The sequence below is a fragment of the Struthio camelus genome, chromosome 2, assembly GCF_040807025.1.
Source record: "Struthio camelus isolate bStrCam1 chromosome 2, bStrCam1.hap1, whole genome shotgun sequence".
In the NCBI taxonomy this organism is placed as follows: Eukaryota; Metazoa; Chordata; class Aves; order Struthioniformes; family Struthionidae; genus Struthio; species Struthio camelus.
Window position 1 is genome coordinate 122,682,235 of NC_090943.1, and position 144,179 is coordinate 122,826,413.

The window sequence follows — 144,179 nt, forward strand, 5'->3', positions numbered from 1 at the left end:
GTCTGGTCCAGATTTGGCTGCAGGGCTATGTTCTCCTGACATTTAGAGCAAGAATTCCCTGGGAAATCAGTCAAGAGATTTGACATTGCTGCTGGCCAAGCTCCAGAGGGTTTAGCTTTACTCTCCTTCTGTATTTATTGTGGAATCTGTCTATCCACAAGCTGCACATTGAGTCCCGTGCTAGAGGAGCAAAACTAAAAGGGACAAAATGGCCATTCATTTGAGGGGTTCATTCAGGCTTTTCATAAAGGTCTTACAAGAAGCTGTGCAGTTGGATGACTGCTGAGCTTCCTTAGTCCTGCTCAATTACTTTTCTCACGAGACAATCTGGACTGACTGCCTTTTCTTTACTCTGTCCCCCCACCTCAGCAAGCAGCAATAACATTTAGAAAAGCAAAATTAAGAGCTAGATAGGATAGGAACCACCTGGGGGCTTTTAATCTTAGAAATGTTTTCATTTGAAGGACTTTGAAACATGGCACGGCTAGATCCTTTGCTGGTAATACAGGAAAAAGCCCTTTCTCTCTTCTCCTGCCCCAAACTTCTGCCACTCCTGTTGCAAAAAGCTAAATCCATGGCAGATGCATAGACAGGATTTGATGAACGGGAGGGGAGGAGCAGGAAAGCAGTCTTGGACACTTGTTCAGGTTATGGGAGAGTACAGAACAGACTCCCGGGGTCAATTGCAAATGCGGGAGAGAAATAGTATGGATCCCCTGTGGAAGGAGGGAATGACATGCAGAGATGCAGGGAAGGGTGCAGGTGAGAGTCTGAGTATTTGCTGCAGTACTTTAACCAGGAGGCTGGGGCTACTCTCGCTTTTCCTTCTGCCCCTCTTTGGGAGGCATTTTGAGGCCATCCTCAAAGTGCCATCCTGAGGTGGCCGCTTGACCCAGCATGCTAGCTGCTTGCAGGCTGAGGCGGTGTGGTCTCAGCTAGCAGAGCTGAAGAGATATATCTCACTTTGCTAGGGACACATTGAAATTTGCTTATGCAATCTAATTTTATCAGCTGCATAAAATGTTGTATTCCACTTCGTATATACCACCTGCGTACAGTCTTTAGCATTCAGCCAGGCTTTCCAGACTGATCTAAGCTGCTCTGCTCTACAGTCCTGCTGCTGTTTCTAAGCTCCTCAGCTCCTGCTGCTCTGACTTCCCATTCAGCACCACTCCAGGCTTTCAGTTTCCTTCAGAAATAAGGCTTAGATTAAGCATCTGCCTCTCCTTCTCTGTGTCTCTTCTCTCTTCAGTAAGTTTTGAAATTGCAGTCTGTGTTAACTCATGACGGTAGTGATTGAGCTTGCACGTTCTACTTTTTTACCTAGTTTTAAGAATGAAGAGCACTACCTCAAAAAGAGTTACAGCTAACGGAGACCTCTAAGTTCCCGGCCTTTTATGACAACCAGTCCCAGTGTGGGTGCAGCAGCAAGCACATACAACCATGAACTCCGTTTCCCAGAGAGAAGTTTGCTTGCAAATAGCAGATGGTAGCTTATTTGAAGATGCATTTTGTCTTGGTTCTCATATTAGTTCCACATTTACCAAATGTCACCATGACTGAAAGACTGTGATCACACAACGGTCAAAGAATAGATGGCAACTTTACATTTTCTAGTTATATATCATATACCATTACATTTCACCTCATGACACCTTTCATGAGTTCATAACTTACATTGGGTTAAATACACTTTCCAAAAAGCATCCTTGCTTGATTTGAAAACTCATAGGACAGAAAATCCACCTTTTCCCTTGGTAGCTCATTCCCAAGACTAATCGCTTTTGTCACCAAAAATGGTCTCTCTTTCTAAAATGATTTTGCGTTAATTTATCTGCCTAATAGTCGTTCTTATTATGCTGTTCTCTCCCAGATTAAAAAGCCTTTTGTAGTTCTATTTTCTCCCCATGAGTATACTTATATAATGTGAGCAAGTCTCTCCATCATCCTTTCAATAAGCTAAGCAGATTGAACTCTCTAAGTTTCTCACTGTAAAGAAATTTCTCCACACAGTTTTTTTCAACTCTTGTTTGAGCCTTCACCACTTTTCAATACGCTTTTTAAAATGCTTTTTCAACATTGGACTCCCAAACAGGCATATTCAGAAGTAAAAGCACGTGTTGTAGCACACGTCATTAGCCCTTCTTACTGCAGCAGCACATTGAGAGTGTGCTCTTGCTTGTTTCCCTGTGATAATCCCTAAGTCCTTCTCAGGATATATCCTTTCAGTAGATCAGGCTTGTTTCACTCCAAGACATCCAACTTTGCATTTTCTGATATTTAAAGGCCTTTTTTCTGATGGGGATCAAACTAGAGAACGATCTGGATGGCTCTGCTGGGCCATCCTTTTCTCAACCTGCTAATTTTAGTCATGTTCGAACTATATTGGCAATGATTCTGATTTACCTCCAGATCACTGAGGAAAGCCCTGAAGTGCATCAGGTCTCCCAGCGATTCCCTCAGATCCCTGCCAGCTGCTACCATTACTAGTCCATTAAGTACTTTCAGAGATCTGTCAGCCCAGTCTGTATCCATTTAATGCTCTATGGCATTAGGACATCTACCTTAGTACAGTGGTAGTGCTTTAAACAAATGTCACTCAGTTTTGTGGTAAAGCCTCTAGAAACACCAAAAAGGTATCACTTTGTGCAGCTACTTCTGTCAACCAATGTGTAATTTTAAAAATGAAATCTTACTTTTATTTTTTTTGAGAAGATTGAGACTCCGTGGCATAGTATACTTGACATTCACCCCAATGCTCAGAATTTGTCCTCTGCCGAAGCCTTCTGCTGTATGTAATATAATGATAATATTTATAATACATATATAGCTTCATACTAACAAGATTTGTACACCTACTAGAAATGTATGACACGAACGAGTTATGCAGCTTGTTCAGAGAATGACAATTTTGCTTCAGATCTTTCAGGCTGTCTTAGTAGGTTACAATAGTAACTATCTTCCTAATGCTGTGTATTTTTATAGTTTTTTTTCCTTCTTTCTCAACATTAATACCTTCCAAAAGCTACACCCCAGGCCTTAGAAGTGAAGATGCTGATTTTTTTTTTATGCAAAGGTTCATCTTTCAGTGAACTAACTGAAAAGCACGGGCTGACTATGAATACTTACAAGTTCTTTTGTCCACAAGCTTCTAAAGAAAATCTGACAGTGTGCTTTTCCTGAAATCCTTTGTAGAACATCAGTTTCATTTCTGACAGGTTTTCATGTTTACAGCTTGAAAAAAATTATGTGAAGTCTAATAACTTGAGCTACAGATACCACCATTTTACTGGACTAGTAGAAAGATTTTAAACTCACAAATAGCAATTCAGGCTATTTCGTCTCTGTTACGATTTAAGCCATGTTACTCAGAGACTCCTGTGTCTGACCCAATTATCTACACAGATAATGGAGCTAAATCTCAACAAAATGTAGAGAAACAAACACCTTTTGCTGCCATCTTCACCTTTACTGGTACCAACCTCTAGCCACTGCGTGGATGGGCAGATGATTGGTTGCGCAACATATTAAAACTGATCATTTAGTGATATTTTGTCTTCAACCACTGAACGTGCTCTGGGAGCATGCGCAGCCCGAGGAAAATGTCTTTTGAGGCTCATTGCTCTCATCTGGTATCTGCACATTTCTCTTGTCCACACACTAGCGGACACAGAGTGGCAGAGGGAGTCTGCAAAAACTGGAGGAAATCAAACATAGAGCCTGAGCACTCTCAGCTTTATGCTTTTTTTTTTAGTTTGTGTTCCTTTCTTACGGAATATTTTCTAATATCACCTTCACTATTACTTTCTGCAGGCACCTATAGAATGGCAAGCTGCTCTTTTGCAAAGCCTGCTGAAGAGGAAAAGCTGCAAGCTGTGTGAATAATTAAAAACAATACCAAAAGACTTCGGGAATAATAAATATTTTGTTGGCTTGTTTCCAAACTTATCACGGCAGAGCAAGCAGGCTGAGACCACTTTCCATGGTTTATCACTTTTGACTTCTCTCTTTTTTTTGATCTTCTCTCTTTCTGCAGCTACACTTCGGATAGGTTGTAGATAACCCTGCTATAAATTGCTGTTCACAGTGAATTTTGCTGAATTTCTCGGAGACGATTGTTTTTGTGAAGACAGGTATTGTATTAAACTAGTGGTAAGAAAAGAGGGAAATATGGCTAATCCTACCTCTTACTTGGGGGTTACGTGCCAAAAAAAAGTTCCATCCCCAGTAAAAATAGATTTACCTCTACGAGAACGAATTTAGAGTAAGGGAAATTTCTGCGGGAGTTGTGGTCTTGCATTTCCCTTTTTATATAAGCTAAACATCTACAATACCCATCTGATTTTCGGTTTCGGTATGCCTGCTTGACTGACATGAACTCATTTTTCTTCCACCAGCCCTGCAGAACCAACACAGTGGTGACAGAGATTCTTTTCAGCTACACGCCTCATCGGCACCGTTAGCGGCGCGGCTGCAGCTACGGCGCGTTTATTCCTGGTGCTGCAAGAGGGGGCACAAACTGTTTTTCAAATTTGCAGGATGGAGCTTGCAGAACGGCCTCTTAGAAAATGATTTTTTGATATGTAAACTGAGCATATTTGATATGACGGGCACATTGTACGCAGCCTTGCAATGCAATTTTTGCTGCCCTATTCTGTAATTCTTTCTTTAAAAGTTTTACTGATACTGATCCCAACTGCATTGCCTCAAAAAGCTGATGAGGTATCTCAGAAATTATAGATGACTCTCTCAGCATGCAAGACAATGAAGAGGAAAAAATGCATATGAAGTCTTAGCAGGCTGTAGCCAAGCAATCCCTTTTATTTATTACTCAAGAGAAGATGTTGGAATGGAACAAAGATGGAGCCTTGGGGGTAGGGCAGGAATAATCATTTGACTTACAAGCAAGTGTAGTTTGTTGCAAAAATGAAGAACTTAAGCCCCATAAAATAATCCAAGTAAATATAAAGCCATAGGGATCATAGTATTGCCCAAATATCGGGCAACTAGAAAATGTGTCACAGACTTTTTAAGTGATCCAGACCACAGCATCTTGTAGGCAGGAGATTGTTCTGACTGAATAATAACTAACTAAAATACAGATATTTTCCCACTGTTTCTTTGTGTGTTGGTCATACTGAAAGTCCTAGACTATTTCAGAAGTTTGGGAACACCATTGATTTGCTTGGGTTTTGTGATGAGGCCAAAAAGGAAAAGAAATAAGCCTGGGAAACCCTATAATTGTCCAGTCTCAGTGGTTTTGTTACTACGCCAAAATAAGGGGTCAGGGCATAATAGCACTAGAAAAGCTCGGTTACTGTGGATTTTACATAACGAGTTCCCAGCTTCTCTCATTCAGCTTGTGCCCAGTCCTGCAACCAAGGCAGCACAGAGAGCAGATTTCAGCTATAACAATGTCAGTGGGAGAGCTTGTTTTCCTTTGGTAAATTGCAATAAATTGAAGCAATGCCTCAGTGCTCACAGGAGACAAAAAAAAAAAAAAAAAGAAAATGCTAAAAAGAGTCTCTCAAAATTCAAAAGACTCCTCCTTTCTAAGGCCTGTTCAGAAAGGTATGGCTTTTTCAAAGTAGCCTCTGTCACTTTTACTTAACATTTGTTTAGAGTTATCTTTTATACCAAGTATTACTACTCTTCCCCAGCTGTCAGACAGAGTTACCTAAGAACTGGGCTCTTCAGCCCCAATTAGGAGTCTCCATCAAGGCTCTTTGCTTTTTACAGGTGGCCCTTATAGCTCCCATTAATCTCTCTGACAGCAGCGGTTGCTCAGAGCACCTGAAAAGATCCTCCTGCTTCCTTAAACTGCCAAGTTATGGATTGAGCAGTCTAACGTATATTGGCTTAAGCTGGAAATTTCAATCTTAGTGGCAGTTTTAAGTAAGGCAGGACAGAAAACAAATTGTGAGTCAGATTCTGCCTGATAACAGCACCTCTGTGAAGAGAGTTTCTATGTGTGAGCAGAAGACATCATCGGTCCTGACCCCACTAGAGCCAGTAGTCCGAAGTCAGTTGAAAAGATCCAAGGAGAAACGGGAGAAGAGGATTTGTTGGCGATTTGAGCGAGACATCGACCAATTTTGTCTAACTTCGGTTCTCTCTTTGTGTTTTCCATGCTATTGAAAAGGACCTTCCGGGGCCAACATGATTTCTAGCAACACTGTCCTCTTCAAAGCTCAGCTTTTGCTGTGCTGCAGTCTTTAGGACGCTTTCATCAAAGACACAAAAACGAGGCAGCAATTTCTTATTGTGCACTCTCACCTCCAGCCACAATTAACATTTCGCCTTCTCATTAGAGGTTTTCCCTCTCTCCCTTATCTATTTTTTGTTTTGTTTTGTTTCTTCAAGAAAAGAGCAGAAGTCACAGAAAAGGTGACAGCTGCTGTCCGTTGCTGGTAATGCATTATAGGTGGTAACACCGTAACTTCCCTAAAAGCAGAGAGATGCTGCAAACGCTTGCTCTGGCCAACAGTGGTAGCATTACCCCTGACTGCAACCAGTTGCAGCTGCACAAACCGCAGCCCCCTTAGGACTGGCAGTACCATGGCTAGGCCAGTTCGAGGAGCAAAAAGAAAATTCAGGCAAGAGGGAAACTTGCAATCCTTGTGAAGAGCTCAGATTCACTTGGAATAGCCTGGTGGCTCTGCAACAAGCTAGTAAAACATTTACATGACTATAACATATGACACCTTGCACATATGGTGCATTCTCTGCTACAGTCAGAGATGAAAACAGAGTTAACCTAAGTTCTGTCAGTACCTCTAAAGCCAAGAGATTGAGTGCATCTTAATACAAATTTAAGATCTTTAGAGTTAGGTGCAAGACAGCTACATAGCTCCCCGCTACCAGTGGTGAGAAAAACATTTGACTAAATGACTTTTAAATATTTGCAATGAGTGTGTGTGTGCGCACACACATGCATTTATAAAACATGTGCATGTATAGTTGACCACTATTCTGTATAGTTGACCACTCAGCTCTCTGAACACAGACTAGTCCCAAATGAATTATAGTTCATAATCATCCCCTAACACTTAAAATCTTTCAATGTGTACATCTGCTTTTATCAAGAAAGAGATTATTTAATAGGCAGCTGCTGGTCTGCCTACATCCAGTTTTTGCATTCAACTAACTAGCTTGAGAAAATTAAACCTATAGCATTTAACATCCTACTGACATGTATTTATAATCCACTGAGTGCTGATTTACATATCTATGTGCTTAAAAACCCGGGTAAACCTGCTCTGTCTCCACCCAGTATGTCTCAGAATGCTATTTCTTGAATGCAAACTACATTTGCAGATCTTAGGAAATGAGCAGTATTGAGCGATTCAGTGGAAACTGCATTTTCGGGAAGAATTTGAGAAAAATCTGACATGGGAGGAATTCCTAAATGAAAAAGATAGGACAGATATGTGCGCACAGATGGTGACTGACAGTACCATACTCCCAGGATGGCTTATTAGTGCAGCCTCAGTGCCACGATAACATAGCTGTTCTGGACTGGAGCTGGCTTATGCTCGACAGCTGAGAGCAAACTGGCAATTGGTTGCACCCATTTGTGCTGACATGCTGAAAGAAGGTGGGAAATTGTATTCGAGAAGACAGAGAAAAGGAAGCAACAATTATATATATCAAAAAAAAGTTACGGCAGTGGACTCAAGATTTTCTTTTTCCTTCTGTAAGGCTGCTTACATGGCTGAGTCGCTCACTGCACTCAAACCTTTTTTCTGCTCCTGCAGGTCCTTCCAGTTGAGCGCCACTGTATTTAGGGCTAATGAACCAAAATACAGTCGCTTCTCTTAATTTGGGGACAGAGTAAAATGAGAAAGTGAGATTCCCACCCTGTCTGCTGTACTCCTGATAAAAGGAACCAGAGGGGCACTTGCTCTGGTTAGACAGCCTGGCACAGGGTTTGTGTTGGGGCAGGCTTGACAGATGCACAGTGTTTGGGAACAGAGCTTGCTTTCTTGAGGTTGCCAACTGCACGAACTGGAACTCAATGATGCACTTCACAGCTGCAATAAAACTGGGAAGTCCCCAGCTTCCTCCAAGCCTTTGGAAAGAAAACACAAAGATGGGGCATCGTAGTGCTATGAGTTAAATTCCATACTAATATTTAATTTCTGAACAAGACTATTTATCCACACAGTTCAATGTCCTTTTTCAAAGGCATTTGGTATAGCTACCTTCCCTTTACAGGATTGCTTAACTCATGGAGACAGTGAGGCATAGAGCTGCTGAAGTTTGCCCAACTAAGTTACAGAACCTGGAGGAGAATCCAGGTCTCTGAAGTCAACATCTGACACTCCAGCCACAAGCAGAGTTTCTGCTAACATACATACAATAAATCTATTGGATTTGCTGCAATTAGTTTCAGAGCCAAGAGCTCATCAATTTTCCCCCAAATGAATATTTTTATGAATATCTAATTTAAAGACATTCTCATTGAACTAAATAACACGACAACTCTCCCCCTCACCCCCCCCCCCAAAAAAAAAAAAAAGACACACACAGACTCACAGAATCACAGAATCGTTTAGGTTGGATGGGACCTCTGGAGATCATCTAGTCCAACCTCCCTGCTCAAGCAGGGTCACCTAGAGCATATTGCCCAGGATCACATCCAGGCGGGTTTTGAATATCTCCAGCGAAGGAGACTCCACCACCTCTCTGGGCAACCTGTTCCAACGCTCTGTCACCCTCACAGTGAAGAAGTTTTTTCTCAGGTTCAGATGGAACTTCCTGTGGTTCAGTTTCTGCTCATTGCCTCTTGTCCTGTTGCTGGGCACCACGGAGAAGAGGCTGGCTTCATCCTCTTGACACTCCCCCTTCAGATACTTGTACACGTTGATGAGATCCCCTCTCAATCCTTTCTTCTCCAGGCTCAACAGGCCCAGCTCTTGCAGTCTTTCTTCATAGGAGAGATGCTCCAGCCCTCTACCAATACCAAGATGATTATCTTGGTAGCCCTCCGCTGGACTCTCTCCAGGAGCGCCATGTCTCTCTTGTACTGGGGAGCCCAGAACTGGACACAGGACTCCAGGTGAGGCCTCCCCAGGGCTGAGGAGAGGGGCAGGATCACCTCCCTCCACCTGCTGGCAACACTCTGCCTAATGCACCCCAGGAGACCATTGGCCTTCTTGGCCACAAGGGCACACTGCTGGCTCATGCTTAACTTGTTGTCCACCAGCACTCCCAGGTCCTTCTCTGCAGAGCTACTTTCCAACAGGTCAACCCCCAGCCTGTACTGGTGCAGGGGATTATTCCTGCCTAGGTGCAGGACCTTGCACTTGCCTTTGTTGAACTTCAGGAGGTTCCTCTCCGCCCACCTCTCCAGCCTGTCCAGGTCCCTCTGAAGGGCAGCACAGTCTTCTGGTGTGTCAGCCTCTCCTCCCAGTTTAGTATCATCAGCAAACTTGCTGAGGGTGCACTCTGTCCCTTCCTCCAGGTCATTGATGAATATATTGAACAAGACTGGGCCCAGGACTGACCCCTGGGGGACACCACAAGCCACAGGCCTCCAACTTGACTCTGCGCCATTCACCACAACCCTCTGAGCTCAGCCATCCAGCCAGTTCTCAAGCCACCTCACTGTCCACTCATCTAGCCCACACTTCCTGAGCTTACCTAGGAGGATGTGATGGGAGACAGTATCAAAAGCCTTGCTGAAGTCCAGGTAGACAACATCCACTGCTCTCCCCTCATCTACCCAGCCAGTCATTCCGTCATAGAAGGCTATCAGATTGGTCAAGCATGATTTCCCTTTTGAGAACACAATGCAATCTGAAATATCTGAGGTTAAGACGACATTTCCTTGGCTGAGTCGTTTATATTCCCTAGTCCTCCATGTTCTTACTTTGCCCTCTGAAGTGCAAATGAATTGCTTGAGACAGGACAAGCACATCTGTATTTTTCATAAAGTACAACAATTTATGGTCTGATTTTGGCCATTATATTCTGAGATCAGATTCATTTAGTTTTGAAAACATCACAACAGGTTACCCAGTTAATAAATTGATATTAACATTGCAGTTAAAAATACTTATTCGATACATTGTTAGCTTGAAGACACATAAAACAAAGACTTTTACCTATAACCAATGTATACAATCTGGAGCTCAGTTAAAACATTTTCCTCTCAGACTTCTGAATAGTGTCATACTATAATTTTCATTTAAATTCAAACTACATTTAAAATTAAAGTGGTGCTCTCCAATGACCCATCTCCATGATACAATAGCCTGGGGCAGGAATAGCTCCAATAAATTTAGCCTTTTGGGGGAGTTACAGCAGAGGACATTTCAAGAGAGCGTACGATATGTGATTGCACTGTGGCTGCACACCTCTGACTTCAAGCCAGCAACAGCTTACCCCCAGTTTTAGAGGAGGTGGGCCTAACAGTCGTGTCTTAGGTCTGCAAGCCAAATCCAGTGTGGAGAGAGGAAGCTACACTATGTGGGCAAAAATACCAGAATTTGAAAATGCATATCTGTGCAGTTTCATTCATTTGCAGATTTATACTGATTCTTTTAAGAGGAAAGGCAAATATGGAACACTGTTAATTTCCAAAAAATCAAGGTTTTGCTTCAGGAGGGAAGCACAACTGTCCGGTGTTTTCAAGAGACAAACTTGCAAAGAGAGAGCTCTCCTTCCGCTCCAGCCCTTCCACAGGCTCGCTGTAATGCCTTCACAGGCCTTTTGACTTCACCTGACAACAGACCTGCATCAAAGAAATGCTTTGAGATCTTGAAATGAAGAAATATTCGTAACTAAAAAGCAGTTGCCTTAATGACACCCCTGAAAAGAGGCTCTGCATGCTGCAGCTGATCTTTAGTATAAGTGTAATTGCATTACTGAATGTTGTGGAGCGTGTTTTCATTCCTCTTCTGCATACGTTCAGTATGATTTTCTGAGTGAAATAAAAATCTATGCATAGTTGTGGAGTTGAGATTTCACGTAAGTTGTAGTGGACGACCTTCAGTTTTTGGTTTTGCCTGACAACCTTAAAAAATATAAGGTAAGTTACACCTTGACCTCACACTTTGACCTTTTAAAATTTACTTTTAAAATAGAGGTTATGTTTTATGCTGCAAATTATGCCTTTATCTCTTATAATCCCACAAGTCAGATATCATAGTCCCACTTCAATTATGCTAAACTCTTATGTTAATTTTAAATCATGTAACTTAATTCCTGGCAAAGCAGGCTGGTGATTTTCAAAATGTGGTTAATGAGGCAAAGTACAATCTAGATTCTGCTACGGAGATCATTTGAATCCCTTAGGTCACTGAAGATGGCTATGGAGAGGCTCTTCTTTACGAAAGTCTGGGTTAGATTTTCAAAAAATGAATTTTTAAGTGCAGTTAGGGGCTATGAAACTTGAAGTTGAGCATACAAAGAAGTTAAATTACTTTCACTAGAGCCATAGAACAACAGTGCAGCTAAAACAATTATGCTTCTGGGCACATACACACTTTAAAGACCTTAAGTAGTGTCCTCCCCTTTTAAATCACAAATGCAAACCATACCAGATTTTCAGATGACAATCCAGGGACCTGACGCCTATGTCCACAGATGCATGCAAATCAATGTCATTTTCCTTTTCATTTGCAGAAGCCAAACATTTGCTAATAACTGCTTCCCTTCCCCCCTCCCCCACTCAAACAAAGGCTTTACCTAAGACCAGTTAGTAGATGAAATCTTATGAGCTTGTGTAGCTTTTTCAATACAGATATACTGCCACCCCCAAATCTTTCATTCCCTGATCAGATAAGCTGAAAGTTTGCCACTTGCTCAAGCTTAAGGTTAAACTCAAGTTCTTCAGAGACTTTGTAATTCACTACTACTTATTTCCCTCAAATAATTAATTCATACAAAACTCATATATAAATTGTTCTGCATTCTTTATTAGCATGTTAAACTTCTTTTTTCTCAAATATTTTTGGACTATATTAGTACATAAGACAGTTTCTTGTCTGTAAATTAACAACGAACTAATACACATTCACAACAGACAAAACAGAGAAAATAGGCAGACATCGAAAGGTCAGTGCACGTTCATTTTTTATGCGATGTCTTTAACTACCTGAAAGAACTGCCTACAAAGACAGAGAAATTCATTCAGAATTGGAGGTGGGTATCAACACTTAAAAGATCAGAGAATCTAGAGATTTCTGCTGCATCAGTGGAAAAGATGCCTATACAGCACGGTAAAAACCTGAGTGAAAACTAAGGATTTTCTTTGTTTTCACATAACTTAGGAATGGATCACACAAAACTGAAACTCTGACAGGACGTGCTCTTTAAGGTCATAATGCAGATTCCCACTCAAGAACAACAGTCATCAAAGTGCAAGGCCAAATACAGGAAAAGGTTGTGCTCAGTAAAGGCACAGGGAACTTCATCCTACCCGTTAAAAAAAGTGACAGGCATGCAGGAGGTGCTGCAAGAATGGCTGGGAGCAACTACAAGGAAACCTCTCTCCAGCGCCTTTCCCAAAGGGCCGTCATCAGCTGTAGGGCAGCTGCCTTCTCCCCACAGAAACCGTGTTCCCAGCTCCGGGAATGGCACTATAGACAAACCGGGAGGGATTTGTACTGGGGAAGAAGGTGGAAGTCAGTCACAATCTTAAGGATAAAGGGAAGATTTAGGGATACACTATTAAGCTGAGTAAATGTTTAGCTATCCCATCCCTTTCCCCAAATGCTTCTCGTGTGACCATCCGTGGGTCCAGCTAGACAGGGGAACGGCTCACGTGAGTAAACTTGGGCACGTCCACGTGCCCGAGGTGCTCTGCTACGCCCTCTTCAGTGCTGAGGGCTGGCTCCTGTCCTCGCCATCTGGGGAGGATGGCTTGTGGGACTTTTCTCTTTCCTCCAAGGTCCCCAGGGAATGGGCTGCTACAGGTGCGGCCAGCTAGTAGCCAAACGCAGCACTACCTTTGCCTCTCACTGCCCAGTGTACTCTTTACCTTTCCCTTTCAGAGGGGCTCAGCCTGCCTTGGGAGAAACGTGTGGAGCCCGCTAGGCTACGCAGTGGTACTCTGGAGGCTGGAAGGGGCTTTTTTTGTCTGCTAAAGAGGAAGCAGAGAGAAACAAGCAGCAAGGGTACAGTAGGAAATGGTCTCTCCCTTCAGCAAAGGCCCATGATGAGTCCTGTGGAAATACTAAAGCCATGCAACTGCATGAAAGGACGGGGAAGGACAGTAATAGTTTTAATAGTGAACACTTGTTAAAAACAGGGGACAAATAATATTTTCCTTGCATCAGTTTCCTGTCAGACTATTGCATTAGTCTATTAATTGTTATGCGAAGATGCCAGAGCCAAACGCCACAGATCATATGGTATCCAAACAAGAGGTGTCACCTTTATTTCAGAAGGACAGGCATAGGAATTTCTCCCTATCCATTTTGCAGAGATTTTTCTGCTTCCTAGAACACTATTCTGGTCACCCATTCTACACCACCATGTGCCACTACGGATCACAGGAATAACTGCATGCATACCGATTAGACAGCACTTGAGGGAGAGGAGGGGAGAGTCAGGGGGATAGCACCTTTTCCTTTTACAACCATGACTGTGGGACTCCAGACACAAACTGCCTCTAGGACTCATCAGCAATACCCATCTTGCTGTTTAACACCGGGGCATCCACTCCCAACCCTGGGCTTTGCTGGATGCTAACAAGGCAGAAAGGACAGTAAAATGCAGGAGATAGCATTTTCCCTCGAAGCCCTGGGAGAAAAAAAGTAGTCCATGGATTTCGGAGGCGATGGGCATACATGATCCAACATTGGCAGACACAGAGCAGTCACAGCAACTGCACTGAAGGTGCTTCTCAGCAGAAGGTCCCATTGCCAACACCTAAGACTTTGCCCTACCACTTAAGATGAAGATTTCCTTGAATACTGGAAGCACACTGTGCATCATGTATTTGACTGTACTGTAAGTTAAAACATTAATTTTAATAGTATGTGTCAATTCCCTGAGAGGGAGGTCTTTTTTGTGTCATCTGTAGTGCATCAGCTAAAATGGGGTTGTGGTCCATGACTTGGGATTGCAGGCTTACCAAAACCTCTTCTGCACAACAGCTGGCTGCTGCATTATTTGTAGTTTTCCTGCATTTGTATTCAAAAGCATCCTTCAATAAAATATAGCCAGCTCTGAAAATAGCTACAGTCTAATGGTAATCAAACAACCAAGCCTCAAAACTGAGAACACTGCAAACATTTTAGAAAATTAGCCAATGCCTTTTTTTATTGATAAGCTACAGAAAGTAAAAAATACATTCAAAAATAGCTTCAAAAACAATTTCTAAAACAGCAAGAATCATGTTATTCTGAATGCTTTCTTCTTAAACCATTAAAAGAACATTAGGTAAACTAATGCAACAGCTGCCTGTGCTACTGCTTCCACAACATAATCTATAACGGTAAAAGCAGCTTTTTTCAGGCATTTTAGTGCAATCTAGGCTGTTTACAGGTCTTTTTTTGTGCGTTTGCTTATAATTTTATGTCAATTGATGTCACTCCAGCTTATACCTAGAGTCAAGACAACTCCACTTAGCAGTTACTTTGTTTCCTTTCAGGGCTAACATCAAAGTAGTTGTTTCGAATCCTGAAATGATAAATAACTAATAGAAGCCTGAAGCGATTCTGGTGCTATACAACTGGTGATGTATAATTGAACATTAAGTAATCCAGGTAGTAGAAGTCGTAGGTCAGCTGTCTCTCTTGCTTAGACAATTCCTTTAAGTATTGCCTCACTACTTCTGCATTTGTTCTTTCATCAGAGGAATGTCGGTCTTTGAAATTAGGAAACTTCAGCTCAGCTGGAGCACCTACCAGCTGCAAAAAGTAATTAGCATCTTCTTCCAGGGTTTCAAACTTTCCTATAAAATCATAGTTGATGAGGCAGGGATAGCAGAGCTTACTGACTTGCTCCCAGTGTATGTCCATTCCTACCGGCCGATGGGAGTCTAACAAATACTGGATAAACTCTTTGAACTTAACTCCCGATCCTGTTTTCAATGCTTCTTCATTTGCATTTTGTCTGTATTTCTTAATTATTGCCTTCCCAAATACTGGATGGTAATAGCTGTTTGGATGTTCAAACTTATCCCTGAACGCAGATACCAGTCTTTCCATTGGGTCACGTACAAATATAGTTTTAGTGTAAGAGTTCAAACGTGCGTATATCCCTTTCAGGTCATAACTGTCTAGTTTCTTTAGATGCTTACCGTAGTGTACATCATCATGGGAAATGTTGTGAGCTGAAGCAGCAAGTCCACTGAGCACCATGAGAACCCTTTTCCAGTTGGAGCAGCCTGCTTTAGGCACTTCGCAGTACAGGATCTTGTATCTATCCTCCACATAAATCCTTGACACCACATGCACAAGGTGGGTTCGCAGCTTCTTTCCGCTGTTGTATTTTTTACAGAAGCCATAAAGGAAGGATCTGCGTTTTTCCTGGGCACCATCAACATCCTTCCACTTGTCTCCCTTGATTAAACTCTTGTTTAAAGGGCGCATTGCAGGGGGTAAATACAGCTCTCTGAATTGGCTGAGAAACGACTTGGTCATTTTCTGCTGGTCTGACAGTCGGCTCGCCAAGGAGACAGCTACCACACCAAAAGGGTCAGCCTTCCCCTGTGAAGGCTTGCCCCCTGAGGCCACCGTCTCTTGCTTCCTGAGGCCAGTAGCAGTGCTCCTGTTCTTGGCTGCTCTCCTTGGCTCCCCAGGAGGTGGTAACTTGAAATCCTGCAAACATTGAGAGAATGAGACCTTAAAATGCAGCCACAGCACAGCTGAGCTCATCCACATTGTAACAGTGATGAGCATGGTGGTGCTCGTTCACATGCATGCATGGTGGCAAGGCATGTTTAGTACTACAAAACCTGTTTGAACTGCTTGATTGATACACCTAATTTAGCAACAAGCTGGGCTAATTATTGAAATACATGCTTCTGATGCTTACCTGTTAGCAAACAGTAGGTCTTCCTACAAAAATAAATAGCTTAAGCCAAACTTTTTAAGAAATCAGAAGAGGTTCACGCAGGGAGGCTGACAGTACTGGTAGGGATGACCAGGTGCTTTTCTATAGCTAATAGATTTCTTCCCCCATGACAGCACTGGTTGACTTGCACTGGTGTTAATAGCTTTCCACACTGTGCTGGCACAGTCAAGCTAGCAGCTGCTGCATCTACTTTTACCAGCAGGGCTTGGAGCAGGCCTTGTTACTCCGTGGTTGCAAGGCCAGTGCCTGTGGTAGGGGGGCCACGCTACGGTTCCTAAATAACTAACATCAGGGGGTTGGAGCAGGATACAATGACAATGGAAATCCCCCTCCATAAAGGGTCACCTCCTGCCCCCCTACAGATAGATCATGGAAGTGGGATGCACCTGCTTACATGCAGGTACCTGCAATACCAATGTCTGCATCTGATCTAGCTGCCTTCACAGATGATGGGGCAAAACAGTGGCTTTTAGAGCTTATTTCATCTGATCTACTTAAACATCAACATTCATGATATCCAGCTACCTAAGCATCAACCAGCAAACCTGCCAAGACTGTGAAAAGATGGGACTTTCCTCCCAAACATCTCTTCTAATGTTACCAGCTTTTGTGCAGCAGAAATGGCAAAGCTTGGATCTGTGTTTTGTGGTTTCCAGGGTCTAGTAACGTACAAGTTGACCAAAGATTTTCTTGCAGTTTGAGTATTGCTGTTCTCTCATTTCCAAGTGAGTTCTCTTGTGTCTATTAAGGCTTGTATAGTCTTTCTCCCTACAGCAAGCAAGTCTGCAGCATTAGGCGGTCCATCCAACCGCCTATTTTCATTATGCTTCCTGAGAAGGCAGAAGCTGGTCAACACATTTTTAAACTTCTCGGGGCAAATAAAAGATAGCCAGACAAAGAGAGAAGTTAGGCATATGCAGATTGCCTGATTTCATAAGTCTATTTTTTTTTTTTTGAAATGGGTGTAAGAAAACCCTTTTCCCATAAACTGATTAAATATTTACTGGCAAGTTGATTTTCAGACTGGCAAACCATAAGTGTGGATTTGCGGGGCAGCAAGTTCATAGCTGATTCAAAAAAAGCTGTTAACATTCAGAGGAATAATCTAAGAAAGAGGAATGCATGGAACACAGATCTGAATGCCAGTTTGAAATAAAGCCCATAGAAAAACAAGCAGTTCCAAGGAAAGTTAGCCTATCTGGCAGTATAATAATTTCCAGTGACAAGAAGAACACAGGGGAATCAGGCCATTCTGTACTGCCACAAACTTCTAAATACCAGGTCTTTGTTTTCACTGAACCTTAGTTCAGTAAAACGATTTTTATATTGATGAAAGCAAATAGAGCACAGAGCCATTCAGAACTTATTCATCTGAGACACAGTGCATGTTGGTGTTTATAGAGCTGCAAAAGGCTACTTTAATTGTTTCAGTTTGGCCTGGTCTGCTTCTCAGATATTGTCTCATTTTTAATTCTACTGTCTAATATTTCATTCTTTAAAAAACTAAAATGCACGTGCCTAGAGATTTATCCCTCCTGCTCTAGGATGGAAAGAATTCAGGAGCATGGTTAGTGTATAATAACAGAAGGTGGTACGAGCAGTAAAACAGGAAAGCTCTGCGAGCCTAATGGGAATTTCAGCATCACAGTGAATGACACCTTATAAATGCTACCACGGAATCACAGACTTGCAAATAAAGGGAAATTAAACGTTTTGACCTTAAAAGGAAAACCTGGAATTTAAAAAGATGAAAATGTGTACGGGCTACACAAAAACCAACCGTACAGTACAAGGCTCAACAAAGGTAGGAATGAAGTTATACTATGATGATAAAGTAACTGAAGATCATAGATTTATCAGCTCACCTTTAGCAGAAATTTTATAATTCAGAAGAGTCTCTCCAATGATATCTGATTCGACTGAGGTTCCCCAAAACAGGGAAAATTCAAGAGAGGGCAATAGTACCTCATCTCTTCCTATGCTATATAATCTGAATGTAGCAGTCTACTTTAGGAGACACATAACACATAAACCAGCTCAGTATCAAAGTAAATCCACTACAATGAGTCATACACTTCAGAGGAAAGTTCAGGCTTCTGAATTCAGTCTACCATTTTGACTAGTGGAAAGTTGCCTTGGTTCCATCAGGCCACGTGAAAAAAAGGAAGACTGAAATATGTGTGGTTTTGATTTGTTTCATTTCAAATAGTCAGCCTTGGATCCAGGACCAACCTCACATGATAACCTAAGGAGATAGCAGAAGAAGATGGCATTTCAGTTTCAGTAACTGAATACAGCTGTAGGAACTACTGCTGAAGGATTTTTCATGGGATCAAAAACTTCAGAAAAGGATGGGCAGAACCATTCAGTGAAATCGCAGGTAACACCCTAAAGGAACAATATATGCACAGTGGGAATCACTTGAAAGGGGTTTCCTCTAAGCAAGATGAGCTAAAAGAAGAAAAAAACTATCAGGAAGAAAAAGCCCCAAACAGAGGGGGGAAAAAAGACCTAGGGGAAAAACAACGACACAGGAAGTTCTGAGGACAAAAAAAAAAAAATCTACATATGTAAAATATTATTAGCTGCTTCCCCTTCTCCTTGACGTACATATCCCATAGTGAATACAACAATGCCTAATAAATGTTATCATAAGCTCCACAAGGAAATCTGCGCATGCAGCAAATGCTGGCTGTAACATGCTATATCTAAGAATGGGAAAGGATTATGATAATTTTTAAAGGCATATTGCCAGCTGCTATGGAAGTTCTCCAACTCAAATAGGAGATTAAACTTACCTATATACCTGCCTTAGTTAACTGGATTAGTAACTAGTGACACTGAGATGAATCAAGGAATGAATAGAGCTTTGAGTTTGATGAGAGATATTTCACTGAAAAGGTTTCTTAGGAAATTAACAGGAACTTGAATAGGTAGTGCCATATTTCTTAAATAAAACTACCTAAAAATCTGGTTTATTCAGCCGAAAGCAATATGCTTTGAAAGGATTTTAATATTTTACAATATTAGGCTTACAAAAAGTGATCCATTTTCTTCGGCTTCCTCTTGGTGCTAGCGATTTTTTAGTGCCTCTGTTATGATGCCTTAAAGAGCTGAACTTCTCCATTTTACACTGACTTGTTTTCAAAGTGGAAAGGGGAAAACAAGAAACCCCCGACAAAAAGCAAATACTTTTTTTTTTTTTTTAAAAAGGGGGGGGGGGGTCATTATACCTATGTTCCTAACAGTCGACTCCACCAGCTGCTGAGCACCATTATTTTTGAAAATACCTAAACGCATACCAACAACAGGCACCAAATAGATAAACCCTTAATGGTCACTAACTGGATTCTGATCATCCTGTGCAAAAGCTTCTGCAGTACTCTGAGACAAGTGTCCAAGTACAGAGACAGCCATTCAAAGTTTCCTAAAAAGCATGTATGTGTGGGAAGTAGTTGACTGGCAAAGGAAACTAAGCTCTGTGATCACCTCGGACAGAGGCAAAGCTGTCCTTGAGACATGCTGACAACCTATGCAGCAGGTTGGATACCTTTCATTGGAGAATTAAAATTCAATGAAGTGTTGTACCCTTGCCAGTAATTATGCAGAGTGCCATGTTCTCTGCTTGCACTGATATATATGAAAGGAAGTTATGAAATGGCCATGAGTCTAATTTAGAAAAGTATGCGTATAACCTCTGTCTCACTTTGGCTAAGCAGGAACTGAAGAAAGACGTAAAAATTCATTTAAATACAAAGAAAAAAAAAGGAATTTAATAGAGTCTCAGTGTGGTATTTGGCTACTGGAAGGCAGCTCAGTGAAGCTGCTGAAACAAAAGGCATTTCTGAGGTCATTAATGGGTTCACGGATTTTTTCTACATTTTTATTGCTGGAGATTCCCTGCTCCTCCCTCATTCACAGAAGGATTTCTCCTCACTGTAGAAATAAGTAGCCAATACTTTCTCTTATGCACATCGAAGCTATCCTTTCCCCTAGTACCTTCACAAGCCACTGAGGTGGAAGAGATTGACTACTGCCAAGAACGGTTAAGACTCATCCAATTGCGCTTTGTGGTACTTTTACAATGCACTGGTGGGATCTCATCTAGACAGTTTGCAATTAGAGCATCCTGCCATGCAAAAAGATAATGATGTATTGGGAAAAACGGTATTTCAGAGCTGATTTACAAAGATTTAATGGCTTGCAGTGAAGACAGTGCTGTATTTCCTACAGTTTTAGTGTTGGTTATTCATTTTTACTAACCAGAATAATAAAATGAAATGAGTCCAAAAGAAAACGTGGGGTAGAGGAAGAAAGAAAGATTCTGTTATACTGTGCTCTTCTGTGCTACTGAATAACTACGTTTCGGGTATCAGTAACGCTGGTTTGTTTCTCAACAGCTAAAATATCTTCTGTCCTGTAACACAGGCTGCCTCAAATAGTCTTTATGATGCTTCTTAGGAGCAGGCATGTTCACATGCCTGCATGAGTATACTGGGAATATACTGTACTCTGCTTTTCACTGGGGTTTCACTTTCACCGTCACTTTCACTAGTCAAGTGACCGTGGCAGGTTTGAGCGCCTTAAGGACTCTCTCAGCGCTATTATATTAAATACCTAATGTGGGTGCTCTACCAACATGAGTATTCAAGGGTGATAAAAACTTCAGTTCATTCCTTAAGACAAGAGCAGGTTGGAAATATTTTTTCCAAATGAAACTTACGAAAAACAAATATTCATAAGGAAGGAACTTTTTTTTTTCTGGACAAAGATCAACCCTAGCCAGGGGTTCTGCAGTACACACTTGCAGAAGCTTACATATGACAGAGGACACAGCCCTCCCACTCATGAAGTGACAGGAATTAGAAATACAGTATATGCTTGGAGCACACGGCATCTGATCTTAAATTCTAGTCCTTTGGTACTAGATATGTTCAGGCAGTATCAAAGTTCACCATGGACTGAGATCATTAGATACGTCATTTCAGTGTATAAACATATTTCTTCAACGTTGCTTCTAATGTGAGGATTATATTACAGTGACCGCCTAACTTCAGTTAACCCTACTTGTTTCCCTAGCATCTCTCTGTAGAAACCAAAGAAAGGGGCTCGTCTAAGACAAGGTTTATCTGATTCACTCTCTGACTCCTCATTGGTTAGGGAGCACAGGGAAATCAACATCCAAATTCAGGTCTTCAAACACAGGCAATATGAATACTGAAGAGCTATAAAAGCATCATCATCTTACTTGGATTGTAGGTAGGTGTAAGTCTTTCAAAATATAACATATAATTTCAGCCTAAACACTTAATTGGGCACAGCTAGAAGGATTTCTTCGGTAGAGGTCCACGACTGTGGCAGTTGGGGGTCAGAATTAACACGTAGTTGAAATGTGAGGAAAAGCTTTCATGAATCTGACCTCTAGCATGCACCAGCGAAGCCTGGAGCTTTTGCTATCTCAATTTAAGTGTAAAAACATGTAAATTAATACATAGCATATATGTAAAAGTTTTTCTGAGCTTGCCAAAAGTAGGGACTATCCTTAACCTTTTTGTGCTAGAATAGTATTTGCTAAGCAGAATTTGGAATGGCCAGACTCCTTGACTGCAATGCCATCTGAGGCAACAAGGACATATGCTCATCACTTTCCCACATCAGAGAAATCGTGTAACGTAAAGTCAGTGAGCTAAATAAGTCCCTAAAGGAGCTCTTGGGGGGAAAACAACTGAAGTGGTCACCCAATGAAGGATGGCAGCAAGTGACTGGAAATATTTGCTACTGAGGTGCTTCACCTTCCATGCTGTGAAGATAAACCTCTTGATTTATCACCCGTGCTTAAGATAGCTACTCTGGAGATAAGCACCACTAGCCTCTCTCCTCCCAGTGGAGTAATGAATCTTTGGCTTATCCAATTTATTCAGGGAAAAATCAACACTGCTACGCTCCCTCAAGCACAAGTATTCACACAAGTATTCACACAAGTTCACACAAGTATTGCTTGTGAACGGTGCAAACTCAGTAGAGATGCTTCTTTCAGAGAAATATAATATTGCCTTGTGGTTTGTACAGAGTTCCATTAGGAAAGAGGAAGTATAGAACATTTGTGCTTTGAACCTTCATAGCTCTTTCTGTCCCTAAAGTTCTCAAAAGATCACAAAATAGCAGAAATCTTATCTTTCCTCCAGATTAAGATCTAGAAATATTTCTTACATGGCACCATCATTCATAAGCCTGACAGGCAAAACTTTACTATGACAGACACAACATTTGCCTATAACATATGTATCCCTAGAACATATGCACTTGTACCAAGCATTTCTATGATTACTAAAGGAGTGGAGGAAAAAAAAAAAAAGAGAGAAAAGAGCATGAGATGATCAGAGCTTCCTGCACAGAAAGAGGCAAATTTTACGTTTCGTAGTTGAAAAAGTTCAGTTAAAGAGGAGTACTTATGAACATCAAGTAAGACACAAAAGAGAATAACTAATGGTAAAAAGAAAAAAACATACAGCAGCTAAGTTTTAACTACCAGATACAGATAATTTTAAATGATGCTTTCTGAAACACAGCTGATTAGTCAGCGGCTATTTCCCCTTGACTCTATTAGCAGGCGGCTATGCAGTCTCATTAACAGGGTGTCTTGGAGTTACAGCAAGGAAAGAGGAAGAAGAGGGGAGAGGGAAGGAGGTGTTTTTTTTGTTTGTTTGTTTTTTAAATGTGGTGTGCCAGTGTGTCAGGAAATGAGATGATGTGGAAAAAGCTGAAGGAGCAGCACCAACCCACAGCTGATTTTAGGAGTCTACAACCCAGGCCCACAGGCCATAGGGAAAGCAGAGAGGCCCAATAGGATAAGATAGATAGTCATTTGACAAAGGGACAGGGGGGCCTCCCAAATACAGCACCAGCACTGCTTTGGGCTCCCCTTCTCTTCTTGCTGTTCTGCCTTTATACACAAAACGCACAAAGTCACCCAGGCTAATGAAGCAAGACAATCTGCACAAGCCACCTCAACAAGCTGATTCATATGGTCAGCAACCTGAATGAAGAAAATTAATCTCTAATTTTACTTGCCAATTCTTGTTCAAATCTAGAATTAATTCCCTCCTCTATCTACCCTCACAGGCAAAACCTTTGATTTCTCCAAAATATGCTCAAAAAGGTAAGAATAAAAAAGATCAAGGCACGGTCTGATAGAAAAAGTCCCAAATAAGACGCTACGGTTACCAGAAACTTGCAAGGTCATGTACATTTGTGTGACATTAAAGATTCACCAAGACAACTACAACAAAGTATTGACAGTAAAAATGACTGTCCCACCCCTTTATTACTAATAGCCATCATCTCGAGCTTACTGGAGATGTCTCAAAGTTAATAGCAATGATTATTTGCTTTCTGGATAGCACAGTGTTGAAGGTACGCCTCTAGCTTTCCAGTAACAGTTTAATGGGTTTGGGTTTCTTCACTGCACAATCCACAGATTTTAAAGTAAGCATAGAGCTGCTATAGCCCAAGCAACTTGGGTTTAGACAGAGACTGCGTCCAGTTTACACAGAGTACTTGTCTTGAGATAGGTTGTTAAAATGCTTTGTTAGTAAAAAAGCAACTTTCAGATAAAGGAACACCTACAGTTGGCCAAATTCAGCCCTGCCTCCTTCCTATGCAGCCTTGCTCATTTTGGGTACAAATAATCCAGCATGTTTCAACAGTATTTAATTCTGAGCTCTGTGGTTCTCCTTTGCATGTTCTATTAATAAAACCTAACTTAGCTACTGAAGCCAGTGACCAGAAAGCTTCACTCAGTACTCACTCCAATTTCTATATGGAATAATGGGAACTCACAGTAAAGCAGCTTAAACAACATGAAATTCAAAACGGACTCAAACTAAGCACAAGATACTCATTTTATGAAGAATATAAGGAAAAAAAGATTATCTGATTCCACCGACTAGTAGGTTTATTTTTTATTTATATATAAAGATATACATATTTGGAGTTTAAGTCTGAAGTATGAATATTATATATTGGTGTCTTATTTGAGCTCATTAAATAATGAGCATGTGCCTTTTTTTTATAACTTAAAAAAAAAGAAGTCAAATAATCTAAGAGCTCTCTCTGTTGACAAATGCAATTCTCAAAATTATCACTTTCAAGTATATGGTATTTCATATACACAGTCATATCATGAAGGGGAAAATAAATAACGCCTCTTGCATGTTCACAACTCAACCCAGGCAGGCATTCCCGAGCACGCGTTGTATTTTCAACAATATCTGTTTTTCTCCTCAAAGACAAGGGCTGACACCAACATCTCTCATCATCACCAACATCCCTCTATCCAGACATATTAGGGACAGTGTCCTGGCACTCGGTAGTCAGAGCATCCACCCCACCATGGGAGACTATCTGCCTGAGCAGGTTTATGCATCTCCCCAGAGGGCAATCAGACTTCGTGATGTTTAACTCTGGAGGTTGTAAGCTTGAATCACCATAGACAGACGGAGCAAACGAACCTGGATTTCCTCACATCAGGGATGGCTGCTCTAGTCACTGACTTACTTTCCAAAGACATGCCAACGCTGTTTTAAGACGACAGCCTGGCATATCTGTGCTTCACGCAATCTGTCAGGTGTGAGCTTTTCTGTTGATACAGGCATTTGCGGATTCCTAGGACAGGTCTGGGTTGGATCAGTCCTGCCAACACCAGGGCTCATCCACTCTTGCAGAGGAACAAGCCTGCCAGGCTCAGCGGCCCCTCCTGGTAGGTGACAAACAAGCAGAGGTTATCAGAGCTCTGTACTGGGGTTGAACTCCAGAATTCAACTGAACTTGAATTTTTCAGTTTCCTTCCTAATCTGCCCTCCTGATCTACAATGAAGACTTAGCTGCTTAAATAGGCGCTTAGGTGTTCTTCTGAATAGCCAAATGTGGAGCTTGGATACCTGTTAAGATATCTACATTCACAATCAGAGCAAAGAACACGTGTTATAAGGTGAAACAATGCAATTTTAGGTGCAAAGGGCTTTGAATCAGGTACCAAATCCTTTCCAACAATTACTTTAAAGGAATTATTTCAGCTGCAAACATTAAGCTACAACCAAGCTGTTCAATAAGCTGCTCTTACAAGCGGTGAAAGAAGTGATGGCCTAGTTTTGCAGGGGCTTGTATCATATTTCCCCTATCCTGTGTCTCCCTGGCCAGCACTCCCAGATCCTGTCCTTCCCCATCTCCCAGCAGTGGGCAATGCAGGGGCTGTACAGTCGTATTCAGCCTCCCTGGCCAGCCCTTGGCCTCCTCCTGAAACAGAAACGGAGCTGCGATATGACTGACTGCCTTTTCCTCACTGAGGATAATATTTTCTCCTCTAACCAGTTGCCACTCAGCACATCTTTGAGCTCTCCTCTTAGCTCCTCATCAGAGTAGGCTAAAATTGGCCCTGGGTTCAAACGTTCCCGGGGAAAGGATTGACAGGGAGACGGCTGGGCAAAGTGCCTGAGAAAGTTTCCCTAGGGAACCAAGGGCATTTATAACCAGAAAGATGTAAAAATGAAGACTAATGACTGTACTCCTTTCCCACAAAAGCCACCATCTCTTTTGGTAAGAGAGGCTTGTAATATAATGTTGTATTTTTGCACACATGGCAATATTTCTCACATTAGTGGCTACGGTAAGATCCATAGAGATTTTTTACTGGTAAATGGAATCCATTTCCTGCAGGTTTGTCTTGTCTGCAGGTAAACACACTCATTTTCCAGCATAAGCAAGACATCTGAATTTGGCTACCTACATACGCTTTTATACAATTTCATGTGCTTGAGTTCACAAAAACAGTAATGCTTGAAAATTGATCATATTCATAAATTACTGTGGGACAAGACAGGCTGTGAATCTGCAACGGGAATTATCCATTGCATGCACTCTCTTCGTGTTAAGCGTAAAGTAACGCACCCTATTTTCACTGAAGGGAACTACGTAATGTTTACCACGGGTAAGAGGAAACATCCTAGCTTATTCTGTGGCAGGTTTTTTGTATGGCTGTCTTCTCAGTGTGCATTAATCTATAAGTAGTGCTACAGACCTTCAGTTTGCCACACAAACATTAACTCATTCAATCACAATCCCTCTTTGAAGTGGAGAAATAATTACAGAACTGCGTTGTGGTTACACATAGATGCACAGGCCAGAGCCGCAGAGTTTGGTTTTATACCTCTGAGCAAGCCACTTGATCTTCACACTTCATTTTTCCAGGTCTGCAAAACAAGGACAGATAATAACTGCCTACCTCATGTGAATATTGTTATTGTTAATTTCTGTATGATACTGGTGAAAAGCCTTTGCCATTTTACAGAGTGAGAACTGACAGTCAGCAAGCTGAGAGTTAGGATCACAACTCTTAACTTCCTGGCCCATTTTGCCTTTTATTCCTCACACCTCATTTTGCTTTTTATTCCTCATACCTCGCATCGTTTCTTCTAATACTTGTGCTGAACATCCAGACTTAGTCTGTTACATACACTAATCCTTGTTTTTCCACAAGAAGAATCGTTCCTCACAAAACTGAAGATATGTTAATCTTAACATCCTAGTACATAGTGCATATATATTCCTGTTTATACAGCCCCACAAATGGTTTTCTCCAAAGGGATCCTGAAAGCATTCTCAAATACAAATGTCTGCTGTTCTTATTTGAATAATACTTCCTCCTGCATTTTTTCTAACATTTAGCATCTCTTACTACATATTATTTCATCAGTGAAGGATTACTGCATTATCTAAACTTCAAGGGATAAAGGAAGGTATCAGGAACAGCCTAGATCAGCTTAGAAGAACGAAAATGTTATGTGCAGGGCACTAGATTTCTGTTTGCAGATACGAACCATTTTCTTGTTCAGATTTTCCTATCTGATCAAGGACCACATAATAAGTGAGTTTGAAAGGAAAAAGCAACTTCTGCTGCTTACTGGCAAGCCAAGTGTGCAGGGTGGCAGCGTGAGCAGGAGGGACCTCGTAATCAAGAACATGTGGCTGAAGGTGGCCCACCTCAAGCATATGCACATAAATAAGGAAGTGCTTATGGGACAGCATGATGGGGAAAGCTCTCACACCTTTTCTGGGAAATCAGCATGACTACGGGCCTCCCCGAAGTGCCTGTCCGCTCATGCACGCAGCATGGGCAACAAACAGGAAGAAAGAGATCTGTGTGCAGTTGCAGGGCTACGATCACAGAGATGTGGTGCGATAGCTCACGTGGCTGTAGTGCTGCTGCCATTGACGGGTACAGGCTCTTTATGAAGGACAGGCTGGGACAGCAAGGAAGGGCAGCTTTCTTATGCAAGAGAGCAGCAGGGATGCCTGGAGGATGCATGATGAGCCAGCTGACAGCTCATGGAACAAGATTAGAGGGCAGACAGACCTGAGCGACATTGTGGTGGGTGTCTGCTATAGACCCACTGATCAGGGAGAAGATGAGATCTTCAGGCACCTGGAAAAAGCCTCAAGTTTGCAGGCCCTGGTCCTCATGGGGACTTTAACCAGGAGTTTTCTGGAGCGCACTGATGACAACTTCCTAGCACAGGTGATCAAGCAGCTGATGAAGGTACGTGTTCTGCTAGACCTCATGCTTACAAACAAGGAAGAATTGGGCAGGGATGTGAAGGCTGTGGGCAGCCTTGGCTGCAGTGACCATGAGATGGAGTTCAGGATTCTGCAAGGAGAGACCAAGGGGAAAAAAAACAGACTTTGGCCTGTTCAGGGACCTATTTGGCAATGTTTATAAATATCTAACAGGATGGGGTAAAGCAGACAGGGCCAGACTCTTCTCTGTCGTGCCCAGTGACAGGACAAGATGCAACGGGCACAAGCTGAAACACATGAAATTCCAGGTGAACATAAGAAGAAACTTTTTTACTGTGAGGGTGACTGAATGCTGGAGCAGGTTGCCCAGAGAGGCTGTGGAATCTGAGTCCTTAGAGATACTCAAAATCTGACTGGACACTATCCTGAACAACCTGCTCTAGCTGATCTTGAGCAGGGGGGTTGGGCCAGATGATCTCCAGAGGTCCCTCCCAACCTCAACTATGTGAGTCTATGAAGCACAGGAAAATGAAATAATAGCTCAGTTTGTTTAGTGGACTAAATACACTAGTTCTTTGGAGGGCTATTAAAACTCCTGATTTCAAAGGAACAAAGTAACACTGAGGAATGTGAACACACAATTGGGAAAATGGAAGTAGGAACATGCCCACTTCCCTTCTTAAGCACAAAGTAGCAGCGCTCGCAAACCAGCACACATGGAGCTTTTGCTAGCTACGTCGCATGAAAGGATGGAAGGGGACAAGGGTACTGAATTAGAGCACAGCAGAGCACAAGGAAAAGCAATTCATCTGGACAGGACTGCAAACTTTTACTCGTATTAATGTAGGTTTGTTACACCGCGTGGATACTGAAGGATGAACAAATCATCCATGATCATTGCTCATCCCTATGTGCAGAAAGGGAAATGCTCCCTGACAGGGATGTTCAGACTCTAACAAACGGCTATGCCACTGTGAGAGAGCTTGCCTTGAGGAAAGAGCTCCTCAGGGACAAAGCAACAGGAAAGATATTGTGGAGGACTCCCAGCAGCCAGCCTGCTGACCTGGCCTGCAATTTCACTGCAGAGGGGACAGGTTCAAGTCTGTCCTCAAACACAGCTGGGATTTTATCCCAAAAATCTAGCCACACAAAGAGCTGCAGATTCATATTACAAATACGTATATTCTTGATGGTTCTGCAGAGCTTCTGGGAGGCACTGGGCAAAACCACGTGTAGGAGTATACATCAAGACCACAACACAGACAAACCTGAGTGGTAAAGAAGAAACAAAGGATTGCCTTCAGACACATTTCAACAGGCAGTCTGTAATGTGTTTTTTAGCCAGGGCTGTTACACAATTAAAGTGCAACGTTTGTTCTTGTCTCCTTGCATTTTCCCTTGCAATAGTTAATATGCTCCACAGCTAATCAGGCTGGACATAGGTACCTGGATTGACCCTTAAGTTGCAAAGATAGTAAAAGCAGGTATTGACAAGCAGAGCGCATAACATTTCTGGATGACTCTAAGGCTGCAGTTATACATACATACATACTTACATATATAAATGACAAAAAGGAGCCCAAGGAAAACGAGCAAATGCCTCAAGACCAAATGGAACATGAGCCAGTGAAAGTGACAACTGTACGCAAGGCATTTTTTGGAAGCAGAGTACCTCAGTGATATATCTATGCCATATTTCACCAAACTTTGCCTAGAAGGAACTAAGAACCAACCAGAAAACAGAGGTGTTCAGGATGTAAGGTGTCCCAAATCCCCATAGTTGGTGAGGGTTTAACCTAGCAGGAGAACGCTAACACAGCCGCTTTATCATTTCGCAGTCCCCTCCCTTTTTTCAGTGACCTCTCAACGAGATATTCCCTAATATTTGCCCCTTCACACTCCTGCTCCTGTCAAATGGTAAAATCATTCATCTTCTGAAGAATGACTTCTCTCCCACTAAAATTTCTGGCAGATAGTTTAACTTAGTGGTGGTGCACTGACTTCAGTGGAGCTACAGGAGTTTAAGCCAGGTAAGGATTTGATCCTGCATATAAAAGTTTTTACTTCAGTACTGAAAATAAATAGAGTCTTTCCATGGAAAGTATTCTATGAAAATCCACTCCAGTTCAATTTTTTTTGAAGTAATATTACTTCAAAAAACACACAGTGTCTCTGTAACGGTGCGCTAGACTACAGGCTTGAAAATAAGATTGCTTTCTTATTTAAAACATTCTTCTATTTCTTGGAAGTTCAAAGAAAGTTAGTTGTGGAATGCGGCATGAACAGCTTCATTAGCATCCATTTAAAATTACTGTCTTACCACTTGCCCCCAATCCAACATTTCATAGTTTTGTTTGGGTACACCACCACATTAAGGTGATGCAACTCTACTGTAAAATTAGACATTTCTTAGTTAACTGCAAACAGAGCAGACAAGCAATTCCAGGAGGGCGAGGTAGTGGCAAGCAGGGAAGGACCGAGGCTGGAAACATGAAGTATGGCATCTAATCCATCCTTTGCAATTGGAACAAATGTTCTGTTTATCACAACTTGCTCTTCCTCACAGAACGTCAATGTCTTCCACTGAGCTGATTGTGTCATACAGAAAATGTGCAGAGCTAGTTCTCCCATCAGCCATCCCCAGTCCTGTCAAAGTAGCCTCAAGTTGTGTTTTAAAAATACAACTGCCCCCCCTTCTGGCCAATAAGCACTCCCAAAAGCGTTTTCACAAAACATTTCAAGTTAATTTTCAAATATAATTTATACAAGTTAATCAGGCTTGTTTTAGGATATAAATTCTCAGCAAAATTACATAACTTTCATTAAGTTTCTAAACAGTTCTACGTTTGTTTAGAAAAAAATGAAGACTTTTATTTGCCTGATATAATGCTGTATTCTGGACTACATACGTTTGGCCATCAATTATTCAAGATAATGGGAAGGTTATAAGCATTCTGACAAAACAAAACTATGGCTATTACTAGGTATCTCAGGGCCAGGCTTTCTGTAAGCTTCCAGGCCCAAAGGGCTTATTTGGTCAGGAGCGGTGCCAGCTCAGAGCACATAAATGATGTAGCAACATCAGCACAGTGCTCTGGCACAGCAGGTGAAATGCTTTTTGACCCAAAGGGGGCTGTGCACAAACCTCTCAGGTGGGTAATCACCTAGCTGTTTAGCCCTCAATCTAGATAATCAGTCCATCAATACAAATTAGGTAAACAGACATTATGACACCCAATGCCTGAACTTATGACTTGGAAGAAAGATTATCAAAGGTAGGATAAGGGCTGTTATACTGGTAGTGACATGCAAAGCTGTCAGGTATTCATGCTGGTGGGCTGCTATAAATTTGTCTGCTGCTACTAGCTGCAACTTTCAAGTTGTTCCCTCTCTTGGTCAAACTTATATTGAAAGCAGCCATTACAGTTTCTGGTCACCTCCTTCCTTCCTTCCTTCCTCAGAGGGCAGTGAAGAGCATGAGCCCTACTACACCCTTTTAGCACCACTTCTTATGGTTTAGAGGTGTGAATGAACACAGAAGCTGAAATAAAACCAAGGCAGTCCTACGCATCAGTAGCTACTCTGAAGACTGCTGCTGGTGTAAAAAGCAGTCATTAAAACTTTTGTAAGTGACTTTTCAAAATAAGTCTCACGAATGCTAAGAATACCTGTTTTCATGCCTTTTGGATAACAATGTTCAGTAAGAGGATGACAAGCTGTGAATGAGGAATGTGAATGTGACTTCTGTACAAGTCAGGTCTTTTCATTCAGGACCAGCATATGTTTTAGAAAAGCAAACTGTGGTTTTCCTCCTCTCTTTCTGGAGAAGGGAAATTGTATTTCAGTATAGTTCCTGAATGCTAAATAAGAATATTAAGAAGTTATTTTTCAAATAATTTCCCCTAATTGATGCAGTAATAAAGACAGGATAGAAAATACCTCCATAAGCAATGCCACAGTTTAGTGAAGCCTCAATGGAAATTCATGGCAGAAATGAAATTTAAACAACACTGAAAAATATAATCTACATATGGCGTGCACATATTTTATACCAACGGTTTTCTGGCTCTTAAAAGCAATACTGGCAAACAGGAAAACTACCATTAATTAAAACACCAAACAAAAACAAACAAAAAAATCAAACAAAACAAAACATCACAGTTCTGTGCTACAAAATTTGATATCAGTGGACAAACTGTTGATCGTCTGTATCCTCACCTTCAACACATCAATTAGGAGATGCACTAAATTGCTTACGTGGCAAATCTTATGTTTAAATCAAAAGGATGGTTACTCTTGTGAATTCAACACACCTGCAGAGCCAGACCGTGGTCTGATACATGATCCTCAACATTTCTATATAGTTAATTTTAGCTTGTCCTATGAAGTTCTCCTCTTTAACTGCTACAATTCTTCTACGTGAAAAGTTAAGTAACAAAAAGTATGCAAATGTCAAAATACCTGATTAATTATCTGTTGTTGCAATTTTTCTCCAGACCCTGGAAGAGAACGAAAATAATTAGTTTGTACATATTTTAATGAATGCGATCACACACATATACAACACATTAAGTCAACAACAACAAAATCAAACAAGTTCTAATTAATCAGTAGAGTTTAACATGTATAAATGGCTTGGAAAAACCTTCAAAATGGAAATCCACTTAAAGTGGTGACAGAAAAAACAACCATAAAGATGTCATAAAAAGAGAGCCAAGATGGGAGGCCAGTTTTACTAGCCTGGTAATCCACAAGACATTACAACATTCAAAGTGAAGACAACGAGTTTCAAATATGCACTAAGAAGCCCCTTAATTAACTTTGCAAGATGCATTGCCACCGGAATACACAACTGATCGACTGGCAGCACCCAGCTCAGGATTTGAACGTCTGAGAAAAGGGGCCTCTGCAGTTAACTGAGGATACAAGTTCGTGCATATGTGACAACTGAAGTTAGCCACCAGCTGGCTCAAAGAAGAAATCCTACCCTGACAATCTGGCATGAAGCGATGAGTTGAATTATGGTCTTGCTCGCTTATCCTGGCTGCCTTCTGCAGCATTGCTCGGCGATGCTGAAGACATGACCAAAGCTTCAATAGAACGCTGCTTTTTCCTACCACCGCCTGGGTCCCTATCAGCAATGACAGCTCAAACCTATTCTTTCCTTTCAGATCCAAAAGGACAGCGCTCTGGCCTCATTAACTGCTACCATGCAGTAGCTGTCAAAAGAGCAGCTGGTTTCAATTACCTTCCCTTTGCTATTGGAGACCATCCACACATACTGGGGAAAGTCAGGAATTTCACACTTGCCTATCCAGCTAGGTCTACATGTATCCATCAGAGTTTTTTGGGGTAATAATGATAGGACAGTGTTTACAACCTGTCAATATCACTATTAACTGGCAGGGGAGCTTATTTCTGCACAGCACTGGTGGCTGCCTCCTTCAGGACTGTAATGTTGCTCCACTTCAACAGAATTTCTTTGTACTGCTGCGGTGTGGCATAAGTTATAGTTTTAAAAAAAACAAGTGAAAAGAATTTAAGTGTTAAAACATAACAAAAATATCATTAGTTAAATAAAAATCATCTTCCCTACCAGTACCTGAGAATACTCTTCTCAAGGAAAGCATTATAGATAACTTAGCTAAAGATAGTTACTTCAGGCTATCTTATAAGATCGTCTCTTATGATAATCATTTCCTGCATGCTTGTGTTGTGTTTTTGTTTTCTAAATAAAAGTAATACTTTTTTGGCTCAAAGAAAAAAAATATAGATATCATTTAAAGGAGACCTCCCAAAATGTATTCCCTTGCTCACCGGGATCATCTTTGGGAGTAATGGAATTTATTCTTGTAACTAATTTTTTAACAAAATAGATTGCTCGTAATAGAAGATTAAGGGAGTATGTGTTTGTAGCATTCTCTAATGATATACAAGTTGCTAGGAAAGCAGAGTGTTTGAAATCTCTGGTTAGATCAACACTATTTTGCTCAAAGGTTTGTGGACTTTGAATACTGATGCTTTCCTGTTTCCCAGTACATTTGTTTTTAGGCTATTTTGATTCACTTTAAAGGAATTTTAATAACTTTCTGTTGACAGCATGGACAGCTGGTCTTGAGAATTGGTGAAAATTCACTGGCTGACTGAGGAAGGAAGTGACATCAATGAGTTTCTAAAGTCAGCCCAAAGGGAAAAGTGAGCTCTGTGAGAGTAGCCTTTCATGCCATTGTATTTACAGTGATGCCTCAAGATGCAAATTGCAACATCAATCAGACCTGTGGTTTTTACCTCAGACAAATATAGAAATGAACTGAAAGACTGGGAAAGACCTTTCTGACCATTGCTGACACTGTTAAGGAAAATGTGAAGAATTTATGGTATCATTCTTAGTTCTTTCTTTTGGTGATTCAAATACAACAGTACCAATGAAAAGGCAGTTGCTTAAGCATATGATATACCAGTAATGACGACATGGGTTAAACAGGACAGAGATTTACCAGGCAGTTAAAGATAGAAAGGAGATCAAATTCAAGGTCACCAGCAAATCGACTACTTATTCTCCATTTATTCACTACATGATCCTTGTCCTCATCACAGAACAACTCAATGAATTTGGCATAGTCAGCAGTACACCCAGAAGGGGCCAAGGTCCATAATAACAGAGATGTAGCAAATTAAGGTGGAAATATATTGGCATGATTATATCAGGAAGCCTGAAAAATACCAGTGTGTACCGTACTTTTTTTTTTTTTTAAAAGGAGAAATACCACTAAAAAAAGTGAAAAAAATATGAAAACACAAACAATACTTTCTTTTTCCTTAGCCTCAATGAAAGTCTCTTATTTCCCTCTTCTTCTTTCCTAATAGACAAGCAAGTTTGAAAGCAGCAAATATCAAATAAAAATGTCCCTCCAGAATTCAACTTAAAGCAAAAAAGGATTTTAAAAGGCCCAAGAATGTTATATCTTAATATAGATCTCCAGAGAGTAATTCTGTGATACTTCCCTAGTTGCTGTCAGCCAAAAATTGAAACCCCTTTCAGTGCTGTGCGTTTGCTATGGAGCGCTATATCCTTTAAGGATCTATATTAAGATATAACATTCTTGGGCCTTTTAAAATCCTTTTTTGCTTTAAGTTGAATTCTGGAGGGACACAGAATTACCGAATGGCCAAGGTTGGGAGGGACCTCTGGAGATCATCTAGTCCAACCTCCCTGCTCAAGCAGGGTCATCTACAGCGCATTGCCCAGGATCACGTCCAGGAAGTTTTTGAATATTTCCAGCAAAGGAGACTCCACTACCTCTCTGGGCAACCTGGTCCAGTGCTCAGTCACCCTCACAGGAAAGAAGTTTTTCCTCATGTTCAGATGGAACTTCCTGTGGTTCAGTTTCTGCCATTGCTGCTTGTCCTGTTGCTGGGCACCACTGAAAATAGTCTGGCCCCATCCTCTCGACACCCTCCCTTCAGATACTTGTACACATTGATAAGATCCCCTCTCAGTTTTCTCTTCTTCAGGCTGGAGAGTCCCAGCTCTCTCAGCCTTTCTTCACAGAAGAGATGATCCAGTCCCTTAATCATCTTCGTAGAAGGCTTAGGTATTGAAATTAACCACAACCTTGTTTCTCCTGCCTTTTTAATTCCCGGATTACTTGTACAGTAACTAGTCACTAATCTGCAGTTTACATACGGCACTCGTTTCTGAGAAGGATGTTTCTGTTTAGGTGCCTTGTCATTTCCAAGTCAACCTGTTATCATTCGATAGAAGCATTTCAGAAGTTCCACTAGAAAGACAGCTCCAAATTCAAAGAACGTGAGGAAATTTGACACACAATAGCAAAATTTTCAGAACATGCAAGCCAGTCCCACAGGCAACACCTGGGTTAGTCTCAAAAAATACATATCATTCTTGAGATATACCAGAAGCTTCATTATTCATAGACCTACACACGCTAAGTTCAACATTTACACCAGTTTTTCCAGAGCTGCTGTGGTGGCAGCTCATGCAAGATGAATGAACACATGAACATCACACTAATTGGCAAGTTTACTGCCATCTGGAAATTCGAATGGAAGTTGCACAGCAGGTAGTTCATGTAGTCCAAAAGGCATGTCTTCCACAAATCAGATTACAGTGAATGGGCTGCTGTCCTCCTACATTTTTCCTGCTATATTAAAACCTATTTTTAAAACTTGTTTTTTCTACCTGTCATCTGGCAAACTGTTCCTAAAACAGCTCAATAGTGCCATCTGACCAGACTGGGCAATACAAGCAAATCAGAAGGCCTTAACCATAGACAACCACATACCATTGATACAGTTAGTCAAAAGTCATGTATTTACCAGCACAAATGAAGATTTTTGTTGGCCAAGCATGTTTTCCTGACACTCCAATTGAGGCTAAACTGATACCACTTTGGAATCTTGAAATGGAGAAACAAACCTACCCCAAATTTATTTTTAGTGATTTTATTTTTAAGTAAGTCTAAAGCTATGTCTCTACATCCACAAAAAACGTAAAATAATACCTTTATTTGTTTTTGGATGGTTGAAATAAATGGCCTTCTTGGGATCACCTCAAGCTATATCACTTAAGAAAAAAACATTTACAACAAACATTCTTTTAAAGATTTCTCTATATTTTCATTCACTAATTAGTATACTAATTCCTGTTTCCAGGGCATCAACATCCTGTTTCCAGGGTTTTCAATTTTTTGCTTACTACTTCTTATAATATGGAAGATTACCTTACTAGCAGGAATAATGCATGCTTTATAACGTACCTGACCAATGCAAGACACAAGAGCATGTCATAATTGATGCTATCATGAGGAGCTGAAACACGGACTTTTCAGCCTTATGCGTAAAACCTACACAGAGAACACCACATAGTTAAGCCCACTATGCCCTGCTTACCTCCATACAAAGGAATGTGATATTCATGCAGGTTTACAGATTAATCTCCTGTAATTCCTTTGAATGTTAAACTATTTCCAGCTCAAATATAATTAAGATCACCAGGTACAAAAGATTCCGATTAGAAATACAAGTACAAACAGAACAAATAACAGCTTGATGCTGCTTCTTGTGTTCAAGTAGTTGGATACGTTAGGGAACAATCACGCTGTCAAGATCCTTCAGTATACAGCAAGAGAAAAAAAATGTTTCATTTCAAAAGGCAAAAAAGTACTACTGCATTTAATTAGGGTGTGAAATCCTTTTAAACACACTGGTCTGCCAATTTAAGTGACGTGACTGCTACAAGTCCTAGGAACAAAGGGTTTCTTTTTTTCCCAAAAATCAAATCCCCATTTATACCTTAAACAACTATCATCAACATCAATAAAGGGAAAGCTGTGGAATAAAAGGTTTGGCTCCTTAAATCTTCAGATAATCCTACTAATATTTCTGGCATGGTGAGAAGGTAAGGGAAGAAGAGAAATTCTGGGTCTGACTCCATGCTCCCAGTGTCTGAGGATTTCCAACTAGAATTATGAAAAACAGGGAGAATCCCAGAGGGCAAGGGGGACCCTCAGCTCATGAAAAAACTCAGTCTTGCTCTGCAACAGCCATAATCGCTTCCCCTACAACTGGGAATGGTACTACAAGGAAATCAGCTTTGGGGAGGGAATCTGATATTAGCATATCGGTTTAATTTTGTTTTGCCAGTTTGTGACAGACAAACTAAGAACTTTTGTCTTTATTTCTGTAAACCTAAATAATCACGCAAGAGGCCTATTTGGCTGTGATCCATCCTACTTTCATTACTGTTTTCCTAACCTATCAGAGCAGCTTCTGAAAAGTGGAAAGAAACCAAGCATCCATTCATGACAAACTTCTGCAGCAGTTTGCAGTGGCCCCAGAGCCTGAAGAAAAAGCACTAAGGTTTATTTTTCAGACTGATAACTGGGAAGGTGTGATACTAATAGATTATCTTTTTAAAAAGCCTGTAATTTGGCACACAAAGACTCTAAAACATTTTAGGACAGAACCAAATATTTCCTGTAAATTAATCACAAAATATCCATGAATTCAATGCACCATGGCTCCTTCAGATGTGCACAGCATTTACCTCCTTTTTCTAATACGAAATTCAGAAAACTGAAACTGCTCAATTATAGCACTACCTTCAAAACCTGCTTTAACTTAGTTTTTCACCTCTGTGTTAATTACGCAACTGAATATGATTACCGTGGCCTACAACGTATTAATCACATCTTCATGGTATTGCATAATCCTCCTCAGTTGTCACAACGCCAACTCATAAGTTGCCCTGGCAATAGGAAACATAAAAAGAAACCCAAGTTGATACTGATTGAACCAAATGAAGGCAAGTTGGCCATCTCAAAACACTGAAATTCTCACAGCATTCCAAGGTCTCCCCAGCTAATTTTTCATGATTGCTTTTGATATGAAAACAGACCTTTAATTGTCAGTCTCTAATAAGGATGCAGAACTGTTCCCTGAGAGATTCAAAGGACCCTGGGAAACCAAACAGTTACGAAAGCTCTAGTAGCCAAATGTCTTGTGTTGATTAACATACACCATTCAGTTTCCACCCAATAAAGTAATAAAAAAAAAAACAAAAAAAAGGGGAGGGGAAATATTCTTGCTCTGACAAAGAAACATTAGTGTTAATAGGACTGAAGGACCTCATTCATTGCTTCTTTGGGGCATAAAAAGGGGGGGAGGGTGCAATTTTGTTTTGTTTTGTTTTGTTTTTTTTTTTTAACAAACATGCCTGGGCCAAATTCTGCATTGACTAACATTGTATATATAACCATCCTTAAGACGAGGAAATATCAGAATATAAATTATTTTAGAATTTGGAGTTCTACCTGCCCTCTCCCTCATCATCAATGACAAATATTTTCAAATGATACAGCGTTTCCTTTTGACCAGCACTGCCAGTACGCCCACTAACGGAATTAGTGGGCAGATTTTCTTCTAGAAAGTTGCATTTTATATACCTGGTGAAAGGGAAGGCGAAGGTTTGTCACCACGTTTCTTTAAGGATGGAAGATTTGAGATAATGGAAGCATGCCAGACAGCATGTTTCATCTTAACATCGGTACAATATTGATATGATGCTTTGGATGGTTTCCAACTGAATGTCGTGTGTATTTTCAATGCCTGTTGGCATTCATCCTGTATCTAGCAACAAGAATAGTTTGTTTCAATTTTAGTTTAGTGCTCACCATTCAACTGCTTTGAAATGATTTCTGTTGTATCTAACTACTTCATGACTTTTTCGGATTCCTGCTCTCTTAACGAGCTGGATGGAACAAATCAGAGAGCTGCCTCAGCTCTCATGCCACTAACTGCAAGGGCCACTGCTTTTCCATTTGAAATCCCATGGACCAGCAGTCTCCGTTTTTGTGTTGCCAATTATGTCAATGGTGCTTTATATTACAATTGTCTAGAGGAAAGGTCACGTAATCTGTTAAAATGCCTTCCTGACCACGCTCCAGTTTTAAGCTCAACTGTTTACACGGCTATCTTCCACAAAATATATTTCTGGGGTTTGACTCAAAACAAGTTACTTCCACCTGTCAGCTGGTCCACGGTAGCTTCCTGTATCGAGGCTTTCTCTTTGTGTTAAATGAGGAATGGCTGACCCTGATTTTTTTTTGCAATGATTGAAAACTATCTGGCTTTTACTTTGAGAACAGTAAGGTAAGAGCTCCTCTACAAGATCATGGACAGCAACTAGGGCATATGCACTTACTTACGCACAGACCCCACACAGAAATAAAGCCATGGACATCTAAGCTGTTAGCGCTTTAGGCAGCTGAAACTCTGTATTGCGGAATACAGCAATACAGCGCTAGGACTGAAACTGTGCAGCACTTTGGTTTCTGTTCACATTAAGAACATATGGCTGCCCCCATCCAAGGGAGGAATGTGACTGCAGTTGAAATTTGGAGTCAGATTAACTCCACATGGAGCCATGATCTGCACTCTGGCATACCCTACAGAGGGTCCGTTGTCAGTCTGTCACTTGTAGTAAGGATGGTCTGAAGTACGGCTCTGAAACACACCATCTCCATATAATCTTAATTTGAATAGCCCGGAAATGGCCAATGAAAATAAAGGCACCAGAGCTAAAGGCAAGTGTCACATGAGCTTTAATAGGGTTATGCCCACAGAGCCTTGCCTTTGACTCACCTGTGAGGACAGCTGCACCATAAACAACAGCAAAGCTCCTCTGCTCCAAATCAGAGGCAGCAGCCTGCAAGATGTAGCAGGCATGTAGCAAGTCCCAATACAGATGGAAAAAGCCAGCTTCTTGGCACTAATTACAAAGTAGAGCACCACAGCAAAGTCACCATGGGAAGTCTTAGTCTACAGTTTCTGTATTTCAAAAATAAGAGAGAGATGAATTGTCTATACAACATGAGGCCAGGAAGTGACCAGTGGTGATGAGAGCAAATATCCTTTCAATTTACTACTCATTCTGAGTAATGGCTACATAAATAAACTGTACTTGTTTGAATCTGCCATGTTTCTTTGTTTAAGGTCTAAATGTGCACTCTAAGGCATGCTCCTAGCTCGCTGGCCTCAAATAACTTCACTGAAATTATTCCATTTGGAAGTAAAATATTCTCCAGTAAGAATCTGGCTCTTGCTCACTGAAAGCTGCTGCTCACACTTAGAAGGAAGGTAACATACAAGTCAATCCTGCAGGTAAAAAACAAGAGGAAAAGGAAAGGCTGCAGCAAGCAACCCTTTGAAATAGAAAATTAACAACTGGAAAACTAAAAAACAAAACAAAAAACAAAAGCAAAAAACACAACTCTAAACATGGTAATTTTATAGTGAAAGATAACCAGGAGAAAAGCAGAGAGAAACAAAGCTAGAACATAACCTTTCCTAATGTACGGTTTTGAATTAAGATTGGTCAGATACAAAACAAAAACCTATAGCAATCAGTTGCTGCAGGGAGTACAAATTTATCTACGTTTTGTATAACTAGAGTATGACCTTTCGCTATCAACTCTTGTGCTTGAATTCAGTTGCAGTTATTCGAAGTCATTTGTGAAAGGTCATTCATGGCTGAGAATATAATAAGAATCCAAGACGCATAAGCGTCCAGGTTTGTGCTATTTTGCCTTGTACCAGTCAAAAGAAATTGGGGAGGGAAGAATAGGGTGGGAAGCCCAACCACTGCTACAGATTTGGTTCTCAAATGGATTTGAATAGTTCGAAAACATTGTTTAATATAACCAGACAATTCCCAATACGTGAATATGAATTACTAGAATACACACAATTTTAGTGTTTGCCATTGATGATTACATTATAGAGAGAAATTTTACCAAATAAGGCTACCTATTTGCTTTTTGTAATTTGAGTTAAATTTTGATCTCTTCCTCCCATTTTTTCTCCATTCTATGGAAAGATTACAGAAGCTCTGTTTTTATAAAGAAATACGACTATCCAGCTGAGACTGAGGTTTATGCACATATTAAACATCTGTGCCTGTATTGCTGCACATGCACCTTTCCTTACTATTGGATTTTTCAAAAGATAGTGGATGGGTGCTATTTTAGGGAGCACCTTAAAGAAGAACCTATAAGAACATACAGGCAATCTTCAACAAGAAGAAAATTCAACAGATGCATACAACGACGTTTTGGGAAAACCAAGGAGTATGAGAAAATCTAGGTTGCATCCTCCATATTGAAAAGGTAGCTCACAGGGAGAGGGGGAGGGGAAAAAGATATAATGCTTACATGTAGAGGTAAAAGCTAATTCATGTAAGAAAGAATTGACAGCAGTTATTTCATCAGGTTCTTATGAGACCACCTCCTCAAAAATCTCAAATCAAATTTGAAGGCCAGTCTGCAAAGGATATGCAACCATTACATAAGAGTGCATTTAAGCTTTTGCAGAAAAAATTCTTGTGTAGGTGTAACATCTTTAAAGGTGAAATCCAAAGCCAAGTTTTTACTCTGCCCTGCCACTAACTTTCGCTAACCAAGTAACAACTGAATGCATATTGCACATGCTGCAGCTAATTGTAATCATCTCCTCTCCCGCAGGTGAAACGCCCTGACGCTCCATGCCTTAAAACAGTGCCATACTCTGCTTTGGCAGGGATCTTTTGCTTACTTTAGAAATCCCAGTTGTGCCTCCCTCCAAGTGCCATCATCGCTGTGCCAGCTCAGGCGTTGGCAGCGCTCAGACGCTGAAAGCAGCAGGGGTGACGCAGCAAGTTCAGCCGGAGAAAACATTATGAGAACTGAACTCATACGTGTCACTGCAAACGTGGTTAAATGTCTCCTTTTAATTAAACAGAGACTGAAAGTAACAGCGGTAAGGCTATATCACATACACAGAAACTGCAAAGCACCCCAACGGCAAAACCATAAACGTACTGTATCAATTCGATCACTCAAGCCGAGTCTAAATAGATGTTCCTAGGTACAGCACACCCTTTTCCATGCACAGAGGGTAAATTGTCACATGGGCTTTAAAACCACACCTGCAGGTTTTGCACACGCAAGCATTTTCTGCCCACAAAACACGAGACGGCTGTTTGCAAAGGACCATACGTACATACCTAAAAGCTGGTGCTTAGGTACAATTTGCATCCATAAAATGTGCAGGTGCAGGTTTATGGAGACCTACGAGAAGAACGTGACTGCATGGCACACAACTACGATTTACAGCTTAGCCTTCAGAAAACAAGCTTAGCAATCTTCCCGTTTGCCACCACAGGATGTAAACACACCAGACCCAAGAAGGGGAGAGAGAATATTGCAACCGAAATCACAGCTGCATTAATGATGGACAGACTGATTTAAAACACACATCCACCCAGTCCTGGTTTGCACTTTCCGGGTGTATGTTAATACTTGCAGTGACGATGATACCCTAGACAGAGGACAAGATTAACGCGCCTTCTACAAGGGTGACAAAGAAATTCTGAAAGAGTCCTTTGCATCAAGTGATTAAATTAAAATATTTTCTTTATGACTGAAAGATCACACCGTGCTTATTCTTCCCCAGTGAACTGTATTCTTCTTCACTGCATTAAAAAACAATCATGCATGCCTGACATGAATCAGTATGTGAATTACTGACCAAGTTAGCTTCAGCAAGCACCAAGTGACATATTCATAATTTGGTGCCATTATTCACATGTAAATTACTAATTTCCTCTGAATTGAGCACTCGCGAGCAGACATTTCTCTGCTTCTGACAGGGAAACACAGTCAATATTGCATCTGATTATTAACAGAATGTAACAAGTTATTGGCGTATTGCTAATTGCAGGGGCAAGGTCTTTACATATTCCCATAGATGAAAGGAAAAGGCATATCTCCATTTAGTTCATTGTTACTGTTTATTTATAACTAGATACAATTCTGTATCTAAAAATCTAATTAAAGACTGTGAAAGAAAATACAAAGGAAATGGGGAAAAAAACTCTCCTGAAATTAGAAAGTATTTTGGATCAGTTGCATCCATTGCTATTATTTAAATAACAGTGAGAAATAAAGTGAGGAGAGAAAAAATGAAGTGATAGGACTGGATTTCCCACTTTCTCAGAAATTTAAAAAAGAAAACGTGATAGTTAAGCATTCCTCCTGCCTTCCTTCTTCCTCCGCTCCGCAGAAATTTTGAGTGCCAGGAACATACTGACCTATTGCTATAATTAAAGTGATTTATCTACTTTGGGTTGCTTAGAATATAACAGCTAGGCTCAGGTATTACAAGTATATGAGAAACAAATCTTCAGAAAAATTAATTTTAGATTTTAATGTTACTGGCAGAGAGAGAAAGCAGTGGACGTCTTTTTTTTTTTTTTAAATAGATGGTTAATTATCTAATTAATGCATAGCTAGATGCATAGCTAGATGCTCTGAAATAGCAAAGCTGCAGACAACTCAGTTTCAGACTTCTACTCGTACAGACATCTCAGTAATGTACTTACTTTCAACAATACTTTTTCTCACTCCTGATTACAGATAACTAGCTCCCAGGAAAACAGAAAAAAAAAAAAAGCAAGCCCCTGTGGTTGCTGCCACATAGCACCAAAGTTAGGTTAAACATAGTAACACAATCACTGGAAAAATAGAAAGTAGCCAGACTGGTCACAGGAGAAAGCCACACAGACGCAAAGAAAACAAGTCATGGAGAACTCCTTCAATTTTTTTACTCTTTTTTTTCTGAGGACAGAGTAGACCAATTCTATTAATGCAACACGGACTCCTAGTGCTTTGTTGGAAAAGAAAAATCAAATGGCATCACACAAGCCACCGCCTGATACTCAACACTTTAGTTAAAAATACCACTTTAGGCAAACTCTGGACACACAAATTCTCTTAGAGTTTTGTTTCATGACTGGCTTTAGCTGCTTGATGGCCCAGCTGTAGCAACATGCTCTTACTCCTCCCGTGTGCCGGCACTAGCGCATCTGCGTCACGCAGTCAAGCCGTTATTACAAACCTGAATCAGCCAAAAATTCTTGTCTTGCTCGATAGGCTGATTTTCACCCGTACCAGCTCTGATCAGCCACGCGAGCGCTCTGCCAGCACATAGGAAGGAGGGTGACCTTCTGGTGGGGGCAGGCCGCAGAGGCAAGGAGAAGTCCCTGTCAGGGGAAGCTCACAACTGGATCAGCACAAACCCCTTGTAAATCCACGTCCTGAGAGACCTCATCTGCTCAGCGGCTACCGAACTGCCAGTACCAGAATACCGATCCTTGTCACAAATGACTGCACAGTTCGGATGAGCAACAATACAAAGGAGGTCCTGAGACTGCTTGCTATTTTCCTTCAGGGCATGCATTACATTGGGCTCCTTTTTTTCTTTTTTCAACTCAGATACACAGTCTACCTGGATTTCTAAAAGGTATTTGATAAGGTCCCTCAAAGTTTCCTTAAGGAAATTTACTAGGCACAGAATTAGGGGCAACATCTTTGCCTGGATTTAAAAAAGAAAATGGTTAACAGATAGGAAATGGAACATGGGAATTAGTAGTCTATTTTCACAGTGGAGAAAAGTCACCAGTGGAGCCCTGCAGGCAGCGAGAAAGGACCCATGCTGTTCAACATACTTTAAAATCACTGAGAAATGGATTGAATGGGGAGATGACAACATTTGCGGATGATATTAAGTTACTCAGGGTAGGAATGAGAGAAGCTACATAACTTTACAAGACTAGGTAGGTAAGAAAACGACACTTAAAATTCAATTTATGTGAACTGATGCAAAATAAGGAAATGCAATTTTAATTTAAACTCAAAAATGGTGGATTCTGAACTGACCATTACTACTCAGGAATGAGATCTCGGGGAGGTAATAGTGATAAATAAACATCAGCTCGGTGCTCACAACAGTTGGAGAAAGCAAACTGAATGCTACAAAAAGACAAAAAGAAACCAGTATGTTATTGTACATATGCACACCTGCATTTTGAATGTGATGTGCACAACTGCTACTACGTGCAATTCTGATCCGTCCAGTCATGTGAAGAAGGATGTGTGGGAACTGGAAAAGGACAAAAGAAGGTAAGACGGGTGAATTTGGCACAGGATAGCTTGCATATGAGCAACAACTAAGAAACCTGGAAAAGCAATGATCCAGAGGAGATACGATAGAGATTTGTAAAATCATAAGTGACATGGAAAGGGTGAATCAGAATTGACTGTTCACTGCCTCTTGTAGTGCAAGGGGGCCAGGGGGCATCAAGTGAAACAGGCAGATGGCAGGTTCAAAACAGACGAGGAAGCAGCTCTCCACGTGGCCGGGAAAGGAAGCGCTCGCAAGGGGCGTTACGGCTGCAAAAACTTTACATGGATTCAGGGGACAACCGAACAAGCTGAGAGAAGGGAAATCCTTTGGGAACTAATAAGCAAACAGAACACCTCTGGCGCAGGAAAACCCTGTACCACAAACTGTTGGAGTTTGGGAAAGTAATGGGAGGAGCTGCTGGGATACAGAGCGAGACGGAGCTTTGGTCGGATGCAATTCAGCTGTTTGTATGCGTAACACCACGAGATGCTAAAAAGATGCCCCAGTTTAAAATTCTTCAGAGTCTGGACATCCTCAATAGGTGTGTCTGACACAGCTCAATGACATGCCGAGCCGGCAACAGGCAGGCAAGAGAAGAGTGAAGCTGTGCTCCTTATCTCACACTGCTCTGAACAGCGGGCGTAAATCAGGTAACGACTTAAATCATTCTCAGCTCTTGACTCCTGGACAGGCAAAGTGTTCCCTGGGCTGTTTTCTGCCAGTAAGGCGCTCTGCAGAAACAAAAGTTTTCTTCCAGTCATGCCAAGAACCCCTAAACTTGGAGTGCTGAGCAGTGAAACAACCTGTTTATACGTAACCTCTTCCAGGCATCACAAGCTAAACGTTCATCCTCAGCTTGTTGTGCTTTCATGGACCAACCTAGGGGGTGGTCTCTGAGCAATGCTCTTTTTTTGATCCTACAGCTTAGTGTGAGAGCACATGTGAGAGCCCTGGGCAAAAATCCCTCCTTTACTGAAGGGACATAAAATGACATCCGCCTGATCTGGGGGGAGATGCCCTAGCTCCCCATGTAACCTCAGCTAGGACTCTGTTGACCATTCCCATCGAGCTGATACATATGCTTTGGACCACAAGAAGCCGAGTAGTGTTTAGACCACTTTCCAAGGAAAGCAGAAAAAAAGACACTGCAGTGTCCTAAACCACTTGCAAACACCAGACCATTCTCCTGCCAGGCTGCAGACTAGGAATGATAAATGTTTAGGGGCTATTACAGGAACTCTGTACCACCTGCCAATATGCTGGGTTTCTGTTTTTGCTCTCCTGTAACCGGACAAAGTCTCTAGGAAAAAACAAAAGGGCCTTGTACAGAACTGCACTGTGCTGGATTTTTGTTCATAAAATGGACATTCACTTAGAGAAAATACATAGCCAAACAACCATTATAATAAACTTTCAAAAAGTTTCTAATTATACTGCATTGATTAATTATATTTTAATTAAGTTTTGTTTATATAGTACTACTCCTATGAGTTCCTCCTTCTAGAGATTCATTTTCATGGCAAAAAATGCCTATCACTACATTTATTTTTAAAAATTAAAAATAAAATCCACACAATCACTAAATATTTTAGCTGTCCTGGGGCAAAAATCAGCTGTCAGCTTAAGCTTCACATGCATGGAGAACCCCCAAACCAGTGCCTGTAGTGTTTTCATGCTGATTCTTAAGTCCTAAAGGGAGGGACACCTGTAAGCAGTTTAAGATATTACAGCTCTTACTGTTAAATTGTGTTAATGGTCAGCGAGTGGTCCCAATCTATTTCCGTTTAAAATCAGGTTACCTAGAATCACTGCTAAAGATCAGCAAAATGATTTGCCCAGCATCAGCACAATGGAACAGCTATCCTGAATGTTAGCACCTAGTGCCCTCTACCTGCTTCGCTTAAAATGCCTAAGAAGCAAAAACAGAGAAAACTTCATTTTTTATCTTTTGCAACTCTGCCAGTCCAACGGTTCAGCTAAGCTGATCAAAAACATTTTGTTTATGACTGATTTCTAATTTATTTTATTAATTAGGAGAGTCTGCAGTGTTTTTCTCTTCTAAAAGTCCAAGCTACATGAGGGAATGCCATTATGAAATGTGCAGATTATTTATTTCTTGCATAATTTATCTTGTTTTTAGATAACCTAATTTTAAACTTCCCTTACTAACATTCAGTAATCAGGAATGTGAATTCAGACGTCCACCTTAACTTTCCAGGAAAGGTGGTGGGAGGCACCCTACAGTGTACTTCACTGTGATACACAGAAAAAAGAATTCCAGCTCATAAATCCTGGTCCTGCAATATGATCCATGCACTGAAACACTTATATGGGCCATCAGAGCACTCGGCATATAGTACAGGTGGGCAGGCATTGATGTCTGCACAGATCAGACTGTACCATAAAGGACAAAGTTTCTACCATGGAAAAAATACACAAACATACTGCTGTGAACCACAGCAGATAGCCAGTACTATAAATAAATACCCAGAAAAACTTTGGCTTAACAGTCTTGACCTGTCAGGCAGCCTAAGCAATGCTACTATAACCCATAATTACCATGTCTGACTTGCATTTTGGACCCTAAATTCTGCCTAAAAGAACTGTTTGGAATTCCTCAGCTATAGAGAAACTACAGGAAACCTCCCCCCTCCCCCCCGATAGTACAGATATGCATTAACCTTTCGATTTTAATGCTGTCCCTCTGTGCTGCAGGACAGTAAATACTACTATGCCCATTTGTGAAGGAACAAAAACATGCAGCAGAAAGGCGCATAGAGAGCTACACTTGACCTCAAGGACAATGCACGCAAATGTACCGCCGTAGCTATGGGTCTGTATGACATTAACTACAACCAGTGGCTCTAAAATAGGAAAGATTCAGGAAATCATGGCAACCTATGTGCTAGAATTTTATTATCCCATCTGCAGGTCTTCCAAAATGTTCCACAGCAGCCTTGCCCTCTGCAGGGGCAGGGAATATACGGAAATGCAAATGCCCACATAGATATTCAGTCTTTTTTTGTTTTTGTTTTTTTTGCAACGATCTCACCTAAAATTTTAAGCTTTGACATGTTCCAATAAGGATTACATTCCAAAATAAAAAACAAATCATGCTTCCAGCACGGTAGAGTCTTTGTTATTGCTTACTCCTCTTCCCAGATCCCGGGTACCCTTGATTTGGCAATTCTCTTCCCTTCCTCCTCCTAGGCTCATTCTGGTTCACATCTGGAATACTCACCCCAGCTCCATCCTCTCACCACACATTCCCACCTGGAGAACAGCAGATTAATTTAATAACTAGCTTGTCAGACTGCCTATAGCAGCTAAAATAAAAACCACCAGCCCTGGGCCTATGCCTTCTATGACAAGTTTTAGTCAGAAGCTCAGGACAACACTGCCAAACAGCAGGGCTACAACACAGGAATAGCGACACGAGTGCACGCCACGCTGTTCAAAACATTTGTAAACTAATACTTGCAATCTGCACGTCTCAACATTAAGCTGTCCTGGCAGACACAGTCCCCGGGTGCCTTCTTCATGCTCTGTGACTGGCAGTAACAGCCACAAAAAGTACAGCAAAATCCATCTGCTTGGGTCAGCCCTTGGCTCACTTCCCAGCCCCCTGGGACAGTTTATCCATTAGAGGGTTATGCAGAAAAGAGGTCCCATGGCAAATTCTTACAGCCATGCCACTAATAGGTAAAAAGTATTATTTCTAGACCGAAACATGGCTTTACCGGCATACTGGGAGTTGCCGACGTGACTGTGTGTGGCCAGTCTGCCAGCGTCTCTTAACCATCCCGTAGAAGCGCTCTGTGCTATAGTGAGCAAGGCCCAGCAAATCAAACAGCCGAAGCATACCGAATCTAGATAATATAAAGTGTAATATAAGTGTAAAGTAAATTTTACATCATTTTCTAGAAGTGCACTTCAGTTAGCATCTTAGCTGCTTCATGACTGGTATGTGCAAATGTGTTTTCATTAGTTTCCAATAACAGTAGTTTTTGAAGGTATGACATTATAAATGGTGGTATTTTGGTATTCAGAAGAAATGTAAATGTTTGTGATTATTCTTCCCCACTGCTAAATATGATCATTTGGTCTGCTTCAGATTGTATTAATTAAATTCACCCTAATTGAGAAGCCTTCCAGTATATTTTTAGCCTATGCTGTGCTATCTACACCCTGTACACTGTAGCCCCTCCTTAGCCTTACTGCTTTAGCCTCTCCCAGAGGAAACGTTTCACTGCAGATCACTGCCCTGAAACTCTTCTGTATTTGCAGTCCTCCTGTCTCTGTTCATATTCTTGAATCAACACCAAAAAAAACCCAAAATCAAAAAAAAGATATTTTTAAAAGATGTTTTGAAGAAAGGAGCATGCACACACACACACAAAACCCAAAATGAAAACATAGCTAATTTTGTGTGACTAAGTGCCCCCTAGTGCCAACAGTCCAACTGCAAACAACTTTCACAGTCACTTCCATGCCATACAGTTTGCTTTCCAGAAAAATGCCATGATTTCGATTATGTCACTTACTTTGGTTCTCAGTATCTGAAACATTTTTAAACAAAGCAACACAGCCAACCAACCTCTATCTCCATAAAAATCAATGTGTTAGCCTAAAAGTAGAACTACTTATTTGAAATATGATGCCAAGTGCTTCAGTCAGTCTTTCTGCGCACAGGTAGCATCAAATTCAATGTAAATATTCCTTAAATTTAGGAGAGATGCAGATCAGCTCCTCCCTGAGTTGTTAAAATTACATAGTATCCAGTTAACAGATACATTTCTGTTGCTTCTAAGAGCTGTCACCTAGCAGTGATGCTGAAAAAGTAGAAAAGTCAATCGATTCTGTGCCAGCCCTGTCTCTCACTATAAATCTTCCCTCTCCCCACATCCAAGCCCACCTCAGTTCAATCACTCCCACCTTAAAATCCTCCCCTTGTGCTAGAGCAACAGTGTCTAAAAGGCATGTATGGAGCTTCCTCTGTTCGGTTGCTCTCTCCAAGGTTGTACATGGAAAACACATCCTTAGGGAGGCTTGTCTTACAAAGGAGCTCTCAGAAAACAAAAACCCTCCAAACCCCAAAACCCTAATTTTTTTCCTTGTCCTCAAATATTTTTAAGTTCTGAAATTAGAGGAATCCCAGAAAAGACCGTGTCTTTATTTTATGCTGCTCCTCATTGAGGTGCGAGATGAAGATTCACAAATAATTCTTAAAGATGGAAGAAAACTCTGTATATAAATTTTCTCTCTCTCTCTCTCTCTCCTCTCTCTTCCCTCTCTCAACAAACAGGCTATCAGATTTACTTCAAAACTATTAATTGCTGTTCTATAAATAAGAGTTATACTATTTTCTCAAGTGTTGTCCTTGTTTTTTATTTAGGAGAATTTCACAATGTCAGTTCTGCTTCAGTTTTAAAAATAGTTCTGAATCAGTTTTGAAAGGACCATTATCATCTATTTTAAATAGTATTTTCTACTTTTTCTTAAGAAACTTGAAGATGTCACTTTTCAGAAAACATGGCGGGGGTTCCTCTCCACACTCAATAAGCATGAATTTTCCTGTTTTTCTAATGATACAATAACCACACTACATTAATTTTGTTTGCTTCATTGTCTTTGCACTATTATAATCAATGATGTTAGCTAGAAAAGCACTTCTGAGTGCTCACAAGTTACCGTAAGACTGGTGTTTGAGTCAAATGCACTCCTACGTTCCGGAACATTAAAATGAATCCTTAAAATACAACTTTTCAGTAATCAAACTCTTACATAACAAAAAGAACAGCTCATAAAACAAAAAGGACATTCCAAAAGAGACAAATTGTTCCACCGCAGACAACATAAAACTGCGCTGAAGTAAGTTCAAGCCTCCAAAGGAAATTTTCCTTAAAATCAATAGAGATCACTACTAAGATGCTCTGAATTGCACTTTGACCTTTTAAATTACTTTCAAAAAAGGTACAGTTTTACTGTTAGCACCTATTCTCAAGTTTTAGTATTGTACTTATTTGGCCATCTCTTTGTTCATATTCAATGTACGGTTAACATATTTAGACTCAATATTTAATATCAAGGACTGTAAACGCCAGCTAACTAGTTACCCAGAGTAAAGAATAAACCACCGTTTAATATTTTTCCATCATTACAGGAAAATCCAGTGCCTTCTTAAGGCTAATGTAGACAAGAAGCATGTTACTTTTCCACTTTCATAAGACATAAAGCTGTCCAATTCAGTGTCTGTGGAAATTTCATCTGAACATATTAAAATGATCTTAAGGCTCTACAGAAACCCTGCTCATAAAAGAAAAAAGCTAGGATAGTTAAAATTAATACATCACAATATTTAGCGAAATACATGTTTTATTTAAGCGACAGGTCTCAAACTCTACCACCACGCACATGCTCACAAAGCAGCAAGAACACATGCAATTCATTAAATTCACTGAAGTGTACTAGTTCTTCCTGGCATTATTCATAATTGAAACATTTCAATTTTAGTTAACAGAAAAAACTAATTTAAAAGTAAAACAAGGAAATTAGTTCTGTATTTCTGGATTACAATCCCACAGTGCCTTCAACTAGCCATATTTAGCCTCAGGGGGTTTAATTAAAAAATAGCAAAAAAAGAAAAAAGAGAAAAGAGGCAGTGTAGCCCACTTGATCAGAAACCTTTAAAGACACAGCTCTCTTAAATAAGTTTTCCAGTATGCCATACAAAACCAGGCAGAAAAACAATTAAAAAAAGTCTCAACTTATATACCTTGAGAATTCTACTTTCTGCTCTTAAGCAGGCTTATCGAACAGACTCTCCCTCTTCCCTCGAATGAGCTGCAGATCAGGTCCTTGCAGAGAAAAATCCACTGCTACGAGCAAAAAGCAGAAGAGGAGCAGTGTCCCCCACAGGACGCACTCCTGGCGGGGAGGTGGGGGGAAGCACAGGGGACATGGGCCCTTCCGGGCAGCTCCTGCTGAACCCCCCAGGCAAAAGAAATCTCAGCACTAGCCTCAAAGGTCTTGTTCACCCACTCTACCCCACAAAAGCTCCCTGCCAGGCACCTTCGTGGCCATGTTAGGACACCTTATCTGGGCAGTCTCTAGGAAAGTAGAGATATCATCCCACTGAGATCTGGATTTTAGACCGCAGGGTCAATATTCACTAGCTAGAGATGTATATGCCACAAGTTCTGACCTGGGTCCCTGGTTACTCTGTGTTTCATTTGGTTTGTCTCGTTCACAGAAACGAGCGCAGACAAAATTAATTTCTTCATTCCTGATCTGTTTTAGTGACTCACTGGGGCTCTATACTACTGTCATAAGGCACAGATTCACCATCTGAAAAGAAAATCACACCATTACATAGGAAATCCCATGTGAAATACAGTACATAACATGTAAGACCAGTCTCTATGTTATAAGGCCTGTAAGTCTCATCTCACTACACATATTATATTGTTTTTTAGAGTACGTGCACTTCATATTTGGAGTGTCTTGCACCTTTCTTACAACCCTGCTATGTTCCAGTGTCATTCAAGGAAACACCACCAACTTTCCTCTGCATTTCAGTCTCCAAAAAACAAGGATACAATTCTTTTTTTGGAAAGTACTTTTGAAATCTCACCTCATTAGAGCATTACTTAAGTGAAACAGAGAGAACTGGGAGAAGGGATCAGTGCTTCCTTTATTCTTGCATGCTTCCCCTACAATCTGCTTTGGGATATCTGCTCTGGCCTGCTATCTGCTTTAGGATATCTGCTCAAGACCAAATAACTGTGCTCAGCAGATTCTGTCTGACCACAAACGCGCTATTATTGTAGGGCAAACAAGCTAACCAAATTAAATCTTGCTTACATAAAATTATATGAAAGTTAGTCCAAAATAACCCCAGATGAAGGAGCAGACCATTATTCTGTGCTGAGACTGAAGAATTCCCAAAACATAAAATTCTGTATTGTTTCTATTACCTTTCTCAAGGTAAAACACAAACAAAGCAAAACAATCCCAAATCAAAAATGTAAGAAGTTCCTTGTCAAGATCCTAATTTCACTAAAAATCTGGTATAGTTTCTACATCATCTCGCCTGTGTAAATTAATATTTTGGTTTTGGTGGTTTGTACAGATTTTTCTATCTGAATCATAAAGAACTGATTTTACTTAGAAGTGAGGTCAGAAAATACTTGAGTTACATCAGCTAAACGTGGACAGGAAAAACAGTTACCATGTTAAAAAAGTTCTGATTTTTAAGTCTTGAGAAACTAATTATTATTATTAACCTTTAAAACAGCAATATCAGAAAATATTTACCAAAATATATACAAGGTATTTTGATTTTACATTCAGGAGACTAAAGTATTCTACAGAACAAGACAGCTAAAATGGTTACCATGCCATTGTTTAAATAGCTGTAATTATGATAAAAATATGCTGACAAGTCTACACAGGACCAAGCTCCACACTTGCATAAATCAAAAAAAGGGCGAAATTCAATCTATTCATTTAATAAATGGCCACACGGTACAAGAAATACGACAAAAATCTTTACTCATAAATTATGCTCTACATCTCCATAAAAATCATCCTCTTGAATTCAGCAAGCAGTCTACACCGATGGAAGCATCTAAGTGCTATTGCTGCAACAGACCAGCAAGGGGAGTAGTAACACTTCGAGAACTCTCTTCAGCAATAGTTAACTATACACAAATGTGAAAATGTATTGAATATTGATGCTGGGGTGTACAGACAGTGGAAAGGACAGCCATTCTGCTGAAAGACAGAAATTGTAAGTTTTGAATCTTTAAAAACTATTTGTTTTGGAAGAGAAGGTGGAAGCACTCATGGACAGTCTTAGATAAGCCCAACATGCCACACAACAAAAAAATCCAGGACAGTAAGGTAAAACCCTCTCAAATTTGAGACTGTTCTTTCCAAATATATTTTCTCTATTTAAACAGTAGTGACTACACACTTCCATGGAAAAGAGGGATATCTTATAGTTTTCCAAGTAAACAAATGCGTGGACCAGCTGTGGCTGGTAGGTAGGAAGGGCAAGAAATTCTCAAGCCTGAATTGTGACCCCTACTAAGGCCAGCAGAAGGTGAAATTTCAAAACCAGGGAACTAGGCTTTCACTTCCAGATTTCTTATTTAAGAGCAGATAACTGAGCTGGCACTTTCATTGAGGAGCACATTTAATAATTACCAGCAGACTCATCTATTTTTTGAACACTCCTGCCTGCAGCCCTAGTGCAGACCTTTCCATGTAGAGGTGTGAAAGGAAGAGTCATCTCATGCCTGAGCTCCTACTGTAGTGGGAGAAGAGGGAACACCAAAGGTACCTCTTGTCTGCATTATGCTTGCTCCACCTATTCTGACTTATACCTACCTCTGAGTAAGTGGCACTGCCCAAGCCAACTAAAGCCCAGTCACCGAGGCCGGGAGGATCTCAGTTTCCAGGGAAGAAAAAACTGCATTAGAGAAGAAAAGCTGCTGCCTGCACTGGTTCAGTGTGGCAGCTACCAGATTCATCTCTTTCATACACCACTGCAAGTTCTTTAGAAAGAAGCAAGAACCCTTCTCCCTCACCCCAAAGTGATGCAACTTTACATAAATTTTGTTACTTAAGTAAGCAGTGATTTAATCAACTTGTAAATGCACAAATGTGAAGACATCCTAGCTAGTAATCATGAAATTACTATGTATGACAAAACTCAGAATAATGTTTTGCTGGCATTGTGCGTTATTTAACAACCAAAAAGACCCTCCAAAATCAAAAAACCTCACACACCCAGGAGTTATATTTGAATACAGAGAAAAAAGGTCAATTTGATGAGGAATAAAATAGAAATTCTACTTTTTTTTTTTTTTTTTTTTAAACACACTAGCCTGGTACATTGGATGAAACATTTTGTAATAATTTTAGGATGTCATTCCTTCAGTGTGTAAGCCATGAGCAAGGGAGATCCAATCTAATACCTGGTGTTCTGTTACCTTAAGGTACATTTATAAACTATTGCGTGTTTCAGCCATCAGGAGCAGACAGAGAGCTGTATGTTATAAACCCAAACTATAGCTGTTGCTTTACAATAAAGTAGTATAAAGTTTTCTTTCCTGCTGACAAGAAGGAATGGAAATATTAAATCTAAAATAATGGATTGTCTCAGTAGTTTCCTAACAGAGTTTGTAAGTGGGTCCTTGATGGGGCTCCAGGGCCAGCTTGGACAGTTTCTTTGTTTTGGCCAAGTGCAGGGATGCGGGATACACAGTAACATCTGGCCTTGACAGCACAGCTGAGACTAGAGTGGCCGTGGGACCTACCCAGAGCCTCCTAGTCCAGGTTTTAAGCTACCCAGACACAAACTGAGCTTGTGTGAGGACTACCCAGACCAGAGGAAGGGACGTGCGGTCAGAAGGGACTGAAGGTCTGCATGCCCCTGTGCCAGCCTGTTCCTCCGGACTCCGGTAGCAGGGTCCATGGGAGTCATGAAGCACCTCTGAGGCCTCCTCCAGCAACATTCAAATGTAGACTTCACTGTCACTGTGTACCCTTCCTGTCATTAGTGCTAGTCCAAAACACACAAATACACCTTATCTGCTTACCTGGTAGGAAGCCAGAAATGAAAAATGAGCTGGTTTCCAGTGTCAGAGAACTCACGTGACAGAAGGAAAATATTTCAAGAGCCCCTCTCCCGAGAGGGGTTTGCCCCACACTGCAGGAGTTTCAAGATAGGTAATTTTGGTCCACAAAGACTAATCAATGTTCTCTGACACTATGCTGAAGATATAGTTCCTTGGAGCATAATTCTTCGGCTAAGAATAGAAAGAATATCAGAAACTTGATTTCATAACATCAGGAATAAGATACCTTTTCTAAATGACAAAGCTCAAAAAGGGGTGCAGAACGCAAAGAAAATCCTGTAAGAAAAACTGTCTTGATGCTTATGTAAATACTCCTTCCAGACTGACTCTAGCATTTGACCTCTAATGCACACCTTTCCAAGAAAATATTCTTATTAAATCATGATAAAAATTCTATTAGCTTTATTTTACATAAGACGAAGATACATAAAATGCATTAGCATAAAAGCAACTCACTCTTAAGAGGCAGATTGCACGATAGGTAGTTTTCAGTGCATATGGATTGCAAAATATGAGAATAGCTCTAAAGATCAGTTTCCAAAGTTGCCTGGATTGCAGCCGGGTTTGTGATACTTCTAGAAGAAATAAAATGACTGAGTATTCCACAGAAGCTGTGTACCTTTTCAGCTTTAGGAGACTAAAAATATGATTTTACAAGTCCTCTAGAATAATAATCCATTTTGCTTTACTTGGGAAAAGTAATACAGGATATGTTTTTAAGAAACGAGTATTTGAAATTGCTGAGTTCTCTAAGCGGGCATGTTCTTTACCTCTGCCTGATCTAGGATCACAACGCTAGTCAATGTAAACTTCATTCAGGCAGTTTTAAGATCTGGATAGGAAATGCAGGGCACAACTTGAAACCAAAGCCTTCCTTTTTGCCCATTTCCACCTTCTAAATTTTTAGTCTCTGCATCAAGAGTAAGCTCACGGTGACCCAGTCTTCCCTGCGCTATACTTCTTCCTCCTTACATAACTAAACCTAAAAGCATAATTTATGATAAATTTTAAAAAGAGAACACAAATTCAAAATCATAAAAAAAGACAAGACTCCAGTCAGAAACACTCCGAGATAAAGCTGTAATATATAAATGAGCATGGCTAAGGCTGGCTTTTCCTCTTTGGTATCACAACAAGTAGAAATATCTATCTCTTTCTGAGCCTCCTAGCTCTACAGTTTGCATATGCATATCTTACCTTTGTCCTCTGCTTTAAAGTAGCAGAAAATTGTCTCTAATATCCTTCTGATCTGTCAAAGTCCAGCTTTCATGTCTTAGTCTATTTTTAAAATGTACTACTATCATCAATCTTCCTATTTATGAGTTGCCTTGAGAACTAAGTATGAAACACTTTTCCTATTCTGGGAAAACATTTGGGGTTTTGCAAACTCTTCTGCTCCAACTCAGGAAGAAGAGTCCAAGACTACAGTAATTTTATTATAAAAACTCACTTTGGACTAGTTAAAACTTTCAAATAATTTCAGAACATCCTGTCTTTTTTCTTAGGCTGTGGACACTATCATAATTTTCGGAATAATGAAAAAAGGATCCTTTCATTCAGAAGATGTCAAAATAACGTCAACACATTTCTCCAAAGAAATGAATTTAGAAAATTCATTTGAAACATTCTTCCCCACACACTGTTTCAGTTGCAATGAATAAGCATTTCCTTCTGAAGAATATTCTGTCAGAAAGATCCCTGACTTGCTCTAGAGCTGCCTGTTCGCTTATATTTTAGCGACAGGAGAACTGAGGCCTGAAAAAGATGTTTTTCTACCAGAAGTACCGTATCCCTCCTCCTTGGAGTTCAGCTGCCTGTGATGCCAGGCCCAGTTCTGCTAGGGCACAGCTGCATCACCTTGGCTCAGGCTTCTGAGAAAGCTGCTAGGTTGTGAGAGATGCTGCGAGAAAGTCTGCGGGCTAGGGCCACGCAAGGTAAGGCTGGCAAAACTGCAGACAGAGGTAAGGTTGTTGAGCTGGGGACAGTTAGCTGCTACACAATTCACAAGGAGAAAACACTGACATGAAAACATATAAAGTACTTAGGGAAGAAAAAAAAAAAAAAGGACAGGGAACCCTAAGAAGGCAGCAACACTGAGGCAGGGTTACAGCATCTCGCCTGCTTCTTTCTGTTCTCTGATTTCCTGAACCAATGAACATTTCAAAAGAAAACACACAACATAAAAAGCTAAAAGGACTTCAATGGAAGCTTAATTATAATCTGAAGTATTAGTTCCTCTGTATAATTTCAGCTCATTTCCCATTGCTAAAGCAGATATCCACTGTATATATGAACGTATAAAACAGTATTTAGTATTATCCTCAAATAATCTTTCAGTATCATACTTTTTTTTAAAGCTTCATGCTCGTATGTATCAAGAGTTTAATCTCATCTGATTATTCCCATTTTACTACATGATTTATACTACATCCTCATTTCATAGCTTGAAACGAATTATGGTAAGTCTGTACATCTCATGGCCTCCTGATAAACAAATTTTCAAAGTTATTTTTAAACATTAACAATACAGCGTGGCTGGAGGCACTATGTGACAGATGCTATGGAATCATTAAACATTTGAAGATTACCACATTAATGTATAAGCGTTATACGTATCCACATGGGCTTGTTAGTGATTGTATTACTGCCTAAATGGTTAACAAAGATGAATTTCTGCCGAAGCAAGTGATCACTGGGGGTTGGGATTGCCAACACCGGAATAACACTGGTAGCGCACCACAACTAACAGTCATCTAGAATGAGGATGTACATTATTTAATGTTCCCGCTGCAGAAAACAGATGACCAGCTTGTGGCTGGTGAACACGAGAGCCATGACACTCATCAGGGCTGGGGCCCTAAGCTAGGCTAGGCTCTGTGCTAACGTGAAAAATTATTCCATTTGCTCATGTGGCACTAGTGTAAGAAGGAGCACTATTGTTCTGTTGAATATCCTTCAGTTAAACCCAAAATGAACAGAGCCATTTTCTTTTACTTACCACTGAACTAGGAGGATTTTTTCCAAAGGACTTTCAAGAAAACAGGCAGTCGACACTGACCGCTAATGGTTGCTGTTGTTTGATAGAGCTCCAGCTGATCTCAAATAATCTCTCATTCAAAAGCCATTTTGAACCATAGAGAGGTAAAGAATAAGCCTAGGTATTAACGTATACTTCAGTTTCTTGAGAAAACTAGAGAGACAGAGTTCCATCTGCTGGACAGCATCATACACAACACATTGCAATGCCAAATCTATAAGACACTTAACAGTCAATCCCTCCTGAACGCAGGAGGATGCAAGAGCTGGATGTTGTAGATCCCACGTTATACTCTACTGTTGGTATACCAGTGAGGGATAGTTGGGTTAACCTGCGAAAAATAAAGCAAAATGTTCATGCTAATTTATTGGATTAGACACCAGGTTGTTTAGATTGCAGAGTCATCGAACAACTGCTTCTAATGGTGCCAATGTAAGTTATCACTAAATAAATGATTTGTTTCAAAACTGAAATTGTAAAGTGTATGGTACTACCAGACATACTCAGAATACAAAACAGTTCTCACTGTCTGCCAATCTTTCAAATCACTTACCTTAGTCTCCTCATAGCATTAGTGATGCACAATCTATATGCAATGCACATCTTTTACTGTTCCAATTTTATTTTCTTCCTTTTTTCTAAATCCTAGCTATAGACAAGACAAGCTATATCTTCACATCTGATTAATTTCGGTATCATTTGTGTTAATTCAGCTCCAGCTCAACCTAAGAGATGTGGAAGAAAACAGTCTCATTTTTCTTTCACCTTAGATTTAGATTTAAAAAGACAAGCAGCAGCGTTTGACTGTGAAATATATATAATAGGGCTTAATTACATATCATCCAGGCTTAATTACAAGAAGTGGCAGGAAGAACCTGAAACATTTCCTCACTAAAGAAAAATTGTTTACCCTATTTCCCATACTTTTACTACAGAAGCGCTATTAATTGCTTATGCTTGCATACGGGATGCATATTTGCTATTTAGGCAGATAAACCACAACTATGCCACATGAAGCAAAGCAAAATTAGTTTGATCAATTTGGTAGAATTTCCACAAAATGCTTAGGGAACTGAAAGACTGTATTCACAAAGTTCCGATTTCTGCAGCAACTGGTTCACAAATTAATTTCACTTCTTAATTTCAGATAAAATATTGCTATTTTTGATGTCCTTGGTTTAATTTCCATTGCATAGACAATATATTCTATATGCCCACTTAACAAGAACAATCGTTTTGGAACTGGTAAAAATACAGAATTGCACCAGCAGAGGAAACTTTAATTAGCCTGGTTTCTATACACTGAAATTGAGGAGAAACCAACAATATTTGCACCGTATCCAGTATGAGAATTTTAAGAAAAATTTCCTAACATTAATTTTCCATTATTTCATCACACATCAATTGCGGTAGTACACATTTATGTCGAAGTGACAACCTTTCATTACAACACAGGAAGCACTGATTTAGGTTAAAAAAAAAAAAGTCAGTATTCTGTTGATTGTTACATCACTGATAGATTCACACAGGCATTTTTTTTTTAGACCACTTGTAACAAATGTACTATTTATTTTACCATATCTTATGCATTATGTGATTTATGAGGGAGTTATTAGTTATTGCCTATTAATATTTTGAAGATATAAACAGCTTCCAGAAAAAAAAGAAATTATTTCAACACTTGGTGGCAATCTGTCAAAAAAGCATTTTGCCAGCAGAATTGATTTTAACAAGAAAAGCACTCTCCCCTAAAAATTTTCTGTAAAAAGAATTTCTGAGCACGTCTAATCCTTTCCTGCTTGCTTTGATGGTATTTAGTAAGGGATAGTTTTGTAGATGTTCTGTTCTATTGTTGTTAAAATCTTTAAGCAACAGCTCTCCAACACCGGTTCTTCAACCCAAGCCATTTTCTGGTCATTCCTCACAGCACAATTGAACACTTTTGCTATATTGCGGAAAGCACATGTAAAATGTTAACTACACTCTGACATTTTCCCTTTCCTTCTATTTCTTCAAAGATTTAGATGCCAGAAGACGACCACCAAACTTCAGGGTCTGCAGCAGGGTGTCTTCCCAAAGGGAAGGTGTCTTCCCAAAGGGAAGGTGTCTTCCCTGCTCGCTGTATCTGCGCCTACGTCTATCAGCATTGCTAGCAAGATCATTCTCTCTTCTTGGGAAAAAGATAAAAAAGTGTTCTTTAGCCTCCTGACTTTCGAGGTCTGAACATTACTAACATGCGCTTCATTTTGCCTTCTGCCCAGGACTAATCCCAGAAGGTACCAATTTTTTACTATCTGCCTTACAGGCATTTTAGATAAGAGGGGAAATCAACAGCATGTTGAAAAGATGCTATAACGAAGATGTTAAAGAATAAAAACTTCAGCTTAAATCCTGACTCCTGCATAGCCTCATTACTACAGTTCACCCTGTCCCAATGCATCACCATTCATTATTTACAGTCCTTCAACTTATCTACAGTCCATATGCCCATGTTTCTATCCAAGCTGAGCTGCATTACCTTTTCATGTGAGCTTTTGTGAGATAGTATCAGAAGGTTTACTAAAATGCACATACTGTATCACTTGCCTTTCATCTGCTTATTTTGTAATCTTATCAGAAAAGTAAAAAAGCAATCTGGCCAGATTTATCCTTACTAAGCCTATTTGTCTTATTGCTTACGGTTCCATTATTAAAGCCAAGGAAAATAATCTTCTTTACTCCACCTCTCAATGCATTTATCATTTGCCTGTGTTTTTATGGTTCCTGTTTCACTGAGTCTTCCAGGCTCTCACAAGACACTCTCAAAAATGGACCCCTACAGGAAGAGAGATGCACAGTGGTGATATGGCTCATGAAAGACCAGAAATGGAAGCCAAGGTGTAGCAAGTTTAGTTCCTAAACCTTTTGGCCTTTTTTGACCTTAACATACTGCATGTACTAAACCTCAATTCTGGAGCAAGGAGCCAGGCACTCTGGCCCTTTAGTACTCCCTTAACTTTAACCACTTGAAAAGTGCTTCTTAACTCAAGTGCCACAAGCTAGGCAGGAGCTTCATAGAAGGAGAAATCAACTACAGTGATTCACAAACCTTCTATGTCAGCTCTGAGAGCTTACCTGATACAGACAGAGGAAACGAGAATAAAAAGCATGAACGTGCATGCCTGTGAGGAGCTCTAAGGTTCACATGTGGCTCCACGCAAGTCTGTTCTGTTCATCCTGTTACACCTCTTGACTAGCATTTGTTCATGTTCTTCATTTTCTTTATTATTTTTTGTCGAGCTCTTGAGCTTTGTTTTTGCCATTCCCTGGGAAGATGTCCTACTTCGTTATCTCCCTTTATGCTCTCCCTTTACTACCAACTGTGCGCACAAACACACACCTTTCGCACCTGCAAACAGCAGAAATGATTTGAGAAGTTATCCACTCTGCTGCAAACCAAGGAGAGGCTCTTCAGTAGCCAAAAAACATCAAGAGGAAAGGAATTTGGGGGCTCTCTTAAATAGCCTTGTCAGCTTCGCACACAAAATAGTTCCTCAATCAGATGGCATTCTGTTTTAACACGGCATTTTGTAAGTCCTGCTAGACTTTGAAACTTAAGAAAAAAAATACTCTAGCTGTACTCAGTATGTTTTCCTTAAGTCAAAGTAATTCTCCTAGGCAACACAGAACAACAAAGCACCCTAATAGTCACAACTCAGTAAATACACCCAACCCACAACATTACTATGGTAATATGATACTGCTTTTCAAATGGTCAAGGAAAAACAAAGATAATGAATAAATTGTTATTACCTGAAAGGCTAACAACATCTAGCAAATGGTTTTCACAGAAAACTGTATCTAAACAGCCTGTCTGCTAAGAGTGCTACTCAAAGGATGATGCTGTAACACGCCAGTTACACTCTCTGACCAAGAGCTGGATTGCCAGCACCAGCAGCAAATCATTGGAAGTGTTCAGCAAAAGCATTGAAAAAAAAAAAAAAAAGAACAGAACACAGCTGAGAGGGAAAAGGAGAAAGAAGAGTGAAGAAATGATACCCTTTCAGATCTCTGACTGTGTTAAATAGACATTAAAAATAATCATGCTAAAAAAAGACCAATCTAGAAGAAAATATACCCAAATAAAAGAATGAACAGCCACAAAGAGGAATAGTAACGGTTAGCCTGAACTTGGATGCAGAAGCAATTTGTATGACCATATTTACCCTCTCCATTTTTTAATAAGCTATCTCTGCTTACTCCAAGGGAAAAGAACAAACACTTAACATTTCAGACATCCATGAAACTGAAAACTGCAAGGCCATACAGCTGCGCTATGGATGTGCTGAACAAGATTCAACAAACAGAATAGATTTGCTCTGACATCTGTGAATGTTACTGACCTCCACAAGAATTAAAATATTAAGATTAATGATTGCATCATAACAGTGTTACATCATCACATTGATCTAGGGGGCCCTTGAGCAGATATTAAAGAGGTAAGCAGCTCTAATTCTTTCTCGTGCTACTGGAGACACATGAAGCAGGAGGTCATGCTACGCAGTAACAAGCGATTTAGAAAGTGCATTTTCTGGCTGATGCCAGTTCCTCACCAGCGCAGGGATCCTGAGAGCATTTGCAACTCAGTGTACAAGTTTGACTGAAATATATGGACCTCTATTTCACTTCACTTACGGAAGTATGGAGAATTTTAGAGCAAGTTAGAGAAACAAGCAAAAATGTTTTGGCAGCTGAGGTAGAGGGTAGAGGGGCTAAACTCTCTTCCTCTCTCCCTCCTCCTTCCCTCTCTCCGTATTTCTCAGTCGAACAGATCTCCTCACCCCCTTTCAGTGCAGCAAGAAAAAGAGGCCACAACTGTGAATTACATAAAAAAGTAACAACGATTCAGCCCATCTTTCTGCCTTAAACTCAGGGCAGATTTACAGCACTTCAAAAAGAGGTTCTTACAAGGTGTCTCAGTTGAGTTACAAACGATAGAGGAAATCCAAATCACAAACGACTTCGAAAATTTAGGCTAGATAACTTGTAATAAATATGTAATACTCTTTCATTAATAATTACTCAGGGGACATATAACTTAATTACACTCTATTTCATTAAGGATTGTTGCATCCACCTATTAAACTAGGATGAGTTGTGGAGAGGAACTGCATGGAAACATTTTCATATCTCGCTTTTGTAAATGTGAAGCTATGTTTTTTTTTTTGTTTTGCATTAGCCATTTATCATTTTAGATTTGTTTTGCTTGCATAAACACACTGTTCCAGAGCTGTGTTAAACAACAAAACCATACCCATTTGCAAAATAGTAGTGCACAGCTGTTTTGTTACTTACACTCTATCTTAAAATTGACTGGTTGGAAAATGAAGTTTGTTTGAAAATAATCACTTCTGATCTCATTTAAGTTTATAGACTCTCTGAAATTCTCTCTTCCATGAGCTGAAAATGTGATTTACCAGCAAAATAAATGCTGCCCTGAAACTACAGTCCAGGAATAGAGGATAGATGGTAGTTTTGTGCTTGTTTGGTTTGATTGTTTCCAACCAAAACCTATAAATGTATTTCAGGGCAGAAGACCCATACAAAGAGAGCTGACTCAAACTAGATGGTCAGGAAAGTTGGCATGAATATCTGCATGAATAGCTTTCATTGACCAAAAGTTGTATTTCACAGAAAATAAACAGTTATCTGAGATACAAGTCAGACTAGTTCTGCAAACAGTCTTCAGTGAATGCTGCTCTGAAGATGTATAAGCATAAGAAGTTATTTGTATAACCAAACAGTTAAGATAGGTCATCAGCAGAGAATTAGAGAGATGCCATTTGACATAGAGCTACGTAAATAAGGGCACCATCTTATCTCAGGAAATTAGTGGCACAACTTACAGTAATTTCAAAGAGAGGAATCTCAGACCTAAGGAGTAAGGATGATTTTTGTTTCCTCATCAGCAATTCTTCTCTCTATGAATTCTAGAAAGAAATGTTAGCGAAATCCCTCCAAAAATGAGGAGTTGGGTGTTTGCTTAAACAAAGAAAGCAAAACTAGGGACTTACCTTTATTTCTGCCTCATCTGCATGTTCGCAGCCCTCACTCTCAAGTATATTGCACTGGATTGGCATCCAGTGACAAAATGAATGCCTACTATGCAACAGGTAGCTGTAGATAATGACAAAAAGCTCCATGCTTTCCACTTCCATATCAAAGGACGCACAAGACACCTAGTATTACTACACTTGGTAGCATTTAATAACTTTTTACCTCATAATTTAGTCGTGTGGTGTAAATTGGCAGTTATCAGCTGCAAGCTTGATGGTGATGAAGTAAAGGTGAACAGACCTACTCTTGCTCCCTGGTCCCCTCATACCTCCTGCTGCATGCCCAGGCCATGACGAATGAGGAGCGGCACAGCCACTAAGTGAGGTGACACCACACAGGTAAAAGGAGAGGCAGCAGGAGGTCAGGGTTGGGCACTGCTGTCGGGCAACACATGCCTGCTCAGCCAAGACTGAAATGGATTCAGGTAGGAACCAAAAGGTGAAAGAGGAAACATTAATTCGCTGCAAAGAAGCATGAGGTAAGTGCTTCTTAGGTAAGTTAGGTGCAAAGAAGTACGACCAGTCTGGTGGGAATCTCATGGACAGAAAGCCTTTGCGCAGAGAACACAGTCAGGTCTAACAGCAGTCAAATACTGGATCCCAACACATTGCAAGGGGGCACTTCAGCTAACAAAGGCTAGGGTCCTCTGCTACACCTCCCGAACACCATAACGCACCCATGTCAACATCTTGGCACAAAAATTGTTGATGACAGCTGTTACAGAAATAAGCAGCAATTTTGCTTTGAGAAGAGTCAGAACTTAAATAGACCTAGTTCCTAATTCAGAAGAACAATTACAGTTTGAAAGTAGGCTACCAAACATGAAGTGAAGTAAGTTTCCAGTTAAATGCAGGAAACCTTCCTTTTCTATTTCTGTAACAGAGCATAGAATCTTACCAGGCATTAAAGAATTAACCTATGTAAAGGTAAAATGAGTGAAGACTGAGGTGATTGCTGCTGGATGTTAACAGAGGAAAATACAACAAGAGAGTTGCAAAGAGTACTATCACCAGTTAACCTTTCACAATATTTCCCCTTCAGCTTCTGTAATACACTGAAAGGTTCACTTTTGTGAACAGCAAACACAAACACATAATATCCAATAAAAACTGGAAAATACATCACTACTGATTTCACACAGGAGATAATTGCACTGACTGTGCAATTAAGTAATTCAGAAAACAGAGAGAACAGGTCCTGCAGGTTTTGAAGTGCAGTCTTAAGGACAAAAACTTGTGCTTCTGCATTAAGATAGCTTATTTCTCCTCTAAAGGAGAAAGTTTATGATTTTATGCCTGTCCAAGGGATTGTCTCAGAATAACTAGATTTACAATCAGCATACAAATATATTGCTCCAGTTTACTCCTATATAATAGTGGGAAAATTACTATTTATAAGATGAGCATACAATGAATCCTATATTCACCCTAATTCTCACATCACCCCTTCCTTCATATAGGAAAAATACATGATAGGAAAGAACGAAGCTTGTGTAGCCAATTTATATTCTAACGCCTTTGAAGTACTTGAAAAGTAGGTATCTCCAATTTTTTTTTTTTATACATATAATGAATTTGAACTTTTACAAACAAAAATTTTAACAAAAAGCTAAATAATGTACTGTCATTTAATATAGAATGACAATAATAACTCTCCCTTCTTTTCTCTGCTAGAAAACTGTTTAATTATAAACTGAATACCAGATCCAATATTTGATGGTTTTTTTTTTTTTTTTTTTTTTTTTTTAAGTACAACACCGAGTACAAAGGGCCAAACAGTGGTATGGTCCTATAAAGCCATTAACTGTATATTAAATTACATTTCATTTTAGCAGTGATGGCCCAGTAATTACTACCAATTGTTTCTGATTTCTTATAAACGAAAAAGCATGGCTTGTAAATTAATGATGATAACCAATAAAGAGAAGAGCATTTATACTCTCTTAGTATACCATTTAATTGTTAGTTAAAAAAAAAAAAAAGGCAAAAAGCCATTATAGTCTGTATTTTGCTCCTTTAGGCAGAGCCAACCCATTAAATACATCTTTAATTTTCTCTTCCTTTTTTAACAAAGATCACAAGTTATTATCACATTACCTTTTCTCTCTCACTGCACTGCCAGTCTCTGGCCAACCAATTCTGAATTTGCTTTCACTTTCAGACATTTATCTGCATACAGTTAGGTGAAAGGTATTATTAATCATATCCTATTGCTAGGCTACCTGGAGGTGTTCATTTAAGCTTAATGTTTCTCTTTGTTAAAAGGTGCCATAAGGAACGCACAGATTTGAGACAAGAAAACTACCTTGCAGAAGCTGCATTTTAAAAATCAAGACGCTGAGATAAAAGAATATGCATTAACAAGAAAAAAATAATAGAAAAAAACATAGTCTACAGTTTGCATAGCATAGCTTCATTTGGAACGCTTTTGGAGACGTGCAACAAGCATTAAGAACAAGCTTAAATGTTCAGCCTTCTAGTCACTGGCAAAGTTCTAAAGACACCACAGTGTCTTTACTAGAAATAATTCAGTAATGAGAAAATTATCTAATATCCAGTGAAACGAACAGAAACTTATTTACTATAAAACATTTGAAAATAAAATTTTACTGTACATGCCTAAGTAGATTAATGTATCATTTCGAAGTCTGTTACAAGCATATGTGACAACTTAGGCATCTGCATCTGAATTCATACTCATTCTGTACCTTTCATCCATCATAACACAAAATACTCATTTAACAAGCACATTTTTTCAAGTAAAACAACTCGCTCGTACCTGCCCGTCCACTTCACGTTCTTCCACTCATTGGTATCACTAAGTACAGCCACTCATTTCTATACACATCCTACTTTTGTGCATCCGCTCATATATCTGTCTCATCTATGAAGACTTAACCAATGTCTCAAACCATGTGTAAGTTACACGTTGCAAAGTTCTGTATAACATAAGAGGTGAAGGAGCACAAGTGTAGGATGCGACCTAAATATCTCTTTTTACCTAGCAAGTATCAGTAGCTCAGCTGAATTAGAAAACATGAAGTAAAATCCTAGCACAGAGACGGCAATTCATAATTTTTCCTCCGGGTTAGCAGGATGAAATCCTCTGGTACCATCAAGGTCTTTAATATAACCTACCGCCTCATGTAAAAATCTGCAAAATACCACATCTCTATTACAATTTAAATTGTGTTAGTGGACATGAAGCAAGAGGAAATAAGACACTCCACCTGCCTACCCTCCACCCCTGCCCCAGCTTGTTCACACAGATTTAAAGGCAAATTAACTTACTCTCTGAAGTTGGTATACGTAGCTGAATTATACTACTCTTACTGAGCTACTTGGCTTAAAAAGAAGGCCTACTGGAATGACTTTCCAAGAACTATGGAGTACTGATATCCACTGCGACTCAAGTGGATGAGAGCGTATTCCATCTCTGTAGGATCCATTTCCATCACTGAAGATGGACAGCATTGGTGCTGGTGTATATGTATCAGTATTTGATATATACATATGCTCATCTGGGAAATTGCAGAGAATATGCAGAGAACCAAGAAAAAACGGCATGCACTGAATGCTGCAAACAGTCATATCATCTTAATTTGTGCATTCTGTTGGAATGAGAGAACTGCGAGTATCAGCGTCAGCCTGCAAAGCTTTTCTATGTCTGAGGAAAATGAGCCTGTGTGAAGTCTTGCCCTGAAAGTGAACGAGACACCTTGACAAAGAGATAGTAACCAAAGCTGCAGAATTTTCAGTACACATTTCGGACTCGGAGGATAGCATTATGATTATTATAGGGAACACACACGGGTGCAAACACTGCCATTAACACGATAATGAAAATAGTCTTTACCTTTTACAGAATACAGAAACCAAAAATGCTCTTCGGAGATTGGCAGTAACACGAAACCATTATTGTATTCCTGCTACATAATATTCTGGTGCTTTCCAAATAAAAACTGCAAACAGTTCTCTTCTCGATTCTTTGTGTTAAACATGGACGTTGAACACTTCTAGAAGACACTACTGTGATGTGTTCATACCACTTTTCAAATAACACAAAGAAACTTTCTGCAGTATGGATGAGCACATGAATTTTTCAGTTTTTTTTTTTTTTTAAAAAGAAATCCCTCTCCAATTAACTTTCATTTCCTCTCCACCTTTGTGGGCTTCAAAAAGACTGCATTTGACATTTTCAGAAGTACTGAGCATTAGACTCTTGAGTGCTTAAGAAATAATTTTTAAAAAGTGGGTCCTGTATTGTTTAGGGGTTTTGAAAAGCCCACCCATTAGTCTGAAATGTAAGTAGAGGTCGTTTCCCTCAATATTCAGCATTTTCCTCAGTATTCAATACTCAACATGCAAGGTTTGCACAGAGCTAACACAGAATACCTGACACAAACAGTGAGAAATTACTTCCCTTCCATGCTGCTCCCCTTCCACACTGCAGAAATAATTGAAAGAAGCCCTATCAGTTTAGAGGAGAAAACTAAATAATTTCCTCCAAGTTTTTCAAGAAAAGATGAAGAGGATGCAATACAGTATCTGTAGTTTGTGACACACCGGTTGCCTTAAACAGGAAATAACATTCCAGCTGTTCAAAAATCCTTGGGCTTGGTAAAGAGAGCAATGCACCAGCAATTTCAAAGGACTGAAAGATTATAGACAGTTGAATTATGTCTACAACACAGTCAGGGAAGCAGGAATAATCGTGAGTCCTGAACTCTTTCATACCACAGTAAGACTGCTACCCACATGCAAAATACCTAGCTCAGTGTCTCCAACACAGTGAAGTCACTATTGCAGATGCAACTTAGAGGACAATGAAGTAGCCAAGTATCTATGTTCAAATCACCTTGGTTTTGCCTCACACTCTTCATATGTATTTAAATAAGTTTGGCAGTCTGAAGGCACATAAGTGTATACAAGTCATAAAAATAAAAACTATTTTACATACTATTATACAAAGGTATCACTAGTTATATTTTTACAAATTAACAAGTCAGATCTGGTTTTAAAACTAGAACTTGCCAAACGCAAAATATTTTATTAAATACGCATTTATATATACACACCATCATCACTGACACTGTACTAAAAGTTATATTTGATGAAGATCTGTACTGCCGGCACTGTTTGTTATGGTAACTTCAGTGTACCAAACAGCTATTACATCAACAAAGATCTATTCAGTTTGAAATCATGCAAGTAAATTGTACTGACGCAGCAACATTTTTTTGAAATTCATTCACAGAAGAAGAGGTTCAGTTGCATTTAGAAGATTAAGCATTTTTTCAGAGAGAAAAATACCTAGATCAAACCTGACACTGCTTTAAATTTACAGGACTATGCTTTCTGGTTTGGTAGTTCTGTTTAAAAATGTGTGGTAGTAGTACTAACTCCACAGAGTTGCTCAAGTTACTTTTCCTTTAGATTTAGGGTGGGTGGTGAAGGAGGAAGCTTTTCTTCACATTAGATACATCAAGGTAAACACTTTCAGCTTTAACTCATGTCAGTTTTAACAGAGGAAAAGTATACCAAAATACCCCACTTCTAAGAGTTAAAAACGGTAAGTGTATATGTAAAATCTAGTTTTAGATTTGAAGCTGGTGACAAACCCATTCTGGAAATTACATGTCAGCAGAAAAGAAATTTTGCCTTGCACAGTGGTCTGCCAGCCCACTATCTTCAAGTGAAACGTACCTCTTCAAGACTCAATGAAAAATAAATATTACAGTAAAGTAAGGCAAAAGCAGTAGTTCTATAGCAAGAAAAGTATGTAATCATGGAGTACTGTGTCTAACATCATCTGACATCACTAACATTGCTCAGGAAAAAGAAGGAAATGAACACTTATCTTGAGAATATCATTAAGGAATATGAAAACTAAGATACCACCCCCGTCTGGTAAATCATCCAGCCTAGAAGCATTAAACAGAAGCAAGTATGGCGTATTTCTGCAGAAGGGAGACTCTTATGGTACAAGTAAGGAATAATCTGTTCAATTTCATACCCTCTTTCCAGGTTTCCATTCCCACCTCATCTTTACAGGACGACTTCATCCCTCTTTATTGTCTTCTCCTCCATTCCTGCACTACGCCTTCCATTGATCCTACTGAATTGCACTGGACAGGTCAGCTGAGCCTTAGAAAGTCTAATTATTATAATTTAGTCTTCTTGCTAGTACAGTGGGCAATTAGCCAGAATCTGGGCTTAAAACTTGCAGAGTTTTACAGTTCTAAGTTAGTGCCTACTGTCCCACTGTGGTAGTACTGTACTTAATGAGTGGCAAGAGAAACAGATTTCTGGAAGAAAGAATAGTAATACAATGTAATTTGGAAGAATTACTTCATATTATTCCAAGCTTTTTTCACAGTGTTGGGGGAAAGGTGTTCTGAACTGCGACTGCCTAGGCTCACCACTTGCATTCTTATATCCTATATATTACTTCAAATGAAAAACACAACACAGACACACGCACAGATGCACACACAGACGCACATTTTGCTACCACCCAATAAAGCACAACTTTTAATGAGAATAAATTACTTTCAAATTCAAACAATTTTTGTTCAAAGATTTAACGTTACTTTATAAATCAGCTTGTTCCTGTATTTCCTGTTCTAAAGGCAAACCTCAGTGTATCTTTAGTACCAGCAACCAACACTATACTTAACTCTGCCACAACAGAGGTATTTTATAAGTAAGATCAATTCTCAAATTACCAAACCTCCCCGCTAGTATCCTATTCTTCTATAATTGTTCCTTTTCTTTCTTTCCTGGTCAGTCAGCAATCCCACTGATTCTCAGGCTTTCTCCTTCCCATACTTTCAGCTAATTTCTTCTAGTTGTTCTAATACCTTTGGCCAATTCTGAAGAAGTCTACCTTGCTTTATCTGACAGTAGGGTATTCTTGTTGGCTTATCATGGAATAAACGTCTTACCTTTGAAGGCCCCGATAGCATAAAAAAAAATTTTTTTCTTGTTTTTGTTACTGGCATGATAGCGTATGGAACTATGGTAGTATTTTAAATAGGTAGCATCCTCTTATAGAAGGCCAAAACTAAAGCAAGCAGGACAAATTTGGTAAAAGACTCACAATCGCCGCAGCGTTGGCATCCTAACTACAATGGAGGGACAAAGCAGTGGACGATTTCACACCCAGCCAAAGAAAACTTCTTGTCCTGCAGCCCCTGACGTTGGGACCACAGCAGCAAAGGGCTGCAGTAGACAGTGTAACAGGGATTCTTCTACAGCCCATGAATATTACAGTAACTTGTACAGCCCCCCTAAAACTGCTCAATCTGTGGACAGGAGCTCCTCAGAAAAGCATCCCACAATTGGAGGGCCGTGAAAGTGATGCAGAGCTAACCGAAATTACTTTCTCTCCTCATGAGCAACTAATTCTTCAAGAATCTAAACACATCTTGCCTGCTATTTCACCTAATGAGATGATTCACTAATGCGATTAGTGAGTAATCCTAATATTGCTGGTATTTTAAGTGACCTGTACTTGAATTTCTACAGACTCAGCTATGTGGTATAAACCTCTTTATACTACTCTGCTGAGTACACAGGGTTAGTCTTCACCTCCACAATTTAATGCCTTACCTACAAGGACTCAGTTCTGTGGCAATACCTAATGCACTGAGGCTCTCCACATAAGCAACAATGTCTTATTTTCATGATACACACTTCTCATACAACTTATATTCAATTTTCTGCCATTCAGCTGAAAATGCTGACTTAACCTTTCTTAGGGCTAGAGAGCAGCTTCTGTTACACAGGCATCACTGATAGACGGCTCTTTCTGACTGAATTTATTGCTACTCACACTCCTCACTCAACGAATCAAACAAAATCAGTTTCCTGTAGCAATGGATGCAGTGAAGGCCTCCCTTTGTGCATAGATTTTGCCTACAAAGATTCTCTTTTCTCCTATAATATACTCCAGATCTATCCCCTTTACTATTTCGTCAGATGTACAGAACGGTCTCCTGGTCTTGCTAGCTCTGTACGTGCAACCCAACGCATCTCAAAAAAACATTCCAGGTTTCTGTAACAGAAGAAAGATTTAAGTTAGTAATACCAGTGTATTTTCCAGAGCTACAGTCTATGTCCATCTTACAGCAACGTACAGTACTTCCAAACCACCAAACAATCCTTGTTCCACCAGCTCTAGAGATCTGGCCTTGAGATACTGTATTTGGGCTCTGATGGCCATGTCCTGGTCATACCAAAACAGCAGCAATCTCAGACAACAATTACAGTTAAAGCAGCTACAGATATTTGTCATTAAAAGGCAGAAGTCTGTAACAGATCCTTTCCACATGTTATAATAAACACAGAAGATTTTTATCTCTAGAGCATAGCTCAAACATACAAATCTTAGGACATACTTTAAATCCTGCTTTAGATTTCAATCATTGTTAATTGCAAAACACGAAGGTCATGGTGTGGGCTATACATCTTCAAAATCTTTATTGAAATAGCACAGATCACTAACTTAGCAGGAGAGAAACAGCTCTGTAGATATGACTACTTTCCCTCTCTCTGTAGCTTTTCAGATTCACAGTAGATTTTTTTTTCAGTATTCCTCTGCAGCAATTTTATAATTCATTAAGAGAAATGACAAAGCAAATAGAGCAAAGGGCTTCAACTTTCCTAGGCAGCACCATACTGTAACAATAACCAGCTATCACCGCAGCTATTAACTGAAAAACATATCAAAATAAGACTCATTGGCTTGATAAAAAAAGTAGCATTATAAGCAAATTCCAAGAACCAGCATTCATGTTGCTAATATCTGCTTTAAGGTAATGCCTGAAACTCTGCTGAAATCAGAGATGGCAGGCGTAGGTAGATGCTATCCAACTCCTATAACATCTTGCAGTTTCTTCCAAGCCAACAGTTTTTATTGTTGTCATAGAACAAAAACAAAGATCTAAGAAGAGCAAACAACTCCAAAGAATAAAGCACTGCCAAAAGAACAACTATAAGAACGGTATATATAAATTAGAAGCAAAATCTCCAGAACGGATGGATAGTGCTGTGTTGAGTCAAAGCCACGTGAATGAGTGAGATAAAAAAAAAAAAACAAGCTAATTGAACATCAAGAAAGCCACCTTCTGTGCTATGACCCCCACAAAAGGAAAGGGGTGGGCCACCATTTTGTCTCTAAGGGAAGGGACGAAGGAGGATTAAAACCTCCTTTGCAATCCGTTCAATTACTGCAGCAATTTAAGTTTAGGGACACACTATGGCAGCTCCAACATCCAGTGAGGACTTCAGTGATCTAACAATTTTATGTTCCTTGTACAATGAAACAAGCTTGGTTGGATTTCGCCTCTCAGTTTTCTTTTAAAAACGGGGAAAAATTTTAAAGACCTCAGATGTCATAGAAAGCTTGAGTCACTGTAAAAAGTTTTACCCAAACTATACAATTTTAAGATCCCAAAATACTGAATGCACAAACTATTTATGTTTGGAGCCCCCAAAAGAATAAGAATAGCACTTTAATTGCTCTGTTTCTACACTCCCTCACACTCCTGTTGCTACGAAGGCAAAAGTTCAGTGCCCCGTGAAGAACGCAGTGTAATATAACAAAGCATCTGCGGATACCCCCCTCTCCATTTTTTGCTGTTTGCTTTTTATGAGGAGTCACCAAAAAACTTCACTACTCTCATGACACCTATGAGCAAAGTGTGATCTGTTTTTCTATGTCAGCAAACCAATCACTGAACCGCCAGCATTTTAATCTTGCCATCTCATACTCATTGCCCCCTCGCTCCAGACAGCCAGGGCGTGGGGAACAGATGCTGTAATGCTGTAAGATGCTGTAGTTACCAGCCAGAAGGAACAAAGCACACTTCTGCCAACCTGTAGCTCTTACATCATTTGCAATACTTCATAAGTTATAGTTTTTATGAAAAGTTAAAAGCAAGACTGAAACTATCTAGCCCTTGATAAGAAATAAACATTTTATTTCAATAAGCACGTTAACACAATGAACTATATCCACATGTATTTAAAACAGTAAAAAAAAAATTCAAACAAATAAAAAAAACTTTTAATAGCTTGAAGTTATGCATGCACCAATGCAGAGAAAATAAGCCACAAAATTTTGTGCTAAACTCATGCTGATCTGGAAAGAAAGGTCTAAAAAAGCTAGAAAAGAAAAAAAAAAAGTTATCCATATCTTATCTATTTACTAAAAGATACTCTCTTCCCTATTCCCCAAGATCCTACTGCATATTCAAGATAGTGGAGCAAGAAACTGTATATAAAGTAATGATACATATTAAAACAAAATTCTGACACTAAATGTATGGGAAGCAGCAAAATATAGCCCTGAGATTTTTTTCCCCCCCCCAAACAGCTAATGATATTTTTCCTTTATCCAAAATTAACTGCTCTTACCATTTGCCTGTTTTTTGCAGTGGCAGGGTTAGTTCCTAACCCTTCTACTTTGTATCCTGGACTCAATACTTTCAAGACTTGAGAAGGGGCCAGGACATGTTCCATGGGGTCACATTCTGACTCCCTCTCACCACCTTTCTTTCTGCAGTGAGAAGTGCTGGCATTAACTGAAGAAAACAGTGAGCTGTTGGGCTCTTCCCAGCCTGAAGAAGCCAAGTCCTGGGTTTACAGGAACATCTTCACGATGTTCTCATCAGATGGAGCCATTTGCTAGACTTTCTGTACTGCGGTCCATTTTATGGGAGTAATAAAGACCTTCAGGGTGATAAAAGAATAGCTGTACATCAATCACAGATATCTCAAGCCAGCATTAAATGTCTGGTTTAAAAAGAAAGTGGAATAATACTCAAAGAAAAACCTCACACCTAATTAAGGTTGCCTATGCAAAACCTGAATATCACTTTGAATTTCATGCTCTGTAACTTGACAAGTAAATTTATTCTGGTGATGGTTTCTAGGCACTGACTTCTTGGGAACTTCAGTACCTAGATATTGAGATACCACCTGGATAGTGGGTTTTGGATAAATGGATAGTGGGTTTCAAATAGCAAGAAACCAAAAGGCTTGAAGAGCTTTCACCTTACACCACAGATCTAACCAGATACTGGAGCTAGCCTCTGAAGCAACAATAATTAGGAAATGAGCATCACAGGCCAAAGACCAACTTTTTTTAGTTAAGGTCAGACTTATTTGCCCTGTTCAAATAAGTTTCCTGTTGCAACAAATAAAGCCTTTATAACTAAAGTGCTTTGAAATGGCAGCACAAGAGATCACATATAGAAATAGCCATGCTTCATATTTTTGTTCAGTAATAGGAACATAATTTTACCCCTGCTCTAATTATTGCTGTAATCAGACTCCTTTTTCACTTTAGCTTGTACTGCAAATGTTTTTATTTTCAAGTATTTTGTGGTAGAGAAGGATATGCTGGTAATAAAATATTGCAATCTTTGTGTAAGAGGAGGAGGTAGTCTGAGGCTCCTGGTTGCAGATAAGAAAAGCAAAGGAAGTTAATGCTAACTTGCTTTTCTCTATTTATCGGTGCCTGCTTGTTCTGAATATTTTTTTTCCTCCTACTTTAATATGTCTTATGATATACAGCTGCTTGAGTGAAAATTAAAAAAAAAGAAAAGAAAAGAACAGAACATTCTGCCTGAGGGAGTGAAAGAAATGGGAGATGAGAAAAAAAGTGAATCTGTCAAAGCTCAGATAAGAAGAACACTCAAAGCATTATGGGTGATAGTTCAAATATCGCACAAAAAAATTTAACAACTATCCCGAGAAGACCTTAATCTACTGTAACAAGAAGCATTTGCAGTGATGTCCAGTTGAAGGGTTAAACAGTGTGGACCAGCGACTCTACCACTGCAGGTTACACACTGTACCCTCTTTGCTCTGCGCTTTACCCCTTCAGAACGCTTCTGCTTCCACGTTACCAGTTTAAAGTTCAGCCATGCAGAACACACATATACATGCAATTTTTTCTATTTTAAGCTCCAAAAAACATAAAAAATACGTGTACTTTGCTTTTGATAATTAGAGGCAATAAAAAGGGAAAAGGAACATGGGAAAAACTTAATATGTGCAGAAGCATTTCTCCAGACACTAGTGTAAGGACATAATCTACCTGATATGAAGTGCATAATATTAACATTACCAGAAAAACAGTAAATTCACAGTGCAGATCTATAACTACGTAAAGAAGAATATACTGAGTTTATGAAAAAATTCTTGGTTAGACTAGTGTGATCAACATGTCTTCAGTACATTTAATATAAACAGCACTGAAACATCTCCCACCATCACACTTGTGGAGGGATATGGTGTTACAATACAAGCCTAAGCTCTGTATGTGCCCTAGTTTAAAATGGTTAGTGAACTATAAGTTTTTCACCTTTCTTTTGGTTCTTAAATGTGTGGATGCTCAAGTTACAGATAAATGTCTTGCAGATACTGAAATAATATTTACTGAAAGTCTAGTTGTGAATTTATTAGATCTTAGTTTAAATTTTTTTGTCTTCAATACTTTAATCAAGCAATGCACAACATTTTGGGGTTTTTTTATTCGGCCTTATTGGGCCAAATATGCAAGGACATAGAAAATCTAGAAATTTGAGATGGTGAACTGAACTAGCTTCTAAATGCAGTAAATTAAATATTCATACTGACACATAAGTGATTGGCAGCTCTTAAACTAGGATAAATAACAAAGTACTTGTACAAGTCACATTTTATGCACCACTTTTCTGCTTTGCAACCCCTGCTACTGAGCCTGTGTACAGTGGACATTATCATCTACAAAAATCTACTAAATCATCTACTAAAATAATCTGACTAGATATTATATTTTGATAAGATAAATGAATCCGCTTTAAGAACTTCATAAGCAATGAAAGCAGAGCGTGACTCTTAAGGAACAGCAAAATTTCATTTTCATTCATAAGGATCCTGCTTTTTCAGAGATACTAAGAAGAAATTCAATAAATAGAATTTCACCTTTCTGTGAAGAAAGCTCTTTTGCCTTTGTAAGCAAAGGTCAACAAAGCATACTGAATTTTAAGAGCCTTCCTTTAACGTAAACTGATATGTCCCTGTTACTATGAGATCTGAATACCAAACGAAACCTAGGAAGCAGGAGCTGGCATCACCCTGCCTTGCAGATGGGGAATTGGGGCAGAGGAGCTTTCTCCAATGTTGAAGGTTTCATAGGAAGTCTGTGGCAAGTTCAGACAGAAGGCAAATTTTACGTCTCATCCAGGACCTAAATTAGGAGGTCACCCTTCCTCCCCACAAAAAAAAAAGGGAGGTAAAAGGATGTGATGCCATAAATCTGTTAATTTACCAGGCAAGCACACCACACATCAAGGGCAGTCACATACCTTCACAAAACAGAAGGAAACTTCCTGAACATGTAATGGCTGAAAGGACGCAGCACACTATATATTCCTCCTCACAGTGCTTCATATTGCAGAACTGTTTTGCATTATTTTTCTGCCTTGGTGATTACTCCTTGGTACAGTCTTTCAAAACTATCTTAAATTATTAACCTTAACTATAGAACATACAACGGGTTAAGTAAGCTGAATAACCACGGAAGAACCTGGCAAACCTTTGCAGTTTTATATAACCTAGCAACATGAAACCTCCTTTCTATTCTTGGCTAGGTTTCCTTTGCACACCCTCTTTAAAATGTTTATAGAGAGCACGCACACCCTGTAGTATCTCCAGGGGGTATTCACAAGGCTAATTTTAGGCAGAGGAAATCAGTCTCTTTCTAAACTCTCTCTGCAGCTATTGGAAAGACAGCAGCTCCATAGGAGAAATTCAGGAAAGGATAATTAAATTGGGTTTGTAATTACAACCAGCAATCCAATAGGAGAATTAAAAAAAAAGAAAAAAAAGAAAAGAAAAAAGAAACCACTTATTCTGAAACTTTCAAGTTCAACTGTATCTATATCTTTGCCTGCTCCCAACTCATTTTCAGCCTCACCTGGGCAAACATGTTCCTCTTCCTCCCAGTCTGCCCATGCCCCACACTACAAATACCACCAACTCTCCAGCCCAATCTTACTGCAAATCAGTGTCCAGCACAGACCTCCCTGGCACCCCAGAAGAGCCTGGGACCTGAGAGCACCTTGGCAGGGGGGGCAAAGGAAGCATCTCTCCACTGACTGCAGTGCTCAGGAGGTCTAGGCTACGGAGCCTAACGTTTCTTTTAAAAACGCTCTCCTACGCATCTCATCTCCTGCATGTCTTCACTGATCTGCCTAGGCTTAAGATGGCAGGTCATTATTTCAAATCTCCTTATACCTTCTCTGATAAGTCTCCATACACAAGCAACAAAGCCTTTCGGAAGTCCCCCTAGCCGTATAGGAAACTTCTCCTGTACTTACATGCCACCACCATGATTTGTTTAACAGAGTATCACAAATCTTGTTTTGATCTTCTGGGACCAAATTGGGGAGGGGGGTAAATGACTCCACAGTTATGACCTACTGATGTTACAGGCCCAAAAAGCAATGTAAAATCTGCACACATATATACATATATATACGCACACACACTTTTACTTAGGAACAGTAAGAGAACAGCAGGCAGCTGAGCAGGTGTAGGGGTGCAGCACCATCCATCACAGCCCTATTTATGCCCAAAGGCACTCAAATATACCCACTTTGAGGTTCCACAATCAATGGCTGAGAGCATTCAAGTGTCTTAGTGGCACCAGCCATGTCATGCTCAGTACAATACGGAAAACGTATTACAATGTTTTATTGTTCAAATGTAAAATACCTCAAACTTTTCAGACCACAAGCAGTCTTATTTGCTTACAGCATGAAAAGCTTAACACTGAAGTAAGCTGACATTACCCTCATTTCCATAAACCACTGCAACTACTGACTGACGTTTTGCAATTTAGGCAAGAGAGGAGTCAAATTTATACTGGCACTTCTTCTGTCAGGCAAAAAATGTATGAAGCACACATAAACCTGCAAAGTCTCATCTACCGCTTGTCACTGTATCTATGAAAAGCAAGTGCATATATCACTTTCTCCTATTGCTTTTTGCATTATACATAAGAGAAGGCATGATGCTCTGTATCTTCTGAAATGCTGTTTCATATTCAACAGTGAACCATTATTGTTTAGGGACAGTACCCACCAGATAGGCTATTTAACAGAAACTATCAGTTTAAAAGCGATCCTCTAAACAGCTGCCATGTGATACAAAAGGACAGATTTTTTTTTTTTTTTTAAATCAAAATGCTTGAGCTTCTTCAGCAGAGATTCAGCAGTCTGAAATACATAGTCTCACATATGTTAATTGGATAGTTACTGAAAGACACACTTCTTGGGCACTGGTCCCCAATAAAGTTTACCCTTGAAGAAGAATATATTTCTTTCAAGTTTTCTCCAAACTAAAACTACATAGAAAAAACATTAAAAGAAATAGTGACATGGCTGAAATTACTTTCTGAAAGCTTTAAAAAAATGTTTGATTAGCTCTACTTCAGAGATTTTTTTTCATCTGTGACTGAAGGTTGCCTTTTTCTTACTTTCAAAAACTGAATTTAAAAGGACTGCGACCACTGACTAAGACACAGTTCCAATAAGACACAGTTCTACCAGCTTCTACCAGAAAGTGTGACTGAGTAAACTTAAAAACAAACAAAAAACCCACAAGCCCACAAGTTTAAAGACAGATAGACAAAACAAACTATACAGCTAGATTTTATTCACAAAATTCTGAGTTCTCTTCACCTCAAATCAAAACTTAGATTGCTGTTGCAAAATCTTCTCACAAGAAATCATTTTTTAGAGGGCAGACCACAAAACATTTGCTAATAGTTTGCAAAGTACTGTAACAACTAATTAAAGTACATTTGTCAAATAAATTGAGCAATACATTATCATTTGCCTTCTGACTCCTAAGTTCACACAGCACAGTAATCCGTAATGCATCTCCAACATATTCATGTGAATTTAAAGAGTCTTTGTCACAGCTGGTAGAAATCCTAATTATTCTTCTGAAGGAAACTTTGACGTTCTAATTTTTCCATCTTTAACAGGACATGGGTGTGTAAGCTACACATCATATCTTGCTTTGAATCAAAAGGTTTCATTGAAAAGCAAAACCAGAAACATTTAAAATCTCATCTTTTTTTTTGAAATTGACAGGAACCTCCATATTTTTTATTTCTATTTTATATCTATTCTGACCAAAGAGCATTTTTCAGGGAAAATTATCCTGAAAGATTTTCAGGTAGTCTTAATTTACCCATCATTATTCTTTTCGGATGCAAAAAAAAACATACCCTTACAAACCTACCAAAAAAAAAAAAAAGTTTCCGCAATTTCATTTTCCAGTTTTCTTCAGAATATAAACACTTACCAGGAAAATATAAGTGCAAATCGTTATGACAGTTAACATAGTTCCTTGCATCCATTCAGTGTTAAGCATAATCTCCTGTTGCTTTTCTTCCCCCTACCTAGGTGTGTTTTCTTCTTTGTCTGTTTTCCAAAAATATACGTGGTTAGCTAAAACACTGCAAATTAGTAACTTTACTTTTTTCCAATTCACTTATCTCTCACTTCTCAAAACTTTATTCACCAGTGACCATGCTGTCATCTTCTCATTAATTAGATAGGAAAGATGGGAAAATTTAATTTCTTCCTGCTAACGTTTACCTAGCAGTTTCACAGCTAGAACACCTCTGATACCTGTTGGAGGTTCAGTTTCTCCGAGCTGAAGCAGTGAATTGGCACACCTCTATCCACTAATGACAGGCAGGTCATCTTAGAGGATCTGACCTGCTGCCATGTCACTGAAGCAGCAAAAAAAAACGATGGCAATAACTTCTCAAACAACTTTTAATCATTATTCTGTTCCCAAAGGTCTTGCAACCAATTGATACACTAAAACTGCATTCTAGATGGTGATTAAAAAAAAAAGCTATCTTAGTATTCTATTTGTTATCCATATCCAGCAAATGTTTTGCCCAACTTGGACTGTCAGCTCTATTTCTAATCATTGTACAAACAACATTGAACAGACATGGCATTCAGAACACTAGATGTTTTAAATAAAAACACTGAAATCCTCACATGTTTCTCTCCTGCTCAACATTAAGCACTAGAAGATGCATGTTTTATCAAAATCATGAAAAAACATCCCCCTAATCAAAAACTGATCACTATTTTGGTCATATTACTGACCTCATTAGCAGAGGAGTGCAGTTCCACCTGCAATTCATATTTAAAAAAATAATACTCTTCTTCTTATGGGAAAAAAAAGAGTGTTTTACAGCCAAACTCCTCCAAATGTCTAACAGATCTGTAAGAAACCTCCCTCTTCGAAAGACTATTTATATATCAGAACTTAATCTCAGAATAGCCATGAGTTAAATAGATTCTACCCTTTTTAAAGCATTAGAAGAAAAGCATTCTCTAAACGACCATTAATTCTTTGACACGTACAAAAGAAAGATTATGCAAGGAGTCATTCCTATGCTACTACCTTTGCTAGAGAAAAGCACAGAAAGGAAAGGAAGTAAATACCAAGGTAGCCAGAGCGCTCTGCTGAGCCAGTTGCACTGGAGTCTCTTATTGTTTTAAGATAAATAACGTTCTTACTGGGATAAAATGTAGAAAATCTATTTAAGTGAACCAATAGTACTGTGCCTTCTAGTGAATATTGCCACAGAATTAAAAAGCCTGATATCAAAGATCACTATTAAACATCTCTAGTACACTTAAGCTGGGCACTCTTCAATACGGGGTATCACAGTGGAAAGATATCAGCCCGGGAGACACTGGACAAATTCATGAGAGAAGAAATAATCCAGGGTGATTTAACAAATCTCTGATCCTGAGTTATAAATGACAAAGTGCAAAGAAAATTCACTGAATTATTATTATATTCTTGTCTTGTTTATTTAGTCTCTTTTAGGCCCTATTGCTGGCTACAGTCAGAGACAGCATGCTAAGCTAGACCAACCTTTGGACCTGACCTGGTTTAGGTTTTTTTTTTTCCCCCTTCTTATCTGCAGTCAGCTTTATCAAGTCTCTGCTTGAGATATTTGAAGCCAGCGGTGACCTCACGTCTCCCATCGCAGAGGGTGATCCCCTTGCTAGCCCGCTACACTCTGCTTAGTGTAAGTAGCATTTCTCCTCAAAACTATTGCTTTCAGGGTTGTAGCAGCTTAAATGCCACCCCTCAGCACCACTGGTATTCAGGGCATCTAATATTTTAGAACTACGTTATGACGTACCATAAACATCCCTCCTTAAAAGGATTATTTTTGAACCACTTGATTAAATTCTCCTCATTAGAAAAGAAAAATTACTGGAATCCGATTTGGGCTTTTTGCTTTTCTTTGAGCTGCCGAGTTTGTTGCTTTTGGTCAGGCAGTGTTTTCAAGGACTGAGTGTCACAACACCATACCTATTTTACCTTCTTCTAGTCTCTGCCTCGCCTTCCTTCCAGCTCTCCTCTCTTTCCCCAGCTCCAGTATCGCTAAAAGGCGATGCCTCCATGTACAAATGCTTACCATTACTTTCCATTAGATGCTTAGATTTCAGATTAGGCCTCATTCCCCCACACCAAATATTTTGTTTTATTAGCAGTTGGAAAACATTCCTAGATAGTACAGTTTCCAATGAACGTTTCTGATGACAGGGTATTTGGTATTATATGACATACAAACATACTACATATTTATCTGCTCTGTTTTATTGTTACTTATTTAAGAACAAAATGTGACCGCCTAGAGCAACATAATTACCTGAAAACATCACTGCTATGCCACAAATGCTTGCTGTACAAGTGTATTATCAGGTCAGAGAAAAAAAAAACAGTTGAAAAAAATATTTAGGGAATGACTTTGTAGAAATGTACACAGAAGTATTTATAATTGGTCAAACTTCAGTGTTGCTATCACAAAAGCAAGAATCCTTGGTAGTTTTATTGATTACTTGTAACATCATCATGCTCTGCAGCACAGACCTTTTTGGCACAGAGCAAACATGAGGAACGTATTTTTAGTTCTTACCATTAAAAAAAGATGATACTCCTACACATTCACTGTTGTAAGCCTTCACAAACTGCAGCTGCATTAGTTTCTTCCAACTATTTAGAAGGCAGGAGAAGAAACAATGGCAGGAATTTGAGTTCTGGAAAAATTTGAAATATCAGAAGTTTTCAAAAGCCAAAACCAGCATTTTGGCCAGGTTAGTCATAATGGACCTACAATATTGATTCTGCATTTCCCATCCCTCATAATGGCTGTGCAATGACATTGGTCTTTTACTAGAGTCACTGGAATGTGGTTTAATGACAGAGAATTTAACTAATGATTGACGTCTGAGAAACGATAAAGTCAATACCAAAAATAATTAGTGATAGCAGCTGCCAAGAAATAGTGCTGGACCCAAGTAGTATGTAATCATGAAAAATACTAATAAGCACAATAAATAAGAACTGTAGTAGTATAAAATAAGTTTAGCAATTTTTCTTCTCATAATGAAGGTAGAATGAAGTGACTGTAATTGCCTGGTTTACGTGCCTTTCCCGTCATTGAAGAGTAAGGAATCATTCACTTTTCTCTGACACTTTTAGAATTTCTTCCATTTTCCTATGGTTTATTACAGAAAAGAAAACAGTAATAGAACACATTTCTTAGCCAACATGTCAGCTTTAAGTAGCTCATTATTGAACCGGCTGAACTAGCCTTTTTGATCCTTTGATCCTTTCTTGGAGGTTTTTATTCTTTCTTACCTGTGGCGCTCAGTAACAGCAAGAGACTGCAAGCTGTCAACTGCCCTTGAAAAAAAGCTCTGCGCTACTCACTTTTGTGGAGAAAGAGAAAGAATATGAAAGAAGTTTGTCTTGTGTGTTAAAGGTAAACAGATGACCTCTCAAGCAATTAATGTGAATACATTAACTGCATACTAGTCCTCAGGGATTAGACCATTTAAAACATCAAGATCAACCTCTAATTTTCAAGGGAGTTGATTATTTATTTGTAGTATGGCATCTGTTATTATAGAAGAGTCTTTGCTTAAATTGACTTCCAACTAAACTATGTTTTATTTACAGCATATTAAAGCTGCATAGTATGCGTATTTTGGTAGCTGGAGTGGTAAGTCTGGCTCTACTTGCATAGGATACCTTGAACCCACCTATCAGTCATAGCATCTGGCAGCTTCATCCAGGTTATATTTATACGTACATCAGTCTTAAACCTGAGGCCAGTAGAGTTTCATTATACTGCATGATCAATCATAACTTAAGAGGCTGCATACCTCAGCTATTTGCAGATTAATTTTACCAGGAAAGAATTTCTGCTCATAGGTTAAATAAATCATGAAGTATTTATACTTCACTGTCAGTAACTACCTCCGCCTGCATAAGGCCAGTCTCATCTGCCTGTTCATCTTCAAAATATATGCACTGAAGTGCAAAATTGTAACAAAAAAGAAGTAGGGTGAAATTAATTTTGCCATCTGTAATAGGCCAAAGCAAATGCAAGGAAAAAAAAATCAAAAAATTACAATAATCAACTCCATATCATTCCTTATGCTTCACAAACACTTTGCTGGGGTTTTGGGTTTTTTTTTCTCTCCAAAGCCCTCTACAAGGGAAAAAGGTTGGTGGCATTTCCCCTCCCAATGCCCATCAATAACAGCCACTTTGCTCTCTACTGACCATTGCTGTCCTTTAAGAGCACTGACTTGACATTGTGCTATCTCCAGGGAAGTCGTCGGCCCTTCCCATGAAGCTTGCATAGAGCGTACACCACTATGTTTGCATCCTTACTGAAATGCTGCCAAAAGCAGTCACCACAGCGGGCTTCCCACATGAATGAGAACAGTGGGAATCTTGCAGTGGGAATCTGCACACCTATGCAGAGAAAACACTGCTTGCACGCCACAGAGAACAGATCTCTTAGGAGGAGATCCACGACCCCCACCCTAACCCAAGAAACTGAGACCCTTATTCGAGTTAAGGCTTGCCAGCTCAAACACAGTAGTGTGTTTGGAAACGATCAGCTGCTGCATGACAGCAGGAGCATACCTTCATTTTTTTAAGCACAACATTATCTCCAATCTGTACCATTCTCTGAAAACACAATACAGTTACGCAAAGTCAAAGTGACAGAGAAATCATGAATTTTTGTCAACTAAAAGCAGCATTCAGGAACATTTCTTTCTCCTAGGATCTGTCTGTTCTTTTGAAAAGTGTAAGCAAGGATACCAAATATGAGCAAAAGAGACAGAGAAAAATTGCCTTTGTGAAGAATGTTCATGTTCATTATTTCCCATTAAACACATCTTCTTCACTTAACAGATGTATTTTGTGGATGAATGGTGACGCATCAGGCACTGATATTTTCCTGTATTTAACACAAATGAGTGCTTCCAGCTGCAGCTAACAGAGCTCATGCACCTCATTGCCCTAGATGATCATAATGAAAAATAAAAACCGCAATCCCTCTTTCCTCTTGCAAATAACTTACCAAGAGGTGATGTGCACATACATGGGACACAACTGCATGACTCCATATAATCCCAATTCAACTGAGCAATTTCTAAATAGATGCTTGTATTAAGTCTATATTATAACATCTCTGTGGTAGAAAATACTGCAGACCTTTAACAGCTACAAGTTTTCTTCCTCCATCTGTGCCATTACACACACACAGTTGGGCAAGTTCTTCTCCTGCTAGATTATAATTGGCACTGAAATGACCTGCTCCTTTCCAATCACATTAAACAAAATCAATTAACACCTCCTCTTCTTTCACCTGGCATTTGCTCACAGTGAAATTTAATATTGATTCTGATTATTCTTAACCTTAGGCTGCTCTTCAGCTAGTCTTCTGAATGTTGCCTAGTGTTTATGACATGCAGAAACGGCCCCTCGAGGTGCATGTCAAATTTGGTGGCTATTAGGCCATCATCCATTATGTTCTAGGCTACTGAAATTCTTTGCCAGGATACATGTATCTCCTTGTTATCTCTGTTTCCCAGGAAGAAACCTAATTTTCCAAAGCCCATGACTTTCCTGGGCTTGTGCATATCAGGATTAAAGCAGTTTTTAGTTAAAAAAAAAAAAAAAAAAGAAAAGAAAAGAAAGTCACAACACACACACAGGCACCACATCCAAAAAGCCAAAGTATTCTAATTATGTTACCTAGCACCCAAAGGAAGATCAAAATTGCTGGAAAAACTGCAGAATCACCTTCAAAGGCCAGGCTCAGCTGCACCAAATGAGCAGTGGATCAAGACAGAAGTAAACAAATCACAATCTCCACAGTCTGCTGGAGTTAAAATGCTAGACCTGATGCCAAACTGCTACTTAGTCTGGGGAAAACAAGAAAACAACAATAACAAAAAGACTCAGTGTTCTGCTGTAGCAACTTTTTAAAGTTAAAAGTATACTGCTGAAGTGTTTAATCCAGCATTAATAGAAGTCCAGAGATCCTTTTGTTTTTGGGAGGAGGCTGTGTGCTGTTGTTGCTGTTGCTGCTGTTTAATTTAAGCCAGCTGATGGAGCTGTACCTGTTATTTCTCACATCTGACGAGTCCAAGGGAAGTCAGAACCACTGACCGGCTGGTTCACTTACAGCTTTTGTGAACAGTATCCGGGCACAGCATGGTAACACAGGGCAGGAACAAGACAGGTCAGTGATAAGGTCTTGCTGGAGGGGTGAATTTCACCGCATGTGATTAGACGGAATATCAACCACAGATAAGGCACTAAGTTATGCCTTTCCGTAGCCAAAATACATGCCCTTTTTAAGCAAGGAAGGGGAGACTGATTTTTTCCTTTGGATAGCCATCATCTAGGTAGGCAGGAACAAGACTACACTGGTCCATATGTCAAAGACTATAGCGAGACCAGTTTCTTCAATAGTTTCAATGACAAAGATGATCTAGCTACAGGAACCAGCTGGAAAAAGGCATGACAGAAAAAGCTAGGGATTTCAGGGAACATGCTGGCAATACTTTCAGTCGACCGCAGGGACAGCCCTCCACTGAAGCACAGGGGCAGCTGCTGGATGGAGGAAGCTGTGCCGTAGGCTTAAGCAAGGCAGACCCTTTGGGTGCCCAGCAGCAGCCCCAGCTCAGCACCATCCACAGCCTGTGCCGAGCGCACAGGACTGTGCTTCAACACTGCCTTCCCAAGGGCCAGGCAGAGCGCTCCCCGCTGCCAGTAACAGGCAGCCTGTCCCCACATGTGCCAGACAGGGACACGGATCCTGCAGCCCACAGGCCACCCAGCATGCTGGAGGTGGCAAAGCAAGCAGCTGCTTCTCTGCCTCCTACCTCCCAGCAGGGCTGACGGTGCAACACGGCACAGCTGGCAAACCGGGGAGTTGTGGTGGAGGCAAGCAGGAGAAGAGAAAAAAGCACCCAAGAAATGGTGAAAATCACGGGTTTGCTTTCCAAGCCAGGAATACTTTCGGCATGACAGAAGCAGAAGGGGAGTCGGAGCAGCAAAGGTTGTGTCTCCATCACTGGTACAGCGGCTCAGCTCTGAAGCAAATTCCCTCAGTGCCCCCACTTCTAGTGGGCATCGCCTGCTCAGCCCACAGCAAGTTTTGTGCATCTCAACCTAATTTTTTTGCAACCAGCGTCTCAACACCAGTTACCACGTATCCCACATTGCTGTTCCAGGGCCTTCTAAGCTGCAGAATCCCTGAGGCAAGAAACAAATCAAAACAAAACAAAAAAACCCACACAAATACAGAGTGACAAAGTACTCATCAACTGCCTCCGCCTCTTTCCTCTCTTATTTTGGAAAGCGCTAGCGTTTGACGACATGTCCTGCCCTTGCCTCTCTCCTCCCCCTGCTCCCCTTTTTTAAGATTATTACAGAAGTTTAAGTAGGGAAATAATTATAAGGAGATGATGTGAGGTTTTGAATCCTCTTTGCTTCATATTGTTATTCTGCTCCCACAAACCGCAAGATCTCTACCATCCCTCAGGTACTTTGATAACTGTCACACTGTCCCTTGCAGATGGTGCTAAGTGGGCTGATAGGAAGTTGGGGGATTAAGAGACCAAATCAGGCTGAGTAGGCACAGTCCTTACTAAAGCACTGGACTGTGAATTTCAGGCAGGATCATGCAATAGAAAGCTGCATGGTCAGTGTAAACACAAAATAACTTGACTCAAAGTGGCAGCAAGTGGCAGATTTATTTTGTAGCAGATAGCAGAGAAGTTTCCTAGAGGCAAATGATATTCTTGGATTTAGCTACCACAAGGAGGCTGCAATGTGGTAAGGAAACAATCATTTTGGTGGAGTTGAACTGGAAGGAGTGGAGTTTCTAAAGAACTACTGTAACTGATAGTATTTTCTAAGTTGCAAAGTGTTTTCGAAGTTGCCAGTTAGGGCCAGCTAAGACTTTCCAGGCAGTGCAGGGCTCTGTTGCACATCTTCACTATGTCAAAATCAAACCAGTCAAAATCCAAACTAATTGCCTGATATTTTACTCCCTTTGCTTTACCTCAAGTGAAGCTGATACATGACTGGGGACAGCTTCATCCATATACAGGGAAACACTCAAAATGCAGTGTATTTTGCAGTTTCCCTGAGTAATGAATACTTACAGTTTTACAAAAAGAAGAATCTTTCAGCTGATTTGGTCACTGACTCCCACTTTGGAGAGAAACGAACATCATTTGAAGGAGTTTCTTAGCCTAGCATTTGATAGGATTTAACTCACTCTTCCTTTGTGCGAAAGACAGTTATAGTGCTCCTACAGATATATCCACAGGGCTCAGGGCTGCAGGAGTTAGGAAGGAAAATGCTATTCGCTGATGTGACATGAATCTTCCAAGCTTCAAACTGACAGCTATGAAATGCCTTCCACAGAAATACTATAAACATGTGGAAACATTCTTTTCTTAGATTATGCTATTAACATAAATATAATGTAAAAAGATAGAAAGCATACGAGGCAGGTGCCTGAGTCAGCAGGGACCCAGACCTGATGGCCTGGCTGATTATCATGGTGCCATGCTGCTTGATGATTGCCTTTAAAAGTATAAAAGGAAAAAAATAATTAAAACAAATTTCATTAAAGCAACACACCAAACAAACAAAAAGCCCCAAACTGTTAAAGGAAGTTTTTTTCTTCTCTGAACCTTTTGCTCCCTGAGACACACATCAGTTTTTTTCAGCTAAGTCATACACGTGGTCTGAAGGACAACAACCCCTTGTACATTGAAATGGCTCCCATTACTTTGTAACCTGTCTGTTTATCTCAGGGTTGCTGCAAGATAAACAAGAATCATCCCTAATTTATAGCAATAACCTGCTTACAGTAACAGGAAATGAGTGAATCTGAAGCAAAAAGACAGAAACAAAGACTAAGCCTGAAGTTCTCCCTTGAAATTTGCACCGACCACAATACTTGTTCTAACAGGGCAGCTGTAATCAAGTGACAAATCAAAGTGGTCCAACCTCAGACACAGAGGTAAACAGCCTGAAATGGACTCCAGCAGCAATCACTTACTGTTCTGAAAACATGCAACACACTTAAGGAAAAAGGAACAAGTCAGGAACAGAGACAACTTTTCTCTCAAACTTTTCTTATTATTATTTCTAAATTATGACCTGCCATGTAGAAATTACATCTTCAGCCTTCTTGCTTTGTAAAGTTACATATATGCCTCCAACAGCACTGCAGTCATACGACTGATGCACTGAAGACAAGACTGCAGAGTTTCACTGCCCAAACGATCAGTGTTTAAGAAAAAGGCTCTCCAGAATTGAAGAGACGCTATGAGCTGAAAGTTATTAAAAACAACAACAATAAACTCTGGAGAATAACCAAAAGCTGACCACACCACCGAATGACAACACATCTGTCAGCAAACTATACAAAAGTGAAATAGCTGATATATCAAGTAACTACACTGTGCATTTGCACAATAGAAAAAATAATTGCTAAGGGCTCCATATAAAGCAGTATTTACAAAAGTTATCTAGCTGTTCTGCTGCAAGGATCTGAATAACTGGAGAACGGGATGAAGACTACCTCTAGATGTTTCAGATCCAACTCAAAAGAGCACTTTGAAGATGGCGTAAGTGATATACAGCCTTCTCAGAAGAGAGGACAATGTACTTCCTAAGTGTTCAAATCTCAAGCCAAGACGACCCTCCAGTAGTAATTACAATAAACATTCTGAAATCAGCTCAGTTATATACTTACAGCTAGAAGTTAGTTGCAGGAGTTTCTTGTAAAGGCCTATTCAAAACGAGGCAGGAAATAGTACGTTTAGTTGTCTTCAGTACAATCAAAATATGCGTGACACCTTGTTAGAAGTAGAATTCTGTGCACTAGATATTAAGAAGGTTGGGTGGGTTATCAATAGCTTAAACACATTAGTAAGTGAAATGGCATCAAGTTCCGCTTAAGTATGTTATTGTATATATTGCTGAGAGGAGCCCACAAAAGCCATCCATTTAGTTTCTCTCATACCATTGGAACAAGGAAGCTAAATACCAAAGGATTAAAACACACCACCAACTCAGAAACGCTCTTCCCTAACACACTGCAGAAAACAGCATGTTAGGAACTTCTTTCTTAAAATTATGATTTATAAAATTGGATGTAATATTTAGCTATAGGAAAGTGAAACGTAAAATGAGAGGAGGTGCAAGACTGAGGGACTCATCAAGCAGTGAGACTTAGGAAGAAGATCCTTATGAACATATGATCCTTATACACACAGCCTTGTTAACATGCTGCATATGAAATTTAAACTTTATTTTCTTAAAATTGGGGGGGGGTTACTTCTGCTGAAGATAGGATGAGTCTCTACATTCACCACCTCCGAAAACCTGCTATTTCTTATACTAGCCCCTTACTGGCTTTTTAAATTATTACATTTTTACAAGAGATCAGCCTTTACATGTTTATAAACAGATACTTTTTGTCCAAATAAAATTGTTTACTCCTTGCAGATTACATCCATTAAAAGGAGAAGGGGGGGGGGGGGCACTGTTTTAAGCCAAATGGTCAAATTCACCTAGTAGTGTATCTAGGACTTGTTCAAGAACACTACAAACTTTCACCAGGAGGCATTTATTGATCCCATTAAAACCTTTCTTTTGTGCTTCAAGCCAATAATGAGGTAGACTTAAAGAACAAATAAAAATTTGCACACACAAGCCACCATATTCTGACCAGAAGGATAAATCCTGAATAAATCCAGAAGAACAACTTCATTAATAATGCGGAATTGTAAACCAGAAAGATTTACTTTGCTGTATCGGAAGCGTTCTCCAGCTGGGTAGGCAAGACTCTCACGAACTACCTAAGACTTCTACAAAAGAAATATTCCAGGGTTACTAAAAGAATTACATTTTTCATCATTAATATCAATTTAATATCCATTATTAAGCAAAGCCCTTTTCTCCTTTATTTACAAACCTGGTTTCTACAAATATACTAGTATATTAAGTATTTGCTGAAGACTGCCTGGCAAAGCTATGACTTCAGTGTAAACAGTTTCCTTCATGATTCATTTCACGTGAGCTGTCCTTTAAGCCACGTGACCATTGCTCCATTTAGGCAAGTTTCAAATAAAAATCAATCCATACAAACAGTATGCGGGTATACACACATTCGTTTGCTATTTAGAGCCTAAAAAAAAAAAAAAAAAAAAAAAAAAGAAGAAGCAGCTCCATGGACCCAGAAGATGCCCCTAGGCTACCAGGTGTAGCAGATTGGGGAAAAAGAGCCCACCTTCATACACCAAGTAGCACAGATACAGCCTGGATAGCTAGCACTGGCAGCTAGCAAGGGCAGACTGAACTGAGAAAGCTCATTCCATTTTACAGAATTTCAAACATTTCTTAAAATGAATTTTTTATTCTAATTTGTGATGAAGGTTCTTCAGATTCTTCAAAAAATGCAAGAGCTGTGGCCTGAGGAATAGGGGAAGGGCTCTGCATGATGAAGCTACTCAGGAGCTCGATGGACAGCATTGCAGGAAAGTGTGTGGATTGCACAATGCTGCCTAGGCACACACTGACTGTTCAGAGCCCACCATCTCCACATACTAAAGGGTCAACAAGGTCCCAAAGAAAAAGGCGTTTCAAGCACAGTTTTGCTCTTTACCCTTCACTTGACCCTAGCCTGCCTCTAGGGACACTCTGACTGCTAAGAACCTCACTCCATGGCAAAAAAGAAAAGCAGCCACACTGATGCTCTGCAAAGGGAGGAGAAAAAAAAAAAAAAGCACAAAAAGCCTGGCAACTCTAAGGTGAGACACAGAGCTGCTGAGGAACAGAAGACGCAGATTTTCCCACCCTCGGGAACTAGAAACGTATGGGAGGACAGAGGCAGTGCAGCCCTTTTCAAATGAATCACTACTCATACTTCAGCCTGTGAAACACCAAAGTAGTCCTTGGTAGTCGTGAAATCACTAGGAATACTTGATAACAAAGAATTACATAAACTACTGAGAAGAGAAAGAAAAATGCAACAAAACACACACTCAACAAGCCCAGCATACAGATCTACTCATCAAGATATTCACAGATTATTTTGTAGTAATCAGCCCAAAATGAAAAGTTTTAAAGTACAAAATCAGAATCCTTAACTTAAAGCTCTGATTCAAGTCTGTAACTCAGCAGGGTTAAAACACAAGTGTCCTTCCCTCTCATAATTCAGGTGCCTCATCGTATAAAACATATGAGGCAATAGGACACCAACTGTGGAACATCCACTAGTTTGCTTCCCTTGTATAAGATTAATAAACCTAGAAATTAATAAGCATGCAATAAACAGCCACTGCATTTTAATCCATGCCACAGCACTGCATGCTTTCAGTGAAGAACGTAAGACAGTATGGAGAACCATCAAAGCAAAGCTGTACGATTTAGCTGAATAAACATCACCTTCATTTAAAATGATGCACCTGAAGTACTCCATATACTTTACATTATCAATGTTGATTTCAATAACATTTTCACCTGCATAATATTAGTATGTGTCAGCATATCATATGTGCACTAGACCTGAGCTGTTCTGTACAAGCTTCTTCCCCACTACTCAGCTGAGGGCAACTGAAGACCCCCGACAGACAGGCTCTGCTATTCCCAGGGAGGAAGGACTCATCATCATGCACTCCACCCGCAGAGCCAGACCAGGAAACCTGCTTGTACTATCAGTTTGCAAACCTCTCTCTAAAAAGCCCTCAGACAACCACTATGAAGCTAGCAGCCCTGCTTCTAACTGAAAATTTGCCCTTTTTTTGATAGACAGAGTACAAAGAACAATGAAGATGACTAGAAATAGCACAAAGTGTCCAAGCACAGCAGGAGGATGCAGAAGACATGGCTGAGGCGAGAGCTGCCCTCACCTCCTGAGCCTATGGGTGTAGCAGAAGTAGAAGGACAGGATGCAAGATTAGTGAAGCTGTTCCTGGGCTGGATAAATGTGAGCGATGAGGGAAGTCTGCAAAATTAGATTAGAAAAGCCATGTCAAAGAATACTGGGTCAAGTGCGGGGGGAAAGACAAGGAGAAGAATCCAATCACTGTTGAGATCTCAAAGATCTTAAGAGTATAAAGAGAGAATGGAAAAAAGGGGAGAAAAAAATATAGGAGAAAAAGCAGCATTAGGTCTACTGTAAGAGCGTACAAACAGCTAGAAAAATGAGAGGTGGTGATGAGAATGCTAAGAGTGTAAGTAAATATTCTGACTTTAGAATAGTAGGATGAACACTAATAAGGAACCATATGATTTTCTGACTTCCCATGAAATCTACATCTTACTGGAAATCACTTACATTTGAGCTAGGAGAGCCTGAGAAATAAGCATGAACACTGCGAACAACAATCACATAAAATTTAGTGCCTGTCCCAGTGATCTTGGTTTATAAAGGCTCCACATTCAGAGGAGTGGGGTGGTAAGCAGCAGCAGCAGCTCAGCGGTGCCAAACAGATACTTCTCTAAACTCAAACGGCGCCAACTTTCCATCTTTCAGCAGCCTAACGCAGTTATGATTCGTGTAGGTTTTGAGTAGGGCACCATGGAAGATAAAAAACAGTTCTGCCTGTAAACACACTTGTCCCTACAGGCTCATTGAGTGGCAGTTCAGAAGCACGAAGCACGTTTTCCGTTTCTTAATAGAACATCAAATCACACGCCCTGCCACTTGCGGATTGAAACTCTAGCTGTCTTACAGCTGTGTGACTACTGACACGATTAAAGGAGCACATAAAATCCTTGTAAAGGTACTTGTCCATTTGGGACTCTCCAGAACTGCAACAGAGCTCATCGCCGCCCCAGTCAAAAGCCACAGTGTAGAACACATGGCAACATGAAAAACACAGCAGCACAGAAAAAAAGTGCAAAATGCTCACAGGTAAACTACAGCCTATTATAAATATGCAAACATGTTTTATTCTGTAGCAACTTGTAAGCAGCATAGAGAGGAGAAAGGTCACTGGAGAACTGAGCTGCAGAAGGTTTAGAGGCAATACAGGTGTTAGAAATAAAAAAAAATGGCTCTGTATATGTTAAATTGGAAGAGAAAAAGGAAAGAGCAGACATCAAAGAATGATTTTTCTCTGTGCTCTCTTTGATGGTAAGACCTAGCTGCTGTAGAGAAAGTAAAAATTCTTTTTTTTGGATAGGGGTTCTTGCCAAAGTGCTGTCACAACAGGAGACGAATGAGATAAAGGGCCACTCAAAACTGCCGTTACATTTAAGCTAACTACTCTGTTAATTCTGATTGTTTCTATGTTATTATTACAGAGACGTTTTCACACATTGATGAAGCACTTGCACAAGGAGTAGCGTCTCTCCTGAAGAGCATCATGGCAATACATCAAAGAGAAAATCCCCAAGAAAACATCTTGTTGACCCAAGGTACACAGTTTTCAGTTTAATCTTCTAACACCCTCTTGATTTTTTCCTGTTTCTTTTTACTGGTATATGTACACACACAGAAGGAAAAAAAAGGGGGAAATCACACTGAAGAAGAGAAACAAGGAGCGCTGCAAGGAAAAAAAGGTTAACTTCAAGATTATAAAAGATGCAAGGAATGTGAAGAATGTTAGCAAGTAAATAAATCAATAATCTACAAACATCATCTACATTCCTGAACTAACTTAAAAGTACGGATATTTGCCCTTTACATTCCTGAGAAGATTTTCAAGGAAGACTCCATCTGCAGCTCTACGTACTTCTGTCAACACCCTAGTATCAAAAGAAACATTTCCACAGAGAATCTCTACTTCCTGATTTAACAGTTGTTTTTCTTGTAAATATGTTGGACCACCCCAGAAACATTAATAGGTTGAGATAAATGAAGTGATCATTACACTTACTTGAAAAAACTCAAGATCACTGTCAAAGAGTTGCAGGGACAAGAAACTACATTTCCGCTCCCCTTTCTCCGCCCCCTAAAACATAGATTACTAGAGTCTAACAGCTTTTGCAGAATAAAAGCACAGACCAATAAACCTGAAAGACTGAAGTGGTTTTACAGATGTATTTCTTCACAATAGTTTCAGCATACTACAAAGTAAGTGTTTTACAGAGGAAAAGGAAGTTGAGCAATTGAGATAAGAGGATATAAAAGTCACTAGATCGTAACAAGTTGGGAACATTCCGTATTTTTAATGGGGGGAAAAAATGCCCCACAAATATAAAACTAAAACTACGGATACGTCATCAAGCAATTTGGTACAATAGGAGCAGATCAGTGGAGTGAAAGAGTTGGTGCTGAGGTCCTGAAATCCACCCTGTGACATTTCAGGAGTTTTTACTTCAGACTAGCTCTAGACTGGTCCCATGAGCTGAGCATCCATTAGAGACCGAAGTGCCTCTCCTGTTTTAATTTTATCCAAAAAGGAATCCAGACCACCCTATGGTCCAAACCAAAGCACGGTAAATGCAGACAACAGACATTCAGCTCAGAAGTGTAATCCTGAGCCATGTGCTAACACAAACGTACCTGAATTTTCCATCTGCTTTTGATGTTATACACAGAAAAGGCTTGTCAAATCCAGTATCTAACTCTGTTTCAAAAAAACAAAAAAAAAAAACCCCAAAATGCTAGCAAACAAAAACCTGGATAGGTATAGGATGATTCCAAGTGAGCACTGGTGCCCAGAAGTTCACTTGTGCCTATAAGGCATTACATGAATTCTACCAAAATTCCTTTGCCTCATAATGTAGGATGTTAAAGAATTAAAACAAAGCTGTTGCTAATATCATTCTACTGCCAAACAGGGAAGACTTCTCCCAACCATTCACAAATATTGAACAAAGCACTTAATTTTTTTTTTTTTTAAAAACACAAATCTTTAATGTAACAGATGCAATTACTGGAAAAAAAAACAAAAAACAAAAAACCTTCTGTACCTGTATGTTGCTCTTCAATCCAAGCTTGCAGATACATGAAGAGGAGTAGACCAGCTACTCCAAACATCAGTACAGACACAAAGACTTGTCTTAGGTTCATGACCCTACCAGAGGGCTGCTTTTCAGCTTTCAGAAGGACGCATGGTTCACTTTCCACAGGTTTTCAGTGTGCCTGTATCTTCTTCAGTACCTTTTCCTGAGACACTGACCTGGAATAGTAAGAGATGCAGCTAGTTCTTATCTTACTTTATTCACCACTTCAGAAGCTGTTTAAACAGTGTACAAGATATAAGGTGCGGCTCTTATAAGCTATTTTTTCTAATGCTTTGATTTCTGTTCAGAATCTCGACATCCTTTGTACACCTCAATGAGTTCAAAGCAGAAGTTACCTCAGATACCATTTCACCTCCATGCAGATGGACACTAAGGTCTAGGATGACGGAAGGTGCCAACACCCCAGATGTCACACTAACACACCACTGCCCACAAACTGCCACACTTTGGGAGCTGCGGCAACAGCCAGAGCCCTCCCCAGGCGACCAGGGTGCGTGCTGGTGCTATCATACCTGGGCAGGCAGCAATCCAGCATCTCTGCTGCTGGAGCTGGTGCAAGCGGCCCTTTGCAAGGCTGTGCAGTCACCCTTGCACAATGGCTCTGCTCGTAACACCTCACCACAAGGTCAGCCTACGCTCTGGGGAATTATAACTAATGCTTACCCACAAACATGAATCCAAAAATCGACCTTCTCCAAACCTGCAAAAATCAGCATTGGATGGTATCAATAACTTGGCCTGCACAAAGGGAATATATGGATACTCTCTTTTACCCAGTCACTTTGCAACAGGGGAAAGACTCGTCAAAAACCTGTTTCTTGCCACTAACCTCAGTGGGAATAAGATCAAACGTAAAATCTTATCAAAAAGGTTTCTTTGTGGCACAGCAAAGGGCCCCAGAAGAAGGAAGAAATTTACCAAATGTGCTGCCTCTGCCACTAAGGGGTCATAAAATTCCATTTATAACAACAGAACATAGAAGATGCTGTAGAATATATTAAAAAAGGCAACTTTTTAACCCATACCAGAATGTGTTCTCCTTGAAAGCAGGTTACTAGGAGCTGAAAAGTAGCTGTTAAACTAGTCTGCACAGGCAGGGAAACAAAAATTGAAATTCAACACAGTGACCACCCTTGTGAGTGAGTATCTGATAGAAGTTTCTAATAAACTACAGCAAAGAATGCAATGAGAAACTTAAGCTTCTAAAGGACAACAGTATACTGAAAGATATTTGAAAGAGAAGTCTATTGAAAGAACAGAACTAAATTATATGTGCATTCAAATAAACAGAAAAAAATGTAGACATTTAACAGTTATTCTGAAATGTACAAATATTTCGCATTCCCAAAGTTTGTATTTTAAATAACTCAGCACTGCCACATCTCTAATTGTTGAGTTTCTAAAAAAAATACACATACACATAAGGTTTAATAGGAACGTCTATTAAGAATAGCTGAATGAAAAAGTAACTACATTTTCTAAGAGATAAAAGATTCCAAGAACAACAAAATGGTATTCAGAACTTTACAGAATTTTTTCAGTACTCTGCCATAAAAAAAAGGAGTTCTTTATGAAGCACAAACTTGCCTGCAAATCTGTTGCTGAAAAGGTAAACCATACTTCTAAGTATTTAACATTTTATATACAATTTTTCTATAGTCAGATAGATAACTAAACATTAACAGCACATAAAAGGAAGTCTTTTTTCATATAGGTCATGAAGTAACTTGTTCAAAAATGGAACACGGAAGGAAGGGAAGTAGGGGCTTTAATTCCATATAGTTCTTTCTGCCTTAATTCTGCAGAGATGGAATTCCCTACAGAGGGCATACCTGTTTCCTACATACCTATGTTCCCTGCATACCTGGCTGCAGCTATTATATTGCATTTCATTGGAAAGCAGCAGTGAAAACTGGACAAAAGAAAAGAAAATGCTTGGGGAATTCTTCATGAAATGCCTTTTGCCTGAGTGGGGGTAGCAGCATCTCCTTCCCGCAAGCTCTTTATTAGCTGCTATCACTTGCACCTTTTTCTCCAGCGCTCTCAGCAGTCTCAGACTTCCAGGCTTCCTTATCTATGCCAACAGGTTTACTTGGGTCTGTGCTGCCAATCTCTGCACCTAACTTCAGTCCTGCAGCAAATAGGCTGTTTGCAGGCCGCCTGAGCTTGCTCTGCTAACCAGATAGCAGCTTTCCAGCACGATCAACGCTTCAAGAACACTTACAGTTAAAGGACGAACAAATACAAAATTCTTCTACTTTTTTTCGCCCAAACAAAAGCTATGTTGTTCACATAACATGTTGTTCACTGACAGCATCTAGATCTAAAAAGACATTTGAATACTCTACAGGTCGGAACAAATATCTTTGAAAGAAAGAAATTAAACTGCAGGTAGCAGAAACTGGAAATCAGTTTCTTTTGGAAAAGGTATTTGGGATTCATAACTTTCTCCTTACAAAAAGGAAGTAATCCAGATACTCATGGTGAATGCTGGCATGCTTCCAAATAAGCCAGCTTTTGTAATTTTGTCACTTCTGTTTCTATCTCTGACTCTCTGCGACTTTCACTTGCGTTTTCAGCTCTCCTTTCCGAGAGGGTGTCCTCGGGTGGGCAAGAAATGCTTCTTCAGGCCACACAATGACACTTTGCTTTCAGTATCTTGGCCCACAGCTCCATGAACAGGCCATACGTGTGCAGGCTGGCACTGCTCCTCACCCCAGCCACTCGTTCTCATCGCCCCTGCCCGCCCAGCCAGCACGAGCGCTCACAAGTCTGCACAGTAGCACTCAAACTGATCTAGCTGAAAACTGCTCCAGAAAGATGAAACGAGGACCTTGCTGCCAAAGGAAGCGGGCAAGCACTGGTTTACCAAACTACAGCCTCCAATAGACTTACCCAAGAAAAGTGCCTGCAGTTTTTTTTCTTCAAGCAATCCCAGCTACTATATGCATTCATGACACAGGATGGTCTATACGCAATATATAGCTCAGGGGTTGCATGCAGGACTAGCTACAAGCCTTGCATTATCACTTTTCAGACACACAGTAAAAATCAGTAGTGTCAAGCAACTTAATACATTAGTAGGGAATTTTTTTTTTACTAGGATTATTTCAGTTTTGAAGAGGTGAGAATCCCTCCAAAAAAATGGTAGTTTAAGATGCTTTCCACCCCTCCTTTCTTTTTAAACTACAGAAGAATGCTAAGAAGAGAAAGAAAAACCTCATGGCCAATTTATCTTAGGTGTCGTACATATAGCCACATCCCCAAACAATAACACCACCATCACAGTCATTACAATTATCTTTGTATCAGGAGTTTACATGCTACTTGTAATCAGTTTAACCTGTTTAAATTTAAGTGAAATTATATTCTTTATGTTCAGGCCATGTTTAAAATGAGATTAATTTTAAGTAAGACTACCTATTTTAACATAGGTCAGACAATAAACGCTAAAATACCCTGAAATTTGAAGATGCTCTTCTACCTTATAAGATTTTTAATGGCTTTTCAGCCTGAATAGTTCATTTAACTTGTTTAACACAGTGATTTGTCACCCATATATGAAAAAAAAAAAGTCATAGAAGCATTAAAAGAAAGTCTGGGTCTGGGAGTCTTCCAAAAAAAAAAAAACTTTAAAAACGGCCACACAGCACTGACAAATTGCCTGTTCTAGCACTGAAAGCTGAGATCATGCATAACACTTCCAGCATCCTGGGAGAGCGGAAATACCTGCAAAGATTCTTTAATCAAGATTAATACTCCCTTATAGCTGTGAAGGAAGCACAAACAAGTAATTACTTTGAATCTAAGTATTTCCAAAAGAGCAATCCACAGGGGGGTTCAGTGTCCTAACTAGCTGTAAATCTTTCTTTTTCTCCCATTCTGGGGAACGCAGCTCCACTGGGTGATAGCTAGACAGCACGTCCGCTACACGGAAACTAAATACAGCTTAAGAAACTGATGCGTCCTGCTTACCTCCACTGAACTCAATTCCTTCTTTAGCCCAACCTCACCCACCTCTTTTTAAGCATCTGTTTCAACTTGAGCTTGCGCAGAGAATGCCACAATGACCCATGCACTTCAAAACGTCAAGCCCTTTTGACTATCTCAGAGACATTGCCACATATCATTCTTATCACTCACGGAGGCACAGTTATCGTGGCAGAAACAACATAACACGCTTTAGTTGACAACACAGAGCTTTTTGCAGCAAGACCTGACAAGTTCATAATCATTCACTTGGAGGCCAATCATTCACTTGGAGGCAAATTGTTTAATTCCACTGTCAGATTTCAGAGTTTCAGGAATCCACATTCCACTAACGTACAATTGCTGCATTTTTCCCTTTTATGTTTTGGGCTCTGCTCAAAGAGGCACATTCCTGTATAAGGCCAAGACAAACAAAATGAAATAGCATGGCCACCCAAAACGAGGAAGACAGCACCTCCCGCTTTTGGCTTGATTCCTCAGTCATCCACCTTTCTCTTGAGAAGAAAATACACTTGCAACTGAGAAGAGGCACCTTTAGGGCCAGTCCATGCCAGTGAAATACAGTACTCAGGTACTGTTCCTGGCTTCTTGATATTTCAGACCACACACAAAACTTATGTCATTTGGTTGCAATATGTCTGGCTAACCTGAAACTTCCTTGCCACTCTCTTCCTCACCACCACCTAGTTCAGAAATCAAAAATATATAAAAGTAAAGTATGTTTGTCTCATGAAGTATTTACAAACCCTTCTTTTCCATTCTCTTTCACCTTCTTTTCTTTATCTGAAAAAAAGATGATGATTAGTGGTTAGTCAGTAGACTACTGATGAAAAAACAGACTCTCCTTACAATGGTCAAAGTATTCATGTTACTGCAGGTTACCACAAATACTTACTCACTAGCTCTGCATCGCCTCAGACAGACCTGAATTAATAAAAGCAAATTGGAAAAAGGATACAGAAAGCTACAACAACCTTTCACGGCTCACATTCATTTTTTGTTCCTTCCGCCTTTACCCCAAGAAGCAATACATGGGCTGATGCCTCCACTTGATTATCACAACAGGGAAATTTTGCACTGTGGAATGTCCTCCTGGACACCAGCCCAGGCTACTTTCAGCTCGGGCAGCAAAAGGAGGCAAGGAGAGTCTTCTCAATGCAAGACATGCTCTCCTCCCCTGCTCCTCATCTGTTGGCACATGCCCTACTCCACACATATCGTCCAGGATCACCTTTCCCACCTTCCACACATCAACTTTCTGGCTTCACCATAAAAGCGTGAAGGCACAGCCCCAGCTTTTAACAATGCTCACACAGTACCTCATATCAGGCAGTGGTTTATTCAAACAGTGGCTATGAATAAACATACAATACTGGCCATTTTCTCATTGCAGCAAGCTAAATGGAGTATTACAGCTGGGTGAAGTCAAAATCCTTACAGAAATTTGCACTAAGTGCATGACCAGATCAAGACAATCAAACTCAGTTCTACTAGGCATGTTACGGGAATGAACATGGCCAATGCCGATATAAACCCTGACTACAAAAGAATAATAATAATGAAAAAAATGATCATAATGTAGCCCTTTTGGTCCACAGGACTCTCGGGGAGAGCAGGGGAGTATGGTTAGCTATCTGACAGGCCTCACTGCAGGGCTGAGAACAGGGCAGGGCAGTGATGAATTTCTCTGCCACCCTCTGACAGACAGGACTTCAGTAGCTGGTGCCAAAGAGAGAAAAACAGCCTATCCCAACCCACCGCTGGCACCTCAGCAACTTTGTATTCTGAAGAGCCACTTGTAAGAAGGCTGTGTCCAAGTGTAACTGAAGACATCCTTTAGCCTGCAGAACTTTTACCACCCACAATAACATATGATTACTACCTACCAACCTTGCAAATCCCATTATGGAATTCTACAACAAAATTTTCTTAAGACAAAAATCATAAGATCTTCTGTGCAAAATAAGTAGCGATTTACTTTCAAAGGAGACACCAGCTTAAAAAAAGTGTACATCCTTACCTCACCCCCAGAAAACCCTAAAACAATAAAGCCCCTTCAAAAATTAAAATTAGAATTAAAAGTTTCAAGAACAATCAGGAAATTCCAAGCACTAGCATCACCAGAGCAACTTCTACCCAGCCAAGTCACACATATTTAGCATTCTTCTATTTCACTCTCCCTTATTACATAACAGACCTCAATGTTATTACAACAATTATGTTTTGTTATTAATGCACTTTAGAGCATACATAACAAATTATATGACAAAGTAAATATGTTTTGCATCTGATTCGGCCAATTTTAACGTACTAAAGCCACTAGTTTCTCATTACCCCTTAAATATTTTTCCAAAGAACTCCCCTTAATGAAGCAAAAGACATAAACATGACTCATTTTAGTAAAGAAGCACATATTGGCTTCTGAGGCCATTAAACCCTTCTGTAGGAATTGCACAAGGTAACTGAAAGCAGTTCATGGTACCCGCACTGCTTCGGAGTACATTCAGCAACACAGCAACTCCCCTGGTCCTGCTCTTCAAACATAAATCCGATTGAACTGCAGATCATATAATTTAATCCGTACAGCGACTGTCAGCTACTTGGAGGTTAACTTCAAGCTGCAGTTCTAATCATTTTTCATTACAAAAACAAACAAAAGCTGCCCTTCTATTAGCAGATACATACAGAGTAGTCATACACCTAAGTAGTAGCATATCAACTTCTTGAAAAGTTTTGTATGTTTATAGAGAAAGGAGAGGATAATCCAGTGGTACTGAATATTCCAGTTTACCGAAAATTCAGTATCAAGGGTGTCATTCTACAGCTGCATGAGACACTCTTACATCAAAAGGAAAAAAAGTATTATTTTTCATAGTAGCCCCCAGTGAGGAGGGGGAGACCCTACAGCAGTAAGCACCTGAGCAGACAAAGAGAGGGGCTGGCAGGCTTAGCTCTTACCTGCCTCAGGTGCAGCATGCAGCAAGCAAGCAGTCCCAGAAAAGTCACCTGGATTACGGAAAGTTAAAACAGAAGCAGGGCTCACGAGAGAGCAGCTTGATAGCTCTGAATCTTCCAGGAGGGGTCAGAGGTGGACTTTTCCTGTTGCCTTTAGGATGGAGGAGATCACAAAACGGATGGTGCCAAAAGCAGGATCTTCTTCTAATTTTGCTAAATTCAAATAAAGGAACCTGTTTGACTGCAGCGAACCAATGTGTTATTAGTATGCCAAGTAGACCCATGCTCTGCCCCAATCACTACTCCGCTGCTTAAAATGTACAGGCAATACTACCTATTTTTTTATTTTGCAGACAAGCCCTGAATTCCAGATTTCTGTTGTGCGACGATTGGGGTGGGGTGGGGGGGGGGGGAAGAAGGTGAAGGGGTCAGCAGAAAAGTTGGCACACCCGCGGAGCGCTGCCTTGCACGGTGCCGCAGCCGGGGAGCGAAAGGATCCACCTAAACTTTTCAGGTTTGTTCCCGATCCCGTAACACGCGGGGCTTCCTAGCGCGACCCTCCGCGGCTCGTCCCGCCGGTGCCCGGGCAGGGGCTGCCGGAGCCGCCCGCAGCGCCGCGCCGCTCTGCACCGCCCGAGGCACCCGCGGAGCCGCCCGCGCTGGGGCCGAGGAAAACCCCGCGCCCAGCCCGACCGTACGCGGACGGCCCCTTACCTGCCCGCCGCCGCGGAGCCGCTCCGCGCCGCGCAGCACCCGCCCGCCGCCGCGGAGCCGCTCCGCTCCGCGCCGCTCCGCTCCCCCGCCTGGCGGCCGGCAACGCTCCTGCCGGCGGCGCCCACAGGGGCGCGGGGCGGCTCCGCGGCCGGGCGATTATCCGCGGAGAGGTCAGTGAAGGGCGGCGGGGGCGGCTCAGGGAGGCGCCTCTGCAGCGCAAACTTTCGCTGCAAAACTTTCGGGCCGAGCGAAGGGACGGGACGGGTCGGACGGGACCCCCCCCGGCCAAGGCAGGTAACTAAAACATTTCCTCCTCTGTCTGCCCTTTTGCCGACCCCGTCTAGAAAGCGCGTGTCGTTATAAGAAGAGTCTTTCCGTTCCTTTCTCGAAAATCCTCTGAGATTATGCGTTTTGCTATCGAATTTTGTTTGCTTTTACATAGCCATAGGTAGACTCTCCCTACGCAATCAACCAAGTGCAGCTGAGCTGCCAGGTAAAGCCTGTGGCAAGTCATAACTGGAATTAGCTACTAAAACAAGTAGCGTTCCTACGTAAAACTTAATTGTTATGTATGGGAAACAGGAATAGATGACAGAGAAAGTTATTTAATTAGTGCATATTAGCACTTCATATTTGTTTTGCAAACATTATCAGCTAGTTGTGACAATAGTCCAGCTACACAGGCAAATGACATTATCTCTATCTAACAGGCACATTGCTTTGCTTACATTTCTTCAAGAACTTGCTCTAGTTCCTGCCAGGGATGAGGTAAGCAAAGAAGAGCTCCAACTTCCTGGAGATATGCTCAAATCACATTTATCTGCCTCTCTCCCTTCTAGGTGTTTCACTGCAGTGCTATGTCTCTAGAGTTACTGTGGGCTCTGGTTCTGAAATACTCCCGGACATGCTGTCCCGTCCCTCACTTTTGGCATAAGCCCTTTCTTGGAGTAACCAGCAATGCAACACTTCACGTTCTTACAGCATCTTTTATCCTGACAGATCTCAAATAATCTCACACACTGTTACAGGCGGATCACTTCTCCAACCAGCGAAGCACAACCACCTTTGGCGTGACGCTTAACACTACCAGCTAGCCCAAAACAACGCAGCAGACAGAAAAGAGCTGTGCACCACTCTGATTTCCAGAGGGGTTCAGCTAAGCAGAATGTAATTACCCCAACCAGAACTTAGAGACTGGGGATAACACACGTTCACAGCAAAACCCTTCAGGCTCTGAAGCAGCCACAGGCAGTCAGGACCTGTGCGTAGGGGTGTTCCCTGTGGATTTCCCATTCAAACAGTAAGCCATCCCCCTCCTGCTTAGTATGGGTTGTGTGAGCACATATAACCTCACGCATGGTGCTATAAATCTTCGGCTTCCAGAATCGCTCCCTTTTTTACCTCACATAAGGATCTTCCTTATCACAGTTCATTACAGACATGATGGAGACTAGCAGCTCACAGCAAACCCAGAGAGAAATAGTTTCCCTTTTTCTCTTTAAAGCCAACCATGAAACCGCCTTTAAAGTTCTGGTGAGGAAAGGCAAATCCCTCATGCTGTCACACCTGCAGCTTGTGTAGCTCAATAGCACAAATAAATGGGGGAGGAGGAGGGAAATGATTTAACATCATAATATGTTATTTTCTAGCTATTTTATGAGAGTTGAGCATGTTTCCCCCTTTAGACAAGCTGGCAGACATGTGATGCTAGGAAAACCATATGCCCTAACAGAAAATACAACCTCAGATTTAAATTGTATACCTATTAGTCCCAGATGGCCAGGGAGATTTTTGAGAAAAACAACATGCCTACTGAACGTTAGTTTCCTGAGGTAATGCACTCAAAAGATTGTAATGAAGGTCACTGAAGTTTTTAATAAGGATATACAGAATAACCTTCTGAGTGTTGTAGATTTAATTTCACTCAATAAGTACATACTGCAAAACACATTTCTTCAGGTTGATCTACTCACAGGCTGTACCCATCAACTGATTAAAGTTATATATAACACTGAAAAGATCAGATGTCTTGGTAGTTGTTTTGTTTTTTTTTTGTTTTTGTCCCAGTTAAAGGAATAAATTAACTACTTTGGGATAAAAGCCAATTCTCATTTTACAACTTAATGGAGAAAAAAGTGCATTTAACTTATATAATACTTGTTGCACTACAGGTTCTTCCAGTGCGTAGGGCATATTTCAACTGTGGATTTAAGGAAGATTAAAAATTCAACACGCAGGTGAAATTGGACACCAGATTAGGAAGCTCATCAACTACATGAATGTAATCAGCACCTCCTGACGCTTACCAGGTAGCAAAAAAGAAACAAGTTACGAAAGGGTGACAGCAGTCTGTCTGAGTCAGCTGGATTGATATAATGCCAGTTTCTACATCAGAAAACCTATTCTTGTCAAGAATAGGTTGAATTCTTGTCAAGTTTCTGCACTTTTCCCATATCTTGTCGTAGAGAGCAGCTCAGTGATTAAAATAGCAACATCATCTTCTGAAAGCAGTGGAGACCACGGTTGGGTGATGATGCCTATTCATAGTAATATGAGCAGTCGTGGTGGAGTTACAAAAGACAGGTAACAGGTCATGACCTGAAACCAGAACCTGCCAAAAATTGTAGGTCACATTTCTGAAGTTAAAAATAGCTTTACTCCACAATAAGACCAATTCTGGCTTTTAGAGAATGCTTCCTGTGTAGTTTATCTGCTTGACTGAGCAGTGACAGCCTTGGAGGAAAGTTTGGCATAGAGGAAGGTTGCAGCTGCCCCTGCTCACTGCTGCTTCTCCAAGGACTGCAGGTGCATGCGGCAAAAGCCCCTTAAATCACCCATGAGTGCTTGGACCCTGCTGCTACATTGTGGGAAAGAAATCATGTGCTCCATTGCTGTGAGCTTTGTTAACAAATGCGCACCTCTAACTGAACTTTCCATGGCAAGTTTCCACCTGACATTTTACAAAGTTTTCCGCAAAGCTAGCTCAGCCACCTACACATACATACGACTTTCAAGAAGTCATAAGTCATGGATTCTTATTTTAAAGCAAAGTTTAATAGCATAAAATCCATGACTTGGGTAGCAGCTGTGACAGAACTGTGCCTGTTTGGCCTGATCCTTTTCCCAGGGAGGAGGATTAGACCTTCATTTACCTCAGTATACTTCAAGACAGGCCACACCAGCACGGCCTCTGTTTCAGTGGTGTGTGCTGTGTATCATCACAGAGCCAAATGGACAAACCTTTGGTGATTAAAAGCATGTTAGCATAAAGATGGTGTCTTTCTTCATGTCCAGGACGTGAAACATCAAGCAAGTAGTTCTATTTTAATTCCTTGAGCTTTTTTAATTTTCCGCTAATTAGCTAGAAACACCTCACCTACAATATGCTTCTTTTCTCAGTTGGGAGGCTGAAATTTGCCTCAGCTCAACATTGCTATGGGGCATTTGCGTATTCCTAAAAAAGAACTGCTTGCTAGCAGCTTGGCATAAAATTCATTTGCTCAGTAACTCCCGTACTTAGGTAATTATGGAAGCCTTTCTAAGCAAGTTTGTGTGCTTGTCCAAAAATACTAGGCAATTCAAATTGTTTATTGTTCTTCGGCTATTATAAAGTTCCGTATTTAACAAGTCCCTAGAAACAAAACCAACCTGACGTAAACACTTCCAAGCATTAGCTGGGAAGCTCTTTTAGTCAAATGGGCTCCTGTTTCAAAGAAAGCTCAAAAGAACACTATACTTGCAATCTTTTTTTCTGTAGGGTGGTGCATTATCTTACCCTAATTCTAGAAGGTTCTTGAAATGACAGCTACTACCCCATCAGGTATTGCTGGGCTGGAAAATGCCTTAGGATGTCCTGAAAATTGATTTTCTGAAAAAGAGAGTGCATTCTGTATATAGAAGGCTGATGATGACTTCCAGGTAGAGGGGTATCCAGGAGCGTGAAGATTACTTCTCACACTCCTTCTGCCCTAGCATCGGTGAGCAAGGTGCTGTTCTCATCCTACTGTGTAATACTTTTACAGCTCAGATCAAAGTATATCAGGTTGTGCAGTCTCCATCCTTGGAGGTTTTCAAGACAAGACTCAATAAAGCCATGAGCAACCTGGCCTAACCATGAGTGCCAAACCTTGCACTGACCGCAAATGAATGAATAAGGTCCTTACCTAGAATCGGGAGGCTTTCTGTTGATATGAGATTTGTGAGACATGAGGAGGTTTCACTGAAAGCCTTCATCACTTTTATGAGAAAAATCTAAATGAAGACTGTTTTTCCAGGCCTTTTGAACAGTGTTTGTAAAAGCTATGTGACATTGTAATTTCTAGTCTGCCTCGTTCTAGAGAAAGAAGAACATTTGTCTATGTTCTCCAACATAATGGTTGGTTATGGTACCTCCTAGCCTTACAAAGGAAAGGCTAGTGTCTTAAAATGTCTAACTGGGAAACAGTTTCTTTGGTGTTTCAGTTGTTGGTATTGTGGTATTCACAAAAAATTAAATGTGAATTTCTAAACTGTTCAGTTTAAATGTTTTTAAAGAATTTGTAAAGATCTTAAAGGGTGTGTTTTTCACTCTTGTCTTTCCATTTTAACTGAGGGGGTACTAACATGTCACCTCCATCCTCACTGCAGAATCTGCATTTCTCAGCTTCAACTAACTGCCCCTAGGCATTATGCAGACTCATAGACTCATTTTATTTTCTTTTACGTAACTACTAAAAGTCAGAGGAGTAAAAACTGAATAATATGCTTTGATCACTACACAATCTTGAATGTGAGACAAACAAAATTCTCTTACTCCCAACAGCACTCTAGATAGTAGATTGAGTTCTGCACTGACTCCACATCAGTTGACAAGCTGTCTATATATAGATCAACAGAGAAACAAACTGATATATGAAGCTGAGTGTGCCTCTACAGTGATTCATGATCTGTTGAAACAAGACACCGTACCATTAAATATGTAATTCCAGTGTTTCAGTTCCTCTTTCATCCTAAACAGCCTAAATAGCTGGAATCAAATAGTGACATGACAGTCCGGCAGCTGCCCTGAAGCACAGATAACAGAAGACTGAATGAAGTAAGACAATATTTCATTCTCTTAGCCAGTGTCAGCATCTTATCACATGTTGAATGTTTGCATTGCTTATTAGGACATATTTTGAACTCAGTCTGGCAGCCTGGGTTCAAACATCTAGCAAATTATAACATTACTTTATTCACGTGTACCAGAAAAAAAGTTACTGGGACATTCCAGGGTTAAAATAGGGTGGAAAGTAGAGTAAAGACTATGCAGACTGACAGCCAGTCACTGTAAAGAGGGAGAGAAACAGAAAAAGAACTTCAGATTTAAAAAATATCTAGTGTGGATTATTCTCAAATGTTTGGTCACTGTGTAATGATTCACACATGGCCAAGTGTCATACAATACTGTCAGCAATACTGTTCTGTGCCTTTGCACCTTGGCAAGGTGTTATCACAGGGGCAGTCTAATGAAAACTAGGGCAAATAGGCTACAGTGGATGTAGGGTGCATGCTGGCTAGCCTAAGTTTTGGAAGCAGTTTCACTACTAACTGCAAACTTCCCTTTTTAATGTGGAAGTTGGGATACATACAAACAGAGAATAGCCTTGCAAGGGGCAAAAGCCAGAGGGGGCTATTATTGCCTGATCTCTGCTAGTTTCCCAAATATTCTTGCAGCTGGGATGCTTTGGATGAAAATATTGCACTGAAACAATGTTGATTACTCTGGTGGACCATCTTCTTTTATCTATAAACTTTAGACTTATTGCTCTACTGACTTAGCTAGAGCTATTGGCAGTATGTGATGGAGTTGACCGTCATGTGATGCTGTTCTTCGTGAGATCTGACAGTGTGGATAAAATTGTGCATCTCTTCCTCTTACCCTTCCTCTTAGATGGATCATTGGAATTACATGTGCTCCTGGTTCTTTGATCACCCCCATATATTTATTAAAAACTCTCAGTTAACGCTGGGCGACTAGATGGATTTGGTGGTCAGCAGCATGCATTGAAAATTAAACTCCATATCTTCATAATACTATAATCAAACCTTCCAAACATTAAAGTGAATTACTTTACACACTAAAAGGAAGAGTAGCTTGGGGAAAATCAATATGCCTCTAACTTCGGACTATTTAAAGAGGAGGAGATTTGGAAGAGGGTTTCACCTCAGACTGGGAACTAGGCTTGAAGCTCTCTGGAAGCAAGGGTGATGGCAGAAAGTTCTCTAACCTAGGGGATTTCCTTCCTGTCAGAGAACGTGACTGTATTTCCTGCCTTCAGGCTCTGTTACTGCAGAATGCTGTAGAAAGAAGTGCAAGTGAACACTGAGCTGAAGCTCCAGGATCATAAAATCCTAACAAATTTCACAGGTTGCCTGGTAAATTCTCTTGGCTCAACTCTAGCTCAAGGGTACAGCAATCATTCTCTCTAGAATTTGGCTTACTTTCCCTCCAGTAATTAGGTTTCCTAGGAAAGTTCTTCTTCCTTTTTAGGAAACTTTTCCTCATAACTAAGCTAATTCTCCCTCACCAGTTTCATGCCCCTCTCTTCTCAGTCTGTTCCCAAAGGATGTAGAAGAGCTCACTGCCTTCTTTGTGGTAACCTATTACATGGTGAAACATGGACCAGATTGTTTCCTTAGTAGGAAGCAATCATCCAGACCAGATTGTTTCCTGAGTAAGAAGCCATCACCCTTTACCCTCTGTCTGAACTCTGCAGTGAATTTCTCTCATTCATAGATTCAATGTAAGCCACTTTCTCTTTTTCCTTCTCACCATAATCTACTGAACAAAGGTTGCTTTCTCAAGGCTGCTGGAAATGACCTTTTTTCCTGGCCAGAATTTTCTTCATGCTTGTAATTATTGAATTCACCTCTTCCAGACAATATCAAGATTTTCCATCTCTCCATCTTTGGAATGAAGTTTAAGAACACTTAACTTGAGACAGATTATGACCTTCCACAAGTGCACTCATCCAATGTTTTCATTGCTATAGATTGTTATTGCACATCTAGAGAGGAGAATATGGTCTATAATCCCATTCATGAGAGAATTTAAAATAATTTTAGGGTTCACCTTTGTGGAGGGAAAAAACCCTATGCACCTGATTAAATGCTTGCTAACAACCAATGGAACTGCAGCATATTCTTAAGCGACTTTCCTGCTACACACCTGATTTGGGCTTTACAGATGGGATTATTGTTTTTATTTATTTTAGGTATTATTAAAACATATGTGCCTAGGGATTTAACCAAATTTTGGAAATGGAAAAGCTTAATTATCTTTGTTGTTTTGTAATTTTCAGTATTATCTTAATTACTATGGAAAAATAAGTAAAGAACAAACAAAGCCGGCTGTTATTCTTTTGTTCATTTTACAAATAGTTGCTCTATTTCGTAATTATCTCTCTAAAGCTGAATGCTTAGGTACAAAATATATTGTTTAGGAAATTGTTACAGTCAGAAAATATTTGACCCTCAGTGTTTGGTAGAACTGAAACACAGATCCAATTATTCACTGTGTTGTTTATAAACGAAATGTGGACCCTGTACACACTTAACAACCTTAACCTAAAGATTATTACATCATCAGTGACCACATTTTCCAACTACAGCTATTTTAAATCTATTTTTTAATCATATACATTAAGACTAACACAAGTTTAAGTCTGCATACATATATGATGTTTTGATTTTACTAGTATACTTGTTTGTTCATTTGTTTCAAAATTTCAGGTTAATTTAAAAGAACTGAGTCTATGAAACCAATCTAAACTTCCAGCAGTGAATTCAAGTAGCAGCAATTTTTGTTTACTTTTCTTGTTGTCTTTCACTGACATCAGATTGGTGGTAGGTACATTCCTGGCACCAGTCTCTAATCGCTTGCTGCTTGTGTCAGTACAGTAAGACTGACGACTGCAAAGCTTTGTTTGCTGCAAGCTCCTTAGCTTTCAGTGTTGAAAGGTGGTAAAGTGGTGTATTCAAAAGGAAAAAAATATTTATAGCAAAAAACCCCAGTATGTTAGCTAGCTAATGGGGAAATTATTATTAGCAAAACCCATTGGCAACCTGCTGTCAGAGTCCATACACTGCACAAAACCACAATCATTCTCATTTCGCAGTTTGCTTTTATTAACCTACTACTCCAGAACCCCACACCATGAAACTCAGCTCCAATTGCACCTTCAGCTTGGCCACTCCAGTGTTTTCACCTCTGATTGCTTATCTCATACTCTAGGACTAGTAGCAAATTATTGCCTCAACCTGTGGCATCTTGGCATTCTTCCTGGTAGAGTAAAAAATCTGCTGCTGTGAAAGAGTTTTTACAGACAACTCCCCCCAAACCCACAGCACCTCCAAATCACCAATCTTACAGTCACCAACTGCCAATTTAGCTTGCAGGGCAGGGCAATGTTTTAGTAAAGGTATTAAACGGTATTTAGCAAATGAGTTAGGAGGTAGTTTGTCTTCAAATTAGCTTTTTTTCCCTACTACCTGTGAACAGGCCTTTAGAGTATGGTTATAACATAGGGGTAAGGGTAAGGCATACTCTATAGGAGGTTGGGGCAAAAGGGTTAGCAACATTTGCTCAGATCTCCCTGTCCCCAGCAAGCATATGCACAGTGCTATGATGCTGTTCTGGTGCTGGAGGCTATAGATTTCCATTCCGTCACCCTACCAGCGAAACAGGGCCTCTCATTTAGCTACGTCAGATCATGTTTCTGAACTGATAGATCAACTTCAAAAAATATGGCATAACCTTATGACATAACTATATCTTGTATTCAGCACCTGCATTCATTATACTGCATTCTCTGGCAGCTGCCTGTAAAGGTTACGTTATATAGAAAAAGAGACCTCTAAGCTGTCAAAGTGGACTGAATGTATTCCTTTAAGAGGATGATGGTAGTATGAAACCTGGTCATTTTCAGTAAATGAGTTACAACTCCTTGCAGGTATTACACTTGCCTCTGAGCATCCCTTCTCATTTCTGCATTGTTACGATCAAATTTTCTCCTTCAGTAAGGTCTTTTTTTTTCTTACCCTTGTGTTGGAAAGCCCAAACTGCCACCATTACCTCTACTGCCACCACTACCACTGCCACAAGATGGGGTAATTTTTGCAGAAAAAGCTGCAGTTTCAACCACATGCAATTTAATATCTGCAAGTGTACAGATAAAATGGGTTCTCCTTTTCATGGAGAGTAGCTTTGGGTTTAGGGGTAGGTTGAAGCTTCAGAGAGAATTCCTATCTTCTAGTCAACAGGCCCACAAAGACTGATCTTTCATAACATGAATTTTTCCTCTAAACGAGACGTGAAACATCCTGTATTCAAAGAAAACCAGCATGCACACTTTTGCATTTGAAATGTTACTTATCACTGACCAGGACAGGTCAGCAAAGTTCATGTTTGTGATTTCCACTGCGTACAATGATCTGCAAATACATACACAATGGCTACTGCAAAACATGCAGAATGCAAGTTACTGCAGTAGTTGGCAGTTTACAGTGCTGACAGAGTGAGATCTTGCTGTTAACAGGTTCTGTAATACATTTTGTTCTGGCATGTCCCTAGCTCTCTGGTATGAGCATGAGTAACTCTCATGCTGATTCTGCCAAAAGCTTTGGGTTGAGAGTCCTGAAGGCGATGGTGGCTGTGGCTCACTCACACCCAAGCCAGTACCCTCCTCCATATTCGCAGAGGCTGAGTTGCATTACTTCTGCAGATGGTTTGACAGCAACTGCGATTCTTTGCTTTCCTCTTTGAGCACATCTGGATCTTCTTCTGTTTCTTCCAGGACTGTTTATCAGGGGAGGGTAAGTCCCAGTGATGCTGATTCTTTAGAAATTTTCTTTAGTTGTTGTCAGTCCCTAATTCAAGCAGCGGAAGAGCAATTCCTCCAACTCTCTCAAAAGAAAGAGTAGCTGGCCCGGAAAGGATGAGGGGTTGATTTTGCATTTAGCTATTCCTCTAAAAGGAATGGTGTCAACTTTCAGACACACTGTCTTTTGCTTCAATACCATTGTAATCGCTGCAGTTGTTTGGAAAGAAGAAGAAATGCAGCTTTATGCGTTCCATCTGTGTTCTGCATTTTTAGCTCAACTTTTGGAGCAAAATATCTAGTAGTATTACATTAGCAGACCCCAATGAAATAGGAGCTGCAAGGGAAAAGGTACTTTATCTGTAAATAGCTAGGAGGACAATCCCCCTTTCAGTCATACCAGTACACATCTATAGGGACTCTTCTGAAGCTGATGGAGCAACTCTAGAGATACCTGGTTTAGCACAGCCCCAAGTAAGAAACTGGTGTATGCTCAGGAGAATAGTGGTTCTATTTGAAGGTTAAGGTACATAAAACATTTCAGGAGCCTGAGGAAGAAAATTAGTGTGTGAACATGAAAACCTGAGGAAGGAATGAAGAAATTAATTGTCAGATCAAGGGAAAAACAAAGAAGCATACAAAAAAACAATTAGTAGTTGAAAATGCTCTTGAGTCCAGTAACCTTGGAGAATGCATTGAGCTTCTAATGGTGGTTGCTGTCACTTAAGGCAATTATTGGATATCATATAAACCTTTTTTCAAACCAAGATGGAATTGTTCATGTTTCAGGAAGCAGCCATCAATAGTGAAATTAAATATCTGAATGAACGCAGGAACATGTTCTAACAAAATATGATGGAAGTAAGTAATCAGAGAAGATTATCTGTCTTGTCAGCCTGATATTTAGCGGTGATAAAAAAACAGTCTGGTGCAAACGTACTTCCATTTTTGCAAGCTGTGCCTATCTAGCATAATATTAAATGGCAGAGACTTACAAACGTAAACAGTTTAAGAGCTTCTCTGCAAGATGGAGCTGAAGAGAGGCAAAAAACTGATTTTTACACTAGATTATTAAAAAGTTCTACCCTTAACGGCACATCCTGTCCCGGCAATCGGGACATCCTGCGTTCAGTAATAATTTCCTGTAATTCCGCAGACCAGCATCTCACAATGCCATTGACCCGAATAGGAGACTGACGAGTTGCAAAGAAATGGGGCTTTATACTCTGACCTAAATGGAAGCAAGATTTGGACCAGCCCGGGAAAAAACCACAGAGCCACCTGTAACCCACTGATCCTTTTTGCCCTGTCCAGGGAGGATATGAACAATTGCAGCTTCCAGCTACAGAATATTGTCGCAGTCTGGAGATACAAATCCCTCAAAGGAGGTCACCGCTGGCAATGACAACCTTATACTATGCCCAGAATACGTATAACACCCATCAGCAGAGCGTGGCCTCTGCCTGCTACTATAGCTCAACAGATGGAGCTAAGCTTAAATTGCAGGACTGAGAAATGGATTTTTTGCTTGATAACCAAGACCATGTGCAGATGAACTGAGGATTGCCCACAGAGCACAGAAATAAAATCTATTATTTAACGTCTTTTTTGGTCAACATACTACACGCTCGCTTCTCTCATCTCTTTCCTGCCTGTTTTATTCCAGAAAGTTGTTTGTTTGTTTGTCATTTTCTCTCATGCTCCAGAGATGAACTTCAGGAACAGAAATTGATGGGCCTTGTTAGGAAAGCTCCCTGAAATTGTTAATGCTCAACTTTGATGAGATGGCTTAAGATAGGTAGTGCAATATACTTGCACAGAATTTCACATTTTTTTCCTGTGGTTTTATTATAAATGTGGCTTATATTAAAAAAAATAAAGTACCAAAGTAGTTTCTGGCAAAGCTTCACTGTGACATTAGGGTCTCAACACATTCTTCCTAAAATCTCAGAAGGCCCTTTTAACAATTCTGGAGATTGCATAATTTGTACTTATGTTCTAATGTCTTTCTTCCAAAACACCCAAGTTTCTACCATGAAGTGGAAACCATTTTACCTACAGTCTCTACATCTTTTAAGCCCATTATACAACCTTATTCAGGCTCCAAGTTCCTGAAATAGCAACAGAATAACTTTTTGGGAAATGACATCTTCAGACTAAAACTTCTTATTTACTTTAATGATTAGCGTCAGTATTAAAACAATCTGCCTGAGCGAATTTTTAGTTTGCATAAAGAAGTCTGTCTGTCTCTATCTACCTCTTTTTTTTTTTATTGAAATTTTTCCCCAAGGTTCGACAGAACATTAAAATTGCTTATTGTGTGCCAAATTTCAGCAATTAAGGAAAAAATCTTAAGTACAGCTATAGAAAGCTCTGTATGTACTGGGTAGAGACCCGCAGAGGGAGTGTAAGTGGAAGATGTAATTAATTGGTAATTTTAAAACAATAAAACAGGTTGCCCTCTAATTTTAGAGAATGTAGCCATGACTATTTATGATTTCTGCCAAAATATATATTGATTTCTCTGTCTTAAGACTCAGCAACTTTCCTTGCTGATTGAATTCTAATTACTCACTCCATAGTTACATTGATTTTAACAGACTTCTAGACAATTTTGTACCAGGCTAGTTTTAAATTACACTTAATGAATTCATCATGACTATTGATATAAAAACTTCCATTCAATAGCAACTTGAAATAGAAGGAACCTGCTTTTCCTTCATACTGCACAGGTCAAACTTATCCTCAACTTATACCTCACTGAGACTGAACTCACTCAGGTTGGTAAGCTGGCCTTAGATTCAAATTCATGACATCTCTGAGGAAAAAAGACAGAAAAATGCAGCTGGTTTTATTTGTTCAAATGCATTGACGAATACTTATGTCTGTAGTGAATTGTGGTTAAAGACATTAAAAGCGTTATTCAATTTAGCATTTTCAAACAAACATTTGACCAGTTTCCATATATTATACCAAAGTCAAGAAAATCTTCCATCTGTACTCATCGAAATACGAATAATACATGTTGAGGATAGGTAAGTCATACTAGTGCTGGCTATATACTTGTGTAAGGGACCTCTTACTTTGTGTAAGGGGCAAAGTTCCCCCACCAACAAGCAGCTAATTCATTTCCAGTGATAATCCACATAGCACTGTGGAGTCCTGTGTGAAGTGTGATGAAGACTAACATCTAAAAAATTTAAGCATAGCTTGCCCCTTTTTGATCTGAGCACTTAAGGAATGTTTGGCTGCAGCCCATTTGTGTGTGTATGCAGGGGAGGGAAATGGATTACACGCTCAGGTGCTGCCTGGGTACTGGTCTGTTTTTACACACCCAGATGCAAGAAAAAAGTTCCCTTTCGCCAAAGCCACAGGGAACAAACAACCAGCAGGATGCCTGGTTCAGAAATGTGGGTCTGTCGCTAAGTTTCTCTGCTTATTCCTAGGGTCACAGTCAGGATTGTTTGTCTTCCTTTCCGCCTCATGCAGACAAAGGTATTTGCATAAATCAATATCGCAGCCCTACTGTTTTATAATTAGCTTTCAGGAATCCTTTTTGGCCTCATGGTTTTGCTTTCACTTACCTTGGGTGAAGGCTCCCTCCTCTTCTGAGTTATTGCTATGTAAAGGAACATTCAATATTCAGTTAGGCTGAAAGCTGCTGATTACATTCATCAACTGTAATAAGATATGTTATTAGATCTTATTTTCTTGAATTGTCTATAGATCAAAGATATGATCAATGGCAGCCATTAAATATTTCCAAGTCAATATTTCCAGAGGCCTTTTCATTCAAAAGAACCTAAAAGTGTTTTAAAGCTGACTTATAGGCCTTCTTCAGACTTCATTTACCTCCTTCTCAAGTTCATTATTTTTGATGTAGGAGCACTGGTGCTAAATGTGGTTGAAGCAGTAGGGTATCTACAGCTCCAGATCATCTCTGGTGTTTTAACTATTATGACGATGTCTGCATTACTGGACTCAATTGGGGTCTGGAGTCCTGTTCCTGGAGGCATCTCCCCTGTGTTTTGAACATGTCAGCGTGAAACATGGGCATGGCCCAGCCTGCTCCTACCACCATCATGCCTGCAGCAGGGGGAAGCGAGTATGCTGAGCACAACACGGTGTGCTCCGACCACTCTGCCCTGGATCTGTGTCACCGAGGGCCGGGCTCCTGTCTTGCATCTGCTGCACAGGCGAGGCAGAGCTTTACCTGCACTTGGTGGGGAGACTGTAACTTCAAAGGGTGATTTTCAGTGTAAATGCTGGAATTGTAGGTTTGTGTTAGAGCAAAAAGGGAATAATGTACGCAACCAATTTATTTGAAATTGAACAATGATTTCAGAGCATATGCCTATTGTGCATTTGAAATCACCCACTTACTTACTGCGTTTACCTATTGTGGAGGTGGCCTGTGTGAGTTTTACTGCAACAACAGACTGTTTTCTTTCCTAATGAAGAAATGAGCAATAACTGATGAGTTATTTTCCTTTAACTTTACCCTTAGAGAACAATTCTAGTAGGTAGGAGATTTAGATGATTTTCGATGTTATTTTCTAAATTATAAAGCTTCCTATGGAGATGAACTTTCTTACAATTTCTGATGGACTATCTGGTGGTTACTCTGGTGAGAGAAGTAAATGATCGAAAAATATGTACCTCATCTTTTGAAAAAGAAAACAAAGTCAGGGCTCTTTAAATTTGAAAGCTGAGTGGTCTGTTCTGTCAGGAAAAACACATCAAGCTGGGGTTTACTTTGAACAATCTAAAAGAAAACAGTCTGCATAAATAGATGAAATTTTATTAGACAATGAATAAAAAGAGTCAGGTAGAAAGTATGCTCTAGTTTCTATGAGGACTAAAAAGAAAAAAAAATTACTGGGCTATTTCTTTTCCCTTAAAATCTTTTTCTACATAATAGTGAACAGATGATTCCTTCAAACTTCACTTGCGATGAATTCAAGACAAGATAATATCATCATCCATCTTCTTGATGAACCTCATCATCATATCTGCAGTCTAAATCTAGGAGAAAAACTGAACAAGCCATGCATCTACACATCTCTTCATTTAAAAATTACAGCTGAAGGTTAGAAAATGTTTAAGGTCAAACTTCTAAGCTACCATCTGGAGCTCATTTAACAGTTGCCGAGAACATCTGCCACTACCACACTTGCCTAAGACAAAACTTAGCCAACATCACTTTTTCTTTTAAGGACAAAATCTTAGTGTCACACGAGCATCAGCTGAGATGTTTTGCTGCTAGCCTTCAGATTTAAGTGCAAATTTAGTGCCTGGTGATCAGTAAAGCCATTATTAGACACAAACTTTGATAGTTATTAGCACACATAATGTTCACAGTCTAAAACTCAAGCCTCACAAACAGCAGCGTCATTAACTAGCCTTGCAAGATAGATCAAAATCATTAGGAAAGCGTCTCCTAATTGCTAAGGACCAAAATGTAGTTGCTGGGTAGTCAAACTTCAACAGTCGCTGTTGCAGCTGTATCTCTGCTGTGGTTGGAAAGACTGACTACAGCACTCAGAATGATGAAGGCAGTATTTTTTGAGAGCACTGTAAGTGAAATGGGAATGTAGACGCTTAAGAGCTAAACAAAACCCATCCTTCAAGATGGGCATAGTACTGTCTGAACTTTTATGGCAAAACTGAAAGAAATAAAAATCTCAGGAACAGATGGCTTGCAAGATCTAATTCCTCAGACAGAAGTCTGCATTGTTCATATGTTTAGATGTAGCAATTCCATTGGCTATTAATTTCTTACATTGAGGAAGAAATTTAGATTTTAAAAAATACTTGAACATTGATACTTTTTTCCTCAAAAGTATTAATTCCTAAGAGGAAGAAATAGATTATGTGTGATGAAGACCTGTGTTACTAAATACAGAAGAAATATTTTTCTTATGGCCCGTATGCAAATTCAACTGCTGTAAATGATAGGCAGGGTATATAAAATGTCTATTAAGATATGATTAAAATTTTAACTAGAAGGAGAAGTTTTACATTGTTGTTTACATTAATTTAGTGATTTGACTAGACAGGGCAGATGCTTTCAGACTTGCTTAGTGTGTCAATTTTCTGTAGTCTAGTAAAATGTCATGCACTGGATTATTTTCTGTAGATGGAAAAGTAATACAATATATTAAGTATTTAGTGATTCATCTATACTACATAATAACTGATATGTGCAATTGAATATAATTCATATGTATATTAATAGGCAAAATAAATAATTTGACTCCATTTGCAGAACATTGAAAATGTGTTTTAAGGTACCTAGAAAGCAGACATGGAAATTGTTGCTTTCATTCATTTGACTAGTTATAGACATGACTAAAATCCTCATACTGATTATAGACCAACTTACCTGTGAAACAAAAAGCTCAAGCCATGTTCTCTATCTTGTTCTGAAAGGGGGTCTAAGCCACATTACATTTTGCATTTTAACAGATGGAAGAATTCAGTCCTTATCGGTGGGGCAGGAGTTATACAGAAGCTTCTGTATGAAAATGAAGAGAAATGTGCTTGCATCCAAACCTCCAATCAAGCAACTATTTCTGTTTTCTAAAATTGAGAGCATCATTATCCATCCTTTACATGAAAGACGTTGAATGTCATCTCCACCACAGCTTATCTTTCCAGGTCTGTTCAGAACTTCAACCAGTATAGAAATCTATTTACTTTGAATGTGTTTTCACATTTTTTCTTGAAGTCTAGAAACCCGCTTGTCTTCAATAGGATCTAAATATTTTCTTCCCTTTTGAAATGCCTCCACTCTGAAAAGTCCTGCTAAGAGCTGAAACAGAATTTGTAAGCAGGCTGGCTATCATGGTGTGATTTTGAAAACACCTCCTCACCTATTCCAAATTAATTTAGGCTGTCACTGAGTCCTCAGTCTGCTGATTCTTCCTGGAGTAACTTTTCTAGATTATGAAAATTTAAAAAGATCTTCTTCTTTTGAGAATTAATTGACAAGCGAAGAAATGGTTTAAGTCTTCGTAGAATACCTGCAGATGTTAAGCAAAATGTCTCCAAAGCTTTAATTACAGTAGAAGGACAGAGAATGCTGAGATTACTGGTAAACTAGATTTATGAGATCAAATGCTTATGAGTTAAAAAAGCCTAGAAGTTATGGCTAGCAGGCAAAGTTAATAAGATTTTGTTGCACATCTTGCATATTTTAAAATAACAAAGAAAAAAGCATGTTGTATGTTTAGCATAGAGCAAGAGAAAGACAATTTTGAGCAGAAACCTGCATGGGAGTTGTATATAAGAATTTGTTCACGTCCTTTTAAATAGAATGGGAGCTTTATAGAGGGTGTTCATTTGAATTGCTATTTTTTATTCTGCAAATAATGTCACAGCTCTAACAAAGCCACAGGAATAGCTAAAGCCATGCCTTGTTTATTTGTTCGTAGTTAATAAGCACGTGTATTTTTTGCCAGTGCTTGCTAACCTGTATTTCCTTTATCTTTGAAGATGTGTAAAAAATAGTGACAATTTAATGCGTTCATGCATGTTTAATATCAGCCAGTGTCACCAGCGACTGCACAATACTGTCTTTGTCCCTCTGCAAATTAAGGATGATAATGCTGTTTGCATTTACTTTATGCAGTACTAATGCAGTATCGTGCTCCTTAATCATATCCTACCAAGCAAGTGCACTTAAGCATTGGAAGTCGTTGAGGAAAAGGAGGAAAAAAAAAAGGAAAGGAAAAGTAAAAATCAAATTATATTAGAGGACGGGGCACTTTAAACCTGGGGCAAACCAGAATCAATTGGATGCTTCTGCAAAAAAAACACTGTGTGACCAATAATTTCCCTTTGCTTTTATTGAAGGTAGATATTTATAGTTTTTAATAACTGCGAAGACTCACACTCAGCATCTAATGTGGCATGCTCTGCTGCAGATATAATGCTCATTGTACCATAAACAGAGTGTTACGATGTCTCAGTGGGAACAGATTTTCATATGCCACATGACGCTCATGAAGTGCCCCTTCCCAGTGCCATCGCTCTGGCCCTGCGTCATGTACTACCCTCCCTTGCAGCTCTTCCCCAGGCTCTGGCAGCAGGTTAAAGCTCCTCGAAAAGCAGCAAAACCTGCCCTCTTTTTCATTCCGCCTCTTGCCAGTCCAGCTATACCTTTCATTTCTGCCAAAGGTGAACAGAACTTTGGGGGAAACCAAACTTTTTTCAAGAGGAGAATGATGGGAAGCAGATGAACAGCTGTGTCTCCTTCACATATACCCTTCTGACTCCTGGCTGCCCAAACCTGACATCTCAGGGTATTCCTTGCAATTCCTAGGGAGAGGTTATCAGGGAGATAAGCACATTTGTGGGTGAGGTTGAGTTGGGTTGGGGAATAAGAGAGTGGAGAGAATAAAAGCACAGAAAAGGACCAGGGAGCAATGGGCAAGGAGGGAAAGATTAGATGGAAAGTGGAGTTTGCAAGAAATAGAGACAAAAGAGAGCGTGGAAAGATGAAGAAGTAGGCTAAAATAGCTGAGAAAAGGAGATGGGAGGGAGAGAAGAGAAAGGAAAGGAAATATTGAAGATTAGTTTGAAAAGTTTGCTGATGCTGGCAGAAAATGTGTAGTATGAGGAATTCCTTAGAACTCTCCAACTCTACAAACAGTAGAAGATAGGCCATGGCTATCTAAAAGAGCTGGTCTCAGTTTAATTAAATGTTTATTTAAGTCTAACATATTTGAAAATTATAATTGGTTCTCTTCAGCAATGCCCTTAACCAAGCCTCTTTCACAAAGATCTTTGAAAAGCAGACAAATTATGAAAAATCCCAGTTGGCCACTGTTTTTCCCTGAGAAAGAAGTTTACTGAAATCTTCAAAGGCCAGAATCAGGCATAGTTTTTTCTTGTGTAAAGTTTTCTCTGCAAGTTAAAGCCCTCCCAGGCAGCATGACATACTTAAGCTAGTCGTAAGCTCAGCTGCCTTGTGCTCACACCCGTGCGTAGAAATTACTGACCTCCCTGGCCATCTGTCTGCCCGGCCATTGGTAAGTCAGCTCATGCAACCTACCCATGTTGATGGAGCCCTTTTATGTTAACGGGCAAGGTGGCAAGCTGCAGCTGTTCAGCAGTTTCCACTGCTTCATAAGCAGCTGAACTCTCTCTTCACCACAGTCGGGATGGACAGCTGAGGGTAGTAGCCAATACAGCTGTCACAGTGTAAGCCGTCCCTACTCGTGGACCATTAGATGTCTTGCTGTGACAGGACAGAGCGCAACAGTATATGCTACAATAGATTGCCGAGACCCACAGTAAGAACAAAATGAATGAGTTCACCCCAACTTCCATTCTGCAAAGGCTAATCTGCTCCTGTTGTCCTTCAGTCTCAATGCAGATCCCTTGCACTAGCAGAAGAAAGGCAAGATGCAATAACAATGTACCTGAGTAGACTGTTATTGTTCAAAGACCACATAGCCTAGTTTAAATGATAATTTCTTCGACAAAGCTTCTGCTGACTGTGATCAATTTTAATGTGTAGGGAAGAAGAAATCTCTCAGAAGAATGAATATCACGTTCCTGCTACTGTGGAATTAAAATCCACAGGGATATTTAGATAAAATTAAAATTCATGTCCTTGCTATAACAGATTAAAAAATATATGGAGTGACTAACTGTCAAAAGCTGAAATGGAAAGCAAAAATTCTAAATATGCCTGATGTTGGCAAACCATGGACCTGAAGTTCTGAAAATCAGGCTCATCTTAATGTGTTCTAGGTGGGATATTTTTTAGTACTCAGACCACAAAATCTGAGTGTGCATTTGTAGTTCTGATATTAGAACAGACATGGGATAAAGGTTAGTAGAAAAAATTATAATAATACTGAAGCAAAAATATCTATATATTCATATCTTTAGCAAATATACAATGGCACTGCCTGGGAACGTTTAGATGAAGCTATTTTTCACATGGAAAAATCAGTTTGTCAAAGAAAGCTCTTAACAGCAATATATATACAGTTTTAATATGGAAAGAATTTCTGCTCCAACTATATGTACAGCCAATTATTCACTGTCTGTATGACCTGCTGGGGAGGTGGAATAGAAAGTCATATGCCCTTGCTATACCTCATTTCATCAAGGGACGTAAACCTCGGTTTCAGAGGGCACTGCCTAAACTCCCAAGGTAGAGAGTGTAAAGCACTTTGTAGATATTTCAAGTGGGACATTACCATCCTTCAGCTCCCTTGTTCCAGCCCACCCCAAATCCAGCCTGGTGTTCATGGGATATGAACGAGAATGATTTTCTGGATGTGAATGAGAATCTAAATGGGATGTCTCCCTCCCTGTTTGCAACTGCAGAAGAACTAGAAGAGCCCCCGTCAGCAAGGTCTCTTGCTTAGAAGTTCCTCTGTCACTGTTGGTGGTTGTTAGCAGTCGATAAGTTCCTAGGAGGATATCGAACTTTCCATTTCTGAAGAAAAATCAAATGACTTGCTTTTGCGTACTGGACCAAGGCAGACACAAATATAGCAAGTATAATTTTGTGATACCAATTTAATTGGATATTTCTTTCAAACTATACGACCACCTGGATGCAGTCATAACAATAACAACAGCAAATCAATGTGAGGAAACGCAGTTAAGTATTAAGATCTAATAATACGCTCTCTTGGAAGCAGTCGTAAAACTCTTTGTTTCCCTTTGCAAACAGAGTGTTCAGAATGCCAAGAAACAATAAGTATCTAATATTATTCTTTCCTAGATGAAATGAAAAGATATTGATTTCTACCAAATAGATTCCCTAATATGTAAACACATTATCCTAAGAATATATGATTCTAAGAATCATATACTTTTATTTCAATTGTCTTCTGAAAACACTTGAAGGCAATGTTTTATCAAAAGAAGAAAAGATAAAATGTTGTGTGTGTTTCTGGAAAAAGCCACCAAAGATATAAAACACCGTTTCACAGAGTAGATATAAGCATTCCTACTTTTACCTTATATTTACTTGAAGAAAAGGCAATGCATCATTTGAACACTGAAAGACATGGGTCTGGAAGGTTACTTCAGTGTGATTGCATCATGTCTGGCCATGAGGTTGGATTTCAAAGTTAAAAAAGAGGATCTCCTTCTTACCTCTTACAAAGACCACTTATATGCTACCTATTGAAAACAGTGACTCTTTACTTACTTTACACGAGCACAAATGACCACAGAAGAGATGAGGAACAGGGATGAATCAGGTACAAAATACCTTCTTCTACTGGAGTGTTTTTGTGACTTGAGACTTACAGATTTCTGCTGATGTTAATCACTCCTTTCATTTCCTTGAAAAGGGAAACCTTCATGAAGAGTTCAGAATTTTATTTCCAGTCTTTCACTTGACTCTTAGGTCATTTGTCCCAGTCAACTAGACAAGAACCAGAAGTGCCCCAAATACCACAGAAGTATGATACTGCAATATTTCCAGCTTTTTGGGGTGGAGAAATTGTCCATTCTGAAATATTTTTCCAAGTGTAAACAACTATTTGAACCCTTGGACTCCTTCTAACAGTAATCTGTCTGTAAAATAAGGACGTCTATAACTATATCTAGCTATTTCTATATACACAGACTGAGAGAAACTACTCTCACTTAAAAGTTTTAAATTTTAGAAATATCCTTTACACTTCTCAGGTTTTTTTCTTCTACCTTTTCCTCGATATGGACTGCTATCATTTAGATTTAAGTGAGGCATAAACTGTTCTAGTGTTCTCACTTACCTTGCCAGCTACAGTACCCTCTTCCAAGAAGCTTGGCCACGGAGTCTCCTGTTTCATAAACACCTTTCCATCTCCCAGCAGCTTTGTCATGTCTTGAGCATGTGTGTATTGGGAAATGAAAGGCCTGGAAGTTGCCAACTGCTCAATAATGGTCAAAGAACATTTCTGTATCTGTTGCAGAACTACACAACAAAGCATAGAAACAGGTGTTTTATTCATGGTTATCCAGAATAGCATAAAGAAAAGGCAGCTTTAAGATTAGCAGAAAAAAGTGATCTAATTTGTAGTGGTCACCATAAATAGCTGGGAAAAAATATATATTACAACTTGTGTTAAATAAGAGCCTCTTTCCATCTAATACTGTGGAGAATTTGTCCATGAGCACTTCATTCTTAAACAGTGTTCCTCTAGTACAGCCAAGTCTAGAAAGAAATTATTTAATATGTCATTAGTGCAGTTAGCCCCAGGGAAATTTCAGCTTGCACACCCAGCTTCCATGTCTTAAGTTGCTATTTATCAATGGAGTTTCTTTTTTTCCCCCTGCTTCGTATGAACTTTCCTGTTTTCCCCACCTCACAGCTCCTATGAATTTTTCACACTTAGCTCTTTTCTAGGCACCTAGTGTGTCAGAACAGTGCTCCAGAAGGCCAGGTTCTGCCATTTCCTCCTGTATACGTTTTTCCAGGTCTGCATAAGGATAGTAATAATATTTTTTTTTCCATTTTGCTTTTTCAGTCTATAGTAGATGAACAATCATTTGCAATTAATCATTACATCATTACAGCATGTAACACAGCTAAGGGCCAGTCCTACTTGAGGCCTGCAGACACAACTGTTCTTCAGAAAGCTCTCTGAGCCCTATGACTTGGCTCAGATCCTCATGACAGACGAAGAGTGACACTCTACATGGCAGAGGAAAAAGCTCTGGCAGCTGAAAAATTCTAGTTTTGAGTTTGCCTATATATAATCGTAGAAAAAAAGAAATGATGATTTTCCCCATTTTATTTTTATTCTTCCTTTTTTGGCTGCATGCCAAAAGAATAATGAAACACATAAATGTTCCCGGTGTACACCGCTGCTGATGCAACAGTTGACACTGTGCAATGAATGCCAGAAATCTGTTATAGTAATTATACCTTGAGTTCCCCATCTTCTCTATCCAGGACATGGCTTCTGTTGTGCAAACCCCTCTCTGGGCGACAAGGAGCAGCAATGGTCTTTCTCATCATAAATAACCCTGGTCCTCTTGGCTTCGTTTACGTTTTTCCTTCCACACCATACATGGCAGCAGCTTTCTAGGTTCCTGAGGGAATAGTAAAGGAAGACATTTCTTATAGGTTTAATCTAAGCATGCATAACCAGCATCCCACTGCAACAATGGCTTTTATCTGCCGTCAGCTGATCCACACTTTGCAGTGCATGTCACAGGAGCTTGCACTGTTTGCCCTCGGCTCCATCTCCAACACAGAGTGGGACAGATTTCTGCTACCTTTTCCCCAGGATTTCCCACCACTCTTAATGCACGGAATAGACTTGCAAGGAAGCAGAACTAAGGTTGTCTGGGCAACTGTAAATCTGCCTGTTCTTAACTCTGCAGCTGAAATTAGTTTCTTGTAACAAAGCTTGGTAAGTATGTATTTTATAGTTAAATAAATTGTAAATGTTGCAAAAGAAAATATTGTTTCAAAGACTCTGGTTGCTGCATATACTAGCAGTGAGAGGCTTAGTGAATGTCAGTGCCCGAGTTGAAAGAGTAATACTGCCTTAGTGTTTGCAATATATGTGAAAAAGCAACCCTTTCTGTTGTGCATACTCTTTCTGCTTACCATGTTGAGCATAAATTCATTGTAGCGTAGCTCTTCAACAAAGCACAGCAAAGTCACCGTACGGTGATACCAATGAAACTTTTCTTTCAAGCAACAACATGATGGGTCAAACTCTGATTTGTTGCAAGTGAAAAATGAAAAAACATCAATTTCATTTTGTAGCCTTTATGCTCCCTGCATAACAAAAAGGAAGCAAAGTGCATTAATGCTTCTAGTGGATGACTCAATCTGCAAGCCCATAAATCTGTGACAATTTCAACAACTGGACTTCCTCTTTTAAGAGTTTTTTGACCATTCCTATCCTTTGCCTCAATAGTCTCAATAAATTAAAGCTTGACTATTTCCCAATCTATTTCCTAGTATTATTTCATTAGTATTAGACCAAAAATGTTCAGGATGAATGACTGCTGCTCAAAGAAGTAAGAGGATTTTCAAGAGCTCCATGCACACTAGCTAATACACTGCTGCAGTTCAAGATTAACTGACATCAACTTTACCCATTACCTGCCTAAAGGAAAATGGTCAGATAGCATTTCATGAACTTTACGAGATGACAATTCACACTGTAGTATATGCAAGTCTTTAATTTGCTGTAATTTATGTCTGGAAGGCTTCCTAGGCAAACTGCTCTGTTGCGAAAGTAACAGAGAATAAAGCTTCAAGCCGGTGATCTTTTTTTTCTTTCTTTTTTTACTTTTCCCCAGTATCCTTTGGAATGAAAGGAATGTGATACAGAGAAAATAGTGCAAGTGTGATGAACAGTCTAGATGGGGCAATCATGAATAAAATAGAAACGGGTTACATAAGCACTTGGAGAGAAAATATATGCAACTGGTCAGCACTATTACATAGATAAGCGAATAGAGCTTAGTGGGACATGTTCTAATTTCATTTAAAAATTCTTTAAAATTCTGTTAATTTTTAAAGAAAAATAATTCTATAAAATGTAATTTAGAAGAAACAAAAATTTTACTTCCTGATCATGAATATGAAGACCTAGGCCACGTTTGGAACACTTATTTTAACAAATGTAATGGAGAAATACAGAGATGAAGTTATGCTGGAAAAATAAATGAATGCAAGCTTTTGAACCTCAGCCAGCTTTGATCAAGAACAAACTTCTGTGTAATTTTAGGAAACCACTCCTATATGTTAGTGGTAAAAGCTGTCTGGTTATAAAGAAAAACAATCACATCTGTTTTTCTCTTACTGAATTCCTGAAATTAATAGAGGATGGCATACTGGCTGTGAGCATTTCATACTTTCTGGGGTGGATAAGAAGGGGATATTTCTCACTGATTTCTACTGACCCCCTGTGGTAAGCAACACTGAATAGCATTGCTGAAAAAGGCTTCAGTGCTCTCAGTAGAAGGGACGGTGTCCACCATGGACAGGCAAATTCAGTGATCTCCAAAAAGGATACCATCTTAGGCTGGAAGCTGTTCAGAAGGTGGTTAATATTCAAAAGTTGTTCTTAGTATGTAAGGGGAAGATAAAGTTCCTACCAAAATATAAGTAACGGTATGCCCTTCTCAGTATCCAATGAGGCTGTTATTCTATCAGACATGTTATAGTGACAACCTAAACTACAAGGCTGAAATTCAAGTAATTTACTCAAGTCTCCAAAAACATGGGATGAAAGCAAAGGCTAATTTATGTACTTTTTAGATTGCATTAATAGGAAATATAATTCTCTATATAAATGTTGTTCCAAACTAAGTGCAGTACTGAGGTAGACAATTATTCTAACGAATAATTTAGCTAGCAATTTAGTTCAGGTTTTAGCCAAAAGAGAAAGAAGATGAGCTATGTGAGAGATGGGTTCAGATACTGCAACTTTTAGTTTTTCTAAAACACACATTAAAGCTGGCCTAAGACAAGAAGTTTAAAAAAAGGTCTACTGGAGAGAGGATTTATTATAATTCATACTTCTTCTCAAATACTTATAAATGCTTTAAAAATTGCATATTCACTAACTAAACATTCTTCAACTGGGAACAAGACACGGTTCTCTCTACTTCCATTTGTCCTAGCAACAGAGCCGCTTGCAGAGTAAATAAGAGGTAACGTGAATTTTGAAGGGCATATAGCAATTTGCAAAGTATAAATGTTTTTTACATAGAGAAGGTACATCTGCATCTCACACAATCCATATGCCTAAGAAGTGTATTCTACCAACTTTATCAGATGTCAAACCACAGACTGAACATTTGAAGGACGGTTATTGTCTACTGATGAATCAAAAAAAATCTATATGCAGCTTCACACCTCCTGTCATATTTCTCAAGTGCTTACAAAAATTAGAGGGCTGTTTCCTTATCTGACATACCTTCACCTAATTTAGTGGTTAGTTATACTAGTTGGGATCCGTTCCAGACTATTTAGCACAGATGGAATCAATTCAATGGACTCGGTTGGTATTGCTGTCATTCTTCCCCTTCTTAAGAAAAAAAAGAAAGAAATAGTTGAATCTAGGAAAAAATCTTATGTATGTTGGCTGGGCAAACAATGTACTATGTGCCTAAAATTCTTTCTACATGTGTTTTTACTCGTTTTATCACTCCTTGTAAAATTGCTTTAGATTGTTCTTGAAAAGTAAGGGGGGAAAATTTCTGTGTATATTTTGGGTCTCTTAAAATTGAGCAAAAAAGACAACAAAACCAATCTTAGATCAAAAAACATTATTGTTAAAACTTATTTGAGAGGAGGGAAATTGAACTTTTAAACTTTAAGCAATGTAACTGGGAAGGCAATTGGGCAAAAGCACCTAGGAAAAATATTACCTTACATCCAAATGAATCGGGCCCAAGTTAAATCTCCCTATATTAATGAATGTATTCTTGAGAGCCATCCTTCAGTTTAACTCTTGGACCTGAGGAGAATATATATGATAATCGTGCTTGATGTGCCCACAGCACTCAGCATAGAACACCAAAATAAATGGGGAAATTAGCCAAGCCATTAGGTTATTTCCCCTCAGTTTTGGCAGAAATATGATTACAAGACGGAGAAAATCATTCTGAGCAAAGTTTAATCAAACCTGGGATGTTGCCCTGAAAAATTTCAGTTTTGCCTTTTCCACTTGAAAAAAAAATGTCATTGGAAAATTCCCAGTAGTTCCATGAATTCAGCAGACAAAGCAAACTATTCAATGGTAGTTGAACTACAGGCTTGGGATCTAATATATTCCCTTTAAGTCAGGCTTCAAAAACAGTCAATAAATGTATTTTTGAAAAAATAAAAAATGCAATATTGACCTATACATTTTCATAAGTTTATCTTTGAAATACTGTTCTAATGCCTAGAATGAAATTCATCATCTACCTTCCCTTTTAACATATTTCGTATACTAGCACCACTTTAATACGCTTCTGGGTGTTTTTTTCTGAGAGGTGAGTTTTCTTTTCAGAGCATTCTAAATATCTGAACAGAGGTAAAATTAGCAAACACTGCAAATTACAACCAGTTGTATTGTCTCTATACCACAGACATGCTCTTCGGAAAATTCTGATATGATATTTATCGGCTTTTAAATGAAAACATAACTATCAGCTTAGATTCAGTCTAAGGTACTGTAATGTTTACAGCTGAAGAATGACTGAATGCTTATACTTACAGAGGTCTTTGTTTTTAACAGTCACTTCTTCTGGTCCCAAGGTACAACAAGGGAAAAAAAAAATCTTTCTTTCTCTCATACATACTAGGTTATAACAATAATTATTACAATTTTTATATATATACAATGCTTCCTACAAAATATTTAATACCTAAGCAGCTGGTGTGCTGTGACTGATGCTTACTAAATGAATAAATGTTTTGTCCTGTGTCTCCCCCGTGTACTTACATGCATCTGCTGTCTTGTGTCATTTTTGATTGAGGCCTAGAGGCACTGCCACAAAACAAATAAAGTCAATTCTGGTTTCCTTATCATAGGGCCAAGAACCCTTCTTACAGGCTAAGAACTCTTTGGTGCTTGGTGCTGCACAAACACAACACAAAGAGATGATTTTTAGCATAGACACAATAAAAAGCCATACAGTAGGACACTTACCGTACAGAAGTTTGCATGAGAAGTTTAATATGGTATTTATTACAGGATAAATAATTTTTTTGAGTGTGCATTCTGAGTGAAGGCAGATTTACCAGGCTGGCAAAGGAAACTGTAGTTCCGCTAATGAGCACTGTAAAGCGAAGCGTGCTGTCTGGGTCAAAGGACAGGCGAGCATCTGTTTCACTTCTCAGCCTCGCCAAACACAGTGTGCCTGCAACCTGCCCTCTTTGGAAATAAGAGCTCATAAACTCCTACCTGGAGACCACGGCAGACTTGTGCTTAGCCTCAGTTATGCTGCCTTGCCTGCTCTTCCTTGCTATTGGGGGTAATCACTCTGTGTCCCTCTAACACTGGGCCATACAGCTGATCTCCATATTTTTTGTTTCCTTTTAGTAGAGAGAAGGTAAAGAAAAGGATAGATGTCTTCTGCAGAGCTATTGCAAAAATCTACATTAGAGATGAGGATGGCTTTCCACCTTCACTGACTGCAGTGGGAGACTGCCTAGCTAGCTTAGCCAGTTTATTCAGGTGCCTGAAGTTGGCTCCCCTAAGCTCTAAAAATATTTCAAGACCACTGCTGGATTAATATTAAACTGTAAGTTTCGAGGACTTGTCTGCTCAGCTCTAACATTATGTGAACACCTGGGTTTGAGTAGTGTATGTGCACATCCCTACAACCATATGCCCATATAGTTATTTGTAGTTATCTATACACTCATTCTGTTCTTGCATAATTCATGGTAATGTATCAGTGAGGATTTAAATGGTAGAGTGTTTGCTTGCAGGAAGAGAGAATTTCTACAGACTGTGCAATATCCAGAACAATTCAACAACCTGAGAGTGAACTTCTCCAAACCTGACCTATCTAAAAGCAAACACTCCTCTTTTCCCTTGAGACAACGTCTCAGAGGAAAGCGAGAGAATTGCAGAAAGATGGAGAACGAAAATGACAGAGAAGTTGGACTGGTGATTACAAATACGAGGGAGCTTCTGCTCTGATGTGCTTAGATAGCACACTATCTGCTTGAGGAGTTCAGCATGGGCCCTCCATTTGGGCTTTACCTTCTAGGTCTTGCTCACGTTACCTATTTAAGTCAAAAGAAGGATTCATGGAAAGGCAAGCAGGATTTCATCCCAAATGTGAGTAATCTAGGACAGGTCTGTTGCCAGTCTCATAGTCTGTGAGTTCAATTTTCTCAAGAAACATCTCGGAGTTGTCTGTCTATGCTGAGCAAACAGCTTCAGGGACAGAGAGCTGAATTCTGAGTTGAGTGAAGTAGATTGTCCCTGACACCTCTGTCAGGACTAGTTTTTCTCAAGAGAAGGACATGATCTCTCTCTCTTGAAACTACATAAGAAATCATTCAGTATAGCCATACGTGACAACTAAAACAAATATAAGTGTATTCAAGAACTTCAGTTAAGTAAGTCAGTATCCAGGAAATTTTTAAGCATGCAGTTGGAGCTGAGGACCCATTTTCCATTTTATTAAATCCCAAATAAGGCATATTAAATATTCATTTTCTATCTACTTGAAAGTGTATCTCTGAACTTTGAAGACCATTCTTTTAGGGGGAAAGGGAAGGAGAAATAGGAGAAAAGGGAATTCCCTCATATATTCAGAAAAAAACTTATTCTCTGTTTTGTATGACTGCTGGCACAGGAACAATCGTTCTCCTCAGAAATGGCTGTATGTCGCATGTAGCCAAGTGGTCTAAAATGCTAAATATAATTGAGGAAGATAGATGCAACCCAGACTGGGAATTATGTGGGAGAAACTGATGAAACATCTACTTGGTCACCTCTGTCCCCTTCCTTCTTACGTGGCATGAAGCTGTGTAACAGATCTCGCAGTAGACTAACTCCAATCACTGGGATGAAATAACCTCTGTGAAGAGATTTTGCTTTTCCTTGGTTCTGTTCTTACTGAGGTGCTGGTAAAAACATTGATTCCTGATTATTATTTTGCTACTACTTTACTACTTTAATGTACGGCAAAGATGCCTAGAGTCAGGGACAGTTTTCTCCTTTTTTTTTTTTTTTTGGTAGCAGTCCAAGTAAATGAATAAATAAATGCTTGATTAGCCAGTGTAGCAGAGGTGCTCTTCCGAGCTCTTCCTGCATCACTTGATTGAGCCAAAGCCTGATGATAGGCCAAAACCCAATTCCTGAGATTATTATTATTACTAGAATAGCATCTACCCCAATTAGGATCAGAGCCCCAGTCTTTCAGGCACTGCGCGTTACACAGTAAGAGATATTCTCTATCCCCCAGAGCCTTCAACCTGATATGAATAACAAACGAAGCCAAAGGCTGTTCTGCCATTCATCAGGGAAGCAGACTGAGCATTTGTGCTCTGTGGATTTTGTGCAAGGAGAGTCTTCGACTGTCTGTATCACCAGTCTTGGTCTGATCCCCAGAGCATGACTAAGAAAAGAAGAAAAAGATAGGAAGATGAAGGTAAAGTCAGTTACAAAGTTGTACATTTGATAGAAAGCTACATGGGGAGTAAAAACAAAATCATAAAACGACAGGACACAAATGCAGTGGGAGTAAGGGAAAGATGAAAGAAGGAAGGAAATTGGATAACAATAGTGATCAGAAAGAATAAAGGCAAAGACAAATAATGGCAAGCAAAAAAGAAAGAGGATCAGAGGTGAATGATGAAAGCTATGGAAATGAGGATAGTAGCTGCTATCAGAATTACACGATGTTATTTTATTTAAGATGTCATTGTTAGGAGTCAGAGAATGTATTTTTTTTAAAACATAGGCAGTTCTAAGAAGAGGAAGATTTCAAGGCAAAAAGGACTTTGGGGAAATGTACAAAAGCAACTGAGAATATGTTTAGGAGGCACTAGCTAGCTCCTCAGAATGGACCAGCTTGCTATACTGGAAATAGTACTGCTTGTGTTAGCATCAACTTTCACACAAGCTAAACAGTCCTGTTAAGATACAGGGGATTTTGAAGTGCTGTTTGGAAACAGTCTTCAGTACTTTGAAAATTTCATCTGAGCAGGGTCCACTGTCATGAGTTGTTATTGTTGCTCTATTTTTAATTATTTATGGCAATTTCTGCATGTCATAAAATCACAATAATAACCTCAATAACATCAACAACCTTCATTATGAGTAGCTGATGCATACAGAGTAGCGTAGGTTTAGGATTTTACTTCATAGGCACAATTTGGGATGACTCCTAGAGACTCTGAGGCTAAATACCTGCCTGGGTCTACAGCCTCAGCTAGAGTGCAAGGCCCTCAGCTTAAGAAATCTCTTTCTCCCTCTGTCTTGCCTCTCTTTGCTCAGTCCATATCATAAATGGATGTCCAAGAGGCTCTTACTGGTACTTATACGACATAGCACTGAATGAGCCGTTTAGTGAACGAGCACCTGAAAGGCCCTTTGCCACATGCATGTGTGCTACAGCTGCAAACACCTTCATCCTGCACACACAGCTGAGACATTTGCATATACCAGAACAGAAGATCCTCCCCACAGGCACAGCATCTCTTTTTTTCTCAGAAAGAGATGGCAGACGATTCTCATTTTTCTCTTGACAAATGATTGGCAGCACACACTTGGGACAAGAAGAGCGAAGAGGCAGAGAGCCAAACAAGGCAGCAGTTGGCCCCTGCCAGCACGGAGGCAGAAGAGCCTTGGAGGGGTGGTGGGGCTGGAGCCAGCGTGCTGGCTGGAAGATGGACAGGTGGTCCCCCTGCACGGCTGAACTAGTTCCAGTGGGTTTGTGTCCAGAGGGCAATGGGCATTTGAGATACCAGCCTGAACCTGGTTTTATTCTGGGTCTGCTTCCAGCTGACTATGACTAACAGCAACATGAGTTTTGTAGTACCTGGTTTCATCTGCTGTCAAAGAAAATCTTCAAATCCAATATTTAACTTGTCATAAAAAAGGATGAATTAAAGACATATAAATCATGCTAGATGCTCTAGCCATACTAAATCAGAGAAGTCTCACCCAAATGTTATTTGTATATCCACTGCTGAATTTTCCCTTATGGCTAAGTTCAGGAGCAACCAGTTTTCTCTCTTATTTCTTGTAATAGTGCTTTTTTGTCTCTAGAGAAGAATCTTCCTTTACTTAACAGCAGTACATGTGTAATTAATGGCTGGAGTTTGTAAGTGCTTCCCCAAATGCCAAGGTACATTGAGTTTCTAAGTGGGACCGGTTTACCACAGTACCTTATACTCAGGCTGGGTAAAGCAAGTTTAATTTCTCTGGGGCTTATATTTCATTGGGCTCCTTGTCATTCAAGCTATTTGAGTGCTATCAATTTATTATGAAGGTCAAATTTGGAAGGTCTGACTCATCCAGAAGTTGTTAGGGATTCTGTAATTCACAGGGACTTAACGATGCGGGACAGCCATACATTTCTGTGACTAAAATGACACACTAGCAAAGAGAGAATATCCGCAGATTTTTTTCCGCCAAAGCTCTTGCCTTGATCAGCTCACTGAATGAGGGATATCTGGCTGCAAAGAGATCTATAAACAGTGACTCTCAGAGCTGAGTAGAAAAAGGTAATTCCAGCTTGGGGAAGGATTTCAATATTCGATAACTGCTTTTACTCTGATTTAAAATGAAAGCTCAAAATGTCAAAGTTCTGCTTAGCCAGCTTCCAAGCTCAGCTCAAAATCCTGGACAGATGCAAACTGTTCCTGAAGCACCAAAAATTCTGAAATTCTCTTCCTCCTGCTGATTAATTAATCATTCATGTGAAAGGTTTTTCCACCAGGAAGGAAAGGATTTCTGAGGCAAGGCTTTTTGAAGCACAGAGCTGGCAGCCTGGTACAAGCAGCTGGTGGCTAGCACTAAAGACTTTAACAACAATTTTTGCTAGTGAACTCCAGACTTCCTTAAACTGGCTTGAGGATGATCCTGCCTCTGAATGCAAGAAGCCTCTATAAGCCATCACTATTCAGAAGGACCTGTCTAGAAAATGTGCTCCTTCCCGCTTAGAATCCTAAAAGGGTGCAGAAAGTGCCATCTTTCATCAGCATAAATAATTAACTGCAGAAGGACATGTAATATTCATAGCTGAAAATCATTAAACAAAATAGGCTGGAAAAAAAAATCTTAAACATGAAACGATATTAATCATTTAGCCACAGATTCAGCTTAGAGCTCCTCTTTTGTTTAATTTAATTATTATTTCAAAAAATCTATCCACAGGCAGATGTTGCTCTGCACACCCACACAACTAATTCCCACATGTGAGAGAATCAGCCTGAGGTTTAGCCTCTTGCAGTATTAATTAATATCATGAGGCATTGTTAATGATAGTGGACAAAGTTAAAATGAAGAATGTTTTGTGCTTGGTAGAACGGGGATGAAAATGGGTCAAAAGAACAATGTATTTCAAATAGCATTGTTTTCTCACCTGTATTGTATTCTCCCAGATGTTTTAGTTTAAGTAAGGTGAAAAAAAGCTCTTTAGATTTCCTGTATCTCCAAGTATGCACAATGGGGAACTGAGGTGTATAAAAGCAAAAATGATTACTCCCAGAGCCTAGAAGCTTCATGAAGATTTCCTAGCTGGAAGATAAGAAAGTGCTTCCATCCCAGAGCTGAATTCTTCTTGGCAAACAGAGACGTCTAGAGCTACACTGCTCATCTCACTGAGTAGGTGGTGTCAGGGCAAGCTCTACAAGTTGTCATTGTTCAGCTCATGGCCTGAAGAACAATCGCACACAAATTAACTGTGTCAGATCTCACAAAAGGTTCTCACTGGCTTTCTGCCCCTCTGACATCCCTTCTCTCTTTCTGCCCCTTTCCCTGGAAAACAGAACAGGCTCAGCCTGAAACTAGACTCACTGTGAGATGGCTTCAGTTTTGACAGGTGGTGAGATAATCTCAAAAATAAGAGTAAAAAGTGCTGAGATGGACCAGTCAGAAAAATCTCCACTGGCTGGAGATTGGGATATCTGAATATTCACTCCTATGGGGTCTGTGGCCTACTATCCATCGGGGTGCTACCTACTCTTTTAAGGGGGAGATGTTTCTCCTCTTTTTTTGTAGTTACTTTTAATTGCTGGAATAACTCTAGCAAATCTTAACTTTTGACCCATCATGTCTTTTCTGTTGCACTATGTTCTGAACCGGTTCTGAAATGCTTTATTCACACAAATAGTCCCTGTGAGGCCAGGGAGTCTGTGCAGAAGCAGAAGACATTGCACCTCTGAATTGTAACCCACTCCAGGAAGAAGATATTATTTTCTTAAAACATAATTGAATGCTGTGGCACTTTCAAATACAAGCATCTAGTGTTTCTGAGCTATAATTGCAGTAGTATACTTCACGAACATAGGCTGGACCTACGGACAGATTTTGGTCTTTGCAGGAGGCATAACGCTTCAAGTACACAAAAAGTGACTTAAAGCTACTCTGCTCAGGTAGGTGATCGTTTTCCAGCCCCAGAATGTGGTCAGCAATTGGTCAAACATGCCATGAACTCAGGGCAGCTTTCAGCCCCCTGTCTTTCAACACATGAAAGCTTTGGAAAGCAGGTGTAAAATCTACACAGTGAGCATTCTCCATTCGCACTCACTCCACGGTTATGTTTGTTATTTTTATTTACAGATACTTCAAAAGACTGAAAGGCTCTGCACCAAAGTAAAACAGAATAAGGCTTATATACTTGCAGGTCATATACAGTTCTTCCATGAAAGGTGCAATCATATAAAGTGCCTACAGTTCATATTTCTTCTAGTAAAATGTGACAATGAAGCAAGATCTCTTTTTTCATTAGCTAGCCAGACATCATGCCCTGATGTTGAATATTTTATACTTGTATAAGGTAGTTACAGATACATATATGCTTCTTATCTGCAAAGTTACTCAATCTTTAAAAATAAACAAGAAAATGTTGATTATCCTATGATGGTCTATTGTACTAAGTTGGGACATACTTACTAAACGACATCAAAAAGAATTTTTTGTTCTGCTTTAGATGAAAATCATAACAGAATCTTAATTATGTAGAGGCCACCGGGGTCTCCATGGCAATTCTCTGATGTGTAAGCAGACAGCCAATGAAAAATTTTGGTGAAATAATTTTGCTCTAAGTTTATCATTTTCTTTCCCTCTTTACTCATTCATTTGTCCAGTCTACTCTGCTGGGCTGCATTCCCCCTGAACCATGAGATCTCTAGGGCAGACTGTGTGTTGTGCATCAGTATTCTTAACTCTTTCTTAGAACATATAGGTCAGCTAGCATGCTATGCTATGTGCATGCCAAGACAGTGACCAGCAAAATCACAGTGTTAGTTTACTACTATAATATGATTTTAGTGCAATACTCCTACTATTAAGTGACATAAAATGTGAGTGAAAAATACTTTTCTTCACAAGGAAAGAAAGACAGCAAAGGGGGAGAGAAGTAGGATCTCTGGGTGGCACTATATTTTGTAGAGGCAGAACAAGTTAGCAGAAACGAATGCATCAAATCTACTTTGTGCTAAATAGTGATCAATTAATCTGCACAAACTAGAGCTCTCTATTTCTACTATCAAGATCTGAGGGCATAATTACATGAGTCACAGCACTTGTAAGTACACTCAACCCAGTCATGAATTTATTAGGAAACAGGGCAAACATATTTGCATAGTAAGTTCGTATTTCTAGATGAAGAAATCCGTGCACTATGCCAAAAATAGGAATTTAAATGATCTAATATAAAATTGTGAAATGCAATGAATGATTTAACAACATCATCGACATTAGCACAGATGGCACACCATGTTGCTGCCTCACTCTGCCGTGTATAATGGGAACAGTTGAGAAATGCCACACATCTCTATCACACACCATTATTTGGGACGCCATCACAGTGTACCACTGAAGAAGTTCCAGGGGCAGAGCTTGAAAGTAATCACTTACACTACAGCTGCAGAAGAAGAGACTTGTTGATTTATAACAATCACTGAGTGGTTTAGAATAGTACATGAACTATTTCTTTGATCTTCTCCAGGAGTCATATATACTATAAAAAGAAATAAAGCAGAGGTTCCTGCTGAGCATTACTGCTAAAGAAGCTTTTTCCTGAAAAGGGGAAAACATAATCAACAAAATTCCCTGAACCTACTAAATCACAAAGTAGCCTAACTCCCCCAAAAGTCAGTAATGCTTGGCTGCGTTGCTTACCTTCAGCCTGACTTCAGGTATCTCTGAGGGAAACAAGTTTTTCAAATGATAACTGGACATTTTTTGAAGTTTCTGAAATTTGCAGTTGCTAGTAATTGACGAGAACTGATGTGTCTTAAAAAAGAAAAAGTTCCCAAATGCTGTGTTTAAACTCCTGATCTGGTCAATCATGCAGTGTTACAAACCAGTGCAACTTGTGCTTTGGGGAATAGGTAGGAGAAGGAGGAACGGGAATTAGTCACAGGCACAACGATGTGGAGGCTGCTCGAGTCAGGACTGTCACTGAAATAAATAGTAAACTATGCCCTTAAGATCTGAAGGATAACAATTTAGGTAAACCACAGGACTGGTTTAAGAACAGTCACTGTGTTGCAAGAAGAGTAGCGGAAACAAAGATTTGGCTGCCCAAGACTGGGTACTGACTTGTCTCAGCAGTAAGCAGTAATGTTTTAGTAAATTGAAACATATCATTCATGGTTGAAACATGGCAGGAGTTCAGAACATTTTTCTATAAAACTTGGGAATATGTAGATGACCTTTCTATTTCAACCTGCATTCTAGATAGTCCAAACAAGCAGATAATTTCTCTTACGTTAATATTTTATTCCATACTGCCTCTTCTGGTTTCATTAAAATGAATTATCATAAAAAGTAACAGAATAAGAACAAACCCTGATTCCCCTTAAGTTCTTGACAAAACTGTCATTGATTTCAAGAGGAAAGAGATTTTATCTTTTTCTGCAGTGTTACTCTAAAGCCTTGCAAAACAGAAGTTTTTAAATTTTGCACTAGGACAAATCTGACGCTATCAATTCTCCTTTGAAATAGCAGCATTTCAGCCACTACTACCCTGAGCAAAGGCTCGGAGGTTTGCTTCTGACACCTGTGCATGTTTTAGGGCTGAATTAAAGTGGATCTTGGTTAAACACTATTCGTGGCAACAGGATTACCTTGCATACTACAGTTACCACTGCTGCTTTAACTTCTGCCAGTTCCCCTGAGAGCGTCCCCTTTGATGGCTTTCAGCAAAATGAGTTATCTCAACATCCTTCCACACAGACTGGACAGCGAACTCCAAAGCAATGAAACTAGAGGGTAAACTTGCTTCCTGTAGGAGTTTCTCTCTTTCAGCATGGTCAATATATATATTGATATACTATCAGATGCCACTTTCATCTTGAAAGTGCTGTTGCTAGTAGGAGCTTATGACTAGTTTCATGAGGGCAAGACAGACATTCAGCATTGTACATTGTTTAGTTAGTAAGTTAATTGTTAGATGAGGTACTTTGACATAGTTTAAAACCAGTATTTGACCTACCTTCAAAGGTAATAAGTGTTGTCTTTTAGCACATCAGGCCTTTGGAATTTGGATAGCTTTTATCTTGGTGTCATGAACAACAGGGAATGTGTGGTCTCCACCTGGCAAATATAAAAAGCAGCAACAGTCTTGTGAATAATTCCCTCTGAAGTCTAATGATCTGTTATTTATCACTGTTTGTAAGTGCCCATACTGTATATTTGCTGTGCTGTCATGGAAACAGCCGTTCAGCCAGCCAATTAAGTGCAAATTAAAGTGACGCTGTCAAGATAAGCATATGTTAGAGAGGAATTTCTTACCTGTTTCACAAAAAAATGCCTAAAATATTTTTTAATTCTTAAGAATACTATTTGTTTTCATCTTTTAGAAAAAATAAAGACAGAAGGTATTCCATAAATATATAAAACAAGAAAAACCTATGTGTAACCTCTGCCTTCCTACAATCTGTATACAATGGACCATGAGTGATTTTACATGCACATTTAATAAAATTAATGACTTTACTGTGGTTGTTTTCCAGCCCTCACATATGATCAGTAGACTCCACTTAGTGCTGGACGTCGACTTCTTTACATGGAAAAAAGAGTCACGGTAGTGTCTGCCTTATGCCATACTGGCTCTACACTATGCCAAATAGTCAGGAGACTGTCAGTAGATTTTCCAAGGGTGCAGTTTCATAGCAGCATTGGAGGGTATGGCCCTTTCTCCAGCTGCATCCCTGCTCTCTCCCTTGCGCTGGTATAGGTGCTCACCTGATTTCCCAGTGACGTGAAGGAGCAACCCCAGTTGAGTTAAGTTTCTTCCTGAACTTACTTACCTTGAGGTCAGAGAAGTACCAACAAATGGGAAAAGTATGTTACCTGTAACAGCATCCTTTTAAGGACGTGGCTCCACAACATAAATGGAAGGACAAGGCCTCCAAGATCAGTTCTGATACAGTTTAAGCTCTCTCAACTATCCAAAAAGATACAAAGATGTACAAAGATGTACTATTTCCTGTAGCAGAAAATTGCTCTGTTCCACAGTTCTCAGTAGAGTTCCTTGAGAGGAGTAGTCTCTCTGCCACGTCTCCAGTGGGCCCTCTTTTTCTATTACAATATATCCTCTCCTCTACTTGCACGGAGGCAGGCAGAGATGCAGTGGTAAAGTTAAGCTCTGCACAGATTCCTGTCCTAAGGGGATTCTCTGCTAGCACAGTGTGCCCCTATTCAAGTGTCTTGTTTCTGCTTTAGCAGTGCAAAAAGCTATGTTGCACAAGGGAACCTATCCAAATGACCCTTACTAAAATGTTACTAACATGAAAACGACATAGAAGCTATCTCCAAAGTCAGTAGAGTCAAACTCTAAAATTATACCAAAAATAAGAGCAAATCAAAGCCTGGAAGGACAACCCTTCCTGCACTATTCTTATATCAGATGAAGAAGGTGAAACAATAAATCAATGCTAATAGGTGTGGAGACCTGGAACATGCTGCATCCCTCCACAGTGATATATGGTGGAGAAAACTGCTGATGAAAGTAATTATTTATAGCAAGCATTAAAATATTGCCACCTAGAACTCAATAGATGTCACCATCACTTCAATAAAAGCTTGTGAGAGTTATACAAGTTAGATGGTGTCTTAAAGAGGTTTGAATTGTAGAGAACTCCCAAGATTGTTACAGACAGCAAGAAAATTATCAAACTAAAAGTAGTAATCAAAATGAATGAACCCCACAGAAAGACAACGAATACAGGTCTCTCAGTATCTCTTTTTTCCTCCTGCCCATTTTTTTCCTAGAAAGAGAATACTGAGTAAGAATCCATTATCAATTATTAAGCATGATGCAGTGCATGTGGGAATTTCTATTCTAATTCCTTCACTCTCCTGAGAGGACCTAAATCTTATCTGCATATTATACTTGGGATTATAAAAGCATTAAAAAATTAAGATTTAAAAAAAAATGTGACTAGGTTTTATGACCTGGATTTACAGACAAGTTTTGGTTTTGCTTATGCTATTGCCCAAGTTAAATATCTGTGCTGCTCAGCTCAACCATTCAGAACAGGCAATGCTTGCTTAATTATACCTATATACCATATGTGAACTCCTGCAGTGAGCTGCTCTCCTCTTCGTCTGAATGAACGAGTACTCCTGCACAGTGTTGCTGGAATACATGATTTACTTAGGCCCTCTTTCAGTGTCAAGCATACTATTGAATTAATCTTGCCTTAACTGATGATGAGCCGTTTTCC

The 144,179-nt window shown here is 39.8% G+C and overlaps 1 protein-coding gene across 4 annotated transcripts; it reads right to left on the reverse strand.

Annotated features, from left to right (window-relative positions):
* Positions 1–11,904: 11,904 nt before the first annotated feature.
* On the reverse strand, positions 11,905–105,087 carry CHST9 (carbohydrate sulfotransferase 9). Of its 4 annotated transcripts, XM_068932424.1 has the most exons (6): positions 104,994–105,080; positions 104,283–104,492; positions 97,998–98,034; positions 97,281–97,489; positions 32,065–32,102; positions 11,905–15,776 (listed from the first exon to the last, which is right to left on the reverse strand). In XM_068932424.1, exons 4-6 carry the CDS (start codon positions 97,378–97,380, stop codon positions 14,679–14,681), a joined length of 1,236 nt encoding a protein of 411 aa, XP_068788525.1. In that variant the 5' UTR covers positions 97,381–97,489; positions 97,998–98,034; positions 104,283–104,492; positions 104,994–105,080; the 3' UTR covers positions 11,905–14,678. The 4 variants fall into 4 exon arrangements, with proteins under 4 accessions (XP_068788525.1, XP_068788523.1, XP_068788524.1 ...); XM_068932422.1 differs by lacking the exon at positions 97,998–98,034 and having other exon boundaries at positions 104,994–105,087; XM_068932423.1 differs by lacking the exons at positions 97,998–98,034; positions 104,283–104,492.
* Positions 105,088–144,179: the final 39,092 nt, after the last annotated feature.

Coding starts and splice junctions, on each gene's coding strand:
- CHST9 (XM_068932422.1), bottom strand. CDS start 97,380: ATGAACCTAAGACAAGTCTTTGTGTCTGTACTGATGTTTGGAGTAGCT. Junction 32,103..97,280: donor GATTGAAGAGCAACATACAG/GTACAGAAGGTT, acceptor GTTCTCTTCCAG/GGTCTGGAGAAAAATTGCAA. Junction 15,777..32,064: donor AACAACAGATAATTAATCAG/GTATTTTGACAT, acceptor CAATGTTTGCAG/GATTTCAAGTTACCACCTCC.